Source organism: Podarcis vaucheri, assembly GCF_965113315.1.
Source record: "Podarcis vaucheri genome assembly, chromosome: 3".
Taxonomy (NCBI): domain Eukaryota; kingdom Metazoa; phylum Chordata; class Lepidosauria; order Squamata; family Lacertidae; genus Podarcis; species Podarcis vaucheri.
Window position 1 is genome coordinate 114,871,625 of NC_138761.1, and position 144,179 is coordinate 115,015,803.

Below are 144,179 nucleotides of genomic sequence, written 5' to 3' on the forward strand. Positions count from 1 at the left end.
TTTCCACCGAAAAACCTTTCAGGGGATCGTTTGCAACAGTTTGGCACCATTTTTGAGTGAATTGCAGAACGTCAGATTCGTAGCAGAAATTGTGACCGCGCGGCTTAGGGATTTTTTCAAAAAAAGTTGTTCAGACGTAGAGGGCTAATTCTGTTTCCGATGATAAAAACCCATCTGTTTCCACCGAAAAACATTTCAGGGGATCACTTGCAACGGTTTGCCAACATTTTTGAGTGAATTGCAGAACGTCAGATTTTTAGCAGAAATTGTGACCGCGCGGCTTAGGGATTTTTTCAAAAAAAGTTGTTCAGACGTAGAGGGCTAATTCTGTTTCCGATGATAAAAACCCATCTGTTTCCACCGAAAAACATTTCAGGGGATCACTTGCAACGGTTTGCCAACATTTTTGAGTGAATTGCAGAACGTCAGATTTTTAGCAGAAATTGTGACCGCGCGGCTTAGGGATTTTTTCAAAAAAAGTAGTTCAGACGTCGAGGGCTAATTCTGTTTCCAATGATAAAAACCCATCTGTTTCCACCGAAAAACATTTCAGGGGATCACTTGCAACAGTTTGCCAACATTTTTGAGTGAATTGCAGAACGTCAGATTTTTAGCAGAAATTATGACCGGCGGGCTTAGGGATTTTTTTAAAAAAAGTTGTTCAGACGTCGAGGGCTAATTCTGTTTCCGATGATAAAAACCCATCTGTTTCCACCGAAAAACATTTCAGGGGATCACTTGCAACGGTTTGCCAACATTTTTGAGTGAATTGCAGAACGTCAGATTTTTAGCAGAAATTGTGACCGCGCGGCTTAGGGATTTTTTCAAAAATAGTTGTTCATACGTGGAGGGCTATTTCTATTTCCAATGATAAAAACCCATCTGTTTCCACCGAAAAACATTTCAGGGGATGACTTGCAACAGTTTGCCAACATTTTTGAGTGAATTGCAGAAGTCCGATTTTTAGCAGATATTGTGACCGCGCGGCTTAGGGATTTTTTCAAAAATAGTTGTTCATACGTCGAGGGCTATTTCTGTTTCCAATGATAAAAACCCATCTGTTTCCACCGAAAAACATTTCAGGGGATCACTTGCAACAGTTTGCCAACATTTTTGAGTGAATTGCAGAACGTCAGATTTTTAGCAGAAATTGTGACCGCGCGGCTTAGGGATTTTTTCAAAAAAAGTTGTTCAGACGTAGAGGGCTAATTCTGTTTCCGATGATTAAAACCCATCTGTTTCCACCGAAAAACCTTTCAGGGGATCGTTTGCAACAGTTTGGCACCATTTTTGAGTGAATTGCAGAACGTCAGATTTTTAGCAGAAATTGTGACCGCGCGGCTTAGGGATTTTTTCAAAAAAAGTTGTTCAGACGTAGAGGGCTTATTCTGTTTCCGATGATAAAAACCCATCTGTTTCCACCGAAAAACATTTCAGGGGATCACTTGCAACGGTTTGCCAAGATTTTTGAGTGAATTGCAGAACGTCAGATTTTTAGCAGAAATTGTGACCGCGCGGCTTAGGGATTTTTTCAAAAAAAGTTGTTCAGACGTCGAGGGCTAATTCTGTTTCCAATGATAAAAACCCATCTGTTTCCACCGAAAAACATTTCAGGGGATCACTTGCATCAATTTTCCAACATTTTTGAGTGAATTGCAGAACGTCATATTTTTAGCAGAAATTGTGACCGCGCGGCTTAGGGATTTTTTCAAAAAAAGTTGTTCAGACGTCGAGGGCTAATTCTGTTTCCAATGATAAAAACCCATCTGTTTCCACCGAAAAACATTTCAAGGGATCACTTGCAACAGTTTGCCAACATTTTTGAGTGAATTGCAGAACGTCAGATTGTTAGCAGAAATTGTGACCGCGCGGCTTAGGGATTTTTTCAAAAAAAGTTTTTCAGACGTCGAGGGCTAATTCTGTTTCCGATGATAAAAACCCATCTGTTTCCACCGAAAAACCTTTCAGGGGATCGTTTGCAACAGTTTGGCACCATTTTTGAGTGAATTGCAGAACCTCAGATTCGTAGCAGAAATTGTGACCGCGCGGCTTAGGGATTTTTTCAAAAAAAGTTGTTCAGACGTAGAGGGCTAATTCTGTTTCCGATGATAAAAACCCATCTGTTTCCACCGAAAAACCTTTCAGGGGATCGTTTGCAACAGTTTGGCACCATTTTTGAGTGAATTGCAGAACGTCAGATTTTTAGCAGAAATTGTGACCGCGCGGCTTAGGGATTTTTTCAAAAAAAGTTGTTCAGACGTAGAGGGCTAATTCTGTTTCCGATGATAAAAACCCATCTGTTTCCACCTAAAAACCTTTCAGGGGATCCTTTGGAACAGTTTGGGACCATTTTTGAATGGATTGCTGAACGTCAGATTTTTAGCAGAAATTGTGACCGCGCGGCTTAGGGATTTTTTCAAAAAAAGATGTACAGACGTCGAGGGCTAATTCTGTTTCCAGTGATAAAAACCCATCTGTTTCAACTGAAAAAAAATTCCAGGGGATCACTTGCAACAGTTTGCCAACATTTTTGAGTGAATTGCAGAACATCATATTTTTAGCAGAAATTGTGACCGCGCGGGTTAGGGATTTTTTCAAAAAAAGTTGTTCTGGCGTCGAGGTATAATTCTGTCTCCGATGATAAAAACCCATCTGTTTCCACCGACAAACATTTCAGGGGATCACTTGCAACAGTTTGCCAACATTTTTGAGTGAATTGCAGAACGTCAGATTTTTAGCAGAAATTGTGACCGCGCGGCTTATGGATTTTTTCAAAAAAAGTTGTTCAGACGTCGAGGGCTAATTCTGTTTCCAATGATAAAAACCCATCTGTTTCCACCGAAAAACATTTCAAGGGATCACTTGCAACAGTTTGCCAACATTTTTGAGTGAATTGCCGAACGTCAGATTTTTAGCAGAAATTGTGACCGCGCGGCTTAGGGATTTTTTCAAAAAAAGTTGTTCAGACTTCGAGGGCTAATTCTGTTTCCAATGATAAAAACCCATCTGTTTCCACCGAAAAACATTTCAGGGGATCCTTTGCAACAGTTTGCCAACATTTTTGAGTGAATTGCAGAACGTCAGATTTTTAGCAGAAATTGTGACCGCGCGGCTTAGGGATTTTTTCAAAAAATGTTTTTCAGACGTCGAGGGCTAATTCTGTTTCCGATGATAAAAACCCATCTGTTTCCACCGAAAAACCTTTCAGGGGATCGTTTGCAACAGTTTGGAGAATTTTTGAGTGAATTGCAGAACGTCAGATTTTTAGCAGAAATTGTGACCGCGCGGCTTAGGGATTTTTTCAAAAAAAGTTGTTCAGACGTAGAGGGCTAATTCTGTTTCCGATGATAAAAACCCATCTGTTTCCACCGAAAAACCTTTCAGGGGATCGTTTGCAACAGTTTGGCACCATTTTTGAGTGAATTGCAGAACGTCAGATTTTTAGCAGAAATTGTGACCGCGCGGCTTAGGGATTTTTTCAAAAAAAGATGTTCAGACGTCGAGGGCTAATTCTGTTTCTGATGATAAAAACCCATCTGTTTCCACCGAAAAACATTTCAGCGGATCACTTGCAACACTTTGCCAACATTTTTGAGTGAATTGCAGAACGTCAGATTTTTAGCAGAAATTGTGACCGCGCGGCTTAGGGATTTTTTCAAAAAAAGTTGTTCAGACGTCGAGGGCTAATTCTGTTTCCGATGATAAAAACCCATCTGTTTCCAGCGAAAAACATTTCAGGGGATCACTTGCAACAGTTTGCCAACATTTTTGAGTGAATTGCAGAACGTCAGATTTTTAGCAGAAATTGTGACCGCGCGGCTTAGGGATTTTTTCAAAAAAAGTTGTTCAGACGTCGAGGGCTGATTCTGTTTCCAATGATAAAAACCCATCTGTTTCCACCGAAAAACCTTTCAGGGGATCACTTGCAACAGTTTGGCACCATTTTTGAGTGAATTGCAGAACGTCAGATTTTTAGCAGAAATTGTGACCGCGCGGCTTAGGGATTTTTTCAAAAAAAGTTGTTCAGACGTCGAGGGCTAATTCTGTTTCCGATGATAAAAACCCATCTGTTTCCACCGAAAAACATTTCAGGGGATCACTTGCAACAGTTTGTCAACATTTTTGAGTGAATTGCAGAACGTCAGATTTTTAGCAGAAATTGTGACCGCGCGGCTTAGGGATTTTTTCAAAAAAAGTTGTTCAGACGTCGAGGGCTAATTCTGTTTCCAATGATAAAAACCCATCTGTTTCCACTGAAAAACATTTCAGGGGATCACTTGCAACAGTTTGCCAACATTTTTGAGTGAATTGCAGAACGTCAGATTTTTAGCAGAAATTGTAACCGCGCGGCTTAGGGATTTTTTTCAAAAAAAGTTGTTCAGACGTAGAGGGCTAATTCTGTTTCCGATGATAAAAACCCATCTGTTTCCACCGAAAAACATTTCAGGGGATCACTTGCAACAGTTTGCCAACATTTTTGAGTGAATTGCAGAACGTCAGATTTTTAGCAGAAATTGTGACCGCGCGGCTTAGGGATTTTTTCAAAAAAAGTTGTTCAGACGTCGAGGGCTAATTCTGTTTCCAATGATAAAAACCCATCTGTTTCCACCGAAAAACATTTCAAGGGATCACTTGCAACAGTTTGCCAACATTTCTGAGTGAATTGCAGAACGTCAGATTTTTAGCAGAAATTGTGACCGCGCGCGGCTTAGGGATTTTTTCAAAAAAAGTTGTTCAGACGTCGAGGGCTAATTCTGTTTCCGATGATAAAAACCCATCTGTTTCCACCTAAAAACCTTTCAGGGGATCACTTGCAACGGTTTGCCAACATTTTTGAGTGAATTGCAGAACGTCAGATTTTTAGCAGAAATTGTGACCGCGCGGCTTAGGGATTTTTTCAAAAAAAGTTGTTCAGACGTCGAGGGCTAATTCTGTTTCCAGTGATAAAAACCCATCTGTTTCAACTGAAAAAAAATTCCAGGGGATCACTTGCAACAGTTTGCCAACATTTTTGAGTGAATTGCAGAACATCATATTTTTAGCAGAAATTGTGACCGCGCGGGTTAGGGATTTTTTCAAAAAAAGTTGTTCTGGCGTCGAGGTATAATTCTGTCTCCGATGATAAAAACCCATCTGTTTCCACCGACAAACATTTCAGGGGATCACTTGCAACAGTTTGCCAACATTTTTGAGTGAATTGCAGAACGTCAGATTTTTAGCAGAAATTGTGACCGCGCGGGTTAGGGATTTTTTCAAAAAAAGTTGTTCAGACGTCGAGGGCTAATTCTGTTTCCGATGATAAAAACCCATCTGTTTCCACCGAAAAACATTTCAGGGGATCACTTGCAACACTTTGCCAACATTTTTGAGTGAATTGCAGAACGTCAGATTTTTAGCAGAAATTGTGACCGCGCGGCTTATGGATTTTTTCAAAAAAAGTTGTTCAGACGTCGAGGGCTAATTCTGTTTCCAATGATAAAAACCCATCTGTTTCCACCGAAAAACATTTCAAGGGATCACTTGCAACAGTTTGCCAACATTTCTGAGTGAATTGCAGAACGTCAGATTTTTAGCAGAAATTGTGACCGCGCGCGGCTTAGGGATTTTTTCAAAAATAGTTGTTCAGACGTCGAGGGCTGATTCTGTTTCCAATGATAAAAACCCATCTGTTTCCACCGAAAAACCTTTCAGGGGATCACTTGCAACAGTTTGGCACCATTTTTGAGTGAATTGCAGAACGTCAGATTTTTAGCAGAAATTGTGACCGCGCGGCTTAGGGATTTTTTCAAAAAAAGTTGTTCAGACGTCGAGGGCTAATTCTGTTTCCGATGATAAAAACCCATCTGTTTCCACCGAAAAACATTTCAGGGGATCACTTGCAACAGTTTGTCAACATTTTTGAGTGAATTGCAGAACGTCAGATTTTTAGCAGAAATTGTGACCGCGCGGCTTAGGGATTTTTTCAAAAAAAGTTGTTCAGACGTCGAGGGCTAATTCTGTTTCCAATGATAAAAACCCATCTGTTTCCACTGAAAAACATTTCAGGGGATCACTTGCAACAGTTTGCCAACATTTTTGAGTGAATTGCAGAACGTCAGATTTTTAGCAGAAATTGTAACCGCGCGGCTTAGGGATTTTTTTCAAAAAAAGTTGTTCAGACGTAGAGGGCTAATTCTGTTTCCGATGATAAAAACCCATCTGTTTCCACCGAAAAACATTTCAGGGGATCACTTGCAACAGTTTGCCAACATTTTTGAGTGAATTGCAGAACGTCAGATTTTTAGCAGAAATTGTGACCGCGCGGCTTAGGGATTTTTTCAAAAAAAGTTGTTCAGACGTCGAGGGCTAATTCTGTTTCCAATGATAAAAACCCATCTGTTTCCACCGAAAAACATTTCAAGGGATCACTTGCAACAGTTTGCCAACATTTCTGAGTGAATTGCAGAACGTCAGATTTTTAGCAGAAATTGTGACCGCGCGCGGCTTAGGGATTTTTTCAAAAAAAGTTGTTCAGACGTCGAGGGCTAATTCTGTTTCCGATGATAAAAACCCATCTGTTTCCACCTAAAAACCTTTCAGGGGATCACTTGCAACGGTTTGCCAACATTTTTGAGTGAATTGCAGAACGTCAGATTTTTAGCAGAAATTGTGACCGCGCGGCTTAGGGATTTTTTCAAAAAAAGTTGTTCAGACGTCGAGGGCTAATTCTGTTTCCAGTGATAAAAACCCATCTGTTTCAACTGAAAAAAAATTCCAGGGGATCACTTGCAACAGTTTGCCAACATTTTTGAGTGAATTGCAGAACATCATATTTTTAGCAGAAATTGTGACCGCGCGGGTTAGGGATTTTTTCAAAAAAAGTTGTTCTGGCGTCGAGGTATAATTCTGTCTCCGATGATAAAAACCCATCTGTTTCCACCGACAAACATTTCAGGGGATCACTTGCAACAGTTTGCCAACATTTTTGAGTGAATTGCAGAACGTCAGATTTTTAGCAGAAATTGTGACCGCGCGGGTTAGGGATTTTTTCAAAAAAAGTTGTTCAGACGTCGAGGGCTAATTCTGTTTCCGATGATAAAAACCCATCTGTTTCCACCGAAAAACATTTCAGGGGATCACTTGCAACACTTTGCCAACATTTTTGAGTGAATTGCAGAACGTCAGATTTTTAGCAGAAATTGTGACCGCGCGGCTTATGGATTTTTTCAAAAAAAGTTGTTCAGACGTCGAGGGCTAATTCTGTTTCCAATGATAAAAACCCATCTGTTTCCACCGAAAAACATTTCAAGGGATCACTTGTAACAGTTTGCCAACATTTTTGAGTGAATTGCAGAACGTCAGATTTTTAGCAGAAATTGTGACCGCGCGGCTTAGGGGTTTTTTCAAAAAAAGTTGTTCAGACGTCGAGGGCTAATTCTGTTTCCAATGATAAAAACCCATCTGTTTCCACCGAAAAACATTTCAGGGGATCCTTTGCAACAGTTTGCCAATATTTTTGAGTGAATTGCAGAACGTCAGATTTTTAGCAGAAATTGTGACCGCGCGGCTTAGGGATTTTTTCAAAAAATGTTTTTCAGACGTCGAGGGCTAATTCTGTTTCCGATGATAAAAACCCATCTGTTTCCACCGAAAAACATTTCAGGGGATCACTTGCAACAGTTTGGCACCATTTTTGAGTGAATTGCAGAACGTCAGATTTTTCGCAGAAATTGTGACCGCGCGGCTTAGGGATTTTTTCAAAAAAAGATGTTCAGACGTCGAGGGCTAATTCTGTTTCTGATGATAAAAACCCATCTGTTTCCACCGAAAAACATTTCAGGGGATCACTTGCAACAGTTTGCCAACATTTTTGAGTGAATTGCAGAACGTCAGATTTTTAGCAGAAATTGTGACCGCGCGGCTTAGGGATTTTTTCAAAAAAAGTTGTTCAGACGTCGAGGGCTAATTCTGTTTCCAATGATAAAAACCCATCTGTTTCCACCGAAAAACATTTCAAGGGATCACTTGCAACAGTTTGCCAACATTTCTGAGTGAATTGCAGAACGTCAGATTTTTAGCAGAAATTGTGACCGCGCGCGGCTTAGGGATTTTTTCAAAAAAAGTTGTTCAGACGTCGAGGGCTAATTCTGTTTCCGATGATAAAAACCCATCTGTTTCCACCTAAAAACCTTTCAAAGGATCCTTTGCAACAGTTTGGGACCATTTTTGAATTCATTGCAGAACGTCAGATTTTTAGCAGAAATTGTGACCGCGCGGGTTAGGGATTTTTTCAAAAAAAGTTGTTCAGACGTCGAGGGCTAATTCTGTTTCCGATGATAAAAACCCATCTGTTTCCACCGAAAAACATTTCAGGGGATCACTTGCAACACTTTGCCAACATTTTTGAGTGAATTGCAGAACGTCAGATTTTTAGCAGAAATTGTGACCGCGCGGCTTATGGATTTTTTCAAAAAAAGTTGTTCAGACGTCGAGGGCTAATTCTGTTTCCAATGATAAAAACCCATCTGTTTCCACCGAAAAACATTTCAAGGGATCACTTGCAACAGTTTGCCAACATTTCTGAGTGAATTGCAGAACGTCAGATTTTTAGCAGAAATTGTGACCGCGCGCGGCTTAGGGATTTTTTCAAAAATAGTTGTTCAGACGTCGAGGGCTGATTCTGTTTCCAATGATAAAAACCCATCTGTTTCCACCGAAAAACCTTTCAGGGGATCACTTGCAACAGTTTGGCACCATTTTTGAGTGAATTGCAGAACGTCAGATTTTTAGCAGAAATTGTGACCGCGCGGCTTAGGGATTTTTTCAAAAAAAGTTGTTCAGACGTCGAGGGCTAATTCTGTTTCCGATGATAAAAACCCATCTGTTTCCACCGAAAAACATTTCAGGGGATCACTTGCAACAGTTTGTCAACATTTTTGAGTGAATTGCAGAACGTCAGATTTTTAGCAGAAATTGTGACCGCGCGGCTTAGGGATTTTTTCAAAAAAAGTTGTTCAGACGTCGAGGGCTAATTCTGTTTCCAATGATAAAAACCCATCTGTTTCCACTGAAAAACATTTCAGGGGATCACTTGCAACAGTTTGCCAACATTTTTGAGTGAATTGCAGAACGTCAGATTTTTAGCAGAAATTGTAACCGCGCGGCTTAGGGATTTTTTTCAAAAAAAGTTGTTCAGACGTAGAGGGCTAATTCTGTTTCCGATGATAAAAACCCATCTGTTTCCACCGAAAAACATTTCAGGGGATCACTTGCAACAGTTTGCCAACATTTTTGAGTGAATTGCAGAACGTCAGATTTTTAGCAGAAATTGTGACCGCGCGGCTTAGGGATTTTTTCAAAAAAAGTTGTTCAGACGTCGAGGGCTAATTCTGTTTCCAATGATAAAAACCCATCTGTTTCCACCGAAAAACATTTCAAGGGATCACTTGCAACAGTTTGCCAACATTTCTGAGTGAATTGCAGAACGTCAGATTTTTAGCAGAAATTGTGACCGCGCGCGGCTTAGGGATTTTTTCAAAAAAAGTTGTTCAGACGTCGAGGGCTAATTCTGTTTCCGATGATAAAAACCCATCTGTTTCCACCTAAAAACCTTTCAGGGGATCACTTGCAACGGTTTGCCAACATTTTTGAGTGAATTGCAGAACGTCAGATTTTTAGCAGAAATTGTGACCGCGCGGCTTAGGGATTTTTTCAAAAAAAGTTGTTCAGACGTCGAGGGCTAATTCTGTTTCCAGTGATAAAAACCCATCTGTTTCAACTGAAAAAAAATTCCAGGGGATCACTTGCAACAGTTTGCCAACATTTTTGAGTGAATTGCAGAACATCATATTTTTAGCAGAAATTGTGACCGCGCGGGTTAGGGATTTTTTCAAAAAAAGTTGTTCTGGCGTCGAGGTATAATTCTGTCTCCGATGATAAAAACCCATCTGTTTCCACCGACAAACATTTCAGGGGATCACTTGCAACAGTTTGCCAACATTTTTGAGTGAATTGCAGAACGTCAGATTTTTAGCAGAAATTGTGACCGCGCGGGTTAGGGATTTTTTCAAAAAAAGTTGTTCAGACGTCGAGGGCTAATTCTGTTTCCGATGATAAAAACCCATCTGTTTCCACCGAAAAACATTTCAGGGGATCACTTGCAACACTTTGCCAACATTTTTGAGTGAATTGCAGAACGTCAGATTTTTAGCAGAAATTGTGACCGCGCGGCTTATGGATTTTTTCAAAAAAAGTTGTTCAGACGTCGAGGGCTAATTCTGTTTCCAATGATAAAAACCCATCTGTTTCCACCGAAAAACATTTCAAGGGATCACTTGTAACAGTTTGCCAACATTTTTGAGTGAATTGCAGAACGTCAGATTTTTAGCAGAAATTGTGACCGCGCGGCTTAGGGGTTTTTTCAAAAAAAGTTGTTCAGACGTCGAGGGCTAATTCTGTTTCCAATGATAAAAACCCATCTGTTTCCACCGAAAAACATTTCAGGGGATCCTTTGCAACAGTTTGCCAATATTTTTGAGTGAATTGCAGAACGTCAGATTTTTAGCAGAAATTGTGACCGCGCGGCTTAGGGATTTTTTCAAAAAATGTTTTTCAGACGTCGAGGGCTAATTCTGTTTCCGATGATAAAAACCCATCTGTTTCCACCGAAAAACATTTCAGGGGATCACTTGCAACAGTTTGGCACCATTTTTGAGTGAATTGCAGAACGTCAGATTTTTCGCAGAAATTGTGACCGCGCGGCTTAGGGATTTTTTCAAAAAAAGATGTTCAGACGTCGAGGGCTAATTCTGTTTCTGATGATAAAAACCCATCTGTTTCCACCGAAAAACATTTCAGGGGATCACTTGCAACAGTTTGCCAACATTTTTGAGTGAATTGCAGAACGTCAGATTTTTAGCAGAAATTGTGACCGCGCGGCTTAGGGATTTTTTCAAAAAAAGTTGTTCAGACGTCGAGGGCTAATTCTGTTTCCAATGATAAAAACCCATCTGTTTCCACCGAAAAACATTTCAAGGGATCACTTGCAACAGTTTGCCAACATTTCTGAGTGAATTGCAGAACGTCAGATTTTTAGCAGAAATTGTGACCGCGCGCGGCTTAGGGATTTTTTCAAAAAAAGTTGTTCAGACGTCGAGGGCTAATTCTGTTTCCGATGATAAAAACCCATCTGTTTCCACCTAAAAACCTTTCAGGGGATCACTTGCAACGGTTTGCCAACATTTTTGAGTGAATTGCAGAACGTCAGATTTTTAGCAGAAATTGTGACCGCGCGGGTTAGGGATTTTTTCAAAAAAAGTTGTTCTGGCGTCGAGGTATAATTCTGTCTCCGATGATAAAAACCCATCTGTTTCCACCGACAAACATTTCAGTGGATCACTTGCAACAGTTTGCCAACATTTTTGAGTGAATTGCAGAACGTCAGATTTTTCGCAGAAATTGTGACCGCGCGGCTTAGGGATTTTTTCAAAAAAAGATGTTCAGACGTCGAGGGCTAATTCTGTTTCTGATGATAAAAACCCATCTGTTTCCACCGAAAAACATTTCAGGGGATCACTTGCAACAGTTTGCCAACATTTTTGAGTGAATTGCAGAACGTCAGATTTTTAGCAGAAATTGTGACCGCGCGGCTTAGGGATTTTTTCAAAAAAAGTTGTTCAGACGTCGAGGGCTAATTCTGTTTCCAATGATAAAAACCCATCTGTTTCCACCGAAAAACATTTCAAGGGATCACTTGCAACAGTTTGCCAACATTTCTGAGTGAATTGCAGAACGTCAGATTTTTAGCAGAAATTGTGACCGCGCGCGGCTTAGGGATTTTTTCAAAAAAAGTTGTTCAGACGTCGAGGGCTAATTCTGTTTCCGATGATAAAAACCCATCTGTTTCCACCTAAAAACCTTTCAGGGGATCACTTGCAACGGTTTGCCAACATTTTTGAGTGAATTGCAGAACGTCAGATTTTTAGCAGAAATTGTGACCGCGCGGGTTAGGGATTTTTTCAAAAAAAGTTGTTCTGGCGTCGAGGTATAATTCTGTCTCCGATGATAAAAACCCATCTGTTTCCACCGACAAACATTTCAGGGGATCACTTGCAACAGTTTGCCAACATTTTTGAGTGAATTGCAGAACGTCAGATTTTTAGCAGAAATTGTGACCGCGCGGGTTAGGGATTTTTTCAAAAAAAGTTGTTCAGACGTCGAGGGCTAATTCTGTTTCCGATGATAAAAACCCATCTGTTTCCACCGAAAAACATTTCAGGGGATCACTTGCAACACTTTGCCAACATTTTTGAGTGAATTGCAGAACGTCAGATTTTTAGCAGAAATTGTGACCGCGCGGCTTATGGATTTTTTCAAAAAAAGTTGTTCAGACGTCGAGGGCTAATTCTGTTTCCAATGATAAAAACCCATCTGTTTCCACCGAAAAACATTTCAAGGGATCACTTGCAACAGTTTGCCAACATTTTTGAGTGAATTGCAGAACGTCAGATTTTTAGCAGAAATTGTGACCGCGCGGCTTAGGGATTTTTTCAAAAAAAGTTGTTCAGACGTCGAGGGCTAATTCTGTTTCCAATGATAAAAACCCATCTGTTTCCACCGAAAAACATTTCAGGGGATCCTTTGCAACAGTTTGCCAATATTTTTGAGTGAATTGCAGAACGTCAGATTTTTAGCAGAAATTGTGACCGCGCGGCTTAGGGATTTTTTCAAAAAATGTTTTTCAGACGTCGAGGGCTAATTCTGTTTCCGATGATAAAAACCCATCTGTTTCCACCGAAAAACCTTTCAGGGGATCGTTTGCAACAGTTTGGCACCATTTTTGAGTGAATTGCAGAACGTCAGATTTTTAGCAGAAATTGTGACCGCGCGGCTTAGGGATTTTTTCAAAAAAAGTTGTTCAGACGTAGAGGGCTAATTCTGTTTCCGATGATAAAAACCCATCTGTTTCCACCGAAAAACCTTTCAGGGGATCGTTTGCAACAGTTTGGCACCATTTTTGAGTGAATTGCAGAACGTCAGATTTTTAGCAGAAATTGTGACCGCGCGGCTTAGGGATTTTTTCAAAAAAAGTTGTTCAGACGTAGAGGGCTAATTCTGTTTCCGATGATAAAAACCCATCTGTTTCCACCGAAAAACATTTCAGGGGATCACTTGCAACAGTTTGCCAACATTTTTGAATGAATTGCAGAACGTCAGATTTTTAGCAGAAATTGTGACCGCGCGGCTTAGGGATTTTTTCAAAAAAAGTTGTTCAGACGTCGAGGGCTAATTCTGTTTCCAATGATAAAAACCCATCTGTTTCCACTGAAAAACATTTCAGGGGATCACTTGCAACACTTTGCCAACATTTTTGAGTGAATTGCAGAACGTCAGATTTTTAGCAGAAATTGTGACCGCGCGGCTTAGGGATTTTTTCAAAAAAAGTTGTTCAGACGTCGAGGGCTAATTCTGTTTCCGATGATAAAAACCCATCTGTTTCCACCGAAAAACATTTCAGGGGATCACTTGCAACAGTTTGCCAACATTTTTGAGTGAATTGCAGAACGTCAGATTTTTAGCAGAAATTGTGACCGCGCGGCTTAGGGATTTTTTCAAAAAAAGTTGTTCAGACGTCGAGGGCTAATTCTGTTTCCAATGATAAAAACCCATCTGTTTCCACCGAAAAACATTTCAGGGGATCACTTGCAACAGTTTGCCAACATTTTTGAGTGAATTGCAGAACGTCAGATTTTTAGCAGAAATTGTGACCGCGCGGCTTAGGGATTTTTTCAAAAAAAGTTGTTCAGACGTCGAGGGCTAATTCTGTTTCCAATGATAAAAACCCATCTGTTTCCACCGAAAAACATTTCAGGGGATCCTTTGCAACAGTTTGCCAATATTTTTGAGTGAATTGCAGAACGTCAGATTTTTAGCAGAAATTGTGACCGCGCGGCTTAGGGATTTTTTCAAAAAATGTTTTTCAGACGTCGAGGGCTAATTCTGTTTCCGATGATAAAAACCCATCTGTTTCCACCGAAAAACCTTTCAGGGGATCGTTTGCAACAGTTTGGCACCATTTTTGAGTGAATTGCAGAACGTCAGATTTTTAGCAGAAATTGTGACCGCGCGGCTTAGGGATTTTTTCAAAAAAAGTTGTTCAGACGTAGAGGGCTAATTCTGTTTCCGATGATAAAAACCCATCTGTTTCCACCGATAAACCTTTCAGGGGATCGTTTGCAACAGTTTGGCACCATTTTTGAGTGAATTGCAGAACGTCAGATTTTTAGCAGAAATTGTGACCGCGCGGCTTAGGGATTTTTTCAAAAAAAGTTGTTCAGACGTAGAGGGCTAATTCTGTTTCCGATGATAAAAACCCATCTGTTTCCACCGAAAAACATTTCAGGGGATCACTTGCAACAGTTTGCCAACATTTTTGAGTGAATTGCAGAACGTCAGATTTTTAGCAGAAATTGTGACCGCGCGGCTTAGGGATTTTTTCAAAAAAAGTTGTTCAGACGTCGAGGGCTAATTCTGTTTCCGATGATAAAAACCCATCTGTTTCCACCTAAAAACCTTTCAGGGGATCACTTGCAACGGTTTGCCAACATTTTTGAGTGAATTGCAGAACGTCAGATTTTTAGCAGAAATTGTGACCGCGCGGCTTAGGGATTTTTTCAAAAAAAGTTGTTCAGACGTCGAGGGCTAATTCTGTTTCCAGTGATAAGAACCCATCTGTTTCAACTGAAAAAAAATTCCAGGGGATCACTTGCAACAGTTTGCCAACATTTTTGAGTGAATTGCAGAACATCATATTTTTAGCAGAAATTGTGACCGCGCGGGTTAGGGATTTTTTCAAAAAAAGTTGTTCTGGCGTCGAGGTATAATTCTGTCTCCGATGATAAAAACCCATCTGTTTCCACCGACAAACATTTCAGGGGATCACTTGCAACAGTTTGCCAACATTTTTGAGTGAATTGCAGAACGTCAGATTTTTAGCAGAAATTGTGACCGCGCGGGTTAGGGATTTTTACAAAAAAAGTTGTTCAGACGTCGAGGGCTAATTCTGTTTCCGATGATAAAAACCCATCTGTTTCCACCGAAAAACATTTCAGGGGATCACTTGCAACACTTTGCCAACATTTTTGAGTGAATTGCAGAACGTCAGATTTTTAGCAGAAATTGTGACCGCGCGGCTTAGGGATTTTTTCAAAAAAAGTTTTTCAGACGTCGAGGGCTAATTCTGTTTCCGATGATAAAAACCCATCTGTTTCCACCGAAAAACCTTTCAGGGGATCGTTTGCAACAGTTTGGCACCATTTTTGAGTGAATTGCAGAACGTCAGATTTTTAGCAGAAATTGTGACCGCGCGGCTTAGGGATTTTTTCAAAAAAAGTTGTTCAGACGTAGAGGGCTAATTCTGTTTCCGATGATAAAAACCCATCTGTTTCCACCGAAAAACATTTCAGGGGATCACTTGCAACACTTTGCCAACATCTTTGAGTGAATTGCAGAACGTCAGATTTTTCGCAGAAATTGTGACCGCGCGGCTTAGGGATTTTTTCAAAAAAAGATGTTCAGACGTCGAGGGCTAATTCTGTTTCCGATGATAAAAACCCATCTGTTTCCACCGAAAAACATTTCAGGGGATCACTTGCAACACTTTGCCAACATTTTTGAGTGAATTGCAGAACGTCAGATTTTTAGCAGAAATTGTGACCGCGCGGCTTAGGGATTTTTTCAAAAAAAGTTGTTCAGACGTCGAGGGCTAATTCTGTTTCCGATGATAAAAACCCATCTGTTTCCACTGAAAAACATTTCAGGGGATCACTTGCAACAGTTTGGAACCATTTTTGAGTGAATCGCAGAACGTCAGATTTTTAGCAGAAATTGTGACCGCGCGGCTTAGGGATTTTTTCAAAAAAAGTTGTTCAGACGTAGAGGGCTAATTCTGTTTCCGATGATAAAAACCCATCTGTTTCCACCGAAAAACCTTTCAGGGGATCGTTTGCAACAGTTTGGCACCATTTTTGAGTGAATTGCAGAACGTCAGATTTTTAGCAGAAATTGTGACCACGCGGCTTAGGGATGTTTTCAAAAAAAGTTGTTCAGACGTCAAGGGCTAATTCAGTTTCCAATGATAAAAACCCATCTGTTTCCACCGAAAAACATTTCAAGGGATCACTTGCAACAGTTTGCCAACATTTCTGAGTGAATTGCAGAACGTCAGATTTTTAGCAGAAATTGTGACTGCGCGCGGCTTAGGGATTTTTTCAAAAAAAGTTGTTCAGACGTCGAGGGCTAATTCTGTTTCCGATGATAAAAACCCATCTGTTTCCACCTAAAAACCTTTCAGGGGATCCTTTGCAACAGTTTGGGACCATTTTTGAATGGATTGTAGAACGTCAGATTTTTAGCAGAAATTGTGACCGCGCGGCTTAGGGATTTTTTCAAAAAAAGTTGTTCAGACGTCGAGGGCTAATTCTGTTTCCAGTGATAAAAACCCATCTGTTTCAACTGAAAAAAATTTCCAGGGGATCACTTGCAACAGTTTGCCAACATTTTTGGGTGAATTGCAGAACGTCATATTTTTAGCAGAAATTGTGACCGCGCGGGTTAGGGATTTTTTCAAAAAAAGTTGTTCTGGCGTTGAGGTATAATTCTGTCTCCGATGATAAAAACCCATCTGTTTCCACCGACAAACATTTCAGGGGATCACTTGCAACAGTTTGCCAACATTTTTGAGTGAATTGCAGAACGTCAGATTTTTAGCGGAAATTGTGACCGCGCCGGTTAGGGATTTTTTCAAAAAACGTTGTTCAGACGTCGAGGGCTAATTCTGTTTCCGATGATAAAAACCCATGTGTTTCCACCGAAAAACATTTCAGGGGATCACTTGCAACACTTTGCCAACATTTTTGAGTGAATTGCAGAACGTCAGATTTTTAGCAGAAATTGTGACCGCGCGCGGCTTAGGGATTTTTTCAAAAAAAGTTGTTCAGACGTAGAGGGCTAATTCTGTTTCCGATGATAAAAACCCATCTGTTTCCACCTAAAAACCTTTCAGGGGATCCTTTGCAACAGTTTGGGACCATTTTTGAATTGATTGCAGAACGTCAGATTTTTAGCAGAAATTGTGACCGCGCGGCTTAGGGATTTTTTCAAAAAAAGTTGTTTAGACGTCGAGGGCTAATTCTGTTTCCGATGATAAAAACCCATGTGTTTCCACCGAAAAGGATTTCAGGGGATCACTTGCAACACTTTGCCAACATTTTTGAGTGAATTGCAGAACGTCAGATTTTTAGCAGAAATTGTGACCGCGCGGCTTAGGGATTTTTTCAAAAAAAGTTGGTCAGACGTCGAGGGCTAATTCTGTTTCCAATGATAAAAACCCATCTGTTTCCACCGAAAAACATTTCAGGGGATCACTTGCAACAGTTTGCCAACATTTTTGAGTGAATTGCAGAACGTCAGATTTTTAACAGAAATTGTGCCCGCGCGGCTTAGGGATTTTTTCAAAAAAAGTTGTTCAGACGTCGAGTGCTAATTCTGTTTCCGATGATAAAAACCCATCTGTTTCCACCTAAAAACCTTTCAGGGGATCCATTGCAACAGTTTGGGACCATTTTTGAATGAATTGCAGAACGTCAGATTTTTAGCAGAAATTGTGACCGCGCGGGTTAGGGATTTTTTCAAAAAACGTTGTTCAGACGTCGAGGGCTAATTCTGTTTCCCATGATAAAAACCCATCTGTTTCCACCTAAAAACCTTTCAGGGGATCCTTTGCAACAGTTTGGGACCATTTTTGAATGAATTGCAGAACGTCAGATTTTTAGCAGAAATTGTGACCGCGCGGGTTAGGGATTTTTTCAAAAAACGTTGTTCAGACGTCGAGGGCTAATTCTGTTTCCCATGATAAAAACCCATCTGTTTCCACCGAAAAACATTTCAGGGGATCATTTGCAACAGATTGCGAACATTTTTGAGTGAATTGCAGAACGTCAGATTTTTAGCAGAAATTGTGACCGCGCGGCTTAGGGATTTTTTCAAAAAAAGTTGTTCAGACGTCGAGGGCTAATTCTCTTTCTGATGATAAAAACCCATCTCTTTCCACCGAAAAAAATTTCAGGGGATCACTTGCAACACTTTGCCAACATTTTTGAGGGAATTGCAGAACGTCAGATTTTTAGCAGAACTTGTGACCGCGCGGCTTAGGGATTTTTTCAAAAAAAGTTGTCCAGACGTCGAGGGCTAATTCTGTTTCCGATGATAAAAACCCATCTGTTTCCACCTAAAAACCTTTCAGGGGATCCTTTGCAACAGTTTGGGAACATTTTTGAATTGATTGCAGAACGTCAGATTTTTAGCAGAAATTGTGACCGCGCGGCTTAGGGATTTTTCCAAAAAAAGTTGTTCAGACGTCGAGGGCTAATTCTGTTTCTGATGATAAAAACCCATCTGTTTCCACCGAAAAACATTTCAGGGGATCACTTGCAACAGTTTGCCAACATTTTTGAGTGAATTGCAGAACGTCAGATTTTTAGCAGAAATTGTGACCGCGCGGGTTAGGGATTTTTTCAAAAAAAGTTGTTCAGACGTCGAGGGCTAATTCTGTTTCCGATGATAAAAACCCATCTGTTTCCACCGAAAAACATTTCAGGGGATCACTTGCAACACTTTGCCAACATTTTTGAGGGAATTGCAGAACGTCAGATTTTTAGCAGAAATTGTGACCGTGCGGGTTAGGGATTTTTTCAAAAAAAGTTGTTCAGACGTCGAGGGCTAATTCTGTTTCCGATGATAAAAACCCATCTGTTTCCACCGAAAAACATTTCAAGGGATCACTTGCAACACTTTGCCAACATTTTTGAGTGAATTGCAGAACGTCAGATTTTTAGCAGAAATTGTGACCGCGCGGCTTAGGGATTTTTTCAAAAAAAGTTTTTCAGACGTCGAGGGCTAATTCTGTTTCCGATGATAAAAACCCATCTGTTTCCACCTAAAAACCTTTCAGAGGATCCTTTGCAACAGTTTGGGACCATTTTTGAATTCATTGCAGAACGTCAGATTTTTAGCAGAAATTGTGACCGCGCGGCTTAGGGATTTTTTCAAAAAAAGTTGTTTAGACGTCGAGGGCTAATTCTGTTTCCGATGATAAAAACCCATCTGTTTCCACCTAAAAACCTTTCAGAGGAACCTTTGCAACAGTTTGGGACCATTTTTGAATTCATTGCAGAACGTCAGATTTTTAGCAGAAATTGTGACCGCGCGGCTTAGGGATTTTTTCAAAAAAAGTTGTTTAGACGTCGAGGGCTAATTCTGTTTCCGATGATAAAAACCCATGTGTTTCCACCGAAAAACATTTCAGGGGATCACTTGCAACACTTTGCCAACATTTTTGAGTGAATTGCAGAACGTCAGATTTTTAGCAGAAATTGTGACCGCGCGGCTTAGGGATTTTTTCAAAAAAAGTTGTTCAGACGTCGAGGGCTAATTCTGTTTCCAATGATAAAAACCCATCTGTTTCCACCGAAAAACATTTCAGGGGATCACTTGCAACAGTTTGCCAACATTTTTGAGTGAATTGCAGAACGTCAGATTTTGAGCAGAAATTGTGACCGCGCGGGTTAGGGATTTTTTCAAAAAAAGTTGTTCAGACGTCGAGGGCTAATTCTGTTTCCGATGATAAAAACCCATCTGTTTCCACCGAAAAACATTTCAGGGGATCACTTGCAACACTTTGCCAACATTTTTGAGGGAATTGCAGAACGTCAGATTTTTAGCAGAAATTGTGACCGTGCGGGTTAGGGATTTTTTCAAAAAAAGTTGTTCAGACGTCGAGGGCTAATTCTGTTTCCGATGATAAAAACCCATCTGTTTCCACCGAAAAACATTTCAAGGGATCACTTGCAACACTTTGCCAACATTTCTGAGTGAATTGCAGAACGTCAGATTTTTAGCAGAAATTGTGACCGCGCGGCTTAGGGATTTTTTCAAAAAAAGTTGTTCAGACGTCGAGGGCTAATTCTGTTTCCAATGATAAAAACCCATCTGTTTCCACCGAAAAACATTTCAGGGGATCACTTGCAACAGTTTTCCAACATTTTTGAGTGAATTGCAGAACGTCAGATTTTTAGCAGAAATTGTGACCGCGCGCGGCTTAGGGATTTTTTCAAAAAAAGTTGTTCAGACGTCGAGGGCTAATTCTGTTTCCGATGATAAAAACCCATCTGTTTCCACCTAAAAACCTTTCAAAGGATCCTTTGCAACAGTTTGGGACCATTTTTGAATTCATTGCAGAACGTCAGATTTTTAGCAGAAATTGTGACCGCGCGGCTTAGGGATTTTTTCAAAAAAAGTTGTTTAGACGTCGAGGGCTAATTCTGTTTCCGATGATAAAAACCCATCTGTTTCCACCTAAAAACCTTTCAGAGGAACCTTTGCAACAGTTTGGGACCATTTTTGAATTCATTGCAGAACGTCAGATTTTTAGCAGAAATTGTGACCGCGCGGCTTAGGGATTTTTTCAAAAAAAGTTGTTTAGACGTCGAGGGCTAATTCTGTTTCCGATGATAAAAACCCATGTGTTTCCACCGAAAAACATTTCAGGGGATCACTTGCAACACTTTGCCAACATTTTTGAGGGAATTGCAGAACGTCAGATTTTTAGCAGAAATTGTGACCGTGCGGGTTAGGGATTTTTTCAAAAAAAGTTGTTCAGACGTCGAGGGCTAATTCTGTTTCCGATGATAAAAACCCATCTGTTTCCACCGAAAAACATTTCAAGGGATCACTTGCAACACTTTGCCAACATTTTTGAGTGAATTGCAGAACGTCAGATTTTTAGCAGAAATTGTGACCGCGCGGCTTAGGGATTTTTTCAAAAAAAGTTGTTCAGACGTCGAGGGCTAATTCTGTTTCCAATGATAAAAACCCATCTGTTTCCACCGAAAAACATTTCAGGGGATCACTTGCAACAGTTTTCCAACATTTTTGAGTGAATTGCAGAACGTCAGATTTTTAGCAGAAATTGTGACCGCGCGCGGCTTAGGGATTTTTTCAAAAAAAGTTGTTCAGACGTCGAGGGCTAATTCTGTTTCCGATGATAAAAACCCATCTGTTTCCACCTAAAAACCTTTCAGAGGATCCTTTGCAACAGTTTGGGACCATTTTTGAATTCATTGCAGAACGTCAGATTTTTAGCAGAAATTGTGACCGCGCGGCTTAGGGATTTTTTCAAAAAAAGTTGTTTAGACGTCGAGGGCTAATTCTGTTTCCGATGATAAAAACCCATCTGTTTCCACCTAAAAACCTTTCAGAGGAACCTTTGCAACAGTTTGGGACCATTTTTGAATTCATTGCAGAACGTCAGATTTTTAGCAGAAATTGTGACCGCGCGGCTTAGGGATTTTTTCAAAAAAAGTTGTTTAGACGTCGAGGGCTAATTCTGTTTCCGATGATAAAAACCCATGTGTTTCCACCGAAAAACATTTCAGGGGATCACTTGCAACACTTTGCCAACATTTTTGAGTGAATTGCAGAACGTCAGATTTTTAGCAGAAATTGTGACCGCGCGGCTTAGGGATTTTTTCAAAAAAAGTTGTTCAGACGTCGAGGGCTAATTCTGTTTCCGATGATAAAAACCCATCTGTTTCCACCTAAAAACCTTTCAGGGGATCCTTTGCAACAGTTTGGGACCATTTTTGAGTGAATTGCAGAACGTCAGATTTTTAGCAGAAATTGTGACCGCGCGGCTTAGGGATTTTTTCAAAAAAAGTTGTTCAGACGTCGAGGGCTAATTCTATTTCCAATGATAAAAACCCATCTGTTTCCACCGAAAAACATTTCAGGGGATCACTTGCAACAGTTTTCCAACATTTTTGAGTGAATTGCAGAACGTCAGATTTTTAGCAGAAATTGTGACCGCGCGGCTTAGGGATTTTTTCAAAAAAAGTTGTTCAGACGTCGAGGGCTAATTCTGTTTCCGATGATAAAAACCCATCTGTTTCCACCTAAAAACCTTTCAGAGGATCCTTTGCAACAGTTTGGGACCATTTTTGAATTCATTGCAGAACGTCAGATTTTTAGCAGAAATTGTGACCGCGCGGCTTAGGGATTTTTTCAAAAAAAGTTGTTTAGACGTCGAGGGCTAATTCTGTTTCCGATGATAAAAACCCATGTGTTTCCACCGAAAAACATTTCAGGGGATCACTTGCAACACTTTGCCAACATTTTTGAGTGAATTGCAGAACGTCAGATTTTTAGCAGAAATTGTGACCGCGCGGCTTAGGGATTTTTTCAAAAAAAGTTGTTCAGACGTCGAGGGCTAATTCTGTTTCCAATGATAAAAACCCATCTGTTTCCACCGAAAAACATGTCAGGGGATCACTTGCAACAGTTTGCCAACATTTTGGAGTGAATTGCAGAACGTCAGATTTTTAACAGAAATTGTGCCCGCGCGGCTTAGGGATTTTTTCAAAAAAAGTTGTTCAGACATCGAGGGCTAATTCTGTTTCCGATGATAAAAACCCATCTGTTTCCACAGAAAAACCTTTCAGGGGATCCTTTGCAATAGTTTGGGAACATTTTTGAATTGATTGCAGAACGTCAGATTTTTAGCAGAAATTGTGACCGCGCGGCTTAGGGATTTTTTCAAAAAAAGTTGTTCAGACGTCGAGGGCTAATTCTCTTTCTGATGATAAAAACCCATCTCTTTCCACCGAAAAAAATTTCAGGGGATCACTTGCAACACTTTGCCAACATTTTTGAGGGAATTGCAGAACGTCAGATTTTTAGCAGAACTTGTGACCGCGCGGCTTAGGGATTTTTTCAAAAAAAGTTGTCCAGACGTCGAGGGCTAATTCTGTTTCCGATGATAAAAACCCATCTGTTTCCACCTAAAAACCTTTCAGGGGATCCTTTGCAACAGTTTGGGAACATTTTTGAATTGATTGCAGAACGTCAGATTTTTAGCAGAAATTGTGACCGCGCGGCTTAGGGATTTTTCCAAAAAAAGTTGTTCAGACGTCGAGGGCTAATTCTGTTTCTGATGATAAAAACCCATCTGTTTCCACCGAAAAACATTTCAGGGGATCACTTGCAACAGTTTGCCAACATTTTTGAGTGAATTGCAGAACGTCAGATTTTTAGCAGAAATTGTGACCGCGCGGGTTAGGGATTTTTTCAAAAAAAGTTGTTCAGACGTCGAGGGCTAATTCTGTTTCCGATGATAAAAACCCATCTGTTTCCACCGAAAAACATTTCAGGGGATCACTTGCAACACTTTGCCAACATTTTTGAGGGAATTGCAGAACGTCAGATTTTTAGCAGAAATTGTGACCGTGCGGGTTAGGGATTTTTTCAAAAAAAGTTGTTCAGACGTCGAGGGCTAATTCTGTTTCCGATGATAAAAACCCATCTGTTTCCACCGAAAAACATTTCAAGGGATCACTTGCAACACTTTGCCAACATTTTTGAGTGAATTGCAGAACGTCAGATTTTTAGCAGAAATTGTGACCGCGCGGCTTAGGGATTTTTTCAAAAAAAGTTTTTCAGACGTCGAGGGCTAATTCTGTTTCCGATGATAAAAACCCATCTGTTTCCACCTAAAAACCTTTCAGAGGATCCTTTGCAACAGTTTGGGACCATTTTTGAATTCATTGCAGAACGTCAGATTTTTAGCAGAAATTGTGACCGCGCGGCTTAGGGATTTTTTCAAAAAAAGTTGTTTAGACGTCGAGGGCTAATTCTGTTTCCGATGATAAAAACCCATCTGTTTCCACCTAAAAACCTTTCAGAGGAACCTTTGCAACAGTTTGGGACCATTTTTGAATTCATTGCAGAACGTCAGATTTTTAGCAGAAATTGTGACCGCGCGGCTTAGGGATTTTTTCAAAAAAAGTTGTTTAGACGTCGAGGGCTAATTCTGTTTCCGATGATAAAAACCCATGTGTTTCCACCGAAAAACATTTCAGGGGATCACTTGCAACACTTTGCCAACATTTTTGAGTGAATTGCAGAACGTCAGATTTTTAGCAGAAATTGTGACCGCGCGGCTTAGGGATTTTTTCAAAAAAAGTTGTTCAGACGTCGAGGGCTAATTCTGTTTCCAATGATAAAAACCCATCTGTTTCCACCGAAAAACATTTCAGGGGATCACTTGCAACAGTTTGCCAACATTTTTGAGTGAATTGCAGAACGTCAGATTTTGAGCAGAAATTGTGACCGCGCGGGTTAGGGATTTTTTCAAAAAAAGTTGTTCAGACGTCGAGGGCTAATTCTGTTTCCGATGATAAAAACCCATCTGTTTCCACCGAAAAACATTTCAGGGGATCACTTGCAACACTTTGCCAACATTTTTGAGGGAATTGCAGAACGTCAGATTTTTAGCAGAAATTGTGACCGTGCGGGTTAGGGATTTTTTCAAAAAAAGTTGTTCAGACGTCGAGGGCTAATTCTGTTTCCGATGATAAAAACCCATCTGTTTCCACCGAAAAACATTTCAAGGGATCACTTGCAACACTTTGCCAACATTTCTGAGTGAATTGCAGAACGTCAGATTTTTAGCAGAAATTGTGACCGCGCGGCTTAGGGATTTTTTCAAAAAAAGTTGTTCAGACGTCGAGGGCTAATTCTGTTTCCAATGATAAAAACCCATCTGTTTCCACCGAAAAACATTTCAGGGGATCACTTGCAACAGTTTTCCAACATTTTTGAGTGAATTGCAGAACGTCAGATTTTTAGCAGAAATTGTGACCGCGCGCGGCTTAGGGATTTTTTCAAAAAAAGTTGTTCAGACGTCGAGGGCTAATTCTGTTTCCGATGATAAAAACCCATCTGTTTCCACCTAAAAACCTTTCAAAGGATCCTTTGCAACAGTTTGGGACCATTTTTGAATTCATTGCAGAACGTCAGATTTTTAGCAGAAATTGTGACCGCGCGGCTTAGGGATTTTTTCAAAAAAAGTTGTTTAGACGTCGAGGGCTAATTCTGTTTCCGATGATAAAAACCCATCTGTTTCCACCTAAAAACCTTTCAGAGGAACCTTTGCAACAGTTTGGGACCATTTTTGAATTCATTGCAGAACGTCAGATTTTTAGCAGAAATTGTGACCGCGCGGCTTAGGGATTTTTTCAAAAAAAGTTGTTTAGACGTCGAGGGCTAATTCTGTTTCCGATGATAAAAACCCATGTGTTTCCACCGAAAAACATTTCAGGGGATCACTTGCAACACTTTGCCAACATTTTTGAGGGAATTGCAGAACGTCAGATTTTTAGCAGAAATTGTGACCGTGCGGGTTAGGGATTTTTTCAAAAAAGTTGTTCAGACGTCGAGGGCTAATTCTGTTTCCGATGATAAAAACCCATCTGTTTCCACCGAAAAACATTTCAAGGGATCACTTGCAACACTTTGCCAACATTTTTGAGTGAATTGCAGAACGTCAGATTTTTAGCAGAAATTGTGACCGCGCGGCTTAGGGATTTTTTCAAAAAAAGTTGTTTAGACGTCGAGGGCTAATTCTGTTTCCGATGATAAAAACCCATGTGTTTCCACCGAAAAACATTTCAGGGGATCACTTGCAACACTTTGCCAACATTTTTGAGTGAATTGCAGAACGTCAGATTTTTAGCAGAAATTGTGACCGCGCGGCTTAGGGATTTTTTCAAAAAAAGTTGTTCAGACGTCGAGGGCTAATTCTGTTTCCGATGATAAAAACCCATCTGTTTCCACCTAAAAACCTTTCAGGGGATCCTTTGCAACAGTTTGGGACCATTTTTGAGTGAATTGCAGAACGTCAGATTTTTAGCAGAAATTGTGACCGCGCGGCTTAGGGATTTTTTCAAAAAAAGTTGTTCAGACGTCGAGGGCTAATTCTATTTCCAATGATAAAAACCCATCTGTTTCCACCGAAAAACATTTCAGGGGATCACTTGCAACAGTTTTCCAACATTTTTGAGTGAATTGCAGAACGTCAGATTTTTAGCAGAAATTGTGACCGCGCGGCTTAGGGATTTTTTCAAAAAAAGTTGTTCAGACGTCGAGGGCTAATTCTGTTTCCGATGATAAAAACCCATCTGTTTCCACCTAAAAACCTTTCAGAGGATCCTTTGCAACAGTTTGGGACCATTTTTGAATTCATTGCAGAACGTCAGATTTTTAGCAGAAATTGTGACCGCGCGGCTTAGGGATTTTTTCAAAAAAAGTTGTTTAGACGTCGAGGGCTAATTCTGTTTCCGATGATAAAAACCCATGTGTTTCCACCGAAAAACATTTCAGGGGATCACTTGCAACACTTTGCCAACATTTTTGAGTGAATTGCAGAACGTCAGATTTTTAGCAGAAATTGTGACCGCGCGGCTTAGGGATTTTTTCAAAAAAAGTTGTTCAGACGTCGAGGGCTAATTCTGTTTCCAATGATAAAAACCCATCTGTTTCCACCGAAAAACATGTCAGGGGATCACTTGCAACAGTTTGCCAACATTTTGGAGTGAATTGCAGAACGTCAGATTTTTAACAGAAATTGTGCCCGCGCGGCTTAGGGATTTTTTCAAAAAAAGTTGTTCAGACATCGAGGGCTAATTCTGTTTCCGATGATAAAAACCCATCTGTTTCCACAGAAAAACCTTTCAGGGGATCCTTTGCAATAGTTTGGGAACATTTTTGAATTGATTGCAGAACGTCAGATTTTTAGCAGAAATTGTGACCGCGCGGCTTAGGGATTTTTTCAAAAAAAGTTGTTCAGACGTCGAGGGCTAATTCTGTTTCTGATGATAAAAACCCATCTGTTTCCACCGAAAAACATTTCAGGGGATCACTTGCAACAGTTTGCCAACATTTTTGAGTGAATTGCAGAACGTCAGATTTTTAGCAGAAATTGTGACTGCGCGGCTTAGGGATTTTTTCAAAAAAAGTTGTTCAGACGTCGAGGGCTAATTCTGTTTCCGATGATAAAAACCCATCTGTTTCCACCTAAAAACCTTTCAGGGGATCCTTTGCAACAGTTTGGGACCATTTTTGAGTGAATTGCAGAACGTCAGATTTTTAGCAGAAATTGTGACCGCGCGGGTTAGGGATTTTTTCAAAAAACGTTGTTCAGACCTCGAGGGCTAATTCTGTTTCCGATGATAAAAACCCATCTGTTTCCACAGAAAAACCTTTCAGGGGATCCTTTGCAATAGTTTGGGAACATTTTTGAATTGATTGCAGAACGTCAGATTTTTAGCAGAAATTGTGACCGCGCGGCTTAGGGATTTTTTCAAAAAAAGTTGTTCAGACGTCGAGGGCTAATTCTGTTTCTGATGATAAAAACCCATCTGTTTCCACCTAAAAACCTTTCAGGGGATCCTTTGCAACAGTTTGGGACCATTTTTGAGTGAATTGCAGAACGTCAGATTTTTAGCAGAAATTGTGACCGCGCGGCTTAGGGATTTTTTCAAAAAAAGTTGTTCAGACGTCGAGGGCTAATTCTATTTCCAATGATAAAAACCCATCTGTTTCCACCGAAAAACATTTCAGGGGATCACTTGCAACAGTTTTCCAACATTTTTGAGTGAATTGCAGAACGTCAGATTTTTAGCAGAAATTGTGACCGCGCGGCTTAGGGATTTTTTCAAAAAAAGTTGTTCAGACGTCGAGGGCTAATTCTGTTTCCGATGATAAAAACCCATCTGTTTCCACCTAAAAACCTTTCAGAGGATCCTTTGCAACAGTTTGGGACCATTTTTGAATTCATTGCAGAACGTCAGATTTTTAGCAGAAATTGTGACCGCGCGGCTTAGGGATTTTTTCAAAAAAAGTTGTTTAGACGTCGAGGGCTAATTCTGTTTCCGATGATAAAAACCCATGTGTTTCCACCGAAAAACATTTCAGGGGATCACTTGCAACACTTTGCCAACATTTTTGAGTGAATTGCAGAACGTCAGATTTTTAGCAGAAATTGTGACCGCGCGGCTTAGGGATTTTTTCAAAAAAATTTGTTCAGACGTCGAGGGCTAATTCTGTTTCCAATGATAAAAACCCATCTGTTTCCACCGAAAAACATGTCAGGGGATCACTTGCAACAGTTTGCCAACATTTTGGAGTGAATTGCAGAACGTCAGATTTTTAACAGAAATTGTGCCCGCGCGGCTTAGGGATTTTTTCAAAAAAAGTTGTTCAGACGTCGAGGGCTAATTCTGTTTCCGATGATAAAAACCCATCTGTTTCCACCTAAAAACCTTTCAGGGGATCCATTGCAACAGTTTGGGACCATTTTTGAATGAATTGCAGAACGTCAGATTTTTAGCAGAAATTGTGACCGCGCGGGTTAGGGATTTTTTCAAAAAACGTTGTTCAGACGTCGAGGGCTAATTCTGTTTCCCATGATAAAAACCCATCTGTTTCCACCGAACAACATTTCAGGGGATCATTTGCAACAGATTGCCAACATTTTTGAGTGAATTGCAGAACGTCAGATTTTTAGCAGAAATTGTGACCGCGCGGCTTAGGGATTTTTTCAAAAAAAGTTGTTCAGACGTCGAGGGCTAATTCTGTTTCCGATGATAAAAACCCATCTGTTTCCACCTAAAAACCTTTCAGGGGATCCTTTGCAACAGTTTGGGACCATTTTTGAATGAATTGCAGAACGTCAGATTTTTAGCAGAAATTGTGACCGCGCGGGTTAGGGATTTTTTCAAAAAACGTTGTTCAGACCTCGAGGGCTAATTCTGTTTCCGATGATAAAAACCCATCTGTTTCCACAGAAAAACCTTTCAGGGGATCCTTTGCAATAGTTTGGGAACATTTTTGAATTGATTGCAGAACGTCAGATTTTTAGCAAAAATTGTGACCGCGCGGCTTAGGGATTTTTTCAAAAAAAGTTGTTCAGACGTCGAGGGCTAATTCTGTTTCTGATGATAAAAACCCATCTGTTTCCACCGAAAAACATTTCAGGGGATCACTTGCAACAGTTTGCCAACATTTTTGAGTGAATTGCAGAACGTCAGATTTTTAGCAGAAATTGTGACCGCGCGGCTTAGGGATTTTTTCAAAAAAAGTTGTTCAGACGTCGAGGGCTAATTCTGTTTCCGATGATAAAAACCCATCTGTTTCCACCTAAAAACCTTTCAGGGGATCCTTTGCAACAGTTTGGGACCATTTTTGAGTGAATTGCAGAACGTCAGATTTTTAGCAGAAATTGTGACCGCGCGGCTTAGGGATTTTTTCAAAAAAAGTTGTTCAGACGTCGAGGGCTAATTCTATTTCCAATGATAAAAACCCATCTGTTTCCACCGAAAAACATTTCAGGGGATCACTTGCAACAGTTTTCCAACATTTTTGAGTGAATTGCAGAACGTCAGATTTTTAGCAGAAATTGTGACCGCGCGGGTTAGGGATTTTTTCAAAAAACGTTGTTCAGACGTCGAGGGCTAATTCTGTTTCCCATGATAAAAACCCATCTGTTTCCACCGAACAACATTTCAGGGGATCATTTGCAACAGATTGCCAACATTTTTGAGTGAATTGCAGAACGTCAGATTTTTAGCAGAAATTGTGACCGCGCGGCTTAGGGATTTTTTCAAAAAAAGTTGTTCAGACGTCGAGGGCTAATTCTGTTTCCGATGATAAAAACCCATCTGTTTCCACCTAAAAACCTTTCAGAGGATCCTTTGCAACAGTTTGGGACCATTTTTGAATTCATTGCAGAACGTCAGATTTTTAGCAGAAATTGTGACCGCGCGGCTTAGGGATTTTTTCAAAAAAAGTTGTTTAGACGTCGAGGGCTAATTCTGTTTCCGATGATAAAAACCCATGTGTTTCCACCGAAAAACATTTCAGGGGATCACTTGCAACACTTTGCCAACATTTTTGAGTGAATTGCAGAACGTCAGATTTTTAGCAGAAATTGTGACCGCGCGGCTTAGGGATTTTTTCAAAAAAAGTTGTTCAGACGTCGAGGGCTAATTCTGTTTCCAATGATAAAAACCCATCTGTTTCCACCGAAAAACATGTCAGGGGATCACTTGCAACAGTTTGCCAACATTTTGGAGTGAATTGCAGAACGTCAGATTTTTAACAGAAATTGTGCCCGCGCGGCTTAGGGATTTTTTCAAAAAAAGTTGTTCAGACGTCGAGGGCTAATTCTGTTTCCGATGATAAAAACCCATCTGTTTCCACCTAAAAACCTTTCAGGGGATCCATTGCAACAGTTTGGGACCATTTTTGAATGAATTGCAGAACGTCAGATTTTTAGCAGAAATTGTGACCGCGCGGGTTAGGGATTTTTTCAAAAAACGTTGTTCAGACGTCGAGGGCTAATTCTGTTTCCCATGATAAAAACCCATCTGTTTCCACCGAACAACATTTCAGGGGATCATTTGCAACAGATTGCCAACATTTTTGAGTGAATTGCAGAACGTCAGATTTTTAGCAGAAATTGTGACCGCGCGGCTTAGGGATTTTTTCAAAAAAAGTTGTTCAGACGTCGAGGGCTAATTCTGTTTCCGATGATAAAAACCCATCTGTTTCCACCTAAAAACCTTTCAGGGGATCCTTTGCAACAGTTTGGGACCATTTTTGAATGAATTGCAGAACGTCAGATTTTTAGCAGAAATTGTGACCGCGCGGGTTAGGGATTTTTTCAAAAAACGTTGTTCAGACCTCGAGGGCTAATTCTGTTTCCGATGATAAAAACCCATCTGTTTCCACAGAAAAACCTTTCAGGGGATCCTTTGCAATAGTTTGGGAACATTTTTGAATTGATTGCAGAACGTCAGATTTTTAGCAAAAATTGTGACCGCGCGGCTTAGGGATTTTTTCAAAAAAAGTTGTTCAGACGTCGAGGGCTAATTCTGTTTCTGATGATAAAAACCCATCTGTTTCCACCGAAAAACATTTCAGGGGATCACTTGCAACAGTTTGCCAACATTTTTGAGTGAATTGCAGAACGTCAGATTTTTAGCAGAAATTGTGACCGCGCGGCTTAGGGATTTTTTCAAAAAAAGTTGTTCAGACGTCGAGGGCTAATTCTGTTTCCGATGATAAAAACCCATCTGTTTCCACCTAAAAACCTTTCAGGGGATCCTTTGCAACAGTTTGGGACCATTTTTGAGTGAATTGCAGAACGTCAGATTTTTAGCAGAAATTGTGACCGCGCGGCTTAGGGATTTTTTCAAAAAAAGTTGTTCAGACGTCGAGGGCTAATTCTATTTCCAATGATAAAAACCCATCTGTTTCCACCGAAAAACATTTCAGGGGATCACTTGCAACAGTTTTCCAACATTTTTGAGTGAATTGCAGAACGTCAGATTTTTAGCAGAAATTGTGACCGCGCGGGTTAGGGATTTTTTCAAAAAACGTTGTTCAGACGTCGAGGGCTAATTCTGTTTCCCATGATAAAAACCCATCTGTTTCCACCGAACAACATTTCAGGGGATCATTTGCAACAGATTGCCAACATTTTTGAGTGAATTGCAGAACGTCAGATTTTTAGCAGAAATTGTGACCGCGCGGCTTAGGGATTTTTTCAAAAAAAGTTGTTCAGACGTCGAGGGCTAATTCTGTTTCCGATGATAAAAACCCATCTGTTTCCACCGAAAAACATTTCAGGGGATCACTTGCAACAGTTTGCCAACATTTTTGAGTGAATTGCAGAACGTCAGATTTTTAGCAGAAATTGTGACCGCGCGGCTTAGGGATTTTTTCAAAAAAAGTTGTTCAGACGTCGAGGGCTAATTCTGTTTCCAATGATAAAAACCCATCTGTTTCCACTGAAAAACATTTCAGGGGATCCTTTGCAACAGTTTGCCAACATTTTTGAGTGAATTGCAGAACGTCAGATTTTTAGCAGAAATTGTGACCGCGCGGCTTAGGGATTTTTTCAAAAAAAGTTGTTCAGACGTAGAGGGCTAATTATGTTTCCGATGATAAAAACCCATCTGTTTCCACCGAAAAACATTTCAGGGGATCACTTGCAACGGTTTGCCAACATTTTTGAGTGAATTGCAGAACGTCAGATTTTTAGCAGAAATTGTGACCGCGCAGCTTAGGGATTTTTTCAAAAAAAGTTGTTTAGACGTCGAGGGCTAATTCTGTTTCCGATGATAAAAACCCATCTGTTTCCACCGAACAACATTTCAGGGGATCATTTGCAACAGATTGCCAACATTTTTGAGTGAATTGCAGAACGTCAGATTTTTAGCAGAAATTGTGACCGCGCGGCTTAGGGATTTTTTCAAAAAAAGTTGTTCAGACGTCGAGGGCTAATTCTGTTTCCGATGATAAAAACCCATCTGTTTCCACCGAAAAACATTTCAGGGGATCACTTGCAACAGTTTGCCAACATTTTTGAGTGAATTGCAGAACGTCAGATTTTTAGCAGAAATTGTGACCGCGCGGCTTAGGGATTTTTTCAAAAAAAGTTGTTCAGACGTCGAGGGCTAATTCTGTTTCCAATGATAAAAACCCATCTGTTTCCACCGAAAAACATTTCAGGGGATCCTTTGCAACAGTTTGCCAACATTTTTGAGTGAATTGCAGAACGTCAGATTTTTAGCAGAAATTGTGACCGCGCGGCTTAGGGATTTTTTCAAAAAAAGTTGTTCAGACGTAGAGGGCTAATTATGTTTCTGATGATAAAAACCCATCTGTTTCCACCGAAAAACATTTCAGGGGATCACTTGCAACGGTTTGCCAACATTTTTGAGTGAATTGCAGAACGTCAGATTTTTAGCAGAAATTGTGACCGCGAAGCTTAGGGATTTTTTCAAAAAAAGTTGTTTAGACGTCGAGGGCTAATTCTGTTTCCGATGATAAAAACCCATGTGTTTCCACCGAAAAACATTTCAGGGGATCACTGGCAACACTTTGCCAACATTTTTGAGTGAATTGCAGAACGTCAGATTTTTAGCAGAAATTGTGACCGCGCGGCTTAGGGATTTTTTCAAAAAAAGTTGTTCAGACGTCGAGGGCTAATTCTGTTTCCAATGATAAAAACCCATCTGTTTCCACCGAAAAACATGTCAGGGGATCACTTGCAACAGTTTGCCAACATTTTGGAGTGAATTGCAGAACGTCAGATTTTTAACAGAAATTGTGCCCGCGCGGCTTAGGGATTTTTTCAAAAAAAGTTGTTCAGACGTCGAGGGCTAATTCTGTTTCCGATGATAAAAACCCATCTGTTTCCACCTAAAAACCTTTCAGGGGATCCATTGCAACAGTTTGGGACCATTTTTGAATGAATTGCAGAACGTCAGATTTTTAGCAGAAATTGTGACCGCGCGGGTTAGGGATTTTTTCAAAAAAAGTTGTTCAGACGTCGAGGGCTAATTCTGTTTCCCATGATAAAAACCCATCTGTTTCCACCGAACAACATTTCAGGGGATCATTTGCAACAGATTGCCAACATTTTTGAGTGAATTGCAGAACGTCAGATTTTTAGCAGAAATTGTGACCGCGCGGCTTAGGGATTTTTTCAAAAAAAGTTGTTCAGACGTCGAGGGCTAATTCTGTTTCCGATGATAAAAACCCATCTGTTTCCACCTAAAAACCTTTCAGGGGATCCTTTGCAACAGTTTGGGACCATTTTTGAATGAATTGCAGAACGTCAGATTTTTAGCAGAAATTGTGACCGCGCGGGTTAGGGATTTTTTCAAAAAACGTTGTTCAGACCTCGAGGGCTAATTCTGTTTCCGATGATAAAAACCCATCTGTTTCCACAGAAAAACCTTTCAGGGGATCCTTTGCAATAGTTTGGGAACATTTTTGAATTGATTGCAGAACGTCAGATTTTTAGCAGAAATTGTGACCGCGCGGCTTAGGGATTTTTTCAAAAAAAGTTGTTCAGACGTCGAGGGCTAATTCTGTTTCTGATGATAAAAACCCATCTGTTTCCACCGAAAAACATTTCAGGGGATCACTTGCAACAGTTTGCCAACATTTTTGAGTGAATTGCAGAACGTCAGATTTTTAGCAGAAATTGTGACCGCGCGGCTTAGGGATTTTTTCAAAAAAAGTTGTTCAGACGTCGAGGGCTAATTCTGTTTCCGATGATAAAAACCCATCTGTTTCCACCTAAAAACCTTTCAGGGGATCCTTTGCAACAGTTTGGGACCATTTTTGAGTGAATTGCAGAACGTCAGATTTTTAGCAGAAATTGTGACCGCGCGGCTTAGGGATTTTTTCAAAAAAAGTTGTTCAGACGTCGAGGGCTAATTCTATTTCCAATGATAAAAACCCATCTGTTTCCACCGAAAAACATTTCAGGGGATCACTTGCAACAGTTTTCCAACATTTTTGAGTGAATTGCAGAACGTCAGATTTTTAGCAGAAATTGTGACCGCGCGGCTTAGGGATTTTTTCAAAAAAAGTTGTTCAGACGTCGAGGGCTAATTCTGTTTCCGATGATAAAAACCCATCTGTTTCCACCTAAAAACCTTTCAGAGGATCCTTTGCAACAGTTTGGGACCATTTTTGAATTCATTGCAGAACGTCAGATTTTTAGCAGAAATTGTGACCGCGCGGCTTAGGGATTTTTTCAAAAAAAGTTGTTTAGACGTCGAGGGCTAATTCTGTTTCCGATGATAAAAACCCATGTGTTTCCACCGAAAAACATTTCAGGGGATCACTTGCAACACTTTGCCAACATTTTTGAGTGAATTGCAGAACGTCAGATTTTTAGCAGAAATTGTGACCGCGCGGCTTAGGGATTTTTTCAAAAAAAGTTGTTCAGACATCGAGGGCTAATTCTGTTTCCAATGATAAAAACCCATCTGTTTCCACCGAAAAACATGTCAGGGGATCACTTGCAACAGTTTGCCAACATTTTGGAGTGAATTGCAGAACGTCAGATTTTTAACAGAAATTGTGCCCGCGCGGCTTAGGGATTTTTTCAAAAAAAGTTGTTCAGACGTCGAGGGCTAATTCTGTTTCCGATGATAAAAACCCATCTGTTTCCACCTAAAAACCTTTCAGGGGATCCATTGCAACAGTTTGGGACCATTTTTGAATGAATTGCAGAACGTCAGATTTTTAGCAGAAATTGTGACCGCGCGGGTTAGGGATTTTTTCAAAAAACGTTGTTCAGACGTCGAGGGCTAATTCTGTTTCCCATGATAAAAACCCATCTGTTTCCACCGAACAACATTTCAGGGGATCATTTGCAACAGATTGCCAACATTTTTGAGTGAATTGCAGAACGTCAGATTTTTAGCAGAAATTGTGACCGCGCGGCTTAGGGATTTTTTCAAAAAAAGTTGTTCAGACGTCGAGGGCTAATTCTGTTTCCGATGATAAAAACCCATCTGTTTCCACCTAAAAACCTTTCAGAGGATCCTTTGCAACAGTTTGGGACCATTTTTGAATTCATTGCAGAACGTCAGATTTTTAGCAGAAATTGTGACCGCGCGGCTTAGGGATTTTTTCAAAAAAAGTTGTTTAGACGTCGAGGGCTAATTCTGTTTCCGATGATAAAAACCCATCTGTTTCCACCTAAAAACCTTTCAGGGGATCCATTGCAACAGTTTGGGACCATTTTTGAATGAATTGCAGAACGTCAGATTTTTAGCAGAAATTGTGACCGCGCGGGTTAGGGATTTTTTCAAAAAACGTTGTTCAGACGTCGAGGGCTAATTCTGTTTCCCATGATAAAAACCCATCTGTTTCCACCAAAAAACATTTCAGGGGATCACTTGCAACAGTTTGCCAACATTTTTGAGTGAATTGCAGAACGTCAGATTTTTAGCAGAAATTGTGACCGCGCGGCTTAGGGATTTTTTCAAAAAAAGTTGTTCAGACGTCGAGGGCTAATTCTGTTTCCCATGATAAAAACCCATCTCTTTCCACCGAAAAACATTTCAGGGGATCACTTGCAACACTTTGCCAACATTTTTGAGGGAATTGCAGAACGTCAGATTTTTAGCAGAAATTGTGACCGCGCGGCTTAGGGATTTTTTCAAAAAAAGTTGTTCAGACGTCGAGGGCTAATTCTATTTCCAATGATAAAAACCCATCTGTTTCCACCGAAAAACATTTCAGGGGATCACTTGCAACAGTTTTCCAACATTTTTGAGTGAATTGCAGAACGTCAGATTTTTAGCAGAAATTGTGACCGCGCGGCTTAGGGATTTTTTCAAAAAAAGTTGTTCAGACGTCGAGGGCTAATTCTGTTTCCGATGATAAAAACCCATCTGTTTCCACCTAAAAACCTTTCAGAGGATCCTTTGCAACAGTTTGGGACCATTTTTGAATTCATTGCAGAACGTCAGATTTTTAGCAGAAATTGTGACCGCGCGGCTTAGGGATTTTTTCAAAAAAAGTTGTTTAGACGTCGAGGGCTAATTCTGTTTCCGATGATAAAAACCCATGTGTTTCCACCGAAAAACATTTCAGGGGATCACTTGCAACACTTTGCCAACATTTTTGAGTGAATTGCAGAACGTCAGATTTTTAGCAGAAATTGTGACCGCGTGGCTTAGGGATTTTTTCAAAAAAAGTTGTTCAGACGTCGAGGGCTAATTCTGTTTCCAATGATAAAAACCCATCTGTTTCCACCGAAAAACATGTCAGGGGATCACTTGCAACAGTTTGCCAACATTTTGGAGTGAATTGCAGAACGTCAGATTTTTAACAGAAATTGTGCCCGCGCGGCTTAGGGATTTTTTCAAAAAAAGTTGTTCAGACGTCGAGGGCTAATTCTGTTTCCGATGATAAAAACCCATCTGTTTCCACCTAAAAACCTTTCAGGGGATCCATTGCAACAGTTTGGGACCATTTTTGAATGAATTGCAGAACGTCAGATTTTTAGCAGAAATTGTGACCGCGCGGGTTAGGGATTTTTTCAAAAAACGTTGTTCAGACGTCGAGGGCTAATTCTGTTTCCCATGATAAAAACCCATCTGTTTCCACCGAACAACATTTCAGGGGATCATTTGCAACAGATTGCCAACATTTTTGAGTGAATTGCAGAACGTCAGATTTTTAGCAGAAATTGTGACCGCGCGGCTTAGGGATTTTTTCAAAAAAAGTTGTTCAGACGTCGAGGGCTAATTCTGTTTCCGATGATAAAAACCCATCTGTTTCCACCTAAAAACCTTTCAGGGGATCCTTTGCAACAGTTTGGGACCATTTTTGAATGAATTGCAGAACGTCAGATTTTTAGCAGAAATTGTGACCGCGCGGGTTAGGGATTTTTTCAAAAAACGTTGTTCAGACCTCGAGGGCTAATTCTGTTTCCGATGATAAAAACCCATCTGTTTCCACAGAAAAACCTTTCAGGGGATCCTTTGCAATAGTTTGGGAACATTTTTGAATTGATTGCAGAACGTCAGATTTTTAGCAGAAATTGTGACCGCGCGGCTTAGGGATTTTTTCAAAAAAAGTTGTTCAGACGTCGAAGGCTAATTCTGTTTCTGATGATAAAAACCCATCTGTTTCCACCGAAAAACATTTCAGGGGATCACTTGCAACAGTTTGCCAACATTTTTGAGTGAATTGCAGAACGTCAGATTTTGAGCAGAAATTGTGACCGCGCGGCTTAGGGATTTTTTCAAAAAAAGTTGTTCAGACGTCGAGGGCTAATTCTGTTTCCGATGATAAAAACCCATCTGTTTCCACCTAAAAACCTTTCAGGGGATCCTTTGCAACAGTTTGGGACCATTTTTGAGTGAATTGCAGAACGTCAGATTTTTAGCAGAAATTGTGACCGCGCGGCTTAGGGATTTTTTCAAAAAAAGTTGTTCAGACGTCGAGGGCTAATTCTGTTTCCCATGATAAAAACCCATCTCTTTCCACCGAAAAACATTTCAGGGGATCACTTGCAACACTTTGCCAACATTTTTGAGGGAATTGCAGAACGTCAGATTTTTAGCAGAAATTGTGACCGTGCGGGTTAGGGATTTTTTTCAAAAAAAGTTGTTCAGACGTCGAGGGCTAATTCTGTTTCCAATGATAAAAACCCATCTGTTTCCACCGAAAAACATTTCAAGGGATCACTTGCAACACTTTGCCAACATTTTTGAGTGAATTGCAGAACGTCAGATTTTTAGCAGAAATTGTGACCGCGCGGCTTAGGGATTTTTTCAAAAAAAGTTGTTCAGACGTCGAGGGCTAATTCTGTTTCCGATGATAAAAACCCATCTGTTTCCACCTAAAAACCTTTCAGAGGATCCTTTGCAACAGTTTGGGACCATTTTTGAATTCATTGCAGAACGTCAGATTTTTAGCAGAAATTGTGACCGCGCGGCTTAGGGATTTTTTCAAAAAAAGTTGTTTAGACGTCGAGGGCTAATTCTGTTTCCGATGATAAAAACCCATGTGTTTCCACCGAAAAACATTTCAGGGGATCACTTGCAACACTTTGCCAACATTTTTGAGTGAATTGCAGAACGTCAGATTTTTAGCAGAAATTGTGACCGCGCGGCTTAGGGATTTTTTCAAAAAAAGTTGTTCAGACGTCGAGGGCTAATTCTGTTTCCGATGATAAAAACCCATCTGTTTCCACCTAAAAACCTTTCAGGGGATCCATTGCAACAGTTTGGGACCATTTTTGAATGAATTGCAGAACGTCAGATTTTTGCAGAAATTGTGACCGCGCGGGTTAGGGATTTTTTCAAAAAACGTTGTTCAGACGTCGAGGGCTAATTCTGTTTCCCATGATAAAAACCCATCTATTTCCACCGAACAACATTTCAGGGGATCATTTGCAACAGATTGCCAACATTTTTGAGTGAATTGCAGAACGTCAGATTTTTAGCAGAAATTGTGACCGCGCGGCTTAGGGATTTTTTCAAAAAAAGTTGTTCAGACGTCGAGGGCTAATTCTGTTTCCAATGATAAAAACCCATCTGTTTCCACCGAAAAACATGTCAGGGGATCACTTGCAACAGTTTGCCAACATTTTGGAGTGAATTGCAGAACGTCAGATTTTTAACAGAAATTGTGCCCGCGCGGCTTAGGGATTTTTTCAAAAAAAGTTGTTCAGACGTCGAGGGCTAATTCTGTTTCCGATGATAAAAACCCATCTGTTTCCACCTAAAAACCTTTCAGGGGATCCATTGCAACAGTTTGGGACCATTTTTGAATGAATTGCAGAACGTCAGATTTTTGCAGAAATTGTGACCGCGCGGGTTAGGGATTTTTTCAAAAAACGATGTTCAGACGTCGAGGGCTAATTCTGTTTCCCATGATAAAAACCCATCTATTTCCACCGAACAACATTTCAGGGGATCATTTGCAACAGATTGCCAATATTTTTGAGTGAATTGCAGAACGTCAGATTTTTAGCAGAAATTGTGACCGCGCGGCTTAGGGATTTTTTCAAAAAAAGTTGTTCAGACGTCGAGGGCTAATTCTGTTTCCGATGATAAAAATCCATCTGTTTCCACCTAAAAACCTTTCAGGGGATCCTTTGCAACAGTTTGGGACCATTTTTGAATGAATTGCAGAACGTCAGATTTTTAGCAGAAATTGTGACCGCGCGGGTTAGGGATTTTTTCAAAAAACGTTGTTCAGACCTCGAGGGCTAATTCTGTTTCCGATGATAAAAACCCATCTGTTTCCACAGAAAAACCTTTCAGGGGATCCTTTGCAATAGTTTGGGAACATTTTTGAATTGATTGCAGAACGTCAGATTTTTAGCAGAAATTGTGACCGCGCGGCTTAGGGATTTTTTCAAAAAAAGTTGTTCAGACGTCGAGGGCTAATTCTGTTTCCCATGATAAAAACCCATCTCTTTCCACCGAAAAACATTTCAGGGGATCACTTGCAACACTTTGCCAACATTTTTGAGGGAATTGCAGAACGTCAGATTTTTAGCAGAAATTGTGACCGTGCGGGTTAGGGATTTTTACAAAAAAAGTTGTTCAGACGTCGAGGGCTAATTCTGTTTCCAATGATAAAAACCCATCTGTTTCCACCGAAAAACATTTCAAGGGATCACTTGCAACACTTTGCCAACATTTTTGAGTGAATTGCAGAACGTCAGATTTTTAGCAGAAATTGTGACCGCGCGGCTTAGGGATTTTTTCAAAAAAAGTTGTTCAGACGTCGAGGGCTAATTCTGTTTCCAATGATAAAAACCCATCTGTTTCCACCGAAAAACATTTCAGGGGATCACTTGCAACAGTTTTCCAACATTTTTGAGTGAATTGCAGAACGTCAGATTTTTAGCAGAAATTGTGACCGCGCGCGGCTTAGGGATTTTTTCAAAAAAAGTTGTTCAGACGTCGAGGGCTAATTCTGTTTCCGATGATAAAAACCCATCTGTTTCCACCTAAAAACCTTTCAGAGGATCCTTTGCAACAGTTTGGGACCATTTTTGAATTCATTGCAGAACGTCAGATTTTTAGCAGAAATTGTGACCGCGCGGCTTAGGGATTTTTTCAAAAAAAGTTGTTTAGACGTCGAGGGCTAATTCTGTTTCCGATGATAAAAACCCATGTGTTTCCACCGAAAAACATTTCAGGGGATCACTTGCAACACTTTACCAACATTTTTGAGTGAATTGCAGAACGTCAGATTTTTAACAGAAATTGTGCCCGCGCGGCTTAGGGATTTTTTCAAAAAAAGTTGTTCAGACGTCGAGGGCTAATTCTGTTTCCGATGATAAAAACCCATCTGTTTCCACCTAAAAACCTTTCAGGGGATCCATTGCAACAGTTTGGGACCATTTTTGAATGAATTGCAGAACGTCAGATTTTTAGCAGAAATTGTGACCGCGCGGGTTAGGGATTTTTTCAAAAAACGTTGTTCAGACGTCGAGGGCTAATTCTGTTTCCCATGATAAAAACCCATCTGTTTCCACCGAAAAACCTTTCAGGGGATCATTTGCAACAGATTGCCAACATTTTTGAGTGAATTGCAGAACGTCTGATTTTTAGCAGAAATTGTGACCACGCGGCTTAGGGATTTTTTCAAAAAAAGTTGTTCAGACGTCGAGGGCTAATTCTGTTTCCGATGATAAAAACCCATCTGTTTCCACCTAAAAACCTTTCAGGGGATCCTTTGCAACAGTTTGGGACCATTTTTGAATGAATTGCAGAACGTCAGATTTTTAGGAGAAATTGTGACCGCGCGGGTTAGGGATTTTTTCAAAAAACGTTGTTCAGACCTCGAGGGCTAATTCTGTTTCCGATGATAAAAACCCATCTGTTTCCACAGAAAAACCTTTCAGGGGATCCTTTGCAATAGTTTGGGAACATTTTTGAATTGATTGCAGAACGTCAGATTTTTAGCAGAAATTGTGACCGCGCGGCTTAGGGATTTTTTCAAAAAACGTTGTTCAGACGTCGAGGGCTAATTCTGTTTCTGATGATAAAAACCCATCTGTTTCCACCGAAAAACATTTCAGGGGATCACTTGCAACAGTTTGCCAACATTTTTGAGTGAATTGCAGAACGTCAGATTTTGAGCAGAAATTGTGACCGCGCGGCTTAGGGATTTTTTCAAAAAAAGTTGTTCAGACGTCGAGGGCTAATTCTGTTTCCCATGATAAAAACCCATCTCTTTCCACCGAAAAACATTTCAGGGGATCACTTGCAACACTTTGCCAACATTTTTGAGGGAATTGCAGAACGTCAGATTTTTAGCAGAAATTGTGACCGTGCGGGTTAGGGATTTTTTCAAAAAAAGTTGTTCAGACGTCGAGGGCTAATTCTGTTTCCGATGATAAAAACCCATCTGTTTCCACCTAAAAACCTTTCAGGGGATCCATTGCAACAGTTTGGGACCATTTTTGAATGAATTGCAGAACGTCAGATTTTTAGCAGAAATTGTGACCGCGCCGGTTAGGGATTTTTTCAAAAAACGTTGTTCAGACGTCGAGGGCTAATTCTGTTTCCCATGATAAAAACCCATCTGTTTCCACCGAAAAACATTTCAGGGGATCATTTGCAACAGATTGCCAACATTTTTGAGTGAATTGCAGAACGTCAGATTTTTAGCAGAAATTGTGACCGCGCGGCTTAGGGATTTTTTCAAAAAAAGTTCTTCAGACGTCGAGGGCTAATTCTGTTTCCGATGATAAAAACCCATCTGTTTCCACCTAAAAACCTTTCAGGGGATCCTTTGCAACAGTTTGGGACCATTTTTGAATGAATTGCAGAACGTCAGATTTTTAGCAGAAATTGTGACCGCGCGGCTTAGGGATTTTTTCAAAAAAAGTTGTTCAGACGTCGAGGGCTAATTCTGTTTCCAATGATAAAAATCCATATGCTTCAACCGAAAAACATTTCAGGGGATCACTTGCAACAGTTTTCCAACATTTTTGAGTGAATTGCAGAACGTCAGATTTTTAGCAGAAATTGTGACCGCGCGCGGCTTAAGGATTTTTTCAAAAAAAGTTGTTCAGACGTCGAGGGCTAATTCTGTTTCCGATGATAAAAACCCATCTGTTTCCACCTAAAAACCTTTCAGAGGATCCTTTGCAACAGTTTGGGACCATTTTTGAATGAATTGCAGAACGTCAAATTTTTAGCAGAAATTGTGACCGCGCGGCTTAGGGATTTTTTCCAAAAAAAGTTGTTTAGACGTCGAGGGCTAATTCTGTTTCCGATGATAAAAACCCATGTGTTTCCACCGAAAAACATTTCAGGGGATCACTTGCAACACTTTGCCAACATTTTTGAGTGAATTGCAGAACGTCAGATTTTTAGCAGAAATTGTGACCGCGCGGCTTAGGGATTTTTTCAAAAAAAGTTGTTCAGACGTCGAGGGCTAATTCTGTTTCCAATGATAAAAACCCATCTGTTTCCACCGAAAAACATGTCAGGGGATCACTTGCAACAGTTTGCCAACATTTTTGAGTGAATTGCAGAACGTAAGATTTTTAACAGAAATTGTGCCCGCGCGGCTTAGGGATTTTTTCAAAAAAAGTTGTTCAGACGTCGAGGGCTAATTCTGTTTCCGATGATAAAAACCCATCTGTTTCCACCTAAAAACCTTTCAGGGGATCCTTTGCAACAGTTTGGGACCATTTTTGAATGAATTGCAGAACGTCAGATTTTTGCAGAAATTGTGACCGCGCGGGTTAGGGATTTTTTCAAAAAACTTTGTTCAGACCTCGAGGGCTAATTCTGTTTCCGATGATAAAAACCCATCTGTTTCCACAGAAAAACCTTTCAGGGGATCACTTGCAACACTTTGCCAACATTTTTGAGTGAATTGCAGAACGTCAGATTTTTAGCAGAAATTGTGACCGCGCGGCTTAGGGATTTTTTCAAAAAAAGTTGTTCAGACGTCGAGGGCTAATTCTGTTTCCAATGATAAAAACCCATCTGTTTCCACCGAAAAACATTTCAGGGGATCACTTGCAACAGTTTTCCAACATTTTTGAGTGAATTGCAGAACGTCAGATTTTTAGCAGAAATTGTGACCGCGCGCGGCTTAGGGATTTTTTCAAAAAAAGTTGTTCAGACGTCGAGGGCTAATTCTCTTTCCGATGATAAAAACCCATCTGTTTCCACCTAAAAACCTTTCAGGGGATCCATTGCAACAGTTTGGGACCATTTTTGAATGAATTGCAGAACGTCAGATTTTTAGCAGAAATTGTGACCGCGCGGGTTAGGGATTTTTTCAAAAAAAGTTGTTCAGACGTCGAGGGCTAATTCTGTTTCTGATGATAAAAACCCATCTCTTTCCACCGAAAAACATTTCAGGGGATCTCTTGCAACACTTTGCCAACATTTTTGAGGGAATTGCAGAACGTCAGATTTTTAGCAGAACTTGTGACCGCGCGGCGTAGGGATTTTTTCAAAAAACGTTGTTCAGACCTCGAGGGCTAATTCTGTTTCCGATGATAAAAACCCATCTGTTTCCACAGAAAAACCTTTCAGGGGATCCTTTGCAACAGTTTGGGAACATTTTTGAATTGATTGCAGAACGTCAGATTTTTAGCAGAAATTGTGACCGCGCGGCTTAGGGATTTTTTCAAAAAAAGTTGTTCAGACGTCGAGGGCTAATTCTGTTTCTGATGATAAAAACCCATCTGTTTCCACCGAAAAACATTTCAGGGGATCACTTGCAACACTTTGCCAACATTTTTGAGTGAATTGCAGAACGTCAGATTTTTAGCAGAAATTGTGACCGCGCGGCTTAGGGATTTTTTCAAAAAAAGTTGTTCAGACGTCGAGGGCTAATTCTGTTTCCAATGATAAAAACCCATCTGTTTCCACCGAAAAACATTTCAGGGGATCACTTGCAACAGTTTGCCAACATTTTTGAGTGAATTGCAGAACGTCAGATTTTTAGCAGAAATTTTGATCGCGCGGCTTAGGGATTTTTTCAAAAAAAGTTGTCCAGACCTCGAGGGCTAATTCTGTTTCCGATGATAAAAACCCATCTGTTTCCACAGAAAAACCTTTCAGGGGATCATTTGCAACAGTTTGGGACCATTTTTGAGTGAACTGCAGAACGTCAGATTTTTAGCAGAAATTGTGCCCGCGCGGCTTAGGGATTTTTTCAAAAAAAGTTGTTCAGACGTCGAGGGCTAATTCTGTTTCCGATGATAAAAACCCATCTGTTTCCACCTAAAAACATTTCAGGGGATCACTTGCAACAGTTTGCCAACATTTTTGAGTGAATTGCAGAACGTCAGATTTTGAGCAGAACTTGTGACCGCGCGGCTTAGGGATTTTTTCAAAAAAAGTTGTTCAGACGTCGAGGGCTAATTCTGTTTCCGATGATAAAAACCCATCTGTTTCCACAGAAAAACCTTTCAGGGGATCCTTTGCAACAGTTTGGGAACATTTTTGAATTGATTGCAGAACGTCAGATTTTTAGCAGAAATTGTGACCGCGCGGCTTAGGGATTTTTTCAAAAAAAGTTGTTCAGACGTCGAGGGCTAATTCTGTTTCTGATGATAAAAACCCATCTGTTTCCACCGAAAAACATTTCAGGGGATCACTTGCAACAGTTTGCCAACATTTTTGAGTGAATTGCAGAACGTCAGATTTTGAGCAGAAATTGTGACCGCGCGGCTTAGGGATTTTTTCAAAAAAAGTTGTTCAGACGTCGAGGGCTAATTCTGTTTCCGATGATAAAAACCCATCTGTTTCCACTGAAAAACATTTCAGGGGATCACTTGCAACACTTTGCCAACATTTTTGAGGGAATTGCAGAACGTCAGATTTTTAGCAGAAATTGTGACCGTTCGGGTTAGGGATTTTTTCAAAAAAAGTTGTTCAGACGTCGAGGGCTAATTCTGTTTCCGATGATAAAAACCCATCTGTTTCCACCGAAAAACATTTCAAGGGATCACTTGCAACACTTTGCCAACATTTTTGAGTGAATTGCAGAACGTCAGATTTTTAGCAGAAATTGTGACCGCGCGGCTTAGGGATTTTTTCAAAAAAAGTTGTTCAGACGTCGAGGGCTAATTCTGTTTCCAATGATAAAAACCCATCTGTTTCCACCGAAAAACATTTCAGGGGATCACTTGCAACAGTTTTCCAACATTTTTGAGTGAATTGCAGAACGTCAGATTTTTAGCAGAAATTGTGACCGCGCGCGGCTTAGGGATTTTTTCAAAAAAAGTTGTTCAGACGTCGAGGGCTAATTCTCTTTCCGATGATAAAAACCCATCTGTTTCCACCTAAAAACCTTTCAGGGGATCCATTGCAACAGTTTGGGACCATTTTTGAATGAATTGCAGAACGTCAGATTTTTAGCAGAAATTGTGACCGCGCGGGTTAGGGATTTTTTCAAAAAAAGTTGTTCAGACGTCGAGGGCTAATTCTGTTTCCGATGATAAAAACCCATCTGTTTCCACCGAAAAACATTTCAGGGGATCACTTGCAACAGTTTGCCAACATTTTTGAGTGAATTGCAGAACGTCAGATTTTTAGCAGAAATTGTGACCGCGCGGCTTAGGGATTTTTTCAAAAAAAGTTGTTCAGACGTCGAGGGCTAATTCTGTTTCTGATGATAAAAACCCATCTCTTTCCACCGAAAAACATTTCAGGGGATCTCTTGCAACACTTTGCCAACATTTTTGAGGGAATTGCAGAACGTCAGATTTTTAGCAGAACTTGTGACCGCGCGGCGTAGGGATTTTTTCAAAAAACGTTGTTCAGACCTCGAGGGCTAATTCTGTTTCCGATGATAAAAACCCATCTGTTTCCACAGAAAAACCTTTCAGGGGATCCTTTGCAACAGTTTGGGAACATTTTTGAATTGATTGCAGAACGTCAGATTTTTAGCAGAAATTGTGACCGCGCGGCTTAGGGATTTTTTCAAAAAAAGTTGTTCAGACGTCGAGGGCTAATTCTGTTTCTGATGATAAAAACCCATCTGTTTCCACCGAAAAACATTTCAGGGGATCACTTGCAACACTTTGCCAACATTTTTGAGTGAATTGCAGAACGTCAGATTTTTAGCAGAAATTGTGACCGCGCGGCTTAGGGATTTTTTCAAAAAAAGTTGTTCAGACGTCGAGGGCTAATTCTGTTTCTGATGATAAAAACCAATCTGTTTCCACCGAAAAACATTTCAGGGGATCACTTGCAACAGTTTGCCAACATTTTTGAGTGAATTGCAGAACGTCAGATTTTTAGCAGAAATTGTGACCGCGCGGCTTAGGAATTTTTTCAAAAAAAGTTGTTCAGACGTCGAGGGCTAATTCTGTTTCCCATGATAAAAACCCATCTCTTTCCACCGAAAAACATTTCAGGGAATCACTTGCAACACTTTGCCAACATTTTTGAGGGAATTGCAGAACGTCAGATTTTTAGCAGAACTTGTGACCGCGCGGCTTAGGGATTTTTTCCAAAAAAGTTGTTCAGACGTCGAGGGCTAATTCTGTTTCCGATGATAAAAACCCATCTGTTTCCACCTAAAAACCTTTCAGGGGATCCTTTGCAACAGTTTGGGACCATTTTTGAATGAATTGCAGAACGTCAGATTTTTAGCAGAAATTGTGACCGCGCGGGTTAGGGATTTTTTCAAAAAACGTTGTTCAGACGTCGAGGGCTAATTCTGTTTCCGATGATAAAAACCCATCTGTTTCCACCTAAAAACCTTTCAGGGGATCCTTTGCAACAGTTTGGGACCATTTTTGAATGAATTGCAGAACGTCAGATTTTTAGCAGATATTGTGACCGCGCGGGTTAGGGATTTTTTCAAAAAAAGTTGTTCAGAAGTCGAGGGCTAATTCTGTTTCCGATGATAAAAACCCATCTGTTTCCACCAAAAAACATTTCAGGGGATCACTTGCAACAGTTTGCCAACATTTTTGAGTGAATTGCAGAACGTCAGATTTTTAACAGAAATTGTGCCCGCGCGGCTTAGGGATTTTTTCAAAAAAAGTTGTTCAGACGTCGAGGGCTAATTCTGTTTCCAATGATAAAAACCCATCTGTTTCCACCGAAAAACATTTCAGGGGATCACTTGCAACAGTTTGCCAACATTTTTGAGTGAATTGCAGAACGTCAGATTTTTAACAGAAATTGTGCCCGCGCGGCTTAGGGATTTTTTCAAAAAAAGTTGTTCAGACGTCGAGGGCTAATTCTGTTTCCGATGATAAAAACCCATCTGTTTCCACCTAAAAACCTTTCAGGGGATCCATTGCAACAGTTTGGGACCATTTTTGAGGGAATTGCAGAACGTCAGATTTTTAGCAGAAATTGTGACCGCGTGGGTTAGGGATTTTTTCAAAAAACGTTGTTCAGACGTCGAGGGCTAATTCTGTTTCCCATGATAAAAACCCATCTGTTTCCACCTAAAAACCTTTCAGGGGATCCTTTGCAACAGTTTGGGACCATTTTTGAATGAATTGCAGAACGTCAGATTTTTAGCAGAAATTGTGACCGCGCGGCTTAGGGATTTTTTCAAAAAAAGTTGTTCAGACGTCGAGGGCTAATTCTGTTTCCGATGATAAAAACCCATCTGTTTCCACCTAAAAACCTTTCAGGGGATCCTTTGCAACAGTTTGGGACCATTTTTGAATGATTTGCAGAACGTCAGATTTTTAGCAGAAATTGTGGCCGCGCGGCTTAGGGATTTTTTCAAAAAAAGTTATTCAGACGTCGAGGGCTAATTCTGTTTCCCATGATAAAAACCCATCTCTTTCCACTGAAAAACATTTCAGGGAATCACTTGCAACACTTTGCCAACATTTTTGAGGGAATTGCAGAACGTCAGATTTTTAGCAGAAATTGTGACCGTGCGGGTTATGGATTTTTTCAAAAAAAGTTGTTCAGACGTCGAGGGCTAATTCTGTTTCCGATGATAAAAACCCATCTGTTTCCACCGAAAAACATTTCAAGGGATCACTTGCAACACTTTGCCAACATTTTTGAGTGAATTGCAGAACGTCAGATTTTTAGCAGAAATTGTGACCGCGCGGCTTAGGGATTTTTTCAAAAAAAGTTGTTCAGACGTCGAGGGCTAATTCTGTTTCCAATGATAAAAACCCATCTGTTTCCACCGAAAAACATTTCAGGGGATCACTTGCAACAGTTTGCCAACATTTTTGAGTGAATTGCAGAACGTCAGATTTTTAGCAGAAATTGTGACCGCGCGGCTTAGGGATTTTTTCAAAAAAAGTTGTTCAGACGTCGAGGGCTAATTCTGTTTCCCATGATAAAAACCCATCTGTTTCCACCGAAAAACCTTTCAGGGGATCCATTGCAACAGTTTGGGACCATTTTTGAATGAATTGCAGAACGTCAGATTTTTAGCAGAAATTGTGACCGCGCGGGTTAGGGATTTTTTCAAAAAACGTTGTTCAGACGTCGAGGGCTAATTCTGTTTCCCATGATAAAAACCCATCTGTTTCCACCTAAAAACCTTTCAGGGGATCCTTTGCAACAGTTTGGGACCATTTTTGAATGAATTGCAGAACGTCAGATTTTTAGCAGAAATTGTGACCGCGCGGCTTAGGGATTTTTTCAAAAAAAGTTCTTCAGACGTCGAGGGCTAATTCTGTTTCCGATGATAAAAACCCATCTGTTTCCACCTAAAAACCTTTCAGGGGATCCTTTGCAACAGTTTGGGACCATTTTTGAATGAATTGCAGAACGTCAGATTTTTAGCAGAAATTGTGACCGCGCGGGTTAGGGATTTTTTCAAAAAACGTTGTTCAGACCTCGAGGGCTAATTCTGTTTCCGATGATAAAAACCCATCTGTTTCCACAGAAAAACCTTTCAGGGGATCCTTTGCAACAGTTTGGGAACATTTTTGAATTGATTGCAGAACGTCAGATTTTTAGCAGAAATTGTGACCGCGCGGCTTAGGGATTTTTTCAAAAAAAGTTGTTCAGACGTCCAGGGCTAATTCTGTTTCTGATGATAAAAACCCATCTGTTTCCACCGAAAAACATTTCAGGGGATCACTTGCAACAGTTTGCCAACATTTTTGAGTGAATTGCAGAACGTCAGATTTTGAGCAGAAATTGTGACCGCGCGGCTTGGGGATTTTTTCAAAAAAAGTTGTTCAGACGTCGAGGGCTAATTCTGTTTCCCATGATAAAAACCCATCTCTTTCCACCGAAAAACATTTCAGGGAATCACTTGCAACACTTTGCCAACATTTTTGAGGGAATTGCAGAACGTCAGATTTTTAGCAGAAATTGTGACCGTGCGGGTTAGGGATTTTTTCAAAAAAAGTTGTTCAGACGTCGAGGGCTAATTCTGTTTCTGATGATAAAAACCCATCTGTTTCCACCGAAAAACATTTCAGGGGATCACTTGCAACAGTTTTCCAACATTTTTGAGTGAATTGCAGAACGTCAGATTTTGAGCAGAAATTGTGACCGCGCGGCTTAGGGATTTTTTCAAAAAAAGTTGTTCAGACGTCGAGGGCTAATTCTGTTTCCCATGATAAAAACCCATCTCTTTCCACCGAAAAACATTTCAGGGAATCACTTGCAACACTTTGCCAACATTTTTGAGGGAATTGCAGAACGTCAGATTTTTAGCAGAAATTGTGACCGTGCGGGTTAGGGATTTTTTCAAAAAAAGTTGTTCAGACGTCGAGGGCTAATTCTGTTTCCGATGATAAAAACCCATCTGTTTCCACCGAAAAACATTTCAAGGGATCACTTGCAACACTTTGCCAACATTTTTGAGTGAATTGCAGAACGTCAGATTTTTAGCAGAAATTGTGACCGCGCGGCTTAGGGATTTTTTCAAAAAAAGGTTTTCAGACGTCGAGGGCTAATTATGTTTCCGAGGATAAAAACCCATCTGTTTCCACCGAAAAACATTTCAGGGGATCACTTGCAACAGTTTTCCAACATTTTTGAATGAATTGCAGAACGTCAGATTTTTAGCAGAAATTGTGACCGTGCGGGTTAGGGATTTTTTCAAAAAACGTTGTTCAGACCTCGAGGGCTAATTCTGTTTCCGATGATAAAAACCCATCTGTTTCCACAGAAAAACCTTTCAGGGGATCCTTTGCAACAGTTTGGGAACATTTTTGAATTGATTGCAGAACGTCAGATTTTTAGCAGAAATTGTGACCGCGCGGCTTAGGGATTTTTTCAAAAAAAGTTGTTCAGACGTCGAGGGCTAATTCTGTTTCTGATGATAAAAACCCATCTGTTTCCACCGAAAAACATTTCAGGGGATCACTTGCAACAGTTTGCCAACATTTTTGAGTGAATTGCAGAACGTCAGATTTTGAGCAGAAATTGTGACCGCGCGGCTTAGGGATTTTTTCAAAAAATGTTGTTCAGACGTCGAGGGCTAATTCTGTTTCCCATGATAAAAACCCATCTCTTTCCACCGAAAAACATTTCAGGGAATCACTTGCAACACTTTGCCAACATTTTTGAGGGAATTGCAGAACGTCAGATTTTTAGCAGAAATTGTGACCGTGCGGGTTAGGGATTTTTTCAAAAAAAGTTGTTCAGACGTCGAGGGCTAATTCTGTTTCCGATGATAAAAACCCATCTGTTTCCACCGAAAAACATTTCAAGGGATCACTTGCAACACTTTGCCAACATTTTTGAGTGAATTGCAGAACGTCAGATTTTTAGCAGAAATTGTGACCGCGCGGCTTAGGGATTTTTTCAAAAAAAGTTGTTCAGACGTCGAGGGCTAATTCTGTTTCCAATGATAAAAACCCATCTGTTTCCACCGAAAAACATTTCAGGGGATCACTTGCAACAGTTTTCCAACATTTTTGAGTGAATTGCAGAACGTCAGATTTTTAGCAGAAATTGTGACCGCGCGGGTTAGGGATTTTTTCAAAAAACGTTGTTCAGACCTCGAGGGCTAATTCTGTTTCCGATGATAAAAACCCATCTGTTTCCACAGAAAAACCTTTCAGGGGATCCTTTGCAACAGTTTGGGAACATTTTTGAATTGATTGCAGAACGTCAGATTTTTAGCAGAAATTGTGACCGCGCGGCTTAGGGATTTTTTCAAAAAAAGTTGTTCAGACGTCGAGGGCTAATTCTGTTTCTGATGATAAAAACCCATCTGTTTCCACCGAAAAACATTTCAGGGGATCACTTGCAACAGTTTGCCAACATTTTTGAGTGAATTGCAGAACGTCAGATTTTGAGCAGAAATTGTGACCGCGCGGCTTAGGGATTTTTTCAAAAAAAGTTGTTCAGACGTCGAGGGCTAATTCTGTTTCCCATGATAAAAACCCATCTCTTTCCACCGAAAAACATTTCAGGGAATCACTTGCAACACTTTGCCAACATTTTTGAGGGAATTGCAGAACGTCAGATTTTTAGCAGAAATTGTGACCGTGCGGGTTAGGGATTTTTTCAAAAAAAGTTGTTCAGACGTCGAGGGCTAATTCTGTTTCCGATGATAAAAACCCATCTGTTTCCACCGAAAATCATTTCAAGGGTTCACTTGCAACACTTTGCCAACATTTTTGAGTGAATTGCAGAACGTCAGATTTTTAGCAGAAATTGTGACCGCGCGGCTTAGGGATTTTTTCAAAAAAAGTTGTTCAGACGTCGAGGGCTAATTCTGTTTCTGATGATAAAAACCCATCTGTTTCCACCGAAAAACATTTCAGGGGATCACTTGCAACAGTTTGCCAACATTTTTGAGTGAATTGCAGAACGTCAGATTTTGAGCAGAAATTGTGACCGCGCGGCTTAGGGATTTTTTCAAAAAAAGTTGTTCAGACGTCGAGGGCTAATTCTGTTTCCCATGATAAAAACCCATCTCTTTCCACCGAAAAACATTTCAGGGAATCACTTGCAACACTTTGCCAACATTTTTGAATGAATTGCAGAACGTCAGATTTTTAGCAGAAATTGTGACCGCGCGGCTTAGGGATTTTTTCAAAAAAAGTTGTTCAGACGTCGAGGGCTAATTCTGTTTCCGATGATAAAAACCCATCTGTTTCCACCTAAAAACCTTTCAGGGGATCCTTTGCAACAGTTTGGGACCATTTTTGAATGATTTGCAGAACGTCAGATTTTTAGCAGAAATTGTGGCCGCGCGGCTTAGGGATTTTTTCAAAAAAAGTTATTCAGACGTCGAGGGCTAATTCTGTTTCCCATGATAAAAACCCATCTCTTTCCACTGAAAAACATTTCAGGGAATCACTTGCAACACTTTGCCAACATTTTTGAGGGAATTGCAGAACGTCAGATTTTTAGCAGAAATTGTGACCGTGCGGGTTATGGATTTTTTCAAAAAAAGTTGTTCAGACGTCGAGGGCTAATTCTGTTTCCGATGATAAAAACCCATCTGTTTCCACCGAAAAACATTTCAAGGGATCACTTGCAACACTTTGCCAACATTTTTGAGTGAATTGCAGAACGTCAGATTTTTAGCAGAAATTGTGACCGCGCGGCTTAGGGATTTTTTCAAAAAAAGTTGTTCAGACGTCGAGGGCTAATTCTGTTTCCAATGATAAAAACCCATCTGTTTCCACCGAAAAACATTTCAGGGGATCACTTGCAACAGTTTGCCAACATTTTTGAGTGAATTGCAGAACGTCAGATTTTTAGCAGAAATTGTGACCGCGCGGCTTAGGGATTTTTTCAAAAAAAGTTGTTCAGACGTCGAGGGCTAATTCTGTTTCCCATGATAAAAACCCATCTGTTTCCACCGAAAAACCTTTCAGGGGATCCATTGCAACAGTTTGGGACCATTTTTGAATGAATTGCAGAACGTCAGATTTTTAGCAGAAATTGTGACCGCGCGGGTTAGGGATTTTTTCAAAAAACGTTGTTCAGACGTCGAGGGCTAATTCTGTTTCCCATGATAAAAACCCATCTGTTTCCACCTAAAAACCTTTCAGGGGATCCTTTGCAACAGTTTGGGACCATTTTTGAATGAATTGCAGAACGTCAGATTTTTAGCAGAAATTGTGACCGCGCGGCTTAGGGATTTTTTCAAAAAAAGTTCTTCAGACGTCGAGGGCTAATTCTGTTTCCGATGATAAAAACCCATCTGTTTCCACCTAAAAACCTTTCAGGGGATCCTTTGCAACAGTTTGGGACCATTTTTGAATGAATTGCAGAACGTCAGATTTTTAGCAGAAATTGTGACCGCGCGGGTTAGGGATTTTTTCAAAAAACGTTGTTCAGACCTCGAGGGCTAATTCTGTTTCCGATGATAAAAACCCATCTGTTTCCACAGAAAAACCTTTCAGGGGATCCTTTGCAACAGTTTGGGAACATTTTTGAATTGATTGCAGAACGTCAGATTTTTAGCAGAAATTGTGACCGCGCGGCTTAGGGATTTTTTCAAAAAAAGTTGTTCAGACGTCCAGGGCTAATTCTGTTTCTGATGATAAAAACCCATCTGTTTCCACCGAAAAACATTTCAGGGGATCACTTGCAACAGTTTGCCAACATTTTTGAGTGAATTGCAGAACGTCAGATTTTGAGCAGAAATTGTGACCGCGCGGCTTGGGGATTTTTTCAAAAAAAGTTGTTCAGACGTCGAGGGCTAATTCTGTTTCCCATGATAAAAACCCATCTCTTTCCACCGAAAAACATTTCAGGGAATCACTTGCAACACTTTGCCAACATTTTTGAGGGAATTGCAGAACGTCAGATTTTTAGCAGAAATTGTGACCGTGCGGGTTAGGGATTTTTTCAAAAAAAGTTGTTCAGACGTCGAGGGCTAATTCTGTTTCTGATGATAAAAACCCATCTGTTTCCACCGAAAAACATTTCAGGGGATCACTTGCAACAGTTTTCCAACATTTTTGAGTGAATTGCAGAACGTCAGATTTTGAGCAGAAATTGTGACCGCGCGGCTTAGGGATTTTTTCAAAAAAAGTTGTTCAGACGTCGAGGGCTAATTCTGTTTCCCATGATAAAAACCCATCTCTTTCCACCGAAAAACATTTCAGGGAATCACTTGCAACACTTTGCCAACATTTTTGAGGGAATTGCAGAACGTCAGATTTTTAGCAGAAATTGTGACCGTGCGGGTTAGGGATTTTTTCAAAAAAAGTTGTTCAGACGTCGAGGGCTAATTCTGTTTCCGATGATAAAAACCCATCTGTTTCCACCGAAAAACATTTCAAGGGATCACTTGCAACACTTTGCCAACATTTTTGAGTGAATTGCAGAACGTCAGATTTTTAGCAGAAATTGTGACCGCGCGGCTTAGGGATTTTTTCAAAAAAAGGTTTTCAGACGTCGAGGGCTAATTATGTTTCCGAGGATAAAAACCCATCTGTTTCCACCGAAAAACATTTCAGGGGATCACTTGCAACAGTTTTCCAACATTTTTGAATGAATTGCAGAACGTCAGATTTTTAGCAGAAATTGTGACCGTGCGGGTTAGGGATTTTTTCAAAAAACGTTGTTCAGACCTCGAGGGCTAATTCTGTTTCCGATGATAAAAACCCATCTGTTTCCACAGAAAAACCTTTCAGGGGATCCTTTGCAACAGTTTGGGAACATTTTTGAATTGATTGCAGAACGTCAGATTTTTAGCAGAAATTGTGACCGCGCGGCTTAGGGATTTTTTCAAAAAAAGTTGTTCAGACGTCGAGGGCTAATTCTGTTTCTGATGATAAAAACCCATCTGTTTCCACCGAAAAACATTTCAGGGGATCACTTGCAACAGTTTGCCAACATTTTTGAGTGAATTGCAGAACGTCAGATTTTGAGCAGAAATTGTGACCGCGCGGCTTAGGGATTTTTTCAAAAAATGTTGTTCAGACGTCGAGGGCTAATTCTGTTTCCCATGATAAAAACCCATCTCTTTCCACCGAAAAACATTTCAGGGAATCACTTGCAACACTTTGCCAACATTTTTGAGGGAATTGCAGAACGTCAGATTTTTAGCAGAAATTGTGACCGTGCGGGTTAGGGATTTTTTCAAAAAAAGTTGTTCAGACGTCGAGGGCTAATTCTGTTTCCGATGATAAAAACCCATCTGTTTCCACCGAAAAACATTTCAAGGGATCACTTGCAACACTTTGCCAACATTTTTGAGTGAATTGCAGAACGTCAGATTTTTAGCAGAAATTGTGACCGCGCGGCTTAGGGATTTTTTCAAAAAAAGTTGTTCAGACGTCGAGGGCTAATTCTGTTTCCAATGATAAAAACCCATCTGTTTCCACCGAAAAACATTTCAGGGGATCACTTGCAACAGTTTTCCAACATTTTTGAGTGAATTGCAGAACGTCAGATTTTTAGCAGAAATTGTGACCGCGCGGGTTAGGGATTTTTTCAAAAAACGTTGTTCAGACCTCGAGGGCTAATTCTGTTTCCGATGATAAAAACCCATCTGTTTCCACAGAAAAACCTTTCAGGGGATCCTTTGCAACAGTTTGGGAACATTTTTGAATTGATTGCAGAACGTCAGATTTTTAGCAGAAATTGTGACCGCGCGGCTTAGGGATTTTTTCAAAAAAAGTTGTTCAGACGTCGAGGGCTAATTCTGTTTCTGATGATAAAAACCCATCTGTTTCCACCGAAAAACATTTCAGGGGATCACTTGCAACAGTTTGCCAACATTTTTGAGTGAATTGCAGAACGTCAGATTTTGAGCAGAAATTGTGACCGCGCGGCTTAGGGATTTTTTCAAAAAAAGTTGTTCAGACGTCGAGGGCTAATTCTGTTTCCCATGATAAAAACCCATCTCTTTCCACCGAAAAACATTTCAGGGAATCACTTGCAACACTTTGCCAACATTTTTGAGGGAATTGCAGAACGTCAGATTTTTAGCAGAAATTGTGACCGTGCGGGTTAGGGATTTTTTCAAAAAAAGTTGTTCAGACGTCGAGGGCTAATTCTGTTTCCGATGATAAAAACCCATCTGTTTCCACCGAAAATCATTTCAAGGGTTCACTTGCAACACTTTGCCAACATTTTTGAGTGAATTGCAGAACGTCAGATTTTTAGCAGAAATTGTGACCGCGCGGCTTAGGGATTTTTTCAAAAAAAGTTGTTCAGACGTCGAGGGCTAATTCTGTTTCTGATGATAAAAACCCATCTGTTTCCACCGAAAAACATTTCAGGGGATCACTTGCAACAGTTTGCCAACATTTTTGAGTGAATTGCAGAACGTCAGATTTTGAGCAGAAATTGTGACCGCGCGGCTTAGGGATTTTTTCAAAAAAAGTTGTTCAGACGTCGAGGGCTAATTCTGTTTCCCATGATAAAAACCCATCTCTTTCCACCGAAAAACATTTCAGGGAATCACTTGCAACACTTTGCCAACATTTTTGAGGGAATTGCAGAACGTCAGATTTTTAGCAGAAATTGTGACCGCGCGGCGTAGGGATTTTTTCAAAAAAAGTTGTTCAGACGTCGAGGGCTAATTATGTTTCCGAGGATAAAAACCCATCTGTTTCCACCGAAAAACATTTCAGGGGATCACTTGCAACAGTTTTCCAACATTTTTGAGTGAATTGCAGAACGTCAGATTTTTAGCAGAAATTGTGAGCGCGCGGGTTAGGGATTTTTTCAAAAAACGTTGTTCAGACCTCGAGGGCTAATTCTGTTTCCGATGATAAAAACCCATCTGTTTCCACAGAAAAACCTTTCAGGGGATCCTTTGCAACAGTTTGGGAACATTTTTGAATTGATTGCAGAACGTCAGATTTTTAGCAGAAATTGTGACCGCGCGGCTTAGGGATTTTTTCAAAAAAAGTTGTTCAGACGTCGAGGGCTAATTCTGTTTCTGATGATAAAAACCCATCTGTTTCCACCGAAAAACATTTCAGGGGATCACTTGCAACAGTTTGCCAACATTTTTGAGTGAATTGCAGAACGTCAGATTTTGAGCAGAAATTGTGACCGCGCGGCTTAGGGATTTTTTCAAAAAAAGTTGTTCAGACGTCGAGGGCTAATTCTGTTTCCCATGATAAAAACCCATCTCTTTCCACCGAAAAACATTTCAGGGAATCACTTGCAACACTTTGCCAACATTTTTGAGTGAATTGCAGAACGTCAGATTTTTAGCAGAAATTGTGACCGCACGGCTTAGGGATTTTTTCAAAAAAAGTTGTTCAGACGTCGAGGGCTAATTCTGTTTCTGATGATAAAAACCCATCTGTTTCCACCGAAAAACATTTCAGGGGATCACTTGCAACAGTTTGCCAACATTTTTGAGTGAATTGCAGAACGTCAGATTTTGAGCAGAAATTGTGACCGCGCGGCTTAGGGATTTTTTCAAAAAAAGTTGTTCAGACGTCGAGGGCTAATTCTGTTTCCCATGATAAAAACCCATCTCTTTCCACCGAAAAACATTTCAGGGAATCACTTGCAACACTTTGCCAACATTTTTGAGGGAATTGCAGAACGTCAGATTTTTAGCAGAAATTGTGACCGCGCGGCGTAGGGATTTTTTCAAAAAAAGTTGTTCAGACGTCGAGGGCTAATTATGTTTCCGAGGATAAAAACCCATCTGTTTCCACCTAAAAACCTTTCAGGGGATCCTTTGCAACAGTTTGGGACCATTTTTGAATGAATTGCAGAACGTCAGATTTTTAGCAGAAATTGTGACCGCGCGGGTTAGGGATTTTTTCAAAAAACGTTGTTCAGACCTCGAGGGCTAATTCTGTTTCCGATGATAAAAACCCATCTGTTTCCACAGAAAAACCTTTCAGGGGATCCTTTGCAACAGTTTGGGACCATTTTTGAATGAATTGCAGAACGTCAGATTTTTAGCAGAAATTGTGACCGCGCGGCTTAGGGATTTTTTCAAAAAAAGTTGTTCAGACGTCGAGGGCTAATTCTGTTTCCAATGATAAAAACCCATCTGTTTCCACCGAAAAACATTTCAGGGGATCACTTGCAACAGTTTGCCAACATTTTTGAGTGAATTGCAGAACGTCAGATTTTTAGCAGAAATTGTGACCGTGCGGGTTAGGGATTTTTTCAAAAAACGTTGTTCAGACGTCGAGGGCTAATTCTGTTTCCCATGATAAAAACCCATCTGTTTCCACCGAAAAACCTTTCAGGGGATCCATTGCAACAGTTTGGGACCATTTTTGAATGAATTGCAGAACGTCAGATTTTTAGCAGAAATTGTGACCGCGCGGGTTAGGGATTTTTTCAAAAAACGTTGTTCAGACGTCGAGGGCTAATTCTGTTTCCCATGATAAAAACCCATCTGTTTCCACCTAAAAACCTTTCAGGGGATCCTTTGCAACAGTTTGGGACCATTTTTGAATGAATTGCAGAACGTCAGATTTTTAGCAGAAATTGTGACCGCGCGCGGCTTAGGGATTTTTTCAAAAAAAGTTCTTCAGACGTCGAGGGCTAATTCTGTTTCCGATGATAAAAACCCATCTGTTTCCACCTAAAAACCTTTCAGGGGATCCTTTGCAACAGTTTGGGACCATTTTTGAATGAATTGCAGAACGTCAGATTTTTAGCAGAAATTGTGACCGCGCGGGTTAGGGATTTTTTCAAAAAACGTTGTTCAGACCTCGAGGGCTAATTCTGTTTCCGATGATAAAAACCCATCTGTTTCCACAGAAAAACCTTTCAGGGGATCCTTTGCAACAGTTTGGGAACATTTTTGAATTGATTGCAGAACGTCAGATTTTTAGCAGAAATTGTGACCGCGCGGCTTAGGGATTTTTTCAAAAAAAGTTGTTCAGACGTCGTGGGCTAATTCTGTTTCTGATGATAAAAACCCATCTGTTTCCACCGAAAAACATTTCAGGGGATCGCTTGCAACAGTTTTCCAACATTTTTGAGTGAATTGCAGAACGTCAGATTTTGAGCAGAAATTGTGACCGCGCGGCTTAGGGATTTTTTCAAAAAAAGTTGTTCAGACGTCGAGGGCTAATTCTGTTTCCCATGATAAAAACCCATCTCTTTCCACCGAAAAACATTTCAGGGAATCACTTGCAACACTTTGCCAACATTTTTGAGGGAATTGCAGAACGTCAGATTTTTAGCAGAAATTGTGACCGTGCGGGTTAGGGATTTTTTCAAAAAAAGTTGTTCAGACGTCGAGGGCTAATTCTGTTTCCGATGATAAAAACCCATCTGTTTCCACCGAAAAACATTTCAAGGGATCACTTGCAACACTTTGCCAACATTTTTGAGTGAATTGCAGAACGTCAGATTTTTAGCAGAAATTGTGACCGCGCGGGTTAGGGATTTTTTCAAAAAACGTTGTTCAGACCTCGAGGGCTAATTCTGTTTCCGATGATAAGAACCCATCTGTTTCCACAGAGAAACCTTTCAGGGGATCCTTTGCAACAGTTTGGGAACATTTTTTAATTGATTGCAGAACGTCAGATTTTTAGCAGAAATTGTGACCGCGCGGCTTAGGGATTTTTTCAAAAAAAGTTATTCAGACGTCGAGGGCTAATTCTGTTTCCCATGATAAAAACCCATCTCTTTCCACCGAAAAACATTTCAGGGAATCACTTGCAACACTTTGCCAACATTTTTGAGGGAATTGCAGAACGTCAGATTTTTAGCAGAAATTGTGACCGTGCGGGTTAGGGATTTTTTCAAAAAAAGTTGTTCAGACGTCGAGGGCTAATTCTGTTTCCGATGATAAAAACCCATCTGTTTCCACCGAAAAACATTTCAAGGGATCACTTGCGACACTTTGCCAACATTTTTGAGTGAATTGCAGAACGTCAGATTTTTAGCAGAAATTGTGACCGCGCGGCTTAGGGATTTTTTCAAAAAAAGTTGTTTAGACGTCGAGGGCTAATTCTGTTTCCGATGATAAAAACCCATCTGTTTCCACCGAAAAACATTTCAAGGGATCACTTGCAACACTTTGCCAACATTTTTGAGTGAATTGCAGAACGTCAGATTTTTAGCAGAAATTGTGACCGCGCGGTTTAGGGATTTTTTCAAAAAAAGTTGTTCAGACGTCGAGGGCTAATTCTGTTTCCAATGATAAAAACCCATCTGTTTCCACCGAAAAACATTTCAGGGGATCACTTGCAACAGTTTGCCAACATTTTTGAGTGAATTGCAGAACGTCAGATTTTGAGCAGAAATTGTGACCGCGCGGCTTAGGGATTTTTTCAAAAAAAGTTGTCCAGACCTCGAGGGCTAATTCTGTTTCCCATGATAAAAACCCATCTGTTTCCACAGAAAAACCTTTCAGGGGATCATTTGCAACAGTTTGGGACCATTTTTGAGTGAACTGCAGAACGTCAGATTTTTAGCAGAAATTGTGCCCGCGCGGCTTAGGGATTTTTTCAAAAAAAGTTGTTCAGACGTCGAGGGCTAATTCTGTTTCCGATGATAAAAACCCATCTGTTTCCACCTAAAAACATTTCAGGGGATCACTTGCAACAGTTTGCCAACATTTTTGAGTGAATTGCAGAACGTCAGATTTTGAGCAGAACTTGTGACCGCGCGGCTTAGGGATTTTTTCAAAAAAAGTTGTTCAGACGTCGAGGGCTAATTCTGTTTCCGATGATAAAAACCCATCTGTTTCCACAGAAAAACCTTTCAGGGGATCCTTTGCAACAGTTTGGGAACATTTTTGAATTGATTGCAGAACGTCAGATTTTTAGCAGAAATTGTGACCGCGCGGCTTAGGGATTTTTTCAAAAAAAGTTGTTCAGACGTCGAGGGCTAATTCTGTTTCTGATGATAAAAACCCATCTGTTTCCACCGAAAAACATTTCAGGGGATCACTTGCAACAGTTTGCCAACATTTTTGAGTGAATTGCAGAACGTCAGATTTTGAGCAGAAATTGTGACCGCGCGGCTTAGGGATTTTTTCAAAAAAAGTTGTTCAGACGTCGAGGGCTAATTCTGTTTCCGATGATAAAAACCCATCTGTTTCCACTGAAAAACATTTCAGGGGATCACTTGCAACACTTTGCCAACATTTTTGAGGGAATTGCAGAACGTCAGATTTTTAGCAGAAATTGTGACCGTTCGGGTTAGGGATTTTTTCAAAAAAAGTTGTTCAGACGTCGAGGGCTAATTCTGTTTCCGATGATAAAAACCCATCTGTTTCCACCGAAAAACATTTCAAGGGATCACTTGCAACACTTTGCCAACATTTTTGAGTGAATTGCAGAACGTCAGATTTTTAGCAGAAATTGTGACCGCGCGGCTTAGGGATTTTTTCAAAAAAAGTTGTTCAGACGTCGAGGGCTAATTCTGTTTCCAATGATAAAAACCCATCTGTTTCCACCGAAAAACATTTCAGGGGATCACTTGCAACAGTTTTCCAACATTTTTGAGTGAATTGCAGAACGTCAGATTTTTAGCAGAAATTGTGACCGCGCGCGGCTTAGGGATTTTTTCAAAAAAAGTTGTTCAGACGTCGAGGGCTAATTCTCTTTCCGATGATAAAAACCCATCTGTTTCCACCTAAAAACCTTTCAGGGGATCCATTGCAACAGTTTGGGACCATTTTTGAATGAATTGCAGAACGTCAGATTTTTAGCAGAAATTGTGACCGCGCGGGTTAGGGATTTTTTCAAAAAAAGTTGTTCAGACGTCGAGGGCTAATTCTGTTTCCGATGATAAAAACCCATCTGTTTCCACCGAAAAACATTTCAGGGGATCACTTGCAACAGTTTGCCAACATTTTTGAGTGAATTGCAGAACGTCAGATTTTTAGCAGAAATTGTGACCGCGCGGCTTAGGGATTTTTTCAAAAAAAGTTGTTCAGACGTCGAGGGCTAATTCTGTTTCTGATGATAAAAACCCATCTCTTTCCACCGAAAAACATTTCAGGGGATCTCTTGCAACACTTTGCCAACATTTTTGAGGGAATTGCAGAACGTCAGATTTTTAGCAGAACTTGTGACCGCGCGGCGTAGGGATTTTTTCAAAAAACGTTGTTCAGACCTCGAGGGCTAATTCTGTTTCCGATGATAAAAACCCATCTGTTTCCACAGAAAAACCTTTCAGGGGATCCTTTGCAACAGTTTGGGAACATTTTTGAATTGATTGCAGAACGTCAGATTTTTAGCAGAAATTGTGACCGCGCGGCTTAGGGATTTTTTCAAAAAAAGTTGTTCAGACGTCGAGGGCTAATTCTGTTTCTGATGATAAAAACCCATCTGTTTCCACCGAAAAACATTTCAGGGGATCACTTGCAACACTTTGCCAACATTTTTGAGTGAATTGCAGAACGTCAGATTTTGAGCAGAAATTGTGACCGCGCGGCTTAGGGATTTTTTCAAAAAAAGTTGTTCAGACGTCGAGGGCTAATTCTGTTTCCCATGATAAAAACCCATCTCTTTCCACCGAAAAACATTTCTGGGAATCACTTGCAACACTTTGCCAACATTTTTGAGGGAATTGCAGAACGTCAGATTTTTAGCAGAACTTGTGACCGCGCGGCTTAGGGATTTTTTCAAAAAAAGTTGTTCAGTCGTCGAGGGCTAATTCTGTTTCCGATGATAAAAACCCATCTGTTTCCACAGAAAAACCTTTCAGGGGAACCTTTGCAACAGTTTGGGAACATTTTTGAATTGATTGCAGAACGTCAGATTTTTAGCAGAAATTGTGACCGCGCGGCTTAGGGATTTTTTCAAAAAAAGTTGTTCAGACGTCGAGGGCTAATTCTGTTTCTGATTATAAAAACCAATCTGTTTCCACCGAAAAACATTTCAGGGGATCACTTGCAACAGTTTGCCAACATTTTTGAGTGAATTGCAGAACGTCAGATTTTGAGCAGAAATTGTGACCGCGCGGCTTAGGGATTTTTTCCAAAAAAGTTGTTCAGACGTCGAGGGCTAATTCTGTTTCCGATGATAAAAACCCATCTGTTTCCACCGAAAAACATTTAAAGGGATCACTTGCAACACTTTGCCAACATTTTTGAGTGAATTGCAGAACGTCAGATTTTTAGCAGAAATTGTGACCGCGCGGCTTAGGGATTTTTTCAAAAAAAGTTGTTCAGACGTCGAGGGCTAATTCTGTTTCCAATGATAAAAACCCATCTGTTTCCACCGAAAAACATTTCAGGGGATCACTTGCAACAGTTTTCCAACATTTTTGAGTGAATTGCAGAACGTCAGATTTTTAGCAGAAATTGTGACCGCGCGCGGCTTAGGGATTTTTTCAAAAAAAGTTGTTCAGACGTCGAGGGCTAATTCTGTTTCCGATGATAAAAACCCATCTGTTTCCACCTAAAAACCTTTCAGAGGATCCTTTGCAACAGTTTGGGTCCATTTTTGAATTCATTGCAGAACGTCAGATTTTTAGCAGAAATTGTGACCGCGCGGCTTTGGGATTTTTTCAAAAAAAGTTGTTTAGACGTCGAGGGCTAATTCTGTTTCCGATGGTAAAAACCCATGTGTTTCCACCGAAAAACATTTCAGGGGATCACTTGCAACACTTTGCCAACATTTTTGAGTGAATTGCAGAACGTCAGATTTTTAACAGAAATTGTGCCCGCGCGGCTTAGGGATTTTTTCAAAAAAAGTTGTTCAGACGTCGAGGGCTAATTCTGTTTCCAATGATAAAAACCCATCTGTTTCCACCGAAAAACATTTCAGGGGATCACTTGCAACAGTTTGCCAACATTTTTGAGTGAATTGCAGAACGTCAGATTTTTAACAGAAATTGTGCCCGCGCGGCTTAGGGATTTTTTCAAAAAAAGTTGTTCAGACGTCGAGGGCTAATTCTGTTTCCGATGATAAAAACCCATCTGTTTCCACCTAAAAACCTTTCAGGGGATCCATTGCAACAGTTTGGGACCATTTTTGAGGGAATTGCAGAACGTCAGATTTTTAGCAGAAATTGTGACCGCGCGGGTTAGGGATTTTTTCAAAAAACGTTGTTCAGACGTCGAGGGCTAATTCTGTTTCCCATGATAAAAACCCATCTGTTTCCACCTAAAAACCTTTCAGGGGATCCTTTGCAACAGTTTGGGACCATTTTTGAATGAATTGCAGAACGTCAGATTTTTAGCAGAAATTGTGACCGCGCGGCTTAGGGATTTTTTCAAAAAAAGTTGTTCAGACGTCGAGGGCTAATTCTGTTTCCGATGATAAAAACCCATCTGTTTCCACCTAAAAACCTTTCAGGGGATCCTTTGCAACAGTTTGGGACCATTTTTGAATGATTTGCAGAACGTCAGATTTTTAGCAGAAATTGTGACCGCGCGGGTTAGGGATTTTTTCAAAAAACGTTGTTCAGACCTCGAGGGCTAATTCTGTTTCCGATGATAAAAACCCATCTGTTTCCACCGAAAAACATTTCAGGGGATCACTTGCAACAGTTTGGGAACATTTTTGAATTGATTGCAGAACGTCAGATTTTTAGCAGAAATTGTGGCCGCGCGGCTTAGGGATTTTTTCAAAAAAAGTTATTCAGACGTCGAGGGCTAATTCTGTTTCCCATGATAAAAACCCATCTCTTTCCACTGAAAAACATTTCAGGGAATCACTTGCAACAGTTTGCCAACATTTTTGAGTGAATTGCAGAACGTCAGATTTTTAGCAGAAATTGTGACCGCGCGGGTTAGGGATTTTTTCAAAAAACGTTGTTCAGACGTCGAGGGCTAATTCTGTTTCCCATGATAAAAACCCATCTGTTTCCACCGAAAAACCTTTCAGGGGATCCATTGCAACAGTTTGGGACCATTTTTGAATGAATTGCAGAACGTCAGATTTTTAGCAGAAATTGTGACCGCGCGGGTTAGGGATTTTTTCAAAAAACGTTGTTCAGACGTCGAGGGCTAATTCTGTTTCCCATGATAAAAACCCATCTGTTTCCACCTAAAAACCTTTCAGGGGATCCTTTGCAACAGTTTGGGACCATTTTTGAATGAATTGCAGAACGTCAGATTTTTAGCAGAAATTGTGACCGCGCGGGTTAGGGATTTTTTCAAAAAACGTTGTTCAGACCTCGAGGGCTAATTCTGTTTCCGATGATAAAAACCCATCTGTTTCCACAGAAAAACCTTTCAGGGGATCCTTTGCAACAGTTTGGGAACATTTTTGAATTGATTGCAGAACGTCAGATTTTTAGCAGAAATTGTGACCGCGCGGCTTAGGGATTTTTTCAAAAAAAGTTGTTCAGACGTCCAGGGCTAATTCTGTTTCTGATGATAAAAACCCATCTGTTTCCACCGAAAAACATTTCAGGGGATCACTTGCAACAGTTTGCCAACATTTTTGAGTGAATTGCAGAACGTCAGATTTTGAGCAGAAATTGTGACCGCGCGGCTTGGGGATTTTTTCAAAAAAAGTTGTTCAGACGTCGCGGGCTAATTCTGTTTCCCATGATAAAAACCCATCTCTTTCCACCGAAAAACATTTCAGGGAATCACTTGCAACACTTTGCCAACATTTTTGAGGGAATTGCAGAACGTCAGATTTTTAGCAGAAATTGTGACCGTGCGGGTTAGGGATTTTTTCAAAAAAAGTTGTTCAGACGTCGAGGGCTAATTCTGTTTCTGATGATAAAAACCCATCTGTTTCCACCGAAAAACATTTCAGGGGATCACTTGCAACAGTTTTCCAACATTTTTGAGTGAATTGCAGAACGTCAGATTTTGAGCAGAAATTGTGACCGCGCGGCTTAGGGATTTTTTCAAAAAAAGTTGTTCAGACGTCGAGGGCTAATTCTGTTTCCCATGATAAAAACCCATCTCTTTCCACCGAAAAACATTTCAGGGAATCACTTGCAACACTTTGCCAACATTTTTGAGGGAATTGCAGAACGTCAGATTTTTAGCAGAAATTGTGACCGTGCGGGTTAGGGATTTTTTCAAAAAAAGTTGTTCAGACGTCGAGGGCTAATTCTGTTTCCGATGATAAAAACCCATCTGTTTCCACCGAAAAACATTTCAAGGGATCACTTGCAACACTTTGCCAACATTTTTGAGTGAATTGCAGAACGTCAGATTTTTAGCAGAAATTGTGACCGCGCGGCTTAGGGATTTTTTCAAAAAAAGGTTTTCAGACGTCGAGGGCTAATTCTGTTTCCGAGGATAAAAACCCATCTGTTTCCACCTAAAAACCTTTCAGGGGATCCTTTGCAACAGTTTGGGACCATTTTTGAATGAATTGCAGAACGTCAGATTTTTAGCAGAAATTGTGACCGTGCGGGTTAGGGATTTTTTCAAAAAACGTTGTTCAGACCTCGAGGGCTAATTCTGTTTCCCATGATAAAAACCCATCTGTTTCCACAGAAAAACCTTTCAGGGGATCATTTGCAACAGTTTGGGACCATTTTTGAGTGAACTGCAGAACGTCAGATTTTTAGCAGAAATTGTGCCCGCGCGGCTTAGGGATTTTTTCAAAAAAAGTTGTTCAGACGTCGAGGGCTAATTCTGTTTCCGATGATAAAAACCCATCTGTTTCCACCTAAAAACATTTCAGGGGATCACTTGCAACAGTTTGCCAACATTTTTGAGTGAATTGCAGAACGTCAGATTTTGAGCAGAACTTGTGACCGCGCGGCTTAGGGATTTTTTCAAAAAAAGTTGTTCAGACGTCGAGGGCTAATTCTGTTTCCGATGATAAAAACCCATCTGTTTCCACAGAAAAACCTTTCAGGGGATCCTTTGCAACAGTTTGGGAACATTTTTGAATTGATTGCAGAACGTCAGATTTTTAGCAGAAATTGTGACCGCGCGGCTTAGGGATTTTTTCAAAAAAAGTTGTTCAGACGTCGAGGGCTAATTCTGTTTCTGATGATAAAAACCCATCTGTTTCCACCGAAAAACATTTCAGGGGATCACTTGCAACAGTTTGCCAACATTTTTGAGTGAATTGCAGAACGTCAGATTTTGAGCAGAAATTGTGACCGCGCGGCTTAGGGATTTTTTCAAAAAAAGTTGTTCAGACGTCGAGGGCTAATTCTGTTTCCGATGATAAAAACCCATCTGTTTCCACTGAAAAACATTTCAGGGGATCACTTGCAACACTTTGCCAACATTTTTGAGGGAATTGCAGAACGTCAGATTTTTAGCAGAAATTGTGACCGTTCGGGTTAGGGATTTTTTCAAAAAAAGTTGTTCAGACGTCGAGGGCTAATTCTGTTTCCGATGATAAAAACCCATCTGTTTCCACCGAAAAACATTTCAAGGGATCACTTGCAACACTTTGCCAACATTTTTGAGTGAATTGCAGAACGTCAGATTTTTAGCAGAAATTGTGACCGCGCGGCTTAGGGATTTTTTCAAAAAAAGTTGTTCAGACGTCGAGGGCTAATTCTGTTTCCAATGATAAAAACCCATCTGTTTCCACCGAAAAACATTTCAGGGGATCACTTGCAACAGTTTTCCAACATTTTTGAGTGAATTGCAGAACGTCAGATTTTTAGCAGAAATTGTGACCGCGCGCGGCTTAGGGATTTTTTCAAAAAAAGTTGTTCAGACGTCGAGGGCTAATTCTCTTTCCGATGATAAAAACCCATCTGTTTCCACCTAAAAACCTTTAAGGGGATCCATTGCAACAGTTTGGGACCATTTTTGAATGAATTGCAGAACGTCAGATTTTTAGCAGAAATTGTGACCGCGCGGGTTAGGGATTTTTTCAAAAAAAGTTGTTCAGACGTCGAGGGCTAATTCTGTTTCCGATGATAAAAACCCATCTGTTTCCACCGAAAAACATTTCAGGGGATCACTTGCAACAGTTTGCCAACATTTTTGAGTGAATTGCAGAACGTCAGATTTTTAGCAGAAATTGTGACCGCGCGGCTTAGGGATTTTTTCAAAAAAAGTTGTTCAGACGTCGAGGGCTAATTCTGTTTCTGATGATAAAAACCCATCTCTTTCCACCGAAAAACATTTCAGGGGATCTCTTGCAACACTTTGCCAACATTTTTGAGGGAATTGCAGAACGTCAGATTTTTAGCAGAACTTGTGACCGCGCGGCGTAGGGATTTTTTCAAAAAACGTTGTTCAGACCTCGAGGGCTAATTCTGTTTCCGATGATAAAAACCCATCTGTTTCCACAGAAAAACCTTTCAGGGGATCCTTTGCAACAGTTTGGGAACATTTTTGAATTGATTGCAGAACGTCAGATTTTTAGCAGAAATTGTGACCGCGCGGCTTAGGGATTTTTTCAAAAAAAGTTGTTCAGACGTCGAGGGCTAATTCTGTTTCTGATGATAAAAACCCATCTGTTTCCACCGAAAAACATTTCAGGGGATCACTTGCAACACTTTGCCAACATTTTTGAGTGAATTGCAGAACGTCAGATTTTTAGCAGAAATTGTGACCGCGCGGCTTAGGGATTTTTTCAAAAAAAGTTGTTCAGACGTCGAGGGCTAATTCTGTTTCCCATGATAAAAACCCATCTCTTTCCACCGAAAAACATTTCAGGGAATCACTTGCAACACTTTGCCAACATTTTTGAGGGAATTGCAGAACGTCAGATTTTTAGCAGAACTTGTGACCGCGCGGCTTAGGGATTTTTTCAAAAAAAGTTGTTCAGTCGTCGAGGGCTAATTCTGTTTCCGATGATAAAAACCCATCTGTTTCCACAGAAAAACCTTTCAGGGGAACCTTTGCAACAGTTTGGGAACATTTTTGAATTGATTGCAGAACGTCAGATTTTTAGCAGAAATTGTGACCGCGCGGCTTAGGGATTTTTTCAAAAAAAGTTGTTCAGACGTCGAGGGCTAATTCTGTTTCTGATTATAAAAACCAATCTGTTTCCACCGAAAAACATTTCAGGGGATCACTTGCAACAGTTTGCCAACATTTTTGAGTGAATTGCAGAACGTCAGATTTTGAGCAGAAATTGTGACCGCGCGGCTTAGGGATTTTTTCCAAAAAAGTTGTTCAGACGTCGAGGGCTAATTCTGTTTCCGATGATAAAAACCCATCTGTTTCCACCGAAAAACATTTAAAGGGATCACTTGCAACACTTTGCCAACATTTTTGAGTGAATTGCAGAACGTCAGATTTTTAGCAGAAATTGTGACCGCGCGGCTTAGGGATTTTTTCAAAAAAAGTTGTTCAGACGTCGAGGGCTAATTCTGTTTCCAATGATAAAAACCCATCTGTTTCCACCGAAAAACATTTCAGGGGATCACTTGCAACAGTTTTCCAACATTTTTGAGTGAATTGCAGAACGTCAGATTTTTAGCAGAAATTGTGACCGCGCGCGGCTTAGGGATTTTTTCAAAAAAAGTTGTTCAGACGTCGAGGGCTAATTCTGTTTCCGATGATAAAAACCCATCTGTTTCCACCTAAAAACCTTTCAGAGGATCCTTTGCAACAGTTTGGGTCCATTTTTGAATTCATTGCAGAACGTCAGATTTTTAGCAGAAATTGTGACCGCGCGGCTTTGGGATTTTTTCAAAAAAAGTTGTTTAGACGTCGAGGGCTAATTCTGTTTCCGATGGTAAAAACCCATGTGTTTCCACCGAAAAACATTTCAGGGGATCACTTGCAACACTTTGCCAACATTTTTGAGTGAATTGCAGAACGTCAGATTTTTAACAGAAATTGTGCCCGCGCGGCTTAGGGATTTTTTCAAAAAAAGTTGTTCAGACGTCGAGGGCTAATTCTGTTTCCAATGATAAAAACCCATCTGTTTCCACCGAAAAACATTTCAGGGGATCACTTGCAACAGTTTGCCAACATTTTTGAGTGAATTGCAGAACGTCAGATTTTTAACAGAAATTGTGCCCGCGCGGCTTAGGGATTTTTTCAAAAAAGGTTGTTCAGACGTCGAGGGCTAATTCTGTTTCCGATGATAAAAACCCATCTGTTTCCACCTAAAAACCTTTCAGGGGATCCATTGCAACAGTTTGGGACCATTTTTGAGGGAATTGCAGAACGTCAGATTTTTAGCAGAAATTGTGACCGCGCGGGTTAGGGATTTTTTCAAAAAACGTTGTTCAGACGTCGAGGGCTAATTCTGTTTCCCATGATAAAAACCCATCTGTTTCCACCTAAAAACCTTTCAGGGGATCCTTTGCAACAGTTTGGGACCATTTTTGAATGAATTGCAGAACGTCAGATTTTTAGCAGAAATTGTGACCGCGCGGCTTAGGGATTTTTTCAAAAAAAGTTGTTCAGACGTCGAGGGCTAATTCTGTTTCCGATGATAAAAACCCATCTGTTTCCACCTAAAAACCTTTCAGGGGATCCTTTGCAACAGTTTGGGACCATTTTTGAATGATTTGCAGAACGTCAGATTTTTAGCAGAAATTGTGACCGCGCGGGTTAGGGATTTTTTCAAAAAACGTTGTTCAGACCTCGAGGGCTAATTCTGTTTCCGATGATAAAAACCCATCTGTTTCCACCGAAAAACATTTCAGGGGATCACTTGCAACAGTTTGGGAACATTTTTGAATTGATTGCAGAACGTCAGATTTTTAGCAGAAATTGTGGCCGCGCGGCTTAGGGATTTTTTCAAAAAAAGTTATTCAGACGTCGAGGGCTAATTCTGTTTCCCATGATAAAAACCCATCTCTTTCCACTGAAAAACATTTCAGGGAATCACTTGCAACACTTTGCCAACATTTTTGAGGGAATTGCAGAACGTCAGATTTTTAGCAGAAATTGTGACCGTGCGGGTTATGGATTTTTTCAAAAAAAGTTGTTCAGACGTCGAGGGCTAATTCTGTTTCCGATGATAAAAACCCATCTGTTTCCACCGAAAAACATTTCAAGGGATCACTTGCAACACTTTGCCAACATTTTTGAGTGAATTGCAGAACGTCAGATTTTTAGCAGAAATTGTGACCGCGCGGCTTAGGGATTTTTTCAAAAAAAGTTGTTCAGACGTCGAGGGCTAATTCTGTTTCCAATGATAAAAACCCATCTGTTTCCACCGAAAAACATTTCAGGGGATCCTTTGCAACAGTTTGGGACCATTTTTGAATGAATTGCAGAACGTCAGATTTTTAGCAGAAATTGTGACCGCGCGGCTTAGGGATTTTTTCAAAAAAAGTTGTTCAGACGTCGAGGGCTAATTCTGTTTCCGATGATAAAAACCCATCTGTTTCCACCTAAAAACCTTTCAGGGGATCCTTTGCAACAGTTTGGGACCATTTTTGAATGATTTGCAGAACGTCAGATTTTTAGCAGAAATTGTGACCGCGCGGGTTAGGGATTTTTTCAAAAAACGTTGTTCAGACCTCGAGGGCTAATTCTGTTTCCGATGATAAAAACCCATCTGTTTCCACCGAAAAACATTTCAGGGGATCACTTGCAACAGTTTGGGAACATTTTTGAATTGATTGCAGAACGTCAGATTTTTAGCAGAAATTGTGGCCGCGCGGCTTAGGGATTTTTTCAAAAAAAGTTATTCAGACGTCGAGGGCTAATTCTGTTTCCCATGATAAAAACCCATCTCTTTCCACTGAAAAACATTTCAGGGAATCACTTGCAACACTTTGCCAACATTTTTGAGGGAATTGCAGAACGTCAGATTTTTAGCAGAAATTGTGACCGTGCGGGTTATGGATTTTTTCAAAAAAAGTTGTTCAGACGTCGAGGGCTAATTCTGTTTCCGATGATAAAAACCCATCTGTTTCCACCGAAAAACATTTCAAGGGATCACTTGCAACACTTTGCCAACATTTTTGAGTGAATTGCAGAACGTCAGATTTTTAGCAGAAATTGTGACCGCGCGGCTTAGGGATTTTTTCAAAAAAAGTTGTTCAGACGTCGAGGGCTAATTCTGTTTCCAATGATAAAAACCCATCTGTTTCCACCGAAAAACATTTCAGGGGATCACTTGCAACAGTTTGCCAACATTTTTGAGTGAATTGCAGAACGTCAGATTTTTAGCAGAAATTGTGACCGCGCGGGTTAGGGATTTTTTCAAAAAACGTTGTTCAGACGTCGAGGGCTAATTCTGTTTCCCATGATAAAAACCCATCTGTTTCCACCGAAAAACCTTTCAGGGGATCCATTGCAACAGTTTGGGACCATTTTTGAATGAATTGCAGAACGTCAGATTTTTAGCAGAAATTGTGACCGCGCGGGTTAGGGATTTTTTCAAAAAACGTTGTTCAGACCTCGAGGGCTAATTCTGTTTCCCATGATAAAAACCCATCTGTTTCCACAGAAAAACCTTTCAGGGGATCATTTGCAACAGTTTGGGACCATTTTTGAGTGAACTGCAGAACGTCAGATTTTTAGCAGAAATTGTGCCCGCGCGGCTTAGGGATTTTTTCAAAAAAAGTTGTTCAGACGTCGAGGGCTAATTCTGTTTCCGATGATAAAAACCCATCTGTTTCCACCTAAAAACATTTCAGGGGATCACTTGCAACAGTTTGCCAACATTTTTGAGTGAATTGCAGAACGTCAGATTTTGAGCAGAACTTGTGACCGCGCGGCTTAGGGATTTTTTCAAAAAAAGTTGTTCAGACGTCGAGGGCTAATTCTGTTTCCGATGATAAAAACCCATCTGTTTCCACAGAAAAACCTTTCAGGGGATCCTTTGCAACAGTTTGGGAACATTTTTGAATTGATTGCAGAACGTCAGATTTTTAGCAGAAATTGTGACCGCGCGGCTTAGGGATTTTTTCAAAAAAAGTTGTTCAGACGTCGAGGGCTAATTCTGTTTCTGATGATAAAAACCCATCTGTTTCCACCGAAAAACATTTCAGGGGATCACTTGCAACAGTTTGCCAACATTTTTGAGTGAATTGCAGAACGTCAGATTTTGAGCAGAAATTGTGACCGCGCGGCTTAGGGATTTTTTCAAAAAAAGTTGTTCAGACGTCGAGGGCTAATTCTGTTTCCGATGATAAAAACCCATCTGTTTCCACTGAAAAACATTTCAGGGGATCACTTGCAACACTTTGCCAACATTTTTGAGGGAATTGCAGAACGTCAGATTTTTAGCAGAAATTGTGACCGTTCGGGTTAGGGATTTTTTCAAAAAAAGTTGTTCAGACGTCGAGGGCTAATTCTGTTTCCGATGATAAAAACCCATCTGTTTCCACCGAAAAACATTTCAAGGGATCACTTGCAACACTTTGCCAACATTTTTGAGTGAATTGCAGAACGTCAGATTTTTAGCAGAAATTGTGACCGCGCGGCTTAGGGATTTTTTCAAAAAAAGTTGTTCAGACGTCGAGGGCTAATTCTGTTTCCAATGATAAAAACCCATCTGTTTCCACCGAAAAACATTTCAGGGGATCACTTGCAACAGTTTTCCAACATTTTTGAGTGAATTGCAGAACGTCAGATTTTTAGCAGAAATTGTGACCGCGCGCGGCTTAGGGATTTTTTCAAAAAAAGTTGTTCAGACGTCGAGGGCTAATTCTCTTTCCGATGATAAAAACCCATCTGTTTCCACCTAAAAACCTTTAAGGGGATCCATTGCAACAGTTTGGGACCATTTTTGAATGAATTGCAGAACGTCAGATTTTTAGCAGAAATTGTGACCGCGCGGGTTAGGGATTTTTTCAAAAAAAGTTGTTCAGACGTCGAGGGCTAATTCTGTTTCCGATGATAAAAACCCATCTGTTTCCACCGAAAAACATTTCAGGGGATCACTTGCAACAGTTTGCCAACATTTTTGAGTGAATTGCAGAACGTCAGATTTTTAGCAGAAATTGTGACCGCGCGGCTTAGGGATTTTTTCAAAAAAAGTTGTTCAGACGTCGAGGGCTAATTCTGTTTCTGATGATAAAAACCCATCTCTTTCCACCGAAAAACATTTCAGGGGATCTCTTGCAACACTTTGCCAACATTTTTGAGGGAATTGCAGAACGTCAGATTTTTAGCAGAACTTGTGACCGCGCGGCGTAGGGATTTTTTCAAAAAACGTTGTTCAGACCTCGAGGGCTAATTCTGTTTCCGATGATAAAAACCCATCTGTTTCCACAGAAAAACCTTTCAGGGGATCCTTTGCAACAGTTTGGGAACATTTTTGAATTGATTGCAGAACGTCAGATTTTTAGCAGAAATTGTGACCGCGCGGCTTAGGGATTTTTTCAAAAAAAGTTGTTCAGACGTCGATGGCTAATTCTGTTTCTGATGATAAAAACCCATCTGTTTCCACCGAAAAACATTTCAGGGGATCACTTGCAACACTTTGCCAACATTTTTGAGTGAATTGCAGAACGTCAGATTTTTAGCAGAAATTGTGACCGCGCGGCTTAGGGATTTTTTCAAAAAAAGTTGTTCAGACGTCGAGGGCTAATTCTGTTTCCCATGATAAAAACCCATCTCTTTCCACCGAAAAACATTTCAGGGAATCACTTGCAACACTTTGCCAACATTTTTGAGGGAATTGCAGAACGTCAGATTTTTAGCAGAACTTGTGACCGCGCGGCTTAGGGATTTTTTCAAAAAAAGTTGTTCAGTCGTCGAGGGCTAATTCTGTTTCCGATGATAAAAACCCATCTGTTTCCACAGAAAAACCTTTCAGGGGAACCTTTGCAACAGTTTGGGAACATTTTTGAATTGATTGCAGAACGTCAGATTTTTAGCAGAAATTGTGACCGCGCGGCTTAGGGATTTTTTCAAAAAAAGTTGTTCAGACGTCGAGGGCTAATTCTGTTTCTGATTATAAAAACCAATCTGTTTCCACCGAAAAACATTTCAGGGGATCACTTGCAACAGTTTGCCAACATTTTTGAGTGAATTGCAGAACGTCAGATTTTGAGCAGAAATTGTGACCGCGCGGCTTAGGGATTTTTTCCAAAAAAGTTGTTCAGACGTCGAGGGCTAATTCTGTTTCCGATGATAAAAACCCATCTGTTTCCACCGAAAAACATTTAAAGGGATCACTTGCAACACTTTGCCAACATTTTTGAGTGAATTGCAGAACGTCAGATTTTTAGCAGAAATTGTGACCGCGCGGCTTAGGGATTTTTTCAAAAAAAGTTGTTCAGACGTCGAGGGCTAATTCTGTTTCCAATGATAAAAACCCATCTGTTTCCACCGAAAAACATTTCAGGGGATCACTTGCAACAGTTTTCCAACATTTTTGAGTGAATTGCAGAACGTCAGATTTTTAGCAGAAATTGTGACCGCGCGCGGCTTAGGGATTTTTTCAAAAAAAGTTGTTCAGACGTCGAGGGCTAATTCTGTTTCCGATGATAAAAACCCATCTGTTTCCACCTAAAAACCTTTCAGAGGATCCTTTGCAACAGTTTGGGTCCATTTTTGAATTCATTGCAGAACGTCAGATTTTTAGCAGAAATTGTGACCGCGCGGCTTTGGGATTTTTTCAAAAAAAGTTGTTTAGACGTCGAGGGCTAATTCTGTTTCCGATGGTAAAAACCCATGTGTTTCCACCGAAAAACATTTCAGGGGATCACTTGCAACACTTTGCCAACATTTTTGAGTGAATTGCAGAACGTCAGATTTTTAACAGAAATTGTGCCCGCGCGGCTTAGGGATTTTTTCAAAAAAAGTTGTTCAGACGTCGAGGGCTAATTCTGTTTCCAATGATAAAAACCCATCTGTTTCCACCGAAAAACATTTCAGGGGATCACTTGCAACAGTTTGCCAACATTTTTGAGTGAATTGCAGAACGTCAGATTTTTAACAGAAATTGTGCCCGCGCGGCTTAGGGATTTTTTCAAAAAAGGTTGTTCAGACGTCGAGGGCTAATTCTGTTTCCGATGATAAAAACCCATCTGTTTCCACCTAAAAACCTTTCAGGGGATCCATTGCAACAGTTTGGGACCATTTTTGAGGGAATTGCAGAACGTCAGATTTTTAGCAGAAATTGTGACCGCGCGGGTTAGGGATTTTTTCAAAAAACGTTGTTCAGACGTCGAGGGCTAATTCTGTTTCCCATGATAAAAACCCATCTGTTTCCACCTAAAAACCTTTCAGGGGATCCTTTGCAACAGTTTGGGACCATTTTTGAATGAATTGCAGAACGTCAGATTTTTAGCAGAAATTGTGACCGCGCGGCTTAGGGATTTTTTCAAAAAAAGTTGTTCAGACGTCGAGGGCTAATTCTGTTTCCGATGATAAAAACCCATCTGTTTCCACCTAAAAACCTTTCAGGGGATCCTTTGCAACAGTTTGGGACCATTTTTGAATGATTTGCAGAACGTCAGATTTTTAGCAGAAATTGTGACCGCGCGGGTTAGGGATTTTTTCAAAAAACGTTGTTCAGACCTCGAGGGCTAATTCTGTTTCCGATGATAAAAACCCATCTGTTTCCACCGAAAAACATTTCAGGGGATCACTTGCAACAGTTTGGGAACATTTTTGAATTGATTGCAGAACGTCAGATTTTTAGCAGAAATTGTGGCCGCGCGGCTTAGGGATTTTTTCAAAAAAAGTTATTCAGACGTCGAGGGCTAATTCTGTTTCCCATGATAAAAACCCATCTCTTTCCACTGAAAAACATTTCAGGGAATCACTTGCAACACTTTGCCAACATTTTTGAGGGAATTGCAGAACGTCAGATTTTTAGCAGAAATTGTGACCGTGCGGGTTATGGATTTTTTCAAAAAAAGTTGTTCAGACGTCGAGGGCTAATTCTGTTTCCGATGATAAAAACCCATCTGTTTCCACCGAAAAACATTTCAAGGGATCACTTGCAACACTTTGCCAACATTTTTGAGTGAATTGCAGAACGTCAGATTTTTAGCAGAAATTGTGACCGCGCGGCTTAGGGATTTTTTCAAAAAAAGTTGTTCAGACGTCGAGGGCTAATTCTGTTTCCAATGATAAAAACCCATCTGTTTCCACCGAAAAACATTTCAGGGGATCCTTTGCAACAGTTTGGGACCATTTTTGAATGAATTGCAGAACGTCAGATTTTTAGCAGAAATTGTGACCGCGCGGCTTAGGGATTTTTTCAAAAAAAGTTGTTCAGACGTCGAGGGCTAATTCTGTTTCCGATGATAAAAACCCATCTGTTTCCACCTAAAAACCTTTCAGGGGATCCTTTGCAACAGTTTGGGACCATTTTTGAATGATTTGCAGAACGTCAGATTTTTAGCAGAAATTGTGACCGCGCGGGTTAGGGATTTTTTCAAAAAACGTTGTTCAGACCTCGAGGGCTAATTCTGTTTCCGATGATAAAAACCCATCTGTTTCCACCGAAAAACATTTCAGGGGATCACTTGCAACAGTTTGGGAACATTTTTGAATTGATTGCAGAACGTCAGATTTTTAGCAGAAATTGTGGCCGCGCGGCTTAGGGATTTTTTCAAAAAAAGTTATTCAGACGTCGAGGGCTAATTCTGTTTCCCATGATAAAAACCCATCTCTTTCCACTGAAAAACATTTCAGGGAATCACTTGCAACACTTTGCCAACATTTTTGAGGGAATTGCAGAACGTCAGATTTTTAGCAGAAATTGTGACCGTGCGGGTTATGGATTTTTTCAAAAAAAGTTGTTCAGACGTCGAGGGCTAATTCTGTTTCCGATGATAAAAACCCATCTGTTTCCACCGAAAAACATTTCAAGGGATCACTTGCAACACTTTGCCAACATTTTTGAGTGAATTGCAGAACGTCAGATTTTTAGCAGAAATTGTGACCGCGCGGCTTAGGGATTTTTTCAAAAAAAGTTGTTCAGACGTCGAGGGCTAATTCTGTTTCCAATGATAAAAACCCATCTGTTTCCACCGAAAAACATTTCAGGGGATCACTTGCAACAGTTTGCCAACATTTTTGAGTGAATTGCAGAACGTCAGATTTTTAGCAGAAATTGTGACCGCGCGGGTTAGGGATTTTTTCAAAAAACGTTGTTCAGACGTCGAGGGCTAATTCTGTTTCCCATGATAAAAACCCATCTGTTTCCACCGAAAAACCTTTCAGGGGATCCATTGCAACAGTTTGGGACCATTTTTGAATGAATTGCAGAACGTCAGATTTTTAGCAGAAATTGTGACCGCGCGGGTTAGGGATTTTTTCAAAAAACGTTGTTCAGACGTCGAGGGCTAATTCTGTTTCCCATGATAAAAACCCATCTGTTTCCACCTAAAAACCTTTCAGGGGATCCTTTGCAACAGTTTGGGACCATTTTTGAATGAATTGCAGAACGTCAGATTTTTAGCAGAAATTGTGACCGCGCGGCTTAGGGATTTTTTCAAAAAAAGTTCTTCAGACGTCGAGGGCTAATTCTGTTTCCGATGATAAAAACCCATCTGTTTCCACCTAAAAACCTTTCAGGGGATCCTTTGCAACAGTTTGGGACCATTTTTGAATGAATTGCAGAACGTCAGATTTTTAGCAGAAATTGTGACCGCGCGGGTTAGGGATTTTTTCAAAAAACGTTGTTCAGACCTCGAGGGCTAATTCTGTTTCCGATGATAAAAACCCATCTGTTTCCACAGAAAAACCTTTCAGGGGATCCTTTGCAACAGTTTGGGAACATTTTTGAATTGATTGCAGAACGTCAGATTTTTAGCAGAAATTGTGACCGCGCGGCTTAGGGATTTTTTCAAAAAAAGTTGTTCAGACGTCCAGGGCTAATTCTGTTTCTGATGATAAAAACCCATCTGTTTCCACCGAAAAACATTTCAGGGGATCACTTGCAACAGTTTGCCAACATTTTTGAGTGAATTGCAGAACGTCAGATTTTGAGCAGAAATTGTGACCGCGCGGCTTGGGGATTTTTTCAAAAAAAGTTGTTCAGACGTCGAGGGCTAATTCTGTTTCCCATGATAAAAACCCATCTCTTTCCACCGAAAAACATTTCAGGGAATCACTTGCAACACTTTGCCAACATTTTTGAGGGAATTGCAGAACGTCAGATTTTTAGCAGAAATTGTGACCGTGCGGGTTAGGGATTTTTTCAAAAAAAGTTGTTCAGACGTCGAGGGCTAATTCTGTTTCTGATGATAAAAACCCATCTGTTTCCACCGAAAAACATTTCAGGGGATCACTTGCAACAGTTTTCCAACATTTTTGAGTGAATTGCAGAACGTCAGATTTTGAGCAGAAATTGTGACCGCGCGGCTTAGGGATTTTTTCAAAAAAAGTTGTTCAGACGTCGAGGGCTAATTCTGTTTCCCATGATAAAAACCCATCTCTTTCCACCGAAAAACATTTCAGGGAATCACTTGCAACACTTTGCCAACATTTTTGACGGAATTGCAGAACGTCAGATTTTTAGCAGAAATTGTGACCGTGCGGGTTAGGGATTTTTTCAAAAAAAGTTGTTCAGACGTCGAGGGCTAATTCTGTTTCCGATGATAAAAACCCATCTGTTTCCACCGAAAAACATTTCAAGGGATCACTTGCAACACTTTGCCAACATTTTTGAGTGAATTGCAGAACGTCAGATTTTTAGCAGAAATTGTGACCGCGCGGCTTAGGGATTTTTTCAAAAAAAGGTTTTCAGACGTCGAGGGCTAATTCTGTTTCCGAGGATAAAAACCCATCTGTTTCCACCTAAAAACCTTTCAGGGGATCCTTTGCAACAGTTTGGGACCATTTTTGAATGAATTGCAGAACGTCAGATTTTTAGCAGAAATTGTGACCGTGCGGGTTAGGGATTTTTTCAAAAAACGTTGTTCAGACGTCGAGGGCTAATTCTGTTTCCGATGATAAAAACCCATCTGTTTCCACAGAAAAACCTTTCAGGGGATCCTTTGCAACAGTTTGGGAACATTTTTGAATTGATTGCAGAACGTCAGATTTTTAGCAGAAATTGTGACCGCGCGGCTTAGGGATTTTTTCAAAAAAAGTTGTTCAGACGTCGAGGGCTAATTCTGTTTCTGATGATAAAAACCCATCTGTTTCCACCGAAAAACATTTCAGGGGATCACTTGCAACAGTTTGCCAACATTTTTGAGTGAATTGCAGAACGTCAGATTTTGAGCAGAAATTGTGACCGCGCGGCTTAGGGATTTTTTCAAAAAATGTTGTTCAGACGTCGAGGGCTAATTCTGTTTCCCATGATAAAAACCCATCTCTTTCCACCGAAAAACATTTCAGGGAATCACTTGCAACACTTTGCCAACATTTTTGAGGGAATTGCAGAACGTCAGATTTTTAGCAGAAATTGTGACCGTGCGGGTTAGGGATTTTTTCAAAAAAAGTTGTTCAGACGTCGAGGGCTAATTCTGTTTCCGATGATAAAAACCCATCTGTTTCCACCGAAAAACATTTCAAGGGATCACTTGCAACACTTTGCCAACATTTTTGAGTGAATTGCAGAACGTCAGATTTTTAGCAGAAATTGTGACCGCGCGGCTTAGGGATTTTTTCAAAAAAAGTTGTTCAGACGTCGAGGGCTAATTCTGTTTCCAATGATAAAAACCCATCTGTTTCCACCGAAAAACATTTCAGGGGATCACTTGCAACAGTTTTCCAACATTTTTGAGTGAATTGCAGAACGTCAGATTTTTAGCAGAAATTGTGACCGCGCGGGTTAGGGATTTTTTCAAAAAACGTTGTTCAGACCTCGAGGGCTAATTCTGTTTCCGATGATAAAAACCCATCTGTTTCCACAGAAAAACCTTTCAGGGGATCCTTTGCAACAGTTTGGGAACATTTTTGAATTGATTGCAGAACGTCAGATTTTTAGCAGAAATTGTGACCGCGCGGCTTAGGGATTTTTTCAAAAAAAGTTGTTCAGACGTCGAGGGCTAATTCTGTTTCTGATGATAAAAACCCATCTGTTTCCACCGAAAAACATTTCAGGGGATCACTTGCAACAGTTTGCCAACATTTTTTAGTGAATTGCACAACGTCAGATTTTTAGCAGAAATTGTGACCGCGCGGCTTAGGGATTTTTTCAAAAAAAGTTGTTCAGACGTCGAGGGCTAATTCTGTTTCCCATGATAAAAACCCATCTCTTTCCACCGAAAAACATTTCAGGGAATCACTTGCAACACTTTGCCAACATTTTTGAGGGAATTGCAGAACGTCAGATTTTTAGCAGAAATTGTGACCGTGCGGGTTAGGGATTTTTTCAAAAAAAGTTGTTCAGACGTCGAGGGCTAATTCTGTTTCCGATGATAAAAACCCATCTGTTTCCACCGAAAAACATTTCAAGGGATCACTTGCAACACTTTGCCAACATTTTTGAGTGAATTGCAGAACGTCAGATTTTTAGCAGAAATTGTGACCGCGCGGCTTAGGGATTTTTTCAAAAAAAGTTGTTCAGACGTCGAGGGCTAATTCTGTTTCTGATGATAAAAACCCATCTGTTTCCACCGAAAAACATTTCAGGGGATCACTTGCAACAGTTTGCCAACATTTTTGAGTGAATTGCAGAACGTCAGATTTTGAGCAGAAATTGTGACCGCGCGGCTTAGGGATTTTTTCAAAAAAAGTTGTTCAGACGTCGAGGGCTAATTCTGTTTCCCATGATAAAAACCCATCTCTTTCCACCGAAAAACATTTCAGGGAATCACTTGCAACACTTTGCCAACATTTTTGAGGGAATTGCAGAACGTCAGATTTTTAGCAGAAATTGTGACCGCGCGGCGTAGGGATTTTTTCAAAAAAAGTTGTTCAGACGTCGAGGGCTAATTATGTTTCCGAGGATAAAAACCCATCTGTTTCCACCGAAAAACATTTCAGGGGATCACTTGCAACAGTTTTCCAACATTTTTGAGTGAATTGCAGAACGTCAGATTTTTAGCAGAAATTGTGAGCGCGCGGGTTAGGGATTTTTTCAAAAAACGTTGTTCAGACCTCGAGGGCTAATTCTGTTTCCGATGATAAAAACCCATCTGTTTCCACAGAAAAACCTTTCATTTTTTTTTTATAATAATTTTTATTACATTTTTTACAGAAATAACAAAGAGATCAAAAAGTAAGAAGAAAAAAAAAAGACCAGAAAAAAAGGAAAAAGAAAAACACGACCATTTCGATAACTCATTTCAAATTTCCATTGGACTTCCCCCATCCCTCGCAGAATGCATTTCTTAACAATAAATTTATCAGCAAATTATATCCTTATTTCATATGTTTCTTTCTATTTTCAATTACAGTTTAAATTTAAATCTCTTGATCAATATATACTCTGAGCAATATACCATAATATCGTTTTTACCCATTTAAACCTTGATTCTTTCATAAATCTTGTCAAATTTCATAAATAATTAAGTTTTGTTACTGGGGCTAGATTCCCAATCACACGACATCTTATGTTTCATATAACTTATAATACTTTTGCAAATAGTCTTTAAATTTTTTCCAGTCCTCCTCCATTGCTTCTTCTCCCAAGTCTCGAATCCTTGCAGTCATCTCGGCTAATTCCATGTAGTTCATCATGTTTCCACAGAAAAACCTTTCAGGGGATCCTTTGCAACAGTTTGGGAACATTTTTGAATTGATTGCAGAACGTCAGATTTTTAGCAGAAATTGTGACCGCGCGGCTTAGGGATTTTTTCAAAAAAAAGTTGTTCAGACGTCGAGGGCTAATTCTGTTTCTGATGATAAAAACCCATCTGTTTCCACCGAAAAACATTTCAGGGGATCACTTGCAACAGTTTGCCAACATTTTTGAGTGAATTGCAGAACGTCAGATTTTGAGCAGAAATTGTGACCGCGCGGCTTAGGGATTTTTTCAAAAAAAGTTGTTCAGACGTCGAGGGCTAATTCTGTTTCCCATGATAAAAACCCATCTCTTTCCACCGAAAAACATTTCAGGGAATCACTTGCAACACTTTGCCAACATTTTTGAGGGAATTGCAGAACGTCAGATTTTTAGCAGAAATTGTGACCGTGCGGGTTAGGGATTTTTTCAAAAAAAGTTGTTCAGACGTCGAGGGCTAATTCTGCTTCCGATGATAAAAACCCATCTGTTTCCACCGAAAAACATTTCAAGGGATCACTTGCAACACTTTGCCAACATTTTTGAGTGAATTGCAGAACGTCAGATTTTTAGCAGAAATTGTGACCGCACGGCTTAGGGATTTTTTCAAAAAAAGTTGTTCAGACGTCGAGGGCTAATTCTGTTTCTGATGATAAAAACCCATCTGTTTCCACCGAAAAACATTTCAGGGGATCACTTGCAACAGTTTGCCAACATTTTTGAGTGAATTGCAGAACGTCAGATTTTGAGCAGAAATTGTGACCGCGCGGCTTAGGGATTTTTTCAAAAAAAGTTGTTCAGACGTCAAGGGCTAATTCTGTTTCCCATGATAAAAACCCATCTCTTTCCACCGAAAAACATTTCAGGGAATCACTTGCAACACTTTGCCAACATTTTTGAGGGAATTGCAGAACGTCAGATTTTTAGCAGAAATTGTGACCGCGCGGCGTAGGGATTTTTTCAAAAAAAGTTGTTCAGACGTCGAGGGCTAATTATGTTTCCGAGGATAAAAACCCATCTGTTTCCACCTAAAAACCTTTCAGGGGATCCTTTGCAACAGTTTGGGACCATTTTTGAATGAATTGCAGAACGTCAGATTTTTAGCAGAAATTGTGACCGCGCGGCTTAGGGATTTTTTCAAAAAATGTTGTTCAGACGTCGAGGGCTAATTCTGTTTCCCATGATAAAAACCCATCTCTTTCCACCGAAAAACATTTCAGGGAATCACTTGCAACACTTTGCCAACATTTTTGAGGGAATTGCAGAACGTCAGATTTTTAGCAGAAATTGTGACCGTGCGGGTTAGGGATTTTTTCAAAAAAAGTTGTTCAGACGTCGAGGGCTAATTCTGTTTCCGATGATAAAAACCCATCTGTTTCCACCGAAAAACATTTCAAGGGATCACTTGCAACACTTTGCCAACATTTTTGAGTGAATTGCAGAACGTCAGATTTTTAGCAGAAATTGTGACCGCGCGGGTTAGGGATTTTTTCAAAAAACGTTGTTCAGACCTCGAGGGCTAATTCTGTTTCCGATGATAAAAACCCATCTGTTTCCACAGAAAAACCTTTCAGGGGATCCTTTGCAACAGTTTGGGAACATTTTTGAATTGATTGCAGAACGTCAGATTTTTAGCAGAAATTGTGACCGCGCGGCTTAGGGATTTTTTCAAAAAAAGTTGTTCAGACGTCGAGGGCTAATTCTGTTTCTGATGATAAAAACCCATCTGTTTCCACCGAAAAACATTTCAGGGGATCACTTGCAACAGTTTGCCAACATTTTTGAGTGAATTGCAGAACGTCAGATTTTGAGCAGAAATTGTGACCGCGCGGCTTAGGGATTTTTTCAAAAAAAGTTGTTCAGACGTCGAGGGCTAATTCTGTTTCCCATGATAAAAACCCATCTCTTTCCACCGAAAAACATTTCAGGGAATCACTTGCAACACTTTGCCAACATTTTTGAGGGAATTGCAGAACGTCAGATTTTTAGCAGAAATTGTGACCGTGCGGGTTAGGGATTTTTTCAAAAAAAGTTGTTCAGACGTCGAGGGCTAATTCTGTTTCCGATGATAAAAACCCATCTGTTTCCACCGAAAAACATTTCAAGGGATCACTTGCAACACTTTGCCAACATTTTTGAGTGAATTGCAGAACGTCAGATTTTTAGCAGAAATTGTGACCGCGCGGCTTAGGGATTTTTTCAAAAAAAGTTGTTCAGACGTCGAGGGCTAATTCTGTTTCTGATGATAAAAACCCATCTGTTTCCACCGAAAAACATTTCAGGGGATCACTTGCAACAGTTTGCCAACATTTTTGAGTGAATTGCAGAACGTCAGATTTTGAGCAGAAATTGTGACCGCGCGGCTTAGGGATTTTTTCAAAAAAAGTTGTTCAGACGTCGAGGGCTAATTCTGTTTCCCATGATAAAAACCCATCTCTTTCCACCGAAAAACATTTCAGGGAATCACTTGCAACACTTTGCCAACATTTTTGAGGGAATTGCAGAACGTCAGATTTTTAGCAGAAATTGTGACCGCGCGGCGTAGGGATTTTTTCAAAAAAAGTTGTTCAGACGTCGAGGGCTAATTATGTTTCCGAGGATAAAAACCCATCTGTTTCCACCGAAAAACATTTCAGGGGATCACTTGCAACAGTTTTCCAACATTTTTGAGTGAATTGCAGAACGTCAGATTTTTAGCAGAAATTGTGAGCGCGCGGGTTAGGGATTTTTTCAAAAAACGTTGTTCAGACCTCGAGGGCTAATTCTGTTTCCGATGATAAAAACCCATCTGTTTCCACAGAAAAACCTTTCATTTTTTTTTTATAATAATTTTTATTACATTTTTTACAGAAATAACAAAGAGATCAAAAAGTAAGAAGAAAAAAAAAAGACCAGAAAAAAAGGAAAAAGAAAAACACGACCATTTCGATAACTCATTTCAAATTTCCATTGGACTTCCCCCATCCCTCGCAGAATGCATTTCTTAACAATAAATTTATCAGCAAATTATATCCTTATTTCATATGTTTCTTTCTATTTTCAATTACAGTTTAAATTTAAATCTCTTGATCAATATATACTCTGAGCAATATACCATAATATCGTTTTTACCCATTTAAACCTTGATTCTTTCATAAATCTTGTCAAATTTCATAAATAATTAAGTTTTGTTACTGGGGCTAGATTCCCAATCACACGACATCTTATGTTTCATATAACTTATAATACTTTTGCAAATAGTCTTTAAATTTTTTCCAGTCCTCCTCCATTGCTTCTTCTCCCAAGTCTCGAATCCTTGCAGTCATCTCGGCTAATTCCATGTAGTTCATCATGTTTCCACAGAAAAACCTTTCAGGGGATCCTTTGCAACAGTTTGGGAACATTTTTGAATTGATTGCAGAACGTCAGATTTTTAGCAGAAATTGTGACCGCGCGGCTTAGGGATTTTTTCAAAAAAAAGTTGTTCAGACGTCGAGGGCTAATTCTGTTTCTGATGATAAAAACCCATCTGTTTCCACCGAAAAACATTTCAGGGGATCACTTGCAACAGTTTGCCAACATTTTTGAGTGAATTGCAGAACGTCAGATTTTGAGCAGAAATTGTGACCGCGCGGCTTAGGGATTTTTTCAAAAAAAGTTGTTCAGACGTCGAGGGCTAATTCTGTTTCCCATGATAAAAACCCATCTCTTTCCACCGAAAAACATTTCAGGGAATCACTTGCAACACTTTGCCAACATTTTTGAGGGAATTGCAGAACGTCAGATTTTTAGCAGAAATTGTGACCGTGCGGGTTAGGGATTTTTTCAAAAAAAGTTGTTCAGACGTCGAGGGCTAATTCTGCTTCCGATGATAAAAACCCATCTGTTTCCACCGAAAAACATTTCAAGGGATCACTTGCAACACTTTGCCAACATTTTTGAGTGAATTGCAGAACGTCAGATTTTTAGCAGAAATTGTGACCGCACGGCTTAGGGATTTTTTCAAAAAAAGTTGTTCAGACGTCGAGGGCTAATTCTGTTTCTGATGATAAAAACCCATCTGTTTCCACCGAAAAACATTTCAGGGGATCACTTGCAACAGTTTGCCAACATTTTTGAGTGAATTGCAGAACGTCAGATTTTGAGCAGAAATTGTGACCGCGCGGCTTAGGGATTTTTTCAAAAAAAGTTGTTCAGACGTCAAGGGCTAATTCTGTTTCCCATGATAAAAACCCATCTCTTTCCACCGAAAAACATTTCAGGGAATCACTTGCAACACTTTGCCAACATTTTTGAGGGAATTGCAGAACGTCAGATTTTTAGCAGAAATTGTGACCGCGCGGCGTAGGGATTTTTTCAAAAAAAGTTGTTCAGACGTCGAGGGCTAATTATGTTTCCGAGGATAAAAACCCATCTGTTTCCACCTAAAAACCTTTCAGGGGATCCTTTGCAACAGTTTGGGACCATTTTTGAATGAATTGCAGAACGTCAGATTTTTAGCAGAAATTGTGACCGCGCGGGTTAGGGATTTTTTCAAAAAACGTTGTTCAGACCTCGAGGGCTAATTCTGTTTCCGATGATAAAAACCCATCTGTTTCCACAGAAAAACCTTTCAGGGGATCCTTTGCAACAGTTTGGGACCATTTTTGAATGAATTGCAGAACGTCAGATTTTTAGCAGAAATTGTGACCGCGCGGCTTAGGGATTTTTTCAAAAAAAGTTGTTCAGACGTCGAGGGCTAATTCTGTTTCCAATGATAAAAACCCATCTGTTTCCACCGAAAAACATTTCAGGGGATCACTTGCAACAGTTTGCCAACATTTTTGAGTGAATTGCAGAACGTCAGATTTTTAGCAGAAATTGTGACCGTGCGGGTTAGGGATTTTTTCAAAAAACGTTGTTCAGACGTCGAGGGCTAATTCTGTTTCCCATGATAAAAACCCATCTGTTTCCACCGAAAAACCTTTCAGGGGATCCATTGCAACAGTTTGGGACCATTTTTGAATGAATTGCAGAACGTCAGATTTTTAGCAGAAATTGTGACCGCGCGGGTTAGGGATTTTTTCAAAAAACGTTGTTCAGACGTCGAGGGCTAATTCTGTTTCCCATGATAAAAACCCATCTGTTTCCACCTAAAAACCTTTCAGGGGATCCTTTGCAACAGTTTGGGACCATTTTTGAATGAATTGCAGAACGTCAGATTTTTAGCAGAAATTGTGACCGCGCGCGGCTTAGGGATTTTTTCAAAAAAAGTTCTTCAGACGTCGAGGGCTAATTCTGTTTCCGATGATAAAAACCCATCTGTTTCCACCTAAAAACCTTTCAGGGGATCCTTTGCAACAGTTTGGGACCATTTTTGAATGAATTGCAGAACGTCAGATTTTTAGCAGAAATTGTGACCGCGCGGGTTAGGGATTTTTTCAAAAAACGTTGTTCAGACCTCGAGGGCTAATTCTGTTTCCGATGATAAAAACCCATCTGTTTCCACAGAAAAACCTTTCAGGGGATCCTTTGCAACAGTTTGGGAACATTTTTGAATTGATTGCAGAACGTCAGATTTTTAGCAGAAATTGTGACCGCGCGGCTTAGGGATTTTTTCAAAAAAAGTTGTTCAGACGTCGAGGGCTAATTCTGTTTCTGATGATAAAAACCCATCTGTTTCCACCGAAAAACATTTCAGGGGATCACTTGCAACAGTTTTCCAACATTTTTGAGTGAATTGCAGAACGTCAGATTTTGAGCAGAAATTGTGACCGCGCGGCTTAGGGATTTTTTCAAAAAAAGTTGTTCAGACGTCGAGGGCTAATTCTGTTTCCCATGATAAAAACCCATCTCTTTCCACCGAAAAACATTTCAGGGAATCACTTGCAACACTTTGCCAACATTTTTGAGGGAATTGCAGAACGTCAGATTTTTAGCAGAAATTGTGACCGTGCGGGTTAGGGATTTTTTCAAAAAAAGTTGTTCAGACGTCGAGGGCTAATTCTGTTTCCGATGATAAAAACCCATCTGTTTCCACCGAAAAACATTTCAAGGGATCACTTGCAACACTTTGCCAACATTTTTGAGTGAATTGCAGAACGTCAGATTTTTAGCAGAAATTGTGACCGCGCGGCTTAGGGATTTTTTCAAAAAAAGGTTTTCAGACGTCGAGGGCTAATTCTGTTTCCGAGGATAAAAACCCATCTGTTTCCACCTAAAAACCTTTCAGGGGATCCTTTGCAACAGTTTGGGACCATTTTTGAATGAATTGCAGAACGTCAGATTTTTAGCAGAAATTGTGACCGTGCGGGTTAGGGATTTTTTCAAAAAACGTTGTTCAGACCTCGAGGGCTAATTCTGTTTCCGATGATAAAAACCCATCTGTTTCCACAGAAAAACCTTTCAGGGGATCCTTTGCAACAGTTTGGGAACATTTTTGAATTGATTGCAGAACGTCAGATTTTTAGCAGAAATTGTGACCGCGCGGCTTAGGGATTTTTTCAAAAAAAGTTGTTCAGACGTCGAGGGCTAATTCTGTTTCTGATGATAAAAACCCATCTGTTTCCACCGAAAAACATTTCAGGGGATCACTTGCAACAGTTTGCCAACATTTTTGAGTGAATTGCAGAACCTCAGATTTTGAGCAGAAATTGTGACCGCGCGGCTTAGGGATTTTTTCAAAAAATGTTGTTCAGACGTCGAGGGCTAATTCTGTTTCCCATGATAAAAACCCATCTCTTTCCACCGAAAAACATTTCAGGGAATCACTTGCAACACTTTGCCAACATTTTTGAGGGAATTGCAGAACGTCAGATTTTTAGCAGAAATTGTGACCGTGCGGGTTAGGGATTTTTTCAAAAAAAGTTGTTCAGACGTCGAGGGCTAATTCTGTTTCCGATGATAAAAACCCATCTGTTTCCACCGAAAAACATTTCAAGGGATCACTTGCAACACTTTGCCAACATTTTTGAGTGAATTGCAGAACGTCAGATTTTTAGCAGAAATTGTGACCGCGCGGCTTAGGGATTTTTTCAAAAAAAGTTGTTCAGACGTCGAGGGCTAATTCTGTTTCCAATGATAAAAACCCATCTGTTTCCACCGAAAAACATTTCAGGGGATCACTTGCAACAGTTTTCCAACATTTTTGAGTGAATTGCAGAACGTCAGATTTTTAGCAGAAATTGTGACCGCGCGGGTTAGGGATTTTTTCAAAAAACGTTGTTCAGACCTCGAGGGCTAATTCTGTTTCCGATGATAAAAACCCATCTGTTTCCACAGAAAAACCTTTCAGGGGATCCTTTGCAACAGTTTGGGAACATTTTTGAATTGATTGCAGAACGTCAGATTTTTAGCAGAAATTGTGACCGCGCGGCTTAGGGATTTTTTCAAAAAAAGTTGTTCAGACGTCGAGGGCTAATTCTGTTTCCCATGATAAAAACCCATCTCTTTCCACCGAAAAACATTTCAGGGAATCACTTGCAACACTTTGCCAACATTTTTGAGGGAATTGCAGAACGTCAGATTTTTAGCAGAAATTGTGACCGTGCGGGTTAGGGATTTTTTCAAAAAAAGTTGTTCAGACGTCGAGGGCTAATTCTGTTTCCGATGATAAAAACCCATCTGTTTCCACCGAAAAACATTTCAAGGGATCACTTGCAACACTTTGCCAACATTTTTGAGTGAATTGCAGAACGTCAGATTTTTAGCAGAAATTGTGACCGCGCGGCTTAGGGATTTTTTCAAAAAAAGTTGTTTAGACGTCGAGGGCTAATTCTGTTTCCGATGATAAAAACCCATGTGTTTCCACCGAAAAACATTTCAGGGGATCACTTGCAACACTTTGCCAACATTTTTGAGTGAATTGCAGAACGTCAGATTTTTAGCAGAAATTGTGACCGCGCGGTTTAGGGATTTTTTCAAAAAAAGTTGTTCAGACGTCGAGGGCTAATTCTGTTTCCAATGATAAAAACCCATCTGTTTCCACCGAAAAACATTTCAGGGGATCACTTGCAACAGTTTGCCAACATTTTTGAGTGAATTGCAGAACGTCAGATTTTGAGCAGAAATTGTGACCGCGCGGCTTAGGGATTTTTTCAAAAAAAGTTGTTCAGACGTCGAGGGCTAATTCTGTTTCCCATGATAAAAACCCATCTCTTTCCACCGAAAAACATTTCAGGGAATCACTTGCAACACTTTGCCAACATTTTTGAGGGAATTGCAGAACGTCAGATTTTTAGCAGAAATTGTGACCGTGCGGGTTAGGGATTTTTTCAAAAAAAGTTGTTCAGACGTCGAGGGCTAATTCTGTTTCCGATGATAAAAACCCATCTGTTTCCACCGAAAAACATTTCAAGGGATCACTTGCAACACTTTGCCAACATTTTTGAGTGAATTGCAGAACGTCAGATTTTTAGCAGAAATTGTGACCGCGCGGCTTAGGGATTTTTTCAAAAAAAGTTGTTTAGACGTCGAGGGCTAATTCTGTTTCCGATGATAAAAACCCATGTGTTTCCACCGAAAAACATTTCAGGGGATCACTTGCAACAGTTTGCCAACATTTTTGAGTGAATTGCAGAACGTCAGATTTTTAGCAGAAATTGTGACCGCGCGGCTTAGGGATTTTTTCAAAAAAAGTTGTTCAGACGTCGAGGGCTAATTCTGTTTCCGATGATAAATACCCATCTGTTTCCACCTAAAAACCTTTCAGGGGATCCATTGCAACAGTTTGGGACCATTTTTGAATGAATTGCAGAACGTCAGATTTTTAGCAGAAATTGTGACCGCGCGGGTTAGGGATTTTTTCAAAAAACGTTGTTCAGACGTCGAGGGCTAATTCTGTTTCCCATGATAAAAACCCATCTGTTTCCACCTAAAAACCTTTCAGGGGATCCTTTGCAACAGTTTGGGACCATTTTTGAATGAATTGCAGAACGTCAGATTTTTAGCAGAAATTGTGACCGCGCGGGATAGGGATTTTTTCAAAAAACTTTGTTCAGACCTCGAGGGCTAATTCTGTTTCCGATGATAAAAACCCATCTGTTTCCACAGAAAAACCTTTCAGGGGATCCTTTGCAACAGTTTGGGAACATTTTTGAATTGATTGCAGAACGTCAGATTTTTAGCAGAAATTGTGACCGCGCGGCTTAGGGATTTTTTCAAAAAAAGTTGTTCAGACGTCGAGGGCTAATTCTGTTTCTGATGATAAAAACCCATCTGTTTCCACCGAAAAACATTTCAGGGGATCACTTGCAACAGTTTGCCAACATTTTTGAGTGAATTGCAGAACGTCAGATTTTGAGCAGAAATTGTGACCGCGCGGCTTAGGGATTTTTTCAAAAAAAGTTGTTCAGACGTCGAGGGCTAATTCTGTTTCCCATGATAAAAACCCATCTCTTTCCACCAAAAAACTTTTCAGGGAATCACTTGCAACACTTTGCCAACATTTTTGAGGGAATTGCAGAACGTTAGATTTTTAGCAGAAATTTTGACCGTGCGGGTTAGGGATTTTTTCAAAAAAAGTTGTTCAGACGTCGAGGGCTAATTCTGTTTCCGATGATAAAAACCCATCTGTTTCCACCTAAAAACCTTTCAGGGGATCCATTGCAACAGTTTGGGACCATTTTTGAATGAATTGCAGAACGTCAGATTTTTAGCAGAAATTGTGACCGCGCGGGTTAGGGATTTTTTCAAAAAACGTTGTTCAGACGTCGAGGGCTAATTCTGTTTCCCATGATAAAAACCCATCTGTTTCCACCTAAAAACCTTTCAGGGGATCCTTTGCAACAGTTTGGGACCATTTTTGAATGAATTGCAGAACGTCAGATTTTGAGCAGAAATTGTGACCGCGCGGCTTAGGGATTTTTTCAAAAAAAGTTGTTCAGACGTCGAGGGCTAATTCTGTTTCCCATGATAAAAACCCATCTCTTTCCACCGAAAAACATTTCAGGGAATCACTTGCAACACTTTGCCAACATTTTTGAGGGAATTGCAGAACGTCAGATTTTTAGCAGAAATTGTGACCGTGCGGGTTAGGGATTTTTTCAAAAAAAGTTGTTCAGACGTCGAGGGCTAATTCTGTTTCCGATGATAAAAACCCATCTGTTTCCACCGAAAAACATTTCAAGGGATCACTTGCAACACTTTGCCAACATTTTTGAGTGAATTGCAGAACGTCAGATTTTTAGCAGAAATTGTGACCGCGCGGCTTAGGGATTTTTTCAAAAAAAGTTGTTTAGACGTCGAGGGCTAATTCTGTTTCCGATGATAAAAACCCATGTGTTTCCACCGAAAAACATTTCAGGGGATCACTTGCAACACTTTGCCAACATTTTTGAGTGAATTGCAGAACGTCAGATTTTTAGCAGAAATTGTGACCGCGCGGCTTAGGGATTTTTTCAAAAAAAGTTGTTCAGACGTCGAGGGCTAATTCTGTTTCCAATGATAAAAACCCATCTGTTTCCACCGAAAAACATTTCAGGGGATCACTTGCAACAGATTGCCAACATTTTTGAGTGAATTGCAGAACGTCAGATTTTTAACAGAAATTGTCCCCGCGCGGCTTAGGGATTTTTTCAAAAAAAGTTGTTCAGACGTCGAGGGCTAATTCTGTTTCCGATGATAAAAACCCATCTGTTTCCACCTAAAAACCTTTCAGAGGATCCTTTGCAACAGTTTGGGACCATTTTTGAATTCATTGCAGAACGTCAGATTTTTAGCAGAAATTGTGACCGCGCGGCTTAGGGATTTTTTCAAAAAAAGTTGTTCAGACGTCGAGGGCTAATTCTGTTTCCAATGATAAAAACCCATCTGTTTCCACCTAAAAACCTTTCAGGGGATCCATTGCAACAGTTTGGGACCATTTTTGAATGAATTGCAGAACGTCAGATTTTTAGCAGAAATTGTGACCGCGCGGGTTAGGGATTTTTTCAAAAAACGTTGTTCAGACGTGGAGGGCTAATTCTGTTTCCCATGATAAAAACCCATCTGTTTCCACCTAAAAACCTTTCAGGGGATCCTTTGCAACAGTTTGGGACCATTTTTGAATGAATTGCAGAACGTCAGATTTTTAGCAGAAATTGTGACCGCGCGGGTTAGGGATTTTTTCAAAAAACGTTGTTCAGACCTCGAGGGCTAATTCTGTTTCCGATGATAAAAACCCATCTGTTTCCAAAGAAAAACCTTTCAGGGGATCCTTTGCAACAGTTTGGGAACATTTTTGAATTGATTGCAGAACGTCAGATTTTTAGCAGAAATTGTGACCGCGCGGCTTAGGGATTTTTTCAAAAAAAGTTGTTCAGACGTCGAGGGCTAATTCTGTTTCTGATGATAAAAACCCATCTGTTTCCACCGAAAAACATTTCAGGGGATCACTTGCAACAGTTTGCCAACATTTTTGAGTGAATTGCAGAACGTCAGATTTTGAGCAGAAATTGTGACCGCGCGGCTTAGGGATTTTTTCAAAAAAAGTTGTTCAGACGTCGAGGGCTAATTCTGTTTCCCATGATAAAAACCCATCTGTTTCCACCTAAAAACTTTTCAGGGAATCACTTGCAACACTTTGCCAACATTTTTGAGGGAATTGCAGAACGTCAGATTTTTAGCAGAAATTGTGCCCGCGCGGCTTAGGGATTTTTTCAAAAAAAGTTGTTCAGACGTCGAGGGCTAATTCTGTTTCCGATGATAAAAACCCATCTGTTTCCACCTAAAAACCTTTCAGAGGATCCTTTGCAACAGTTTGGGACCATTTTTGAATTCATTGCAGAACGTCAGATTTTTAGCAGAAATTGTGACCGCGCGGCTTAGGGATTTTTTCAAAAAAAGTTGTTCAGACGTCGAGGGCTAATTCTCTTTCCAATGATAAAAACCCATCTGTTTCCACCGAAAAACATTTCAGTGGATCACTTGCAACAGTTTTCCATCATTTTTGAGTGAATTGCAGAACGTCAGATTTTTAGCAGAAATTGTGACCGCGCGCGGCTTAGGGATTTTTTCAAAAAAAGTTGTTCAGACGTCGAGGGCTAATTCTGTTTCCGATGATAAAAACCCATCTGTTTCCACCTAAAAACCTTTCAGAGGATCCTTTGCAACAGTTTGGGACCATTTTTGAATTCATTGCAGAACGTCAGATTTTTAGCAGAAATTGTGACCGCGCGGCTTAGGGATTTTTTCAAAAAAAGTTGTTCAGACGTCGAGGGCTAATTCTGTTTCCAATGATAAAAACCCATCTGTTTCCACCGAAAAACATTTCAGGGGATCACTTGCAACAGTTTGCCAACATTTTTGAGTGAATTGCAGAACGTCAGATTTTTAGCAGAAATTGTGACCGCGCGGCTTAGGGATTTTTTCAAAAAAAGTTGTTCAGACGTCGAGGGCTAATTCTGTTTCCAATGATAAAAACCCATCTGTTTCCACCGAAAAACATGTCAGGGGATCACTTGCAACAGTTTGCCAACATTTTTGAGTGAATTGCAGAACGTCAGATTTTTAGCAGAAATTGTGCCCGCGCGGCTTAGGGATTTTTTCAAAAAAAGTTGTTCAGACGTCGAGGGCTAATTCTGTTTCCGATGATAAAAACCCATCTGTTTCCACCGAAAAACCTTTCAGGGGATCGTTTGCAACAGTTTGGGACCATTTTTGAATGAATTGCAGAACGTCAGATTTTTAGCAGAAATTGTGACCGCGCGGGTTAGGGATTTTTTCAAAAAAAGTTGTTCAGACGTCGAGGGCTAATTCTGTTTCCGATGATAAAAACCCATCTTTTTCCACAGAAAAACCTTTCAGGGGATCCTTTGCAACAGTTTGGGAACATTTTTGAATTGATTGCAGAACGTCAGATTTTTAGCAGAAATTGTGACCGCGCGGCTTAGGGATTTTTTCAAAAAAAGTTGTTCAGACGTCGAGGGCTAATTCTGTTTCCCATGATAAAAACCCATCTCTTTCCACCGAAAAACATTTCAGGGGATCACTTGCAACACTTTGCCAACATTTTTGAGGGAATTGCAGAACGTCAGATTTTTAGCAGAAATTGTGACCGTGCGGGTTAGGGATTTTTTCAAAAGAAGTTGTTCAGACGTCGAGGGCTAATTCTGTTTCCGATGATAAAAACCCATCTGTTTCCACTGAAAAACATTTCAAGGGATCACTTGCAACACTTTGCCAACATTTTTGAGTGAATTGCAGAACGTCAGATTTTTAGCAGAAATTGTGACCGCGCGGCTTAGGGATTTTTTCAAAAAAAGTTGTTCAGACGTCGAGGGCTAATTCTGTTTCCGATGATAAAAACCCATCTGTTTCCACCTAAAAACCTTTCAGGGGATCCATTGCAACAGTTTGGGACCATTTTTGAATGAATTGCAGAACGTCAGATTTTTAGCAGAAATTGTGACCGCGCGGGTTAGGGATTTTTTCAAAAAACGTTGTTCAGACGTTGAGGGCTAATTCTGTTTCCCATGATAAAAACCCATCTGTTTCCACCTAAAAACCTTTCAGGGGATCCTTTGCAACAGTTTGGGACCATTTTTGAATGAATTGCAAAACGTCAGATTTTTAGCAGAAATTGTGATTTTTTCAAAAAAACGTTGTTCAGACGTCGAGGGCTAATTCTGTTTCCCATGATAAAAACCCATCTGTTTCCACCGAAAAACATTTCAGGGGATCATTTGCAACAGATTGCCAACATTTTTGAGTGAATTGCAGAACGTCAGATTTTTAGCAGAAATTGTGACCGCGCGGCTTAGGGATTTTTTCAAAAAAAGTTGTTCAGACGTCGAGGGCTAATTCTGTTTCCGATGATAAAAACCCATCTGTTTCCACCTAAAAACCTTTCAGGGGATCCTTTGCAACAGTTTGGGACCATTTTTGAATGAATTGCAGAACGTCAGATTTTTAGCAGAAATTGTGACCGCGCGGGTTAGGGATTTTTTCAAAAAACGTTGTTCAGACGTCGAGGGCTAATTCTGTTTCCGATGATAAAAACCCATCTGTTTCCACAGAAAAACCTTTCAGGGGATCATTTGCAACAGTTTGGGACCATTTTTGAGTGAACTGCAGAACGTCAGATTTTTAGCAGAAATTGTGACCGCGCGGCTTAGGGATTTTTTCAAAAAAAGTTGTTCAGACGTCGAGGGCTAATTCTGTTTCCGATGATAAAAACCCATCTGTTTCCACCGAAAAACATTTCAGGGGATCACTTGCAACACTTTGCCAACATTTTTGAGGGAATTGCAGAACGTCAGATTTTTAGCAAAACTTGTGACCGCGCGGCTTAGGGATTTTTTCAAAAAAAGTTGTTCAGACGTCGAGGGCTATTTCTGTTTCCGATGATAAAAACCCATCTGTTTCCACCTAAAAACCTTTCAGGGGATCCTTTGCAACAGTTTGGGACCATTTTTGAATGAATTGCAAAACGTCAGATTTTTAGCAGAAATTGTGATTTTTTCAAAAAAACGTTGTTCAGACGTCGAGGGCTAATTCTGTTTCCCATGATAAAAACCCATCTGTTTCCACCGAAAAACATTTCAGGGGATCATTTGCAACAGATTGCCAACATTTTTGAGTGAATTGCAGAACGTCAGATTTTTAGCAGAAATTGTGACCGCGCGGCTTAGGGATTTTTTCAAAAAAAGTTGTTCAGACGTCGAGGGCTAATTCTGTTTCCGATGATAAAAACCCATCTGTTTCCACCTAAAAACCTTTCAGGGGATCCTTTGCAACAGTTTGGGACCATTTTTGAATGAATTGCAGAACGTCAGATTTTTAGCAGAAATTGTGACCGCGCGGGTTAGGGATTTTTTCAAAAAACGTTGTTCAGACGTCGAGGGCTAATTCTGTTTCCGATGATAAAAACCCATCTGTTTCCACAGAAAAACCTTTCAGGGGATCATTTGCAACAGTTTGGGACCATTTTTGAGTGAACTGCAGAACGTCAGATTTTTAGCAGAAATTGTGACCGCGCGGCTTAGGGATTTTTTCAAAAAAAGTTGTTCAGACGTCGAGGGCTAATTCTGTTTCCGATGATAAAAACCCATCTGTTTCCACCGAAAAACATTTCAGGGGATCACTTGCAACACTTTGCCAACATTTTTGAGGGAATTGCAGAACGTCAGATTTTTAGCAAAACTTGTGACCGCGCGGCTTAGGGATTTTTTCAAAAAAAGTTCTTCAGACGTCGAGGGCTTATTCTGTTTCCGATGATAAAAACCCATATGTTTCCACCAAAAAAACTTTCAGGGGATCCTTTGCAACAGTTTCGGACCATTTTTGAATTGATTGCAGAACGTCAGATTTTTAGCAGAAATTGTGACCGCGCGGCTTAGGGATTTTTTCAAAAAAAGTTGTTTAGACGTTGAGGGCTAATTCTGTTTCCGATGATAAAAACCCATGTGTTTCCACCGAAAAACATTTCAGGGGAACACTTGCAACACTTTGCCAACATTTTTGAGTGAATTGCAGAACGTCAGATTTTTAACAGAAATTGTGCCCGCGCGGCTTAGGGATTTTTTCAAAAAAAGTTGTTCAGACGTCGAGGGCTAATTCTGTTTCGGATGATAAAACCCATCTGTTTCCACCTAAAAACCTTTCAGGGGATCCTTTGCAACAGTTTGGAACCATTTTTGAATGAATTGCAGAACGTCAGATTTTTAGCAGAAATTGTGACCGCGCGGGTTAGGGATTTTTTCAAAAAACGTTGTTCAGACGTCGAGGGCTAATTCTGTTTCCAATGATAAAAACCCATCTGTTTCCACCGAAAAACATTTCAGGGGATCATTTGCAACAGATTGCCAACATTTTTGAGTGAATTGCAGAACGTCAGATTTTTAGCAGAAATTTTGATCGCGCGGCTTAGGGATTTTTTCAAAAAAAGTTGTCCAGACCTCGAGGGCTAATTCTGTTTCCGATGATAAAAACCCATCTGTTTCCACAGAAAAACCTTTCAGGGGATCGTTTGCAACAGTTTGGGACCATTTTTGAGTGAACTGCAGAACGTCAGATTTTTAGCAGAAATTGTGACCGCGCGGTTTAGGGATTTTTTCAAAAAAAGTTGTTCAGACGTCGAGGGCTAATTCTGTTTCCGATGATAAAAACCCATCTGTTTCCACCGAAAAACATTTCAGGGGATCACTTGCAACAGTTTGCCAACATTTTTGAGTGAATTGCAGAACGTCAGATTTTGAGCAGAACTTGTGACCGCGCGGCTTAGGGATTTTTTAAAAAAAAGTTGTTCAGACGTCGAGGGCTAATTCTGTTTCCGATGATAAAAACCCATCTTTTTCCACAGAAAAACCTTTCAGGGGATCCTTTGCAACAGTTTGGGAACATTTTTGAATTGATTGCAGAACGTCAGATTTTTAGCAGAAATTGTGACCGCGCGGCTTAGGGATTTTTTCAAAAAAAGTTGTTCAGACGTCGAGGGCTAATTCTGTTTCCCATGATAAAAACCCATCTCTTTCCACCGAAAAACATTTCAGGGGATCACTTGCAACACTTTGCCAACATTTTTGAGGGAATTGCAGAACGTCAGATTTTTAGCAGAAATTGTGACCGTGCGGGTTAGGGATTTTTTCAAAAGAAGTTGTTCAGACGTTGAGGGCTAATTCTGTTTCCGATGATAAAAACCCATCTGTTTCCACCGAAAAACATTTCAAGGGATCACTTGCAACACTTTGCCAACATTTTTGAGTGAATTGCAGAACGTCAGATTTTTAGCAGAAATTGTGCTTAGGGATTTTTTCAAAAAAAGTTGTTCAGACGTCGAGGGCTAATTCTGTTTCCAATGATAAAAACCCATCTGTTTCCACCGAAAAACATTTCAGGGGATCACTTGCAACAGTTTTCCAACATTTTTGAGTGAATTGCAGAACGTCAGATTTTTAGCAGAAATTGTGACCGCGCGGGTTAGGGATTTTTTCAAAAAACGTTGTTCAGACGTCGAGGGCTAATTCTGTTTCCCATGATAAAAACCCATCTGTTTCCACCTAAAAACCTTTCAGGGGATCCTTTGCAACAGTTTGGGACCATTTTTGAATGAATTGCAGAACGTCAGATTTTTAGCAGAAATTGTGACCGCGCGGGTTAGGGATTTTTTCAAAAAACGTTGTTCAGACGTTGAGGGCTAATTCTGTTTCCCATGATAAAAACCCATGTGTTTCCACCGAAAAACATTTCAGGGGATCATTTGCAACAGATTGCCAACATTTTTGAGTGAATTGCAGAACGTCAGATTTTTAACAAAAATTGTGACCGCGCGGCTTAGGGATTTTTTCAAAAAAAATTGTTCAGACGTCGAGGGCTAATTCTGTTTCCGATGATAAAAACCCATCTGTTTCCACCGAAAAACATTTCAGGGGATCATTTGCAACAGATTGCCAACATTTTTGAGTGAATTGCAGAACGTCAGATTTTTAGCAGAAATTGTGACCGCGCGGCTTAGGGATTTTTTCAAAAAAAGTTGTTCAGACGTCGAGGGCTAATTCTGTTTCTGATGATAAAAACCCATCTCTTTCCACCGAAAAACATTTCAGGGGATCACTTGCAACACTTTGCCAACATTTTTGAGGGAATTGCAGAACGTCAGATTTTTAGCAGAAATTGTGACCGCGCGGGTTAGGGATTTTTTCAAAAAACGTTGTTCAGACGTCGAGGGCTAATTCTGTTTCCCATGATAAAAACCCATCTGTTTCCACCGAAAAACATTTCAGGGGATCATTTGCAACAGATTGCCAACATTTTTGAGTGAATTGCAGAACGTCAGATTTTTAACAGAAATTGTGACCGCGCGGCTTAGGGATTTTTTCAAAAAAGGTTGTTCAGACGTCGAGGGCTAATTCTGTTTCCGATGATAAAAACCCATCTGTTTCCACCTAAAAACCTTTCAGGGGATCCTTTGCAACAGTTTGGGACCATTTTTGAATGAATTGCAGAACGTCAGATTTTTAGCAGAAATTGTGACCGCGCGGGTTAGGGATTTTTTCAAAAAACGTTGTTAAGACCTCGAGGGCTAATTCTGTTTCCGATGATAAAAACCCATCTGTTTCCACAGAAAAACCTTTCAGGGGATCATTTGCAACAGTTTGGGACCATTTTTGAGTGAACTGCAGAACGTCAGATTTTTAGCAGAAATTGTGACCGCGCGGCTTAGGGATTTTTTCAAAAAAAGTTGTTCAGACGTCGAGGGCTAATTCTGTTTCCGATGATAAAAACCCATCTGTTTCCACCGAAAAACATTTCAGGGGATCATTTGCAACAGATTGCCAACATTTTTGAGTGAATTGCAGAACGTCAGATTTTTAGCAGAAATTGTGACCGCGCGGCTTAGGGATTTTTTCAAAAAACGTTGTTCAGACCTCGAGGGCTAATTCTGTTTCCGATGATAAAAACCCATCTGTTTCCACAGAAAAACCTTTCAGGGGATCATTTGCAACAGTTTGGGACCATTTTTGAGTGAACTGCAGAACGTCAGATTTTTAGCAGAAATTGTGACCGCGCGGCTTAGGGATTTTTTCAAAAAAAGTTGTTCAGACGTCGAGGGCTAATTCTGTTTCCGATGATAAAAACCCATCTGTTTCCACCGAAAAACATTTCAGGGGATCATTTGCAACAGATTGCCAACATTTTTGAGTGAATTGCAGAACGTCAGATTTTTAGCAGAAATTGTGACCGCGCGGCTTAGGGATTTTTTCAAAAAAAGTTGTTCAGACGTCGAGGGCTAATTCTGTTTCTGATGATAAAAACCCATCTCTTTCCACCGAAAAACATTTCAGGGGATCACTTGCAACACTTTGCCAACATTTTTGAGGGAATTGCAGAACGTCAGATTTTTAGCAGAACTTGTGACCGCGCGGGTTAGGGATTTTTTCAAAAAAAGTTGTTCAGACGTCGAGGGCTAATTCTGTTTCCGATGATAAAAACCCATCTGTTTCCACCTAAAAACCTTTCAGGGGATCCTTTGCAACAGTTTGGGACCATTTTTGAATTGATTGCAGAACGTCAGATTTTTAGCAGAAATTGTGACCGCGCGGCTTAGGGATTTTTTCAAAAAAAGTTGTTTAGACGTTGAGGGCTAATTCTGTTTCCGATGATAAAAACCCATGTGTTTCCACCGAAAAACATTTCAGGGGAACACTTGCAACACTTTGCCAACATTTTTGAGTGAATTGCAGAACGTCAGATTTTTAGCAGAAATTGTGACCGCGCGGCTTAGGGATTTTTTCAAAAAAAGTTGTTCAGACGTCGAGGGCTAATTCTGTTCCCGATGATAAAAACCCATGTGTTTCCACCGAAAAACATTTCAGGGGAACACTTGCAACCGTTTGCCAACATTTTTGAGTGAATTGCAGAACGTCAGATTTTTAGCAGAAATTGTGACCGCGCGGCTTAGGGATTTTTTTGAAAAAAAGTTGTTCAGACGTCGAGGGCTAATTCTGTTTCCAATGATAAAAACCCATCTGTTTCCACCGAAAAACATTTCAGGGGATCACTTGCAACAGTTTGCCAACATTTTTGAGTGAATTGCAGAACGTCAGATTTTTAGCAGAAATTGTGCCCGCGCGGCTTAGGGATTTTTTCAAAAAAAGTTGTTCAGACGTCGAGGGCTAATTCTGTTTCCGATGATAAAAACCCATCTGTTTCCACCTAAAAACCTTTCAGGGGATCCTTTGCAACAGTTTGGGACCATTTTTGAATGAATTGCAGAACGTCCGATTTTTAGCAGAAATTGTGACCGCGCGGGTTAGGGATTTTTTCAAAAAACGTTGTTCAGACGTCGAGGGCTAATTCTGTTTCCAATGATAAAAACCCATCTGTTTCCACCGAAAAACATTTCAGGGGATCATTTGCAACAGATTGCCAACATTTTTGAGTGAATTGCAGAACGTCAGATTTTTAGCAGAAATTTTGATCGCGCGGCTTAGGGATTTTTTCAAAAAAAGTTGTTCAGACGTCGAGGGCTAATTCTGTTTCCGATGATAAAAACCCATCTGTTTCCACCGAAAAACATTTCAGGGGATCATTTGCAACAGATTGCCAACATTTTTGAGTGAATTGCAGAACGTCAGATTTTTAGCAGAAATTGTGACCGCGCGGCTTAGGGATTTTTTCAAAAAACGTTGTTCAGACCTCGAGGGCTAATTCTGTTTCCGATGATAAAAACCCATCTGTTTCCACAGAAAAACCTTTCAGGGGATCATTTGCAACAGTTTGGGACCATTTTTGAGTGAACTGCAGAACGTCAGATTTTTAGCAGAAATTGTGACCGCGCGGCTTAGGGATTTTTTCAAAAAAAGTTGTTCAGACGTCGAGGGCTAATTCTGTTTCCGATGATAAAAACCCATCTGTTTCCACCGAAAAACATTTCAGGGGATCATTTGCAACAGATTGCCAACATTTTTGAGTGAATTGCAGAACGTCAGATTTTTAGCAGAAATTGTGACCGCGCGGCTTAGGGATTTTTTCAAAAAAAGTTGTTCAGACGTCGAGGGCTAATTCTGTTTCTGATGATAAAAACCCATCTCTTTCCACCGAAAAACATTTCAGGGGATCACTTGCAACACTTTGCCAACATTTTTGAGGGAATTGCAGAACGTCAGATTTTTAGCAGAACTTGTGACCGCGCGGGTTAGGGATTTTTTCAAAAAAAGTTGTTCAGACGTCGAGGGCTAATTCTGTTTCCGATGATAAAAACCCATCTGTTTCCACCTAAAAACCTTTCAGGGGATCCTTTGCAACAGTTTGGGACCATTTTTGAATTGATTGCAGAACGTCAGATTTTTAGCAGAAATTGTGACCGCGCGGCTTAGGGATTTTTTCAAAAAAAGTTGTTTAGACGTTGAGGGCTAATTCTGTTTCCGATGATAAAAACCCATGTGTTTCCACCGAAAAACATTTCAGGGGAACACTTGCAACACTTTGCCAACATTTTTGAGTGAATTGCAGAACGTCAGATTTTTAGCAGAAATTGTGACCGCGCGGCTTAGGGATTTTTTCAAAAAAAGTTGTTCAGACGTCGAGGGCTAATTCTGTTCCCGATGATAAAAACCCATGTGTTTCCACCGAAAAACATTTCAGGGGAACACTTGCAACCGTTTGCCAACATTTTTGAGTGAATTGCAGAACGTCAGATTTTTAGCAGAAATTGTGACCGCGCGGCTTAGGCATTTTTTTGAAAAAAAGTTGTTCAGACGTCGAGGGCTAATTCTGTTTCCAATGATAAAAACCCATCTGTTTCCACCGAAAAACATTTCAGGGGATCACTTGCAACAGTTTGCCAACATTTTTGAGTGAATTGCAGAACGTCAGATTTTTAGCAGAAATTGTGCCCGCGCGGCTTAGGGATTTTTTCAAAAAAAGTTGTTCAGACGTCGAGGGCTAATTCTGTTTCCGATGATAAAAACCCATCTGTTTCCACCTAAAAACCTTTCAGGGGATCCTTTGCAACAGTTTGGGACCATTTTTGAATGAATTGCAGAACGTCAGATTTTTAGCAGAAATTGTGACCGCGCGGGTTAGGGATTTTTTCAAAAAACGTTGTTCAGACGTCGAGGGCTAATTCTGTTTCCAATGATAAAAACCCATCTGTTTCCACCGAAAAACATTTCAGGGGATCATTTGCAACAGATTGCCAACATTTTTGAGTGAATTGCAGAACGTCAGATTTTTAGCAGAAATTTTGATCGCGCGGCTTAGGGATTTTTTCAAAAAAAGTTGTTCAGACGTCGAGGGCTAATTCTGTTTCCGATGATAAAAACCCATCTGTTTCCACCGAAAAACATTTCAGGGGATCATTTGCAACAGATTGCCAACATTTTTGAGTGAATTGCAGAACGTCAGATTTTTAGCAGAAATTGTGACCGCGCGGGTTAGGGATTTTTTCAAAAAACGTTGTTAAGACCTCGAGGGCTAATTCTGTTTCCGATGATAAAAACCCATCTGTTTCCACAGAAAAACCTTTCAGGGGATCATTTGCAACAGTTTGGGACCATTTTTGAGTGAACTGCAGAACGTCAGATTTTTAGCAGAAATTGTGACCGCGCGGCTTAGGGATTTTTTCAAAAAAAGTTGTTCAGACGTCGAGGGCTAATTCTGTTTCCGATGATAAAAACCCATCTGTTTCCACCGAAAAACATTTCAGGGGATCATTTGCAACAGATTGCCAACATTTTTGAGTGAATTGCAGAACGTCAGATTTTTAGCAGAAATTGTGACCGCGCGGCTTAGGGATTTTTTCAAAAAACGTTGTTCAGACCTCGAGGGCTAATTCTGTTTCCGATGATAAAAACCCATCTGTTTCCACAGAAAAACCTTTCAGGGGATCATTTGCAACAGTTTGGGACCATTTTTGAGTGAACTGCAGAACGTCAGATTTTTAGCAGAAATTGTGACCGCGCGGCTTAGGGATTTTTTCAAAAAAAGTTGTTCAGACGTCGAGGGCTAATTCTGTTTCCGATGATAAAAACCCATCTGTTTCCACCGAAAAACATTTCAGGGGATCATTTGCAACAGATTGCCAACATTTTTGAGTGAATTGCAGAACGTCAGATTTTTAGCAGAAATTGTGACCGCGCGGCTTAGGGATTTTTTCAAAAAAATTTGTTCAGACGTCGAGGGCTAATTCTGTTTCTGATGATAAAAACCCATCTCTTTCCACCGAAAAACATTTCAGGGGATCACTTGCAACACTTTGCCAACATTTTTGAGGGAATTGCAGAACGTCAGATTTTTAGCAGAACTTGTGACCGCGCGGGTTAGGGATTTTTTCAAAAAAAGTTGTTCAGACGTCGAGGGCTAATTCTGTTTCCGATGATAAAAACCCATCTGTTTCCACCTAAAAACCTTTCAGGGGATCCTTTGCAACAGTTTGGGACCATTTTTGAATTGATTGCAGAACGTCAGATTTTTAGCAGAAATTGTGACCGCGCGGCTTAGGGATTTTTTCAAAAAAAGTTGTTTAGACGTTGAGGGCTAATTCTGTTTCCGATGATAAAAACCCATGTGTTTCCACCGAAAAACATTTCAGGGGAACACTTGCAACACTTTGCCAACATTTTTGAGTGAATTGCAGAACGTCAGATTTTTAGCAGAAATTGTGACCGCGCGGCTTAGGGATTTTTTCAAAAAAAGTTGTTCAGACGTCGAGGGCTAATTCTGTTCCCGATGATAAAAACCCATGTGTTTCCACCGAAAAACATTTCAGGGGAACACTTGCAACCGTTTGCCAACATTTTTGAGTGAATTGCAGAACGTCAGATTTTTAGCAGAAATTGTGACCGCGCGGCTTAGGGATTTTTTTGAAAAAAAGTTGTTCAGACGTCGAGGGCTAATTCTGTTTCCAATGATAAAAACCCATCTGTTTCCACCGAAAAACATTTCAGGGGATCACTTGCAACAGTTTGCCAACATTTTTGAGTGAATTGCAGAACGTCAGATTTTTAGCAGAAATTGTGCCCGCGCGGCTTAGGGATTTTTTCAAAAAAAGTTGTTCAGACGTCGAGGGCTAATTCTGTTTCCGATGATAAAAACCCATCTGTTTCCACCTAAAAACCTTTCAGGGGATCCTTTGCAACAGTTTGGGACCATTTTTGAATGAATTGCAGAACGTCAGATTTTTAGCAGAAATTGTGACCGCGCGGGTTAGGGATTTTTTCAAAAAACGTTGTTCAGACGTCGAGGGCTAATTCTGTTTCCAATGATAAAAACCCATCTGTTTCCACCGAAAAACATTTCAGGGGATCATTTGCAACAGATTGCCAACATTTTTGAGTGAATTGCAGAACGTCAGATTTTTAGCAGAAATTTTGATCGCGCGGCTTAGGGATTTTTTCAAAAAAAGTTGTTCAGACGTCGAGGGCTAATTCTGTTTCCGATGATAAAAACCCATCTGTTTCCACCGAAAAACATTTCAGGGGATCATTTGCAACAGATTGCCAACATTTTTGAGTGAATTGCAGAACGTCAGATTTTTAGCAGAAATTGTGACCGCGCGGCTTAGGGATTTTTTCAAAAAAAGTTGTTCAGACGTCGAGGGCTAATTCTGTTTCTGATGATAAAAACCCATCTCTTTCCACCGAAAAACATTTCAGGGGATCACTTGCAACACTTTGCCAACATTTTTGAGGGAATTGCAGAACGTCAGATTTTTAGCAGAACTTGTGACCGCGCGGCTTAGGGATTTTTTCAAAAAAAGTTGTCCAGACGTCGAGGGCTAATTCTGTTTCCGATGATAAAAACCCATCTGTTTCCACCTAAAAACCTTTCAGGGGATCCTTTGCAACAGTTTGGGAACATTTTTGAATTGATTGCAGAACGTCAGATTTTTAGCAGAAATTGTGACCGCGCGGCTTAGGGATTTTTTCAAAAAAAGTTGTTCAGACGTCGAGGGCTAATTTTGTTCCCGATGATAAAAACCCATCTGTTTCCACCGAAAAACATTTTAGGGGATCACTTGCAACAGTATGCCAACATTTTTGAGTGAATTGCAGAACGTCAGATTTTTAGCAGAATTTGTGACCGCGCGGCTTAGGGATTTTTTCAAAAAAAGTTGTTCAGACGTCGAGGGCTTATTCTGTTTCCGATGATAAAAACCCATCTGTTTCCACCTAAAAACCTTTCAGGGGATCCTTTGCAACAGTTTGGGACCATTTTTGAATTGATTGCAGAACGTCAGATTTTTAGCAGAAATTCTGACCACGCGGCTTAGGGATTTTTTCAAAAAAAGTTGTTTAGACGTTGAGGGCTAATTCTGTTTCCGATGATAAAAACCCATGTGTTTCCACCGAAAAACATTTCAGGGGAACACTTGCAACACTTTGCCAACATTTTTGAGTGAATTGCAGAACGTCAGATTTTTAGCAGAAATTGTGACCGCGCGGCTTAGGGATTTTTTCAAAAAAAGTTGTTCAGACGTCGAGGGCTAATTCTGTTTCCGATGATAAAAACCCATGTGTTTCCACCGAAAAACATTTCAGGGGAACACTTGCAACCGTTTGCCAACATTTTTGAGTGAATTGCAGAACGTCAGATTTTTAGCAGAAATTGTGACCGCGCGGCTTAGGGATTTTTTCAAAAAAAGTTGTTCAGACGTCGAGGGCTAATTCTGTTTCCAATGATAAAAACCCATCTGTTTCCACCGAAAAACATTTCAGGGGATCACTTGCAACAGTTTGCCAACATTTTTGAGTGAATTGCAGAACGTCAGATTTTTAGCAGAAATTGTGCCCGCGCGGCTTAGGGATTTTTTCAAAAAAAGTTGTTCAGACGTCGAGGGCTAATTCTGTTTCCGATGATAAAAACCCATCTGTTTCCACCTAAAAACCTTTCAGGGGATCCTTTGCAACAGTTTGGGACCATTTTTGAATGAATTGCAGAACGTCAGATTTTTAGCAGAAATTGTGACCGCGCGGGTTAGGGATTTTTTCAAATAACGTTGTTCAGACGTCGAGGGCTAATTCTGTTTCCAATGATAAAAACCCATCTGTTTCCACCGAAAAACATTTCAGGGGATCATTTGCAACAGATTGCCAACATTTTTGAGTGAATTGCAGAACGTCAGATTTTTAGCAGAAATTTTGATCGCGCGGCTTAGGGATTTTTTCAAAAAAAGTTGTCCAGACCTCGAGGGCTAATTCTGTTTCCGATGATAAAAACCCATCTGTTTCCACAGAAAAACCTTTCAGGGGATCATTTGCAACAGTTTGGGACCATTTTTGAGTGAACTGCAGAACGTCAGATTTTTAGCAGAAATTGTGACCGCGCGGTTTAGGGATTTTTTCAAAAAAAGTTGTTCAGACGTCGAGGGCTAATTCTGTTTCCGATGAAAAAAACCCATCTGTTTCCACCGAAAAACATTTCAGGGGATCACTTGCAACAGTTTGCCAACATTTTTGAGTGAATTGCAGAACGTCAGATTTTGAGCAGAACTTGTGACCGCGCGGCTTAGGGATTTTTTCAAAAAAAGTTGTTCAGACGTCGAGGGCTAATTCTGTTTCCGATGATAAAAACCCATCTGTTTCCACCGAAAAACATTTCAGGGGATCACTTGCAACAGTTTGCCAACATTTTTGAGTGAATTGCAGAACGTCAGATTTTTAGCAGAAATTGTGCCCGCGCGGCTTAGGGATTTTTTCAAAAAACGTTGTTCAGACGTCGAGGGCTAATTCTGTTTCCGATGATAAAAACCCATCTGTTTCCACCGAAAAACATTTCAGGGGATCACTTGCAACAGTTTGCCAACATTTTTGAGTGAATTGCAGAACGTCAGATTTTGAGCAGAACTTGTGACCGCGCGGCTTTGGGATTTTTTCAAAAAAAGTTGTTCAGACGTCGAGGGCTAATTCTGTTTCCGATGATAAAAACCCATCTGTTTCCACCTAAAAACCTTTCAGGGGATCCTTTGCAACAGTTTGGGACCATTTTTGAATGAATTGCAGAACGTCAGATTTTTAGCAGAAATTGTGACCGCGCGGGTTAGGGATTTTTTCAAAAAACGTTGTTCAGACGTCGAGGGCTAATGCTGTTTCCGATGATAAAAACCCATCTGTTTCCACCGAAAAACATTTCAGGGGATCACTTGCAACAGTTTGCCAACATTTTTGAGTGAATTGCAGAACGTCAGATTTTGGGCAGAACTTGTGACCGCGCGGCTTAGGGATTTTTTCAAAAAAAGTTGTTCAGACGTCGAGGGCTAATTCTGTTTCCGATGATAAAAACCCATCTGTTTCCACAGAAAAACCTTTCAGGGGATCATTTGCAACAGTTTGGGACCATTTTTGAGTGAACTGCAGAACGTCAGATTTTTAGCAGAAATTGTGACCGCGCGGCTTAGGGATTTTTTCAAAAAAAGTTGTTCAGACGTCGAGGGCTAATTCTGTTTCCGATGATAAAAACCCATCTGTTTCCACCGAAAAACATTTCAGGGGATCATTTGCAACAGATTGCCAACATTTTTGAGTGAATTGCAGAACGTCAGATTTTTAGCAGAAATTGTGACCGCGCGGCTTAGGGATTTTTTCAAAAAACGTTGTTCAGACCTCGAGGGCTAATTCTGTTTCCGATGATAAAAACCCATCTGTTTCCACAGAAAAACCTTTCAGGGGATCATTTGCAACAGTTTGGGACCATTTTTGAGTGAACTGCAGAACGTCAGATTTTTAGCAGAAATTGTGACCGCGCGGCTTAGGGATTTTTTCAAAAAAAGTTGTTCAGACGTCGAGGGCTAATTCTGTTTCCGATGATAAAAACCCATCTGTTTCCACCGAAAAACATTTCAGGGGATCATTTGCAACAGATTGCCAACATTTTTGAGAGAATTGCAGAACGTCAGATTTTTAGCAGAAATTGTGACCGCGCGGCTTAGGGATTTTTTCAAAAAAAGTTGTTCAGACGTCGAGGGCTAATTCTGTTTCTGATGATAAAAACCCATCTCTTTCCACCGAAAAACATTTCAGGGGATCACTTGCAACACTTTGCCAACATTTTTGAGGGAATTGCAGAACGTCAGATTTTTAGCAGAACTTGTGACCGCGCGGGTTAGGGATTTTTTCAAAAAAAGTTGTTCAGACGTCGAGGGCTAATTCTGTTTCCGATGATAAAAACCCATCTGTTTCCACCTAAAAACCTTTCAGGGGATCCTTTGCAACAGTTTGGGACCATTTTTGAATTGATTGCAGAACGTCAGATTTTTAGCAGAAATTGTGACCGCGCGGCTTAGGGATTTTTTCAAAAAAAGTTGTTTAGACGTTGAGGGCTAATTCTGTTTCCGATGATAAAAACCCATGTGTTTCCACCGAAAAACATTTCAGGGGAACACTTGCAACACTTTGCCAACATTTTTGAGTGAATTGCAGAACGTCAGATTTTTAGCAGAAATTGTGACCGCGCGGCTTAGGGATTTTTTCAAAAAAAGTTGTTCAGACGTCGAGGGCTAATTCTGTTTCCGATGATAAAAACCCATGTGTTTCCACCGAAAAACATTTCAGGGGAACACTTGCAACCGTTTGCCAACATTTTTGAGTGAATTGCAGAACGTCAGATTTTTAGCAGAAATTGTGACCGCGCGGCTTAGGGATTTTTTCAAAAAAAGTTGTTCAGACGTCGAGGGCTAATTCTGTTTCCAATGATAAAAACCCATCTGTTTCCACCGAAAAACATTTCAGGGGATCACTTGCAACAGTTTGCCAACATTTTTGAGTGAATTGCAGAACGTCAGATTTTTAGCAGAAATTGTGCCCGCGCGGCTTAGGGATTTTTTCAAAAAAAGTTGTTCAGACGTCGAGGGCTAATTCTGTTTCCGATGATAAAAACCCATCTGTTTCCACCTAAAAACCTTTCAGGGGATCCTTTGCAACAGTTTGGGACCATTTTTGAATGAATTGCAGAACGTCAGATTTTTAGCAGAAATTGTGACCGCGCGGGTTAGGGATTTTTTCAAAAAACGTTGTTCAGACGTCGAGGGCTAATTCTGTTTCCAATGATAAAAACCCATCTGTTTCCACCGAAAAACATTTCAGGGGATCATTTGCAACAGATTGCCAACATTTTTGAGTGAATTGCAGAACGTCAGATTTTTAGCAGAAATTTTGATCGCGCGGCTTAGGGATTTTTTCAAAAAAAGTTGTTCAGACGTCGAGGGCTAATTCTGTTTCCGATGATAAAAACCCATCTGTTTCCACCGAAAAACATTTCAGGGGATCATTTGCAACAGATTGCCAACATTTTTGAGTGAATTGCAGAACGTCAGATTTTTAGCAGAAATTGTGACCGCGCGGCTTAGGGATTTTTTCAAAAAAAGTTGTTCAGACGTCGAGGGCTAATTCTGTTTCTGATGATAAAAACCCATCTCTTTCCACCGAAAAACATTTCAGGGGATCACTTGCAACACTTTGCCAACATTTTTGAGGGAATTGCAGAACGTCAGATTTTTAGCAGAACTTGTGACCGCGCGGCTTAGGGATTTTTTCAAAAAAAGTTGTCCAGACGTCGAGGGCTAATTCTGTTTCCGATGATAAAAACCCATCTGTTTCCACCTAAAAACCTTTCAGGGGATCCTTTGCAACAGTTTGGGAACATTTTTGAATTGATTGCAGAACGTCAGATTTTTAGCAGAAATTGTGACCGCGCGGCTTAGGGATTTTTTCAAAAAAAGTTGTTCAGACGTCGAGGGCTAATTTTGTTCCCGATGATAAAAACCCATCTGTTTCCACCGAAAAACATTTCAGGGGATCACTTGCAACAGTATGCCAACATTTTTGAGTGAATTGCAGAACGTCAGATTTTTAGCAGAATTTGTGACCGCGCGGCTTAGGGATTTTTTCAAAAAAAGTTGTTCAGACGTCGAGGGCTTATTCTGTTTCCGATGATAAAAACCCATCTGTTTCCACCTAAAAACCTTTCAGGGGATCCTTTGCAACAGTTTGGGACCATTTTTGAATTGATTGCAGAACGTCAGATTTTTAGCAGAAATTCTGACTACGCGGCTTAGGGATTTTTTCAAAAAAAGTTGTTTAGACGTTGAGGGCTAATTCTGTTTCCGATGATAAAAACCCATGTGTTTCCACCGAAAAACATTTCAGGGGAACACTTGCAACACTTTGCCAACATTTTTGAGTTAATTGCAGAACGTCAGATTTTTAGCAGAAATTGTGACCGCGCGGCTTAGGGATTTTTTCAAAAAAAGTTGTTCAGACGTCGAGGGCTAATTCTGTTTCCGATGATAAAAACCCATGTGTTTCCACCGAAAAACATTTCAGGGGAACACTTGCAACCGTTTGCCAACATTTTTGAGTGAATTGCAGAACGTCAGATTTTTAGCAGAAATTGTGACCGCGCGGCTTAGGGATTTTTTCAAAAAAAGTTGTTCAGACGTCGAGGGCTAATTCTGTTTCCAATGATAAAAACCCATCTGTTTCCACCGAAAAACATTTCAGGGGATCACTTGCAACAGTTTGCCAACATTTTTGAGTGAATTGCAGAACGTCAGATTTTTAGCAGAAATTGTGCCCGCGCGGCTTAGGGATTTTTTCAAAAAAAGTTGTTCAGACGTCGAGGGCTAATTCTGTTTCCGATGATAAAAACCCATCTGTTTCCACCTAAAAACCTTTCAGGGGATCCTTTGCAACAGTTTGGGACCATTTTTGAATGAATTGCAGAACGTCAGATTTTTAGCAGAAATTGTGACCGCGCGGGTTAGGGATTTTTTCAAAAAACGTTGTTCAGACGTCGAGGGCTAATTCTGTTTCCAATGATAAAAACCCATCTGTTTCAACCGAAAAACATTTCAGGGGATCATTTGCAACAGATTGCCAACATTTTTGAGTGAATTGCAGAACGTCAGATTTTTAGCAGAAATTTTGATCGCGCGGCTTAGGGATTTTTTCAAAAAAAGTTGTCCAGACCTCGAGGGCTAATTCTGTTTCCGATGATAAAAACCCATCTGTTTCCACAGAAAAACCTTTCAGGGGATCATTTGCAACAGTTTGGGACCATTTTTGAGTGAACTGCAGAACGTCAGATTTTTAGCAGAAATTGTGACCGCGCGGTTTAGGGATTTTTTCAAAAAAAGTTGTTCAGACGTCGAGGGCTAATTCTGTTTCCGATGAAAAAAACCCATCTGTTTCCACCGAAAAACATTTCAGGGGATCACTTGCAACAGTTTGCCAACATTTTTGAGTGAATTGCAGAACGTCAGATTTTGAGCAGAACTTGTGACCGCGCGGCTTAGGGATTTTTTCAAAAAAAGTTGTTCAGACGTCGAGGGCTAATTCTGTTTCCGATGATAAAAACCCATCTGTTTCCACCGAAAAACATTTCAGGGGATCACTTGCAACAGTTTGCCAACATTTTTGAGTGAATTGCAGAACGTCAGATTTTTAGCAGAAATTGTGCCCGCGCGGCTTAGGGATTTTTTCAAAAAACGTTGTTCAGACGTCGAGGGCTAATTCTGTTTCCGATGATAAAAACCCATCTGTTTCCACCGAAAAACATTTCAGGGGATCACTTGCAACAGTTTGCCAACATTTTTGAGTGAATTGCAGAACGTCAGATTTTGAGCAGAACTTGTGACCGCGCGGCTTTGGGATTTTTTCAAAAAAAGTTGTTCAGACGTCGAGGGCTAATTCTGTTTCCGATGATAAAAACCCATCTGTTTCCACCTAAAAACCTTTCAGGGGATCCTTTGCAACAGTTTGGGACCATTTTTGAATGAATTGCAGAACGTCAGATTTTTAGCAGAAATTGTGACCGCGCGGGTTAGGGATTTTTTCAAAAAACGTTGTTCAGACGTCGAGGGCTAATGCTGTTTCCGATGATAAAAACCCATCTGTTTCCACCGAAAAACATTTCAGGGGATCACTTGCAACAGTTTGCCAACATTTTTGAGTGAATTGCAGAACGTCAGATTTTGAGCAGAACTTGTGACCGCGCGGCTTAGGGATTTTTTCAAAAAAAGTTGTTCAGACGTCGAGGGCTAATTCTGTTTCCGATGATAAAAACCCATCTGTTTCCACCGAAAAACATTTCAGGGGATCACTTGCAACAGTTTGCCAACATTTTTGAGTGAATTGCAGAACGTCAGATTTTTAGCAGAAATTGTGCCCGCGCGGCTTAGGGATTTTTTCAAAAAACGTTGTTCAGACGTCGAGGGCTAATTCTGTTTCCGATGATAAAAACCCATCTGTTTCCACCGAAAAACATTTCAGGGGATCACTTGCAACAGTTTGCCAACATTTTTGAGTGAATTGCAGAACGTCAGATTTTGAGCAGAACTTGTGACCGCGCGGCTTTGGGATTTTTTCAAAAAAAGTTGTTCAGACGTCGAGGGCTAATTCTGTTTCCGATGATAAAAACCCATCTGTTTCCACCTAAAAACCTTTCAGGGGATCCTTTGCAACAGTTTGGGACCATTTTTGAATGAATTGCAGAACGTCAGATTTTTAGCAGAAATTGTGACCGCGCGGGTTAGGGATTTTTTCAAAAAACGTTGTTCAGACGTCGAGGGCTAATGCTGTTTCCGATGATAAAAACCCATCTGTTTCCACCGAAAAACATTTCAGGGGATCACTTGCAACAGTTTGCCAACATTTTTGAGTGAATTGCAGAACGTCAGATTTTGAGCAGAACTTGTGACCGCGCGGCTTAGGGATTTTTTCAAAAAAAGTTGTTCAGACGTCGAGGGCTAATTCTGTTTCCGATGATAAAAACCCATCTGTTTCCACCGAAAAACATTTCAGGGGATCACTTGCAACAGTTTGCCAACATTTTTGAGTGAATTGCAGAACGTCAGATTTTTAGTAGAAATTGTGCCCGCGCGGCTTAGGGATTTTTTCAAAAAACGTTGTTCAGACGTCGAGGGCTAATTCTGTTTCCGATGATAAAAACCCATCTGTTTCCACCGAAAAACATTTCAGGGGATCACTTGCAACAGTTTGGGACCATTTTTGAGTGAACTGCAGAACGTCAGATTTTTAGCAGAAATTGTGACCCCGCGGTTTAGGGATTTTTTCAAAAAAAGTTGTTCAGACGTCGAGGGCTAATTCTGTTTCCGATGAAAAAAACCCATCTGTTTCCACCGAAAAACATTTCAGGGGATCACTTGCAACAGTTTGCCAACATTTTTGAGTGAATTGCAGAACGTCAGATTTTGAGCAGAACTTGTGACCGCGCGGCTTAGGGATTTTTTCAAAAAAAGTTGTTCAGACGTCGAGGGCTAATTCTGTTTCCGATGATAAAAACCCATCTGTTTCCACCGAAAAACATTTCAGGGGATCACTTGCAACACTTTGCCAACATTTTTGAGTGAATTGCAGAACGTCAGATTTTTAGCAGAAATTGTGCCCGCGCGGCTTAGGGATTTTTTCAAAAAACGTTGTTCAGACGTCGAGGGCTAATTCTGTTTCCGATGATAAAAACCCATCTGTTTCCACCGAAAAACATTTCAGGGGATCACTTGCAACAGTTTGCCAACATTTTTGAGTGAATTGCAGAACGTCAGATTTTGAGCAGAACTTGTTACCGCGCGGCTTTGGGATTTTTTCAAAAAAAGTTGTTCAGACGTCGAGGGCTAATTCTGTTTCCGATGATAAAAACCCATCTGTTTCCACCGAAAAACATTTCAGGGGATCACTTGCAACAGTTTGCCAACATTTTTGAGTGAATTGCAGAACGTCAGATTTTTAGCAGAAATTGTGACCGCGCGGGTTAGGGATTTTTTCAAAAAACGTTGTTCAGACGTCGAGGGCTAATGCTGTTTCCGATGATAAAAACCCATCTGTTTCCACCGAAAAACATTTCAGGGGATCACTTGCAACAGTTTGCCAACATTTTTGAGTGAATTGCAGAACGTCAGATTTTGGGCAGAACTTGTGACCGCGCGGCTTAGGGATTTTTTCAAAAAAAGTTGTTCAGACGTCGAGGGCTAATTCTGTTTCCGATGATAAAAACCCATCTGTTTCCACCGAAAAACATTTCAGGGGATCACTTGCAACACTTTGCCAACATTTTTGAGGGAATTGCAGAACGTCAGATTTTTAACAGAAATTGTGACCGCGCGGCTTAGGGATTTTTTCAAAAAAAGTTGTTCAGACGTCGAGGGCTAATTCTGTTTCCGATGATAAAAACCCATCTGTTTCCACCGAAAAACATTTCAGGGGATCACTTGCAACAGTTTGCCAACATTTTTGAGTGAATTGCAGAACGTCAGATTTTGAGCAGAACTTGTGACCGCGCGGCTTTGGGATTTTTTCAAAAAAAGTTGTTCAGACGTCGAGGGCTAATTCTGTTTCCGATGATAAAAACCCATCTGTTTCCACCTAAAAACCTTTCAGGGGATCCTTTGCAACACTTTGCCAACATTTTTGAGGGAATTGCAGAACGTCAGATTTTTAACAGAAATTGTGACCGCGCGGCTTAGGGATTTTTTCAAAAAAAGTTGTTCAGACGTCGAGGGCTAATTCTGTTTCCGATGATAAAAACCCATCTGTTTCCACCGAAAAACATTTCAGGGGATCACTTGCAACAGTTTGCCAACATTTTTGAGTGAATTGCAGAACGTCAGATTTTGAGCAGAACTTGTGACCGCGCGGCTTTGGGATTTTTTCAAAAAAAGTTGTTCAGACGTCGAGGGCTAATTCTGTTTCCGATGATAAAAACCCATCTGTTTCCACCTAAAAACCTTTCAGGGGATCCTTTGCAACAGTTTGGGACCATTTTTGAATGAATTGCAGAACGTCAGATTTTTAGCAGAAATTGTGACCGCGCGGGTTAGGGATTTTTTCAAAAAAAGTTGTTCAGACGTCGAGGGCTAATTCTGTTTCCGATGATAAAAACCCATCTGTTTCCACCGAAAAACATTTCAGGGGATCACTTGCAACAGTTTGCCAACATTTTTGAGTGAATTGCAGAACGTCAGATTTTTAGCAGAAATTGTGACCGCGCGGCTTAGGGATTTTTTCAAAAAAAGTTGTTCAGACGTCGAGGGCTAATTCTGTTTCCGATGATAAAAACCCATCTGTTTCCACCTAAAAACCTTTCAGGGGATCCTTTGCAACAGTTTGGGACCATTTTTGAATGAATTGCAGAACGTCAGATTTTTAGCAGAAATTGTGACCGCGCGGGTTAGGGATTTTTTCAAAAAACGTTGTTCAGACGTCGAGGGCTAATTCTGTTTCCCATGATAAAAACCCATCTGTTTCCACCTAAAAACCTTTCAGGGGATCCTTTGCAACAGTTTGGGACCATTTTTGAATGAATTGCAGAACGTCAGATTTTTAGCAGAAATTGTGACCGCGCGGGTTAGGGATTTTTTCAAAAAACGTTGTTCAGACGTCGAGGGCTAATTCTGTTTCCCATGATAAAAACATATCTGTTTCCACCGAAAAACATTTCAGGGGATCATTTGCAACAGATTGCCAACATTTTTGAGTGAATTGCAGAACATCAGATTTTTAGCAGAAATTGTGACCGCGCGGGTTAGGGATTTTTTCAAAAAAAGTTGTTCAGACGTCGAGGGCTAATTCTGTTTCCGAAGATAAAAACCCATCTGTTTCCACCGAAAAACATTCCAGGGGATCCTTTGCAACAGTTTTGGACCATTTTTGAATGAATTGCAGAACGTCAGATTTTTAGCAGAAATTGTGACTGCGCGGGTTAGGGATTTTTTCAAAAAACGTTGTTCAGACGTCGAGGGCTAATTCTGTTTTACATGATAAAAACATATCTGTTTCCACCGAAAAACATTTCAGGGGATCATTTGCAACAGATTGCCAACATTTTTGAGTTTATTGCAGAACGTCAGATTTTTAGCAGAAATTGTGACCGCGCGGGTTAGGGATTTTTTCAAAAAAAGTTGTTCAGACGTCGAGGGCTAATTCTGTTTCCGATGATAAAAACCCATCTGTTTCCACAGAAAAACCTTTCAGGGGATCATTTGCAACAGTTTGGGACCATTTTTGAGTGAACTGCAGAACGTCAGATTTTTAGCAGAAATTGTGACCGCGCGGCTTAGGGATTTTTTCAAAAAAAGTTGTTCAGACGTAGAGGGCTAAATCTGTTTCCGATGATAAAAACCCATCTGTTTCCACCGAAAAACATTTCAGGGGATCACTTGCAACAGTTTGCCAACATTTTTGAGTGAATTGCAGAACGTCAGATTTTTAGCAGAAATTGTGCCCGCGCGGCTTAGGGATTTTTTCAAAAAAAGGTGTTCAGACCTCGAGGGCTAATTCTGTTTCCGATGATAAAAACCCATCTGTTTCCACAGAAAAACATTCCAGAGGATCTTTTGCAACAGTTTTGGACCATTTTTGAATGAATTGCAGAACGTCAGATTTTTAGCAGAAATTGTGCCCGCGCGGCTTAGGGATTTTTTCAAAAAAAGGTGTTCAGACCTCGAGGGCTAATTCTGTTTCCGATGATAAAAACCCATCTGTTTCCACAGAAAAACCTTTCAGGGGATCATTTGCAACAGTTTGGGACCATTTTTGAGTGAACTGCAGAACGTCAGATTTTTAGCAGAAATTGTGACCGCGCGGTTTAGGGATTTTTTCAAAAAAAGTTGTTCAGACGTCGAGGGCTAATTCTGTTTCCGATGATGAAAACCCATCTGTTTCCACCGAAAAACATTTCAGGGGATCACTTGCAACACTTTGCCAACATTTTTGAGTGAACTGCAGAACGTCAGATTTTGAGCAGAACTTGTGACCGCGCGGCTTAGGGATTTTTTCAAAAAATGTTGTTCAGACGTCGAGGGTTAATTCTGTTTCCGATGATAAAAACCCATCTGTTTCCACCGAAAAACATTTCAGGGGATCACTTGCAACACTTTGCCAACATTTTTGAGTGAATTGCAGAACGTCAGATTTTTAGCAGAAATTGTGACCGGGCGGCTTAGGGATTTTTTCAAAAAAAGTTGTTCAGACGTCGAGGGCTAATTCTGTTTCCGATGATAAAAACCCATCTGTTTCCCCCGAAAAACATTTCAGGGGATCACTTGCAACCGTTTGCCAACATTTTTGAGTGAATTGCAGAACGTCAGATTTTTAGCAGAAATTGTGACCGCGCGGCTTTGGGATTTTTTCAAAAAAAGTTGTTCAGACGTCGAGGGCTAATTCTGTTTCCGATGATAAAAACCCATCTGTTTCCACCGAAAAACATTTCAGGGGATCACTTGCAACCGTTTGCCAACATTTTTGAGTGAATTGCAGAACGTCAGATTTTTAGCAGAAATTGTGACCGCGCGGGTTAGGGATTTTTTCAAAAAAAGTTGTTCAGACGTCGAGGGCTAATTCTGTTTCCGATGATAAAAACCCATCTGTTTCCACCGAAAAACATTTCAGGGGATCATTTGCAACAGATTGCCAACATTTTTGAGTGAATTGCAGAACGTCAGATTTTTAGCAGAAATTGTGACCGCGCGGGTTAGGGATTTTTTCAAAAAAAGTTGTTCAGACGTCGAGGGCTAATTCTGTTTCCGATGATAAAAACCCATCTGTTTCCACCGAAAAACATTCCAGGGGATCCTTTGCAACAGTTTTGGACCATTTTTGAATGAATTGCAGAACGTCAGATTTTTAGCAGAAATTGTGACCGCGCGGGTTAGGGATTTTTTCAAAAAACGTTGTTCAGACCTCGAGGGCTAATTCTGTTTCCGATGATAAAAACGCATCTGTTTCCACAGAAAAACCTTTCAGGGGATCATTTGCAACAGTTTGGGACCATTTTTGAGTGAACTGCAGAACGTCAGATTTTTAGCAGAAATTGTGACCGCGCGGCTTAGGGATTTTTTCAAAAAAAGTTGTTCAGACGTCGAGGGCTAATTCTGTTTCCGATGATAAAAACCCATCTGTTTCCACCGAAAAACATTTCAGGGGATCACTTGCAACAGTTTGCCAACATTTTTGAGTGAATTGCAGAACGTCAGATTTTTAGCAGAAATTGTGCCCGCGCGGCTTAGGAATTTTTTCAAAAAAAGTTGTTCAGACGTCGAGGGCTAATTCTGTTTCCGATGATAAAAACCCATCTGTTTCCACCTAAAAACCTTTCAGGGGATCATTTGCAACAGATTGCCAACATTTTTGAGTGAATTGCAGAACGTCAGATTTTTAGCAGAAATTTTGATCGCGCGGCTTAGGGATTTTTTCAAAAAAAGTTGTCCAGACCTCGAGGGCTAATTCTGTTTCCGATGATAAAAACCCATCTGTTTCCACAGAAAAACCTTTCAGGGGATCATTTGCAACAGTTTGGGACCATTTTTGAGTGAACTGCAGAACGTCAGATTTTTAGCAGAAATTGTGACCGCGCGGTTTAGGGATTTTTTCAAAAAAAGTTGTTCAGACGTCGAGGGCTAATTCTGTTTCCGATGATAAAAACCCATCTGTTTCCACCGAAAAACATTTCAGGGGATCACTTGCAACACTTTGCCAACATTTTTGAGTGAACTGCAGAACGTCAGATTTTGAGCAGAACTTGTGACCGCGCGGCTTAGGGATTTTTTCAAAAAAAGTTGTTCAGACGTCGAGGGCTAATTCTGTTTCCGATGATAAAAACCCATCTGTTTCCCCCGAAAAACATTTCAGGGGATCACTTGCAACCGTTTGCCAACATTTTTGAGTGAATTGCAGAACGTCAGATTTTTAGCAGAAATTGTGACCGCGCGGCTTAGGGATTTTTTCAAAAAAAGTTGTTCAGACGTCGAGGGCTAATTCTGTTTCCGATGATAAAAACCCATCTGTTTCCACCGAAAAACATTTCAGGGGATCACTTGCAACCGTTTGCCAACATTTTTGAGTGAATTGCAGAACGTCAGATTTTTAGCAGAAATTGTGACCCCGCGGCTTAGGGATTTTTTCAAAAAAAGTTGTTCAGACGTCGAGGGCTAATTCTGTTTCCGATGATAAAAACCCATCTGTTTCCACCGAAAAACATTTCAGGGGATCACTTGCAACACTTTGCCAACATTTTTGAGTGAATTGCAGAACGTCAGATTTTTAGCAGAAATTGTGACCGCGCGGCTTAGGGATTTTTTCAAAAAAAGTTGTTCAGACGTCGAGGGCTAATTCTGTTTCCGATGATAAAAACCCATCTGTTTCCACCAAAAAACATTTCAGGGGATCACTTGCAACAGTTTGCCAACATTTTTGAGTGAATTGCAGAACGTCAGATTTTTAACAGAAATTGTGACCGCGCGGCTTAGGGATTTTTTCAAAAAAAGTTGTTCAGACGTCGAGGGCTAATTCTGTTTCCGATGATAAAAACCCATCTGTTTCCACCTAAAAACCTTTCAGGGGATCCTTTGCAACAGTTTGGGACCATTTTTGAATGAATTGCAGAACGTCAGATTTTTAGCAGAAATTGTGACCGCGCGGGTTAGGGATTTTTTCAAAAAACGTTGTTCAGACGTCGAGGGCTAATTCTGTTTCCCATGATAAAAACCCATCTGTTTCCACCTAAAAACCTTTCAGGGGATCCTTTGCAACAGTTTGGGACCATTTTTGAGTGAATTGCAGAACGTCAGATTTTTAGCAGAAATTGTGCCCGCGCGGGTTAGGGATTTTTTCAAAAAAAGTTGTTCAGACGTCGAGGGCTAATTCTGTTTCCGATGATAAAAACCCATCTGTTTCCACCGAAAAACATTCCAGGGGATCCTTTGCAACAGTTTTGGACCATTTTTGAATGAATTGCAGAACGTCAGATTTTTAGCAGAAATTGTGACCGCGCGGGTTAGGGATTTTTTCAAAAAACGTTGTTCAGACCTCGAGGGCTAATTCTGTTTCCGATGATAAAAACCCATCTGTTTCCACAGAAAAACCTTTCAGGGGATCATGTGCAACAGTTTGCCAACATTTTTGAGTGAACTGCAGAACGTCAGATTTTGAGCAGAACTTGTGACCGCGCGGCTTAGGGATTTTTTCAAAAAAAGTTGTTCAGACGTCGAGGGTTAATTCTGTTTCTGATGATAAAAACCCATCTGTTTCCACCGAAAAACATTTCAGGGGATCACTTGCAACACTTTGCCAACATTTTTGAGTGAATTGCAGAACGTCAGATTTTTAGCAGAAATTGTGACCGGGCGGCTTAGGGATTTTTTCAAAAAAAGTTGTCCAGACCTCGAGGGCTAATTCTGTTTCCGATGATAAAAACCCATCTGTTTCCACCGAAAAACATTTCAGGGGATCACTTGCAACACTTTGCCAACCTTTTTGAGGGAATTGCAGAACGTCAGATTTTTAGCAGAAATTGTGACCGCGCGGCTTAGGGATTTTTTCAAAAAAAGTTGTTCAGACGTCGAGGGCTAATTCTGTTTCCGATGATAAAAACCCATCTGTTTCCCCCGAAAAACATTTCAGGGGATCACTTGCAACCGTTTGCCAACATTTTTGAGTGAATTGCAGAACGTCAGATTTTTAGCAGAAATTGTGACCGCGCGGCTTAGGGATTTTTTCAAAAAAAGTTGTTCAGACGTCGAGGGCTAATTCTGTTTCCGATGATAAAAACCCATCTGTTTCCACCGAAAAACATTTCAGGGGATCACTTGCAACCGTTTGCCAACATTTTTGAGTGAATTGCAGAACGTCAGATTTTTAGCAGAAATTGTGACCCCGCGGCTTAGGGATTTTTTCAAAAAAAGTTGTTCAGACGTCGAGGGCTAATTCTGTTTCCGATGATAAAAACCCATCTGTTTCCACCGAAAAACATTTCAGGGGATCACTTGCAACACTTTGCCAACATTTTTGAGTGAATTGCAGAACGTCAGATTTTTAGCAGAAATTGTGACCGCGCGGCTTAGGGATTTTTTCAAAAAAAGTTGTTCAGACGTCGAGGGCTAATTCTGTTTCCGATGATAAAAACCCATCTGTTTCCACCAAAAAACATTTCAGGGGATCACTTGCAACAGTTTGCCAACATTTTTGAGTGAATTGCAGAACGTCAGATTTTTAACAGAAATTGTGACCGCGCGGCTTAGGGATTTTTTCAAAAAAAGTTGTTCAGACGTCGAGGGCTAATTCTGTTTCCGATGATAAAAACCCATCTGTTTCCACCTAAAAACCTTTCAGGGGATCCTTTGCAACAGTTTGGGACCATTTTTGAATGAATTGCAGAACGTCAGATTTTTAGCAGAAATTGTGACCGCGCGGGTTAGGGATTTTTTCAAAAAACGTTGTTCAGACGTCGAGGGCTAATTCTGTTTCCCATGATAAAAACCCATCTGTTTCCACCTAAAAACCTTTCAGGGGATCCTTTGCAACAGTTTGGGACCATTTTTGAGTGAATTGCAGAACGTCAGATTTTTAGCAGAAATTGTGCCCGCGCGGGTTAGGGATTTTTTCAAAAAAAGTTGTTCAGACGTCGAGGGCTAATTCTGTTTCCGATGATAAAAACCCATCTGTTTCCACCGAAAAACATTCCAGGGGATCCTTTGCAACAGTTTTGGACCATTTTTGAATGAATTGCAGAACGTCAGATTTTTAGCAGAAATTGTGACCGCGCGGGTTAGGGATTTTTTCAAAAAACGTTGTTCAGACCTCGAGGGCTAATTCTGTTTCCGATGATAAAAACCCATCTGTTTCCACAGAAAAACCTTTCAGGGGATCATGTGCAACAGTTTGGGACCATTTTTGAGTGAACTGCAGAACGTCAGATTTTTAGCAGAAATTGTGACCGCGCGGGTTAGGGATTTTTTCAAAAAAAGTTGTTCAGACGTCGAGGGCTAATTCTGTTTCCGATGATAAAAACCCATCTGTTTCCACCGAAAAACATTTCAGGGGATCACTTGCAACACTTTGCCAACATTTTTGAGTGAATTGCAGAACGTCAGATTTTTAGCAGAAATTGTGACCGCGCGGCTTAGGGATTTTTTCAAAAAAAGTTGTTCAGACGTCGAGGGCTAATTCTGTTTCCGATGATAAAAACCCATCTGTTTCCACCAAAAAACATTTCAGGGGATCACTTGCAACAGTTTGCCAACATTTTTGAGTGAATTGCAGAACGTCAGATTTTTAGCAGAAATTGTGACCGCGCGGGTTAGGGATTTTTTCAAAAAACGTTGTTCAGACGTCGAGGGCTAATTCTGTTTCCCATGATAAAAACCCATCTGTTTCCACCTAAAAACCTTTCAGGGGATCCTTGCAACAGTTTGGGACCATTTTTGAGTGAATTGCAGAACGTCAGATTTTTAGCAGAAATTGTGCCCGCGCGGGTTAGGGATTTTTTCAAAAAAAGTTGTTCAGACGTCGAGGGCTAATTCTGTTTCCGATGATAAAAACCCATCTGTTTCCACCGAAAAACATTCCAGGGGATCCTTTGCAACAGTTTTGGACCATTTTTGAATGAATTGCAGAACGTCAGATTTTTAGCAGAAATTGTGACCGCGCGGGTTAGGGATTTTTTCAAAAAACGTTGTTCAGACCTCGAGGGCTAATTCTGTTTCCGATGATAAAAACCCATCTGTTTCCACAGAAAAACCTTTCAGGGGATCATGTGCAACAGTTTGGGACCATTTTTGAGTGAACTGCAGAACGTCAGATTTTTAGCAGAAATTGTGACCGCGCGGCTTAGGGATTTTTTCAAAAAAAGTTGTTCAGACGTCGAGGGCTAATTCTGTTTCCGATGATAAAAACCCATCTGTTTCCACCGAAAAACATTTCAGGGGATCATTTGCAACAGATTGCCAACATTTTTGAGTGAATCGCAGAACGTCAGATTTTTAGCAGAAATTTTGATCGCGCGGCTTAGGGATTTTTTCAAAAAAAGTTGTCCAGACCTCGAGGGCTAATTCTGTTTCCGATGATAAAAACCCATCTGTTTCCACAGAAAAACCTTTCAGGGGATCATTTGCAACAGTTTGGGACCATTTTTGAGTGAATTGCAGAACGTCAGATTTTTAGCAGAAATTGTGACCGCGCGGTTTAGGGATTTTTTCAAAAAAAGTTGTTCAGACGTCGAGGGCTAATTCTGTTTCCGATGATAAAAACCCATCTGTTTCCACCAAAAAACATTTCAGGGGATCACTTGCAACAGTTTGGGACCATTTTTCAGTGAACTGCAGAACGTCAGATTTTTAGCAGAAATTGTGACCGCGCGGCTTAGGGATTTTTTCAAAAAAAGTTGTTCAGACGTCGAGGGCTAATTCTGTTTCCGATGATAAAAACCCATCTGTTTCAACCGAAAAACATTTCAGGGGATCACTTGCAACAGTTTGCCAACATTTTTGAGTGAATTGCAGAACGTCAGATTTTTAGCAGAAATTGTGACCGCGCGGCTTAGGGATTTTTTCAAAAAAAGTTGTCCAGACGTCGAGGGCTAATTCTGTTTCCCATGATAAAAACCCATCTGTTTCCACCTAAAAACCTTTCAGGGGATCCTTTGCAACAGTTTGGGACCATTTTTGAATGAATTGCAGAACGTCAGATTTTTAGCAGAAATTGTGACCGCGCGGGTTAGGGATTTTTTCAAAAAACGTTGTTCAGACGTCGAGGGCTAATTCTGTTTCCCATGATAAAAACATATCTGTTTCCACCGAAAAACATTTCATGGGATCATTTTCAACAGATTGCCAACATTTTTGAGTGAATTGCAGAACGTCAGATTTTTAGCAGAAATTGTGCCCGCGCGGCTTAGGGATTTTTTCAAAAAAAGTTGTTCAGACGTCGAGGGCTAATTCTGTTTCCGATGATAAAAACCCATCTGTTTCCACCGAAAAACATTTCAGGGGATCACTTGCAACAGTTTGCCAACATTTTTGAGTGAATTGCAGAACGTCAGATTTTTAGCAGAAATTGTGCCCGCGCGGCTTAGGGATTTTTTCAAAAAAAGTTGTTCAGACGTCGAGGGCTAATTCTGTTTCCGATGATAAAAACCCATCTGTTTCCACCTAAAAACCTTTCAGGGGATCCTTTGCAACAGTTTGGGACCATTTTTGAATGAATTGCAGAACGTCAGATTTTTAGCAGAAATTGTGACCGCGCGGCTTAGGGATTTTTTCAAAAAACGTTGTTCAGACGTCGAGGGCTAATTCTGTTTCCGATGATAAAAACCCATCTGTTTCCACCGAAAAACATTTCAGGGGATCACTTGCAACAGTTTGCCAACATTTTTGAGTGAATTGCAGAACGTCAGATTTTGAGCAGAACTTGTGACCGCGCGGCTTAGGGATTTTTTCAAAAAAAGTTGTTCAGACGTCGAGGGCTAATTCTGTTTCCGATGATAAAAACCCATCTGTTTCCACCGAAAAACATTTCAGGGGATCACTTGCAACAGTTTGCCAACATTTTTGAGTGAATTGCAGAACGTCAGATTTTTAGCAGAAATTGTGCCCGCGCGGCTTAGGGATTTTTTCAAAAAAAGTTGTTCAGACGTCGAGGGCTAATTCTGTTTCCGATGATAAAAACCCATCTGTTTCCACCTAAAAACCTTTCAGGGGATCCTTTGCAACAGTTTGGGACCATTTTTGAGTGAATTGCAGAACGTCAGATTTTTAGCAGAAATTGTGCCCGCGCGGGTTAGGGATTTTTTCAAAAAAAGTTGTTCAGACGTCGAGGGCTAATTCTGTTTCCGATGATAAAAACCCATCTGTTTCCACCAAAAAACATTTCAGGGGATCACTTGCAACACTTTGCCAACCTTTTTGAGGGAATTGCAGAACGTCAGATTTTTAGCAGAAATTGTGACCGCGCGGCTTAGGGATTTTTTCAAAAAAAGTTGTTCAGACGTCGAGGGCTAATTCTGTTTCCGATGATAAAAACCCATCTGTTTCCACCGAAAAACATTTCAGGGGATCACTTGCAACAGTTTGCCAACATTTTTGAGTGAATTGCAGAACGTCAGATTTTTAGCAGAAATTGTGCCCGCGCGGCTTAGGGATTTTTTCAAAAAAAGTTGTTCAGACGTCGAGGGCTAATTCTGTTTCCGATGATAAAAACCCATCTGTTTCCACCTAAAAACCTTTCAGGGGATCCTTTGCAACAGTTTGGGACCATTTTTGAGTGAATTGCAGAACGTCAGATTTTTAGCAGAAATTGTGCCCGCGCGGGTTAGGGATTTTTTCAAAAAAAGTTGTTCAGACGTCGAGGGCTAATTCTGTTTCCGATGATAAAAACCCATCTGTTTCCACCGAAAAACATTTCAGGGGATCACTTGCAACACTTTGCCAACCTTTTTGAGGGAATTGCAGAACGTCAGATTTTTAGCAGAAATTGTGACCGCGCGGCTTAGGGATTTTTTCAAAAAAAGTTGTTCAGACGTCGAGGGCTAATTCTGTTTCCGATGATAAAAACCCATCTGTTTCCACCGAAAAACATTTCAGGGGATCACTTGCAACAGTTTGCCAACATTTTTGAGGGAATTGCAGAACGTCAGATTTTTAGCAGAAATTGTGACCGCGCGGGTTAGGGATTTTTTCAAAAAAAGTTGTTCAGACGTCGAGGGCTAATTCTGTTTCCGATGATAAAAACCCATCTGTTTCCTCCAAAAAACATTTCAGGGGATCACTTGCAACCGTTTGCCAACATTTTTGAGTGAATTGCAGAACGTCAGATTTTTAGCAGAAATTGTGACCGCGCGGGTTAGGGATTTTTTCAAAAAAAGTTGTCCAGACGTCGAGGGCTAATTCTGTTTCCCATGATAAAAACCCATCTGTTTCCACCAAAAAACATTTCAGGGGATCACTTGCAACAGTTTGCCAACATTTTTGAGTGAATTGCAGAACGTCAGATTTTTAACAGAAATTGTGACCGCGCGGCTTAGGGATTTTTTCAAAAAAAGTTGTTCAGACGTCGAGGGCTAATTCTGTTTCCGATGATAAAAACCCATCTGTTTCCACCTAAAAACCTTTCAGGGGATCCTTTGCAACAGTTTTGGACCATTTTTGAATGAATTGCAGAACGTCAAATTTTTAGCAGAAATTGTGACCGCGCGGGTTAGGGATTTTTTCAAAAAACGTTGTTCAGACGTCGAGGGCTAATTCTGTTTCCCATGATAAAAACCCATCTGTTTCCACCTAAAAACCTTTCAGGGGATCCTTTGCAACAGTTTGGGACCATTTTTGAGTGAATTGCAGAACGTCAGATTTTTAGCAGAAATTGTGCCCGCGCGGGTTAGGGATTTTTTCAAAAAAAGTTGTTCAGACGTCGAGGGCTAATTCTGTTTCCGATGATAAAAACCCATCTGTTTCCACCGAAAAACATTCCAGGGGATCCTTTGCAACAGTTTTGGACCATTTTTGAATGAATTGCAGAACGTCAGATTTTTAGCAGAAATTGTGACCGCGCGGGTTAGGGATTTTTTCAAAAAACGTTGTTCAGACCTCGAGGGCTAATTCTGTTTCCGATGATAAAAACCCATCTGTTTCCACAGAAAAACCTTTCAGGGGATCATGTGCAACAGTTTGGGACCATTTTTGAGTGAACTGCAGAACGTCAGATTTTTAGCAGAAATTGTGACCGCGCGGCTTAGGGATTTTTTCAAAAAAAGTTGTTCAGACGTCGAGGGCTAATTCTGTTTCCGATGATAAAAACCCATCTGTTTCCACCGAAAAACATTTCAGGGGATCATTTGCAACAGATTGCCAACATTTTTGAGTGAATTGCAGAACGTCAGATTTTTAGCAGAAATTTTGATCGCGCGGCTTAGGGATTTTTTCAAAAAAAGTTGTCCAGACCTCGAGGGCTAATTCTGTTTCCGATGATAAAAACCCATCTGTTTCCACAGAAAAACCTTTCAGGGGATCATGTGCAACAGTTTGGGACCATTTTTGAGTGAATTGCAGAACGTCAGATTTTTAGCAGAAATTGTGACCGCGCGGTTTAGGGATTTTTTCAAAAAAAGTTGTTCAGACGTCGAGGGCTAATTCTGTTTCCGATGATAAAAACCCATCTGTTTCCACCAAAAAACATTTCAGGGGATCACTTGCAACAGTTTGGGACCATTTTTGAGTGAACTGCAGAACGTCAGATTTTTAGCAGAAATTGTGACCGCGCGGCTTAGGGATTTTTTCAAAAAAAGTTGTTCAGACGTCGAGGGCTAATTCTGTTTCCGATGATAAAAACCCATCTGTTTCAACCGAAAAACATTTCAGGGGATCACTTGCAACAGTTTGCCAACATTTTTGAGTGAATTGCAGAACGTCAGATTTTTAGCAGAAATTGTGACCGCGCGGCTTAGGGATTTTTTCAAAAAAAGTTGTCCAGACGTCGAGGGCTAATTCTGTTTCCCATGATAAAAACCCATCTGTTTCCACCTAAAAACCTTTCAGGGGATCCTTTGCAACAGTTTGGGACCATTTTTGAATGAATTGCAGAACGTCAGATTTTTAGCAGAAATTGTGACCGCGCGGGTTAGGGATTTTTTCAAAAACGTTGTTCAGACGTCGAGGGCTAATTCTGTTTCCCATGATAAAAACATATCTGTTTCCACCGAAAAACATTTCATGGGATCATTTTCAACAGATTGCCAACATTTTTGAGTGAATTGCAGAACGTCAGATTTTTAGCAGAAATTTTGATCGCGCGGCTTAGGGATTTTTTCAAAAAAAGTTGTCCAGACCTCGAGGGCTAATTCTGTTTCCGATGATAAAAACCCATCTGTTTCCACAGAAAAACCTTTCAGGGGATCATGTGCAACAGTTTGGGACCATTTTTGAGTGAATTGCAGAACGTCAGATTTTTAGCAGAAATTGTGACCGCGCGGTTTAGGGATTTTTTCAAAAAAAGTTGTTCAGACGTCGAGGGCTAATTCTGTTTCCGATGATAAAAACCCATCTGTTTCCACCAAAAAACATTTCAGGGGATCACTTGCAACAGTTTGGGACCATTTTTGAGTGAACTGCAGAACGTCAGATTTTTAGCAGAAATTGTGACCGCGCGGCTTAGGGATTTTTTCAAAAAAAGTTGTTCAGACGTCGAGGGCTAATTCTGTTTCCGATGATAAAAACCCATCTGTTTCAACCGAAAAACATTTCAGGGGATCACTTGCAACAGTTTGCCAACATTTTTGAGTGAATTGCAGAACGTCAGATTTTTAGCAGAAATTGTGACCGCGCGGCTTAGGGATTTTTTCAAAAAAAGTTGTCCAGACGTCGAGGGCTAATTCTGTTTCCCATGATAAAAACCCATCTGTTTCCACCTAAAAACCTTTCAGGGGATCCTTTGCAACAGTTTGGGACCATTTTTGAATGAATTGCAGAACGTCAGATTTTTAGCAGAAATTGTGACCGCGCGGGTTAGGGATTTTTTCAAAAACGTTGTTCAGACGTCGAGGGCTAATTCTGTTTCCCATGATAAAAACATATCTGTTTCCACCGAAAAACATTTCATGGGATCATTTTCAACAGATTGCCAACATTTTTGAGTGAATTGCAGAACGTCAGATTTTTAGCAGAAATTGTGACCGCGCGGGTTAGGGATTTTTTCAAAAAAAGTTGTTCAGACGTCGAGGGCTAATTCTGTTTCCGATGATAAAAACCCATCTGTTTCCACCAAAAAACCTTTCAGGGGATCCTTTGCAACAGTTTGGGACCATTTTTGAATGAATTGCAGAACGTCAGATTTTTAGCAGAAATTGTGACCGCGCGGGTTAGGGATTTTTTCAAAAAACATTGTTCAGACCTCGAGGGCTAATTCTGTTTCCGATGATAAAAACCCATCTGTTTCCACAGAAAAACCTTTCAGGGGATCATTTGCAACAGTTTGGGACCATTTTTGAGTGAACTGCAGAACGTCAGATTTTTAGCAGAAATTGTGACCGCGAGGCTTAGGGATTTTTTTAAAAAAAAGTTGTTCAGACGTCGAGGGCTAATTCTGTTTCCGATGATAAAAACCCATCTGTTTCCACCGAAAAACATTTCAGGGGATCACTTGCAACAGTTTGCCAACATTTTTGAGTGAATTGCAGAACGTCAGATTTTTAGCAGAAATTGTGCCCGCGCGGCTTAGGGATTTTTTCAAAAAAAGTTGTTCAGACGTCGAGGGCTAATTCTGTTTCCGATGATAAAAACCCATCTGTTTCCACCTAAAAACCTTTCAGGGGATCCTTTGCAACAGTTTGGGACCATTTTTGAATGAATTGCAGAACGTCAGATTTTTAGCAGAAATTGTGACCGCGCGGCTTGGGGATTTTTTCAAAAAAAGTTGTTCAGACGTCGAGGGCTAATTCTGTTTCCGATGATAAAAACCCATCTGTTTCCACCGAAAAACATTTCAGGGGATCACTTGCAACAGTTTGCCAACATTTTTGAGTGAATTGCAGAACGTCAGATTTTTAGCAGAAATTTTGATCGGGCGGCTTAGGGATTTTTTCAAAAAAAGTTGTCCAGACCTCGAGGGCTAATTCTGTTTCCGATGATAAAAACCCATCTGTTTCCACAGAAAAACCTTTCAGGGGATCATTTGCAACAGTTTGGGACCATTTTTGAGTGAATTGCAGAACGTCAGATTTTTAGCAGAAATTGTGACCGCGCGGTTTAGGGATTTTTTCAAAAAAAGTTGTTCAGACGTCGAGGGCTAATTCTGTTTCCGATGATAAAAACCCATCTGTTTCCACCAAAAAACATTTCAGGGGATCACTTGCAACAGTTTGGGACCATTTTTGAGTGAACTGCAGAACGTCAGATTTTTAGCAGAAATTGTGACCGCGCGGCTTAGGGATTTTTTCAAAAAAAGTTGTTCAGACGTCGAGGGCTAATTCTGTTTCCGATGATAAAAACCCATCTGTTTCAACCGAAAAACATTTCAGGGGATCACTTGCAACAGTTTGCCAACATTTTTGAGTGAATTGCAGAACGTCAGATTTTTAGCAGAAATTGTGACCGCGCGGCTTAGGGATTTTTTCAAAAAAAGTTGTCCAGACGTCGAGGGCTAATTCTGTTTCCCATGATAAAAACCCATCTGTTTCCACCTAAAAACCTTTCAGGGGATCCTTTGCAACAGTTTGGGACCATTTTTGAATGAATTGCAGAACGTCAGATTTTTAGCAGAAATTGTGACCGCGCGGGTTAGGGATTTTTTCAAAAAACGTTGTTCAGACGTCGAGGGCTAATTCTGTTTCCCATGATAAAAACATATCTGTTTCCACCGAAAAACATTTCATGGGATCATTTTCAACAGATTGCCAACATTTTTGAGTGAATTGCAGAACGTCAGATTTTTAGCAGAAATTGTGACCGCGCGGGTTAGGGATTTTTTTCAAAAAAAGTTGTTCAGACGTCGAGGGCTAATTCTGTTTCCGATGATAAAAACCCATCTGTTTCCACCAAAAAACATTTCAGGGGATCCTTTGCAACAGTTTTGGACCATTTTTGAATGAATTGCAGAACGTCAGATTTTTAGCAGAAATTGTGACCGCGCGGGTTAGGGATTTTTTCAAAAAACATTGTTCAGACCTCGAGGGCTAATTCTGTTTCCGATGATAAAAACCCATCTGTTTAAACAGAAAAACCTTTCAGGGGATCATTTGCAACAGTTTGGGACCATTTTTGAGTGAACTGCAGAACGTCAGATTTTTAGCAGAAATTGTGACCGCGAGGCTTAGGGATTTTTTCAAAAAAAGTTGTTCAGACGTCGAGGGCTAATTCTGTTTCCGATGATAAAAACCCATCTGTTTCCACCGAAAAACATTTCAGGGGATCACTTGCAACAGTTTGCCAACATTTTTGAGTGAATTGCAGAACGTCAGATTTTTAGCAGAAATTGTGCCCGCGCGGCTTAGGGATTTTTTCAAAAAAAGTTGTTCAGACGTCGAGGGCTAATTCTGTTTCCGATGATAAAAACCCATCTGTTTCCACCTAAAAACCTTTCAGGGGATCCTTTGCAACAGTTTGGGACCATTTTTGAATGAATTGCAGAACGTCAGATTTTTAGCAGAAATTGTGACCGCGCGGCTTGGGGATTTTTTCAAAAAACGTTGTTCAGACGTCGAGGGCTAATTCTGTTTCCGATGATAAAAACCCATCTGTTTCCACCGAAAAACATTTCAGGGGATCACTTGCAACAGTTTGCCAACATTTTTGAGTGAATTGCAGAACGTCAGATTTTGAGCAGAACTTGTGACCGCGCGGCTTAGGGATTTTTTCAAAAAAAGTTGTTCAGACGTCGAGGGCTAATTCTGTTTCCGATGATAAAAACCCATCTGTTTCCACCGAAAAACATTTCAGGGGATCACTTGCAACAGTTTGCCAACATTTTTGAGTGAATTGCAGAACGTCAGATTTTTAGCAGAAATTGTGCCCGCGCGGCTTAGGGATTTTTTCAAAAAAAGTTGTTCAGACGTCGAGGGCTAATTCTGTTTCCGATGATAAAAACCCATCTGTTTCCACCTAAAAACCTTTCAGGGGATCCTTTGCAACAGTTTGGGACCATTTTTGAGTGAATTGCAGAACGTCAGATTTTTAGCAGAAATTGTGCCCGCGCGGGTTAGGGATTTTTTCAAAAAAAGTTGTTCAGACGTCGAGGGCTAATTCTGTTTCCGATGATAAAAACCCATCTGTTTTCACCGAAAAACATTTCAGGGGATCACTTGCAACACTTTGCCAACCTTTTTGAGGGAATTGCAGAACGTCAGATTTTTAGCAGAAATTGTGACCGCGCGGCTTAGGGATTTTTTCAAAAAAAGTTGTTCAGACGTCGAGGGCTAATTCTGTTTCCGATGATAAAAACCCATCTGTTTCCACCGAAAAACATTTCAGGGGATCACTTGCAACAGTTTGCCAACATTTTTGAGGGAATTGCAGAACGTCAGATTTTTAGCAGAAATTGTGACCGCGCGGCTTAGGGATTTTTTCAAAAAAAGTTGTTCAGACGTCGAGGGCTAATTCTGTTTCCGATGATAAAAACCCATCTGTTTCCACCTAAAAACCTTTCAGGGGATCCTTTGCAACAGTTTGGGACCATTTTTGAGTGAATTGCAGAACGTCAGATTTTTAGCAGAAATTGTGCCCGCGCGGGTTAGGGATTTTTTCAAAAAAAGTTGTTCAGACGTCGAGGGCTAATTCTGTTTCCGATGATAAAAACCCATCTGTTTCCACCGAAAAACCTTTCAGGGGATCACTTGCAACACTTTGCCAACCTTTTTGAGGGAATTGCAGAACGTCAGATTTTTAGCAGAAATTGTAACCGCGCGGCTTAGGGATTTTTTCAAAAAAAGTTGTTCAGACGTCGAGGGCTAATTCTGTTTCCGATGATAAAAACCCATCTGTTTCCCCCGAAAAACATTTCAGGGGATCACTTGCAACCGTTTGCCAACATTTTTGAGTGAATTGCAGAACGTCAGATTTTTAGCAGAAATTGTGACCGCGCGGCTTAGGGATTTTTTCAAAAAAAGTTGTTCAGACGTCGAGGGCTAATTCTGTTTCCGATGATAAAAACCCATCTGTTTCCACCGAAAAACATTTCAGGGGATCACTTGCAACACTTTGCCAACATTTTTGAGTGAATTGCAGAACGTCAGATTTTTAGCAGAAATTGTGACCGCGCGGCTTAGGGATTTTTTCAAAAAAAGTTGTTCAGACGTCGAGGGCTAATTCTGTTTCCGATGATAAAAACCCATCTGTTTCCACCAAAAAACATTTCAGGGGATCACTTGCAACAGTTTGCCAACATTTTTGAGTGAATTGCAGAACGTCAGATTTTTAACAGAAATTGTGACCGCGCGGCTTAGGGATTTTTTCAAAAAAAGTTGTTCAGACGTCAAGGGCTAATTCTGTTTCCGATGATAAAAACCCATCTGTTTCCACCTAAAAACCTTTCAGGGGATCCTTTGCAACAGTTTGGGACCATTTTTGAATGAATTGCAGAACGTCAGATTTTTAGCAGAAATTGTGACCGCGCGGGTTAGGGATTTTTTCAAAAAACGTTGTTCAGACGTCGAGGGCTAATTCTGTTTCCCATGATAAAAACCCATCTGTTTCCACCTAAAAACCTTTCAGGGGATCCTTTGCAACAGTTTGGGACCATTTTTGAGTGAATTGCAGAACGTCAGATTTTTAGCAGAAATTGTGCCCGCGCGGGTTAGGGATTTTTTCAAAAAAAGTTGTTCAGACGTCGAGGGCTAATTCTGTTTCCGATGATAAAAACCCATCTGTTTCCACCGAAAAACATTCCAGGGGATCCTTTGCAACAGTTTTGGACCATTTTTGAATGAATTGCAGAACGTCAGATTTTTAGCAGAAATTGTGACCGCGCGGGTTAGGGATTTTTTCAAAAAACGTTGTTCAGACCTCGAGGGCTAATTCTGTTTCCGATGATAAAAACCCATCTGTTTCCACAGAAAAACCTTTCAGGGGATCATGTGCAACAGTTTGGGACCATTTTTGAGTGAACTGCAGAACGTCAGATTTTTAGCAGAAATTGTGACCGCGCGGGTTAGGGATTTTTTCAAAAAAAGTTGTTCAGACGTCGAGGGCTAATTCTGTTTCCGATGATAAAAACCCATCTGTTTCCACCGAAAAACATTTCAGGGGATCACTTGCAACACTTTGCCAACATTTTTGAGGGAATTGCAGAACGTCAGATTTTTAGCAGAAATTGTGACCGCGCGGGTTAGGGATTTTTTCAAAAAAAGTTGTTCAGACGTCGAGGGCTAATTCTGTTTCCGATGATAAAAACCCATCTGTTTCCTCCAAAAAACATTTCAGGGGATCACTTGCAACCGTTTGCCAACATTTTTGAGTGAATTGCAGAACGTCAGATTTTTAGCATAAATTGTGACCGTGCGGCTTAGGGATTTTTTCAAAAAAAGTTGTTCAGACGTCGAGGGCTAATTCTGTTTCCGATGATAAAAACCCATCTGTTTCCACCGAAAAACATTTCAGGGGATCACTTGCAACACTTTGCCAACATTTTTGAGTGAATTGCAGAACGTCAGATTTTTAACAGAAATTGTGCCCGCGCGGCTTAGGGATATTTTCAAAAAAAGTTGTTCAGACGTCGAGGGCTAATTCTGTTTCCGATGATAAAAACCCATCTGTTTCCACCTAAAAACCTTTCAGGGGATCCTTTGCAACAGTTTGGGACCATTTTTGAATGAATTGCAGAACGTCAGATTTTTAGCAGAAATTGTGACCGCGCGGGTTAGGGATTTTTTCAAAAAACGTTGTTCAGACGTCGAGGGCTAATTCTGTTTCCCATGATAAAAACCCATCTGTTTCCACCTAAAAACCTTTCAGGGGATCCTTTGCAACAGTTTGGGACCATTTTTGAATGAATTGCAGAACGTCAGATTTTTAGCAGAAATTGTGACCGCGCGGGTTAGGGATTTTTTCAAAAAACGTTGTTCAGACGTCGAGGGCTAATTCTGTTTCCCATGATAAAAACATATCTGTTTCCACCGAAAAACATTTCAGGGGATCATTTGCAACAGATTGCCAACATTTTTGAGTGAATTGCAGAACGTCAGATTTTGAGCAGAACTTGTGACCGCGCGGCTTAGGGATTTTTTCAAAAAATGTTGTTCAGACGTCGAGGGCTAATTCTGTTTCCGATGATAAAAACCCATCTGTTTCCACCGAAAAACATTTCAGGGGATCACTTGCAACACTTTGCCAACATTTTTGAGGGAATTGCAGAACGTCAGATTTTTAGCAAAAATTGTGACCGCGCGGCTTAGGGATTTTTTCAAAAAAAGTTGTTCAGACGTCGAGGGCTAATTCTGTTTCCGATGATAAAAACCCATCTGTTTCCTCCAAAAAACATTTCAGGGGATCACTTGCAACACTTTGCCAACATTTTTGAGGGAATTGCAGAACGTCACATTTTTAGCAGAAATTGTGACCGCGCGGCTTAGGGATTTTTTCAAAAAAAGTTGTTCAGACGTCGAGGGCTAATTCTGTTTCCGATGATAAAAACCCATCTGTTTCCTCCAAAAAACATTTCAGGGGATCACTTGCAACCGTTTGCCAACATTTTTGAGGGAATTGCAGAACGTCAGATTTTTAGCAGAAATTGTGACCGCGCGGCTTAGGGATTTTTTCAAAAAAAGTTGTTCAGACGTCGAGGGCTAATTCTATTTCCGATGATAAAAACCCATCTGTTTCCACCGAAAAACATTTCAGGGGATCACTTGCAACAGTTTGCCAACATTTTTGAGTGAATTGCAGAACGTCAGATTTTTAGCAGAAATTGTGACCGCGCGGCTTAGGGATTTTTTCAAAAAAAGTTGTTCAGACGTCGAGGGCTAATTCTGTTTCCCATGATAAAAACCCATCTGTTTCCACCTAAAAACCTTTCAGGGGATCCTTTGCAACAGTTTGGGACCATTTTTCAATGAATTGCAGAACGTCAGATTTTTAGCAGAAATTGTGACCGCGCGGGTTAGGGATTTTTTCAAAAAACGTTGTTCAGACGTCGAGGGCTAATTCTGTTTCCCATGATAAAAACATATCTGTTTCCACCGAAAAACATTTCAGGGGATCATTTGCAACAGATTGCCAACATTTTTGAGTGAATTGCAGAACGTCAGATTTTTAGCAGAAATTGTGACCGCGCGGGTTAGGGATTTTTTCAAAAAAAGTTGTTCAGACGTCGAGGGCTAATTCTGTTTCCGATGATAAAAACCCATCTGTTTCCACCGAAAAACATTTCAGGGGATCCTTTGCAACAGTTTTGGACCATTTTTGAATGAATTGCAGAACGTCAGATTTTTAGCAGAAATTGTGACCGCGCGGGTTAGGGATTTTTTCAAAAAACCTTGTTCAGACGTCGAGGGCTAATTCTGTTTCCGATGATAAAAACCCATCTGTTTCCACAGAAAAACCTTTCAGGGGATCATTTGCAACAGTTTGGGACCATTTTTGAGTGAACTGCAGAACGTCAGATTTTTAGCATAAATTGTGACCGTGCGGCTTAGGGATTTTTTCAAAAAAAGTTGTTCAGACGTCGAGGGCTAATTCTGTTTCCGATGATAAAAACCCATCTGTTTCCACCGAAAAACATTTCAGGGGATCACTTGCAACACTTTGCCAACATTTTTGAGTGAATTGCAGAACGTCAGATTTTTAGCAGAAATTGTGACCGCGCGGCTTAGGGATTTTTTCAAAAAAAGTTGTTCAGACGTCGAGGGCTAATTCTGTTTCCGATGATAAAAACCCATCTGTTTCCACCAAAAAACATTTCAGGGGATCACTTGCAACAGTTTGCCAACATTTTTGAGTGAATTGCAGAACGTCAGATTTTTAACAGAAATTGTGCCCGCGCGGCTTAGGGATATTTTCAAAAAAAGTTGTTCAGACGTCGAGGGCTAATTCTGTTTCCGATGATAAAAACCCATCTGTTTCCACCTAAAAACCTTTCAGGGGATCCTTTGCAACAGTTTGGGACCATTTTTGAATGAATTGCAGAACGTCAGATTTTTAGCAGAAATTGTGACCGCGCGGGTTAGGGATTTTTTCAAAAAACGTTGTTCAGACGTCGAGGGCTAATTCTGTTTCCCATGATAAAAACCCATCTGTTTCCACCTAAAAACCTTTCAGGGGATCCTTTGCAACAGTTTGGGACCATTTTTGAATGAATTGCAGAACGTCAGATTTTTAGCAGAAATTGTGACCGCGCGGGTTAGGGATTTTTTCAAAAAACGTTGTTCAGACGTCGAGGGCTAATTCTGTTTCCCATGATAAAAACATATCTGTTTCCACCGAAAAACATTTCAGGGGATCATTTGCAACAGATTGCCAACATTTTTGAGTGAATTGCAGAACGTCAGATTTTGAGCAGAACTTGTGACCGCGCGGCTTAGGGATTTTTTCAAAAAATGTTGTTCAGACGTCGAGGGCTAATTCTGTTTCCGATGATAAAAACCCATCTGTTTCCACCGAAAAACATTTCAGGGGATCACTTGCAACACTTTGCCAACATTTTCGAGGGAATTGCAGAACGTCAGATTTTTAGCAAAAATTGTGACCGCGCGGCTTAGGGATTTTTTCAAAAAAAGTTGTTCAGACGTCGAGGGCTAATTCTGTTTCCGATGATAAAAACCCATCTGTTTCCTCCAAAAAACATTTCAGGGGATCACTTGCAACACTTTGCCAACATTTTTGAGGGAATTGCAGAACGTCAGATTTTTAGCAGAAATTGTGACCGCGCGGCTTAGGGATTTTTTCAAAAAAAGTTGTTCAGACGTCGAGGGCTAATTCTGTTTCCGATGATAAAAACCCATCTGTTTCCTCCAAAAAACATTTCAGGGGATCACTTGCAACCGTTTGCCAACATTTTTGAGGGAATTGCAGAACGTCAGATTTTTAGCAGAAATTGTGACCGCGCGGCTTAGGGATTTTTTCAAAAAAAGTTGTTCAGACGTCGAGGGCTAATTCTATTTCCGATGATAAAAACCCATCTGTTTCCACCGAAAAACATTTCAGGGGATCACTTGCAACAGTTTGCCAACATTTTTGAGTGAATTGCAGAACGTCAGATTTTTAGCAGAAATTGTGACCGCGCGGCTTAGGGATTTTTTCAAAAAAAGTTGTTCAGACGTCGAGGGCTAATTCTGTTTCCCATGATAAAAACCCATCTGTTTCCACCTAAAAACCTTTCAGGGGATCCTTTGCAACAGTTTGGGACCATTTTTCAATGAATTGCAGAACGTCAGATTTTTAGCAGAAATTGTGACCGCGCGGGTTAGGGATTTTTTCAAAAAACGTTGTTCAGACGTCGAGGGCTAATTCTGTTTCCCATGATAAAAACATATCTGTTTCCACCGAAAAACATTTCAGGGGATCATTTGCAACAGATTGCCAACATTTTTGAGTGAATTGCAGAACGTCAGATTTTTAGCAGAAATTGTGACCGCGCGGGTTAGGGATTTTTTCAAAAAAAGTTGTTCAGACGTCGAGGGCTAATTCTGTTTCCGATGATAAAAACCCATCTGTTTCCACCGAAAAACATTTCAGGGGATCCTTTGCAACAGTTTTGGACCATTTTTGAATGAATTGCAGAACGTCAGATTTTTAGCAGAAATTGTGACCGCGCGGGTTAGGGATTTTTTCAAAAAACCTTGTTCAGACGTCGAGGGCTAATTCTGTTTCCGATGATAAAAACCCATCTGTTTCCACAGAAAAACCTTTCAGGGGATCATTTGCAACAGTTTGGGACCATTTTTGAGTGAACTGCAGAACGTCAGATTTTTAGCAGAAATTGTGACCGCGCGGCTTAGGGATTTTTTCAAAAAAAGTTGTTCAGACGTCGAGGCCTAATTCTGTTTCCGATGATAAAAACCCATCTGTTTCCACCGAAAAACATTTCAGGGGATCACTTGCAACAGTTTGCCAACATTTTTGAGTGAATTGCAGAACGTCAGATTTTTAGCAGAAATTGTGACCGCGCGGGTTAGGGATTTTTTCAAAAAACGTTGTTCAGACGTCGAGGGCTAATTCTGTTTCCGATGATAAAAACCCATCTGTTTCCACCAAAAAACATTTCAGGGGATCACTTGCAACACTTTGCCAACATTTTTGAGGGAATTGCAGAACGTCAGATTTTTAGCAGAAATTGTGACCGCGCGGCTTAGGGATTTTTTCAAAAAAAGTTGTTCAGACGTCGAGGGCTAATTCTGTTTCCGATGATAAAAACCCATCTGTTTCCTCCGAAAAACATTTCAGGGGATCACTTGCAACCGTTTGCCAACATTTTTGAGTGAATTGCAGAACGTCAGATTTTTAGCAGAAATTGTGACCGCGCGGCTTAGGGATTTTTTCAAAAAAAGTTGTTCAGACGTCGAGGCCTAATTCTGTTTCCGATGATAAAAACCCATCTGTTTCCACCGAAAAACATTTCAGGGGATCACTTGCAACACTTTGCCAACATTTTTGAGTGAATTGCAGAACGTCAGATTTTTAGCAGAAATTGTGCCCGCGCGGCTTAGGGATTTTTTCAAAAAAAGTTGTCCAGACGTCGAGGGCTAATTCTGTTTCCCATGATAAAAACCCATCTGTTTCCACCTAAAAACCTTTCAGGGGATCCTTTGCAACAGTTTGGGACCATTTTTGAATGAATTGCAGAACGTCAGATTTTTAGCAGAAATTGTGACCGCGCGGGTTAGGGATTTTTTCAAAAAACGTTGTTCAGACGTCGAGGGCTAATTCTGTTTCCCATGATAAAAACATATCTGTTTCCACCGAAAAACATTTCAGGGGATCATTTGCAACAGATTGCCAACATTTTTGAGTGAATTGCAGAACGTCAGATTTTTAGCAGAAATTGTGACCGCGCGGGTTAGGGATTTTTTCAAAAAAAGTTGTTCAGACGTCGAGGGCTAATTCTGTTTCCGATGATAAAAACCCATGTGTTTCCACCGAAAAACATTTCAGGGGATCCTTTGCAACAGTTTTGGACCATTTTTGAATGAATTGCAGAACGTCAGATTTTTAGCAGAAATTGTGACCGCGCGGGTTAGGGATTTTTTCAAAAAACCTTGTTCAGACCTCGAGGGCTAATTCTGTTTCCGATGATAAAAACCCATCTGTTTCCACCGAAAAACATTTCAGGGGATCATTTGCAACAGTTTGGGACCATTTTTGAGTGAACTGCAGAACGTCAGATTTTTAGCAGAAATTGTGACCGCGCGGCTTAGGGATTTTTTCAAAAAAGTTGTTCAGACGTCGAGGCCTAATTCTGTTTCCGATGATAAAAACCCATCTGTTTCCACCGAAAAACATTTCAGGGGATCACTTGCAACAGTTTGCCAACATTTTTGAGTGAATTGCAGAACGTCAGATTTTTAGCAGAAATTGTGACCGCGCGGGTTAGGGATTTTTTCAAAAAACGTTGTTCAGACGTCGAGGGCTAATTCTGTTTCCGATGATAAAAACCCATATGTTTCCACCGAAAAACATTTCAGGGGATCACTTGCAACAGTTTGCCAACATTTTTGAGTGAATTGCAGAACGTCAGATTTTGAGCAGAACTTGTGACCGCGCGGCTTAGGGATTTTTTCAAAAAAAGTTGTTCAGACGTCAAGGGCTAATTCTGTTTCCGATGATAAAAACCCATCTGTTTCCACCGAAAAACATTTCAGGGGATCACTTGCAACACTTTGCCAACATTTTTGAGGGAATTGCACAACGTCAGATTTTTAGCAGAAATTGTGACCGCGCGGCTTAGGGATTTTTTCAAAAAAAGTTGTTCAGACGTCGAGGGCTAATTCTGTTTCCGATGATAAAAACCCATCTGTTTCCTCCGAAAAACATTTCAGGGGATCACTTGCAACCGTTTGCCAACATTTTTGAGTGAATTGCAGAACGTCAGATTTTTAGCAGAAATTGTGACCGCGCGGCTTAGGGATTTTTTCAAAAAAAGTTGTTCAGACGTCGAGGGCTAATTCTGTTTCCGATGATAAAAACCCATCTGTTTCCACCGAAAAACATTTCAGGGGATCCTTTGCAACAGTTTTGGACCATTTTTGAATGAATTGCAGAACGTCAGATTTTTAGCAGAAATTGTGACCGGTTAGGGATTTTTTCAAAAAACCTTGTTCAGACCTCGAGGGCTAATTCTGTTTCCGATGATAAAAACCCATCTGTTTCCACCGAAAAACATTTCAGGGGATCATTTGCAACAGTTTGGGACCATTTTTGAGTGAACTGCAGAACGTCAGATTTTTAGCAGAAATTGTGACCGCGCGGCTTAGGGATTTTTTCAAAAAAGTTGTTCAGACGTCGAGGCCTAATTCTGTTTCCGATGATAAAAACCCATCTGTTTCCACCGAAAAACATTTCAGGGGATCACTTGCAACAGTTTGCCAACATTTTTGAGTGAATTGCAGAACGTCAGATTTTTAGCAGAAATTGTGACCGCGCGGGTTAGGGATTTTTTCAAAAAACGTTGTTCAGACGTCGAGGGCTAATTCTGTTTCCGATGATAAAAACCCATATGTTTCCACCGAAAAACATTTCAGGGGATCACTTGCAACAGTTTGCCAACATTTTTGAGTGAATTGCAGAACGTCAGATTTTGAGCAGAACTTGTGACCGCGCGGCTTAGGGATTTTTTCAAAAAAAGTTGTTCAGACGTCAAGGGCTAATTCTGTTTCCGATGATAAAAACCCATCTGTTTCCACCGAAAAACATTTCAGGGGATCACTTGCAACACTTTGCCAACATTTAGAGGGATTTGCACAACGTCAGATTTTTGGCAGAAATTGTGACCGCGCGGCTTAGGGATTTTTTCAAAAAAAGTTGTTCAGACGTCGAGGGCTAATTCTGTTTCCGATGATAAAAACCCATCTGTTTCCTCCGAAAAACATTTCAGGGGATCACTTGCAACCGTTTGCCAACATTTTTGAGTGAATTGCAGAACGTCAGATTTTTAGCAGAAATTGTGACCGCGCGGCTTAGGGATTTTTTCAAAAAAAGTTGTCCAGACGTCGAGGGCTAATTCTGTTTCCCATGATAAAAACCCATCTGTTTCCACCTAAAAACCTTTCAGGGGATCCTTTGCAACAGTTTGGGACCATTTTTGAATGAATTGCAGAACGTCTGATTTTTAGCAGAAATTGTGACCGCGCGGGTTAGGGATTTTTTCAAAAAACGTTGTTCAGACGTCGAGGGCTAATTCTGTTTCCCATGATAAAAACATATCTGTTTCCACCGAAAAACATTTCATGGGATCATTTGTAACAGATTGCCAACATTTTTGAGTGAATTGCAGAACGTCAGATTTTTAGCAGAAATTGTGACCGCGCGGGTTAGGGATTTTTTCAAAAAAAGTTGTTCAGACGTCGAGGGCTAATTCTGTTTCCGATGATAAAAACCCATCTGTTTCCACCGAAAAACATTTCAGGGGATCCTTTGCAACAGTTTTGGACCATTTTTGAATGAATTGCAGAACGTCAGATTTTTAGGAGAAATTGTGACCGCGCGGGTTAGGGATTTTTTCAAAAAACGTTGTTCAGACCTCGAGGGCTAATTCTGTTTCCGATGATAAAAACCCATCTGTTTCCACAGAAAAACCTTTCAGGGGATCATTTGCAACAGTTTGGGACCATTTTTGAGTGAACTGCAGAACGTCAGATTTTTAGCAGAAATTGTAACCGCGCGGCTTAGGGATTTTTTCAAAAAAATTTGTTCAGACGTCGAGGGCTAATTCTGTTTCCGATGATAAAAACCCATCTGTTTCCACCGAAAAACATTTCAGGGGATCACTTGCAACAGTTTGCCAACATTTTTGAGTGAATTGCAGAACGTCAGATTTTTAGCAGAAATTGTGCCCGCGCGGCTTAGGGATTTTTTCAAAAAAAGTTGTTCATACGTCGAGGGCTAATTCTGTTTCCGATGATAAAAACCCACCTGTTTTTACCTAAAAACCTTTCAGGGGATCCTTTGCAACACTTTGCCAACATTTTTGAGTGAATTGCA